Below are 144,179 nucleotides of genomic sequence, written 5' to 3' on the forward strand. Positions count from 1 at the left end.
CTGGTGTTTTGTCCACTGAGTTTAAGAGAATCAAGCAACAGGTCCTCTACTATTTCCCTTGGGAAAGTCTTTCACTGTTGAGTGGAAGTGATTTTTTTAAAAAGAAAGAAAAAGAAAAAAAAATCTCTTCAACTTATATTAGGTTTCCTTTACTAGTTTCTTTCTAACCTCTGCTCAGTTGAACTCCAAAGCATCTCTACGTGATGGAGTGTTTTTGTCTGTTTGTTTTTGGCCAAAAGGTTTATTTTCCTTTTTGATGGTTGTTGAAGGTATTGCCTTTATAATGACCCATTTAATCCCAGTCACTTGGAAATGAGTTGAGTACTCCCTCCTTCACACAATCCAAATTGGTTTAACATTTTTCATTGCAAGTTATTTGTGTAATTCCCTGCACATGCTAATATATATACCTCAATCTGACTACATAGACATCAGGTCCAAACAAATGATTTCAGGGGCCCAGGAGCGAATTACTGTATTGATCTATTAAACAGACCTAAAATGCTTATTTGGATTTGGAAGTCACTTGCAATCAATAGCGTTTTAGTGAAAGGCATTTCCTGTGAATGACTTAGTAGTAGGAGGCAAAGCCATGTTGCTTAATGACCTACAGGGACTGGTATTCCAAGAAGTTTCCACAAAGGCCTTCACTACTAGCAGCCTTTGGTATGAGGCTTGATGTCGGTTTTATTTTTGTTTTTACTTTTTATTTGAGACGGAGTTTCACTCTTGTTGCCCAGGCTGGAGTGCAAATGATGCAATCTCAGCTCACTGCAACCTCTGCCTCCCGGGTTCAAGCGATTCTCCTGCCTCAGCCTCTTGAGTAGCTGGGATTACAGGCACCGGCCACCATGTCTGGCTAATTTTTTGTATTTTTAGTAGAGATGGGGTTTCACCATGTTGGTCAGGCTGGTCTCGAACTCCTGACCTCAGGTGATCCACCCGTCTCGGCCTCCCAAAGTGCTGGGATTACAAGCGTGAGCCACCGCGCCCTGCCTGATGTCACTTTTCTCCATTAAAAATAATCCTCAAAGTTAGATTTGGAGAATAGGAAAAATTTTTTCCATTCTACCTCTTCACAGTTGCATAAGACATTCACTAGGGAGGGTTTTAACACAGAGGAAAGAAAGCTTGCTGGGATTTGAAGCCAGATGGGCTACAATTCAAGTACTGATTCTCGTGCTTCCTAGTTGTGAAACATTAAAAATGTTATTTGGCTTTTCTAAATCTCTGACTTCTCATTTATAAATTGAAAATAGTAATATAATACTCACATGATTATTGTGGGGATTCAATGTTGCAATGTACGTAGTATGTCTTGGCACTGGGTTGACAATAAAATTTAAATATTTTTCTCCCTTTCCCTTTTGCTAACAAAACTATTCTGCTATGTGAATTGATGAAGGTATGTTGGCAAATGTGGATGAACATCTGGGATGAATTTAACATGCATTTTACAGAGATAGGAAACCAAGGTACACTTTGTATTTAATTATTAATAAATTACCACTAATGATATTAAATAGAAAGTTCCATATAAGTTCAACATACCACTGGTACTGCTAATATTATCTGCTTAGTGATCAGCTATCAGTCACATCCACTTGATAGCCCCCTCTTGACCTATAAAGCTCTTTAAACATTTATTTTCCAATGTATCTGTCTATATAGCTGAATATTATTCGGGGCATCTCAATCTTGCCTGGTTTTGTCAATAGTGTGTAAATGTATTACACTAAAAAGTTATTTCAGACATTCTGGAGGCCTTTCTTTCCCTGTGGTTTACAATTAATTGATCAAGAATGTTAAGTTTTCAAAGCAAGCAAAGTGTGTGTGTATGTCGGGGTAAGGGGGATAGTGACAGAAGCATTATGCCATTTGACTGGATCCAGTCTTTCACATTTCTATATCCTCTGGGCTGAATAATGCTTAAGCATTATTCTTTAGTTTGTATTATTATGTATCCTACTTTGTTGCCCAAATAATAAAAGCAGTGGAGTCTTTGGATTTAGGATGTGAGTGTGCTATGTTGGATGGGCAGCAGTGTCCCAGCCTCATGCTTCCTGATGGGTTTCTGCCTAGTTCCAAGTCAAGGCTGCAGGAAGTCAGTTTGACCAAGGTCGTGTAGGAAACCCAGGAGAGGATAAAGTGCTTTGTGGATTGCAGTCTTGTGCAGATGATCTGTAAAAAAAAAAAAAAAAAAAAAAGGTGGTAGTGACAAGGACTTCTAGATTCTGATACAAGCTAAGTTATGATTCAGTGAGAAGAATCCAACCTTTTTTTGTCCTCTAATTTGTTTTTCAAAAAAAGGAAAAAAAAAGGATTTTTGTTGCCTTAGCATTTAAGTTGTACATTATATTTTAAGACATTTCTTCCTTTTTTTCTTTTTATGGAACAGCTCTCTGTGAGACAGATCAGTCTGTGAAAGGGGTTGAAGAAAAACAGTTTCTAAAGGCAGGTGTTTACGTTAACTTGTTTCTCTTTAGAACTAGACTCTTGTCCCATTAAAATCACTGCCAGAAAAGATAAATACCCCATGTTCTCACTCATATGTGCAAGCCAGAAAAGTTGATTTCATAGAAGTAGAGAGTAGAAAGGTGGCTTCTACTCTCATAGAAGTACAGAGTGGGAGGCTGGGAAGCCTCCTACTTTTATAAGAGAGTAGAAAACTGGGAGGGTTAAGGGGTCAGGGAATAGCCAGAGGTTCGTTAATGGATACAAAAGTACAAGTAGATAGGAGAAATAAGGGCTAATGTTCTACAGCACTATAGCGAGACTTATAGTTAACAACAATGGATTTTATATTTTCAAGTAATTAGGAGAGTGGTTTTTGAATGTTCCCAACACAAAGAAATGATAAATGTTCGAGTGATGGATATGCTAATTAATCTGATTTGATCATTAGACATTGTATACATACGTTGAAATATCACTCTGTACCCCATAAATATGTATAATTATGTGCAAATTAAAAATAAGTGCTAGACCAGTGTTAATTGGGCTATTTTTTACATAAATCTGCATTAATATCTGCAACAATTAGTGGTACCTCTGTCAACTATATTTAAGTCCAAGATTCAATGTGTTCAACATGGCTGAAAAGCACAAATATTTAAATCAATCAGTGCTTATTCATGCTTAGAGGAGACACACAAAGGAAGTATTCGGACACACACACAGGAAGATGCCATAGATACCTTCTTCACATTTATAACTAGAAACACGCCCACTCTCTTCCAACTCCTCCCTCTCTCCACCCAACCCCCGTAAAAAAAACAAAAAAAACAAGACACAAAACCAAAATCCTGACACAAATAACATCACACACACAGACGGGCGGGTCAGAAAGCCTTTGTCAAGAACTTAAGCCTCCGTGTATAGTTTTTAAAAAAGTTTTTTGCTGAGGTTTTAGAGATGCTTCACTCTAAAAAACAAGGTATAGAATTAAAAGTAGAGGTTGTGGGTGGGGTGTGGAGAGAGCTGAATTGCTCTTCACGGGCAAATGGTGGTAGGAGTTGGTTTTGAGAAGAGGGAGGAAAGGAGGAACAAAGGAGGTCTGAGTAGGGAAGGCAGACCTGATCCCGAATTGCTCCAGTAGCTGGCTATCTACTTTGATTCATTGGAGCAGATGATATTACATAAAGAGAGACTGTCAAACAAACAGAAAAAAGGACAAGACTTTGCAGAAAACAAACATTTAAGAGAAAGAAGACCTGCCAATGAAGGAGATTAAAAATAAGTTTTCCTTCTTCCAAGTCTGCTGTTTTCTTAATTTTCATAATCCAGACCTTTCCTCAGGGCATACCCATCTCCATCCTGGACTTTCACTAATACCTTTGCTCTGAGCTCTGGACCTTGGAGAAAAGTGGGAAGCAACCTATTTTCACCAACAGAACTGATAAGCAGCTGTATTCCATTCACCTAATGAACACTATACAGCAGGCAAATTGAGTGAGCTACATGTATTAACAAGGACAAGAATCTCAAAAACATAAGATTGAATGGAAAGAATTTGTAAAATGATAACATCTGGTATGATAACATGCTTTTCAAGGTTAAAACTAAAAAAAAATTCGATAATTGTCATAGAAAAATACAAATGAATGGGCATAGTAAATAGCAAATTCAGGATAGATGTTATCTTCAAGGAAAAAGTGAAGGGAACAAAACTGAGTAGATGTTTATAGATGAGGCTACATCTCTATCTGTGATCTTATTTTACTCTATTTTGTACAGGAATAGAAACCTTAACCTGAGTTTAACAGTGCATATGGCTGCCTAGCTAGAGACTAGGTTTTCCAGTCTCTCTTGCAGCTGCTTACGATCATATGACTAAATCCTTGCCAACTTAATGTGATTAGAAGTGATGTGTGTGACTTCCCACTCACTTTCTTAGAGGAAATTGCTTCTCTTTACCTCCTCTCATTCCCCTTCCCCACATGGTAAAATACCTACGAACTGCTGGTAATCCAGTCTCAATCCTCAATCCTGAAGGCACAGACAGTACCCTGGGGCACGGATCATGGTCCTTGGGCCAAAGGTCTCATTTCATATGATCTTTGAGCTAAGATTATGTTTTAAAATAATTTTGAAGAGTTGTGAAAAAAAGAAGAAGAATACATCACAGATACCATAAGTGGCCAGCAAAGCCCAACATATTTACTATTTTAAAATATTACAGATATTTGCCAACTCCTGTTATGGAGGATGTTGAAACAAGAGAGAAAGGACCTGAGTCCCTGAGACCTCCAAAAGCTGAGTTGCATATCTACTCTAGGTTCCCTGACTCCTATTTTTGTACTGGTACGTGTGTGAAATATACATTTCTATCTTATTTGAAGTACTGCAATTTTGGGGGGGATCTCTTTGTTATATCAGCTTAGATGATATATTAATATTAACTAATATAATTGAAGAGTATTATTCCTAGTACACTTTGGTATGTTTAATAGAATTTAAGAGTCCTTCATGGATCCAATCTGTTATAGTACATAATGTATACATTCATTAATTCATCAAATATTTATTGAGCACCTACTATGTGTCATCTACTAGGCTAGATGTTAGAGATATACTAGTGAGCAAAATTTGTATGGTAATGACCTTGAAGGAGCATGTTTTTGCTCCTAAAATCTCTGGATTTGATCTTGCCAATGAGTAGCCTCTATGTTTCTACTCTACACCTCGTTTCAGTTGAAGGAATACTGCAGAGAGGTAGTTATTTCAAATGACCCTCTACTAAAAGAGTCTGAACAAAGATTTCGAAGAGGACTTCTGGGAACTTTCACGGGTTTTGAAGTTTTACTACTCTGATTCTTTAAAAAGGTATTTGATTATTGTAAAATATATCATGCATACAAAAGTGTGTACAGCCCCATCTGTATAGTTTAAAGAATAATAATAAAATGAATACCCATGAGACCATCACATAGGATTGGAAATAAAATGCTAGGAGTGCCTTAGAAGTCCTCTGCAGCTCCATCTTTATCGAATTCTGCTCGTTCCTCACCTTCCCAAGCAATATATCTTTCCTTAGTAATATATCCCATTACATGCATATGTTGATGCGTGTAATCGTTTCATTCATTAACTTCCACTCCTATGTCTTATTTTATTACGTAAATACAACACAGTTTGTTTGTTGACCTGTTGATGGAAATTAGATCATTTCCTGTTTAGGCTATTAAGAACAACTTTGCCCAAGACATCTTCCCTCATAGAGTTTCCCTGTGGTATCCATTCAGAAATGAAATTGCTGAAACATGGGATATGCCTATGTCGAATTTTCCTTAGTCATGCCAAGATAAACTTTTTTTCAAGTGGCTGTAACAATTTATATTATCACCAGAAGTGTGATAGAGACCTTCACCTTGTTTTTGGTTGAGTTTTAGTTTTAAAATTTGTCATCGTTTTAATTTTTTTAATGTTATTTAAGTTCCAGGGTACATGTGCAGGTTGTACAGGTTTGTTTCATAGGTAAATATGTGTCTTGGTGGTTTGCTGTACCTATCAACTCATCACCTAGGTATTAAGCCCAGAATCCATTAGCTATTTTTCCTGATGCTCTCTCTCCCTGCACCACCCACCACCCTGACAGGCCCCACTGTCTGTTGTTCCTCTCTGTGTTTATGTGTTCTCATTGTTCAGCTCCCACTTATAAGTGAGAATATGTGGTGTTTGGTTTTCTGTTTCTGCATTAGTTTGCTGAGAATAATGGCTTCCAGTTCCACCCATGTCCCCGCAAAGGACATGATCTCATTCCTTTTTATGGCTGCATAGTATTCCATGGTGTATATGTACCACATTTGCTTTATCCAGTCTATCATTGATGGGCATTTGGGTTGATTCCATATCTTTGCTATTGTGAATAGTGCTGCAGTGAGCATATGTATGCATGTATCTTTATAGTAAAATAATTTATACTCCTTTGGGTATATACTCAGTAATGGGATTGCTGGGTCAAATGCTATTTCTGGTTCTAGGTCTTTGAGGAATCACCACACTGTCTTCCACAATGGTTGAACTAATTAACATTACCACCAACAGTGTAAAAGCGTTCCTGTTTCTCCACAGCCGTGCCAGAAATCATCATTTTAATGTTTATGAAAGTTAATTGTTTTTCTCTGTAGCTTCAATTTGTGTTTTTCTGATTTGCAATAAGTATAAGTATCCTTCCATAAATACAGGGCCATTTTTTTGCCTTTGCTATAAAATGTTCATTCACACTTTTACTTATTTTTCTATTGGGTTGTCTTACTTTATTGATTCTACATATAAATCCTATGTCAAAAAATATGTATAGCAAAATGTTTTCATACTGTGGCTTGTCTTTTTAACTCCTCATGTCTTGTGAGGAACACAAATTTTTAGTTTTAATGTAGTGATATACCATTTACTTTACTTACCATGTGCAAGTTTTACTATTGTTTAGGAAATTTTTCTGCATTTTGCAGTTGTAAAGATATCCTATATTTTATTTTATAATTTCTAGAGTTTTACCTTTTATATTTGCCTTAAATATACAACTAGTGGCCAGGTGCAATGACTCACGCTTATAATCCCAACACTTTGGAAGATGAGGTGGGAGGATCACTTGAGCCCAGGAGTTCAAGACCAACCTGGGCAACATAATAAGAGTTCCATCTCTGCAAAAAATTAAAAAATTAACCTGGCGCACACCTGTAGCCCCAGCTACTTGAGAGGCTGAGGTAGGAGGATCACTTGAGCCTGGGAAGTCAAGGCTGCAATGAACTATGATCACATCACTGTACTCCAGCCTGGGTGACAGAGCAAGACACTGTCTCAAAAAAAAAAAAAATATATATATATATAATATATATATATACTATATATATTACTATTATATAATATTACTATAGTAATATATATAGTATATATACAAAGAGTAATATATATTTATAAAGCTGGTAGCTGATTTTAGGGTATGATATGGGTTAAGAATCAAATTTATTTATTCCCTTATAGATAGCCATTTGTCCCAGGCCCGCTAATTGAATAAATGGTATTCTCCCCAGTGACTTTTAATTTCTGTTTCAAATTATTTGTGTGGGATTATTTTAGGATTCTTTATTCTTTTCCATTATTCTGCTTATCTACTCTCATGCAAATGCCACACTGTCCTAACTATTATAGATTTAATAAAAATGTTGAGTGTCAGGTAGGACAAATCTCCCACTCCTTGTTCTGCTGATTGATGATTACCTTGGATATTCTTTTTCCTTTGTTACTCTATCTTAACTTCAGAATCAGACGATTGTGCTGTTCTACTGTCTTTGTAGATTTGTAGATTTCATTGCCTTTATAGATGAATTGGAGGGAGAATTTTAGCTCCAGTTCTTTGTTTTTAAATTTACTTAAACATAATTCTTTTATATAATTTGACTTTAAATCTGACTTTAATTCTTTTCTGTTTTTATATGATTTAAGTCTGACTTTAATATTTTTCTGTGTTTACATGATTTGTAATTTTGGTTCAAATGTAAACAAAGAAAAGTAAAGAGGTAGGTAACCTGGAAGGAATTGTTTAAAAAAGAAGAAAAGGAGTTTTTGCTGTTGCTTAAACGATGTCTATATATTGTTGCTTAAAAGACAAATCCATACATTGAGAAAAAAATAACTTTAACTGGAAACAAGGAAAGTGTGAATCATAAAAGAGAGAGTGAGGATCAAAGCATATGCCTGACCTCCTTGAAGAGTGAGGTGAGGAAGAGGAGGCCAGGCTGGCTCCCGGCTGGCTCAGACTGGCTTAGGAACCTCTCAGCTGTATTCTGGAGCAATCCCTGAGGGAGAGAGCTGAGGATCTTGAGATAAATAGTGAGGGTGGGGTAGAATGAATTCATTATGTAAATAATAGTTGCAAGCCAGATGTTCATAGCTTGGGTAGCTTGGGTGTACCTTACTTGCCTGAGGCAGTTGTACAATGCATTTTGAGCTAGTTTTCATATCCTCAGGGGCCTTGCTATCAAATTCCAAAATTACTCCCTCTCCTTAGACAGCTTGCCTCACAACTGCTGAAAAAAGAAACCGTTAGGATGGTCTCATATTGAGGAAATTTTGGTAAAGTGTGTTACATGCAAACAGAAAGAGTGCAGGAATTAAGCAATCCAGATAATTACTGTCATGAATGTTGGATGGTGTGAAAAAGAGAAAAGATACTGCTTTTCAGTGTTTATACCAAAGTACATAAAATGAAAAAGGAATGCCACAGAGCTAATTTTTTTTTTTTAACCCAAGCAGGCTTTTAACTGCTCAGATCCCATAAAAATCAAAAGGACGAATGTGACTTAAACTTGCTTTACTGAAGCACATTTTCACAACCTGGTATTTAAATTGAGCTTTGGGGCACTCAAATAATCCCACAGGCATGTAAAATCTGATACGATATCTGCATCTAAGTATACTGCTCTGGGATTTAGAATCCCAATTGGCAACCTGGGAAAACCATATTACTTACACTTGCTCAAATAGTCTCTAATTAGTTCTTCTGACCTTCTTGTATACTAATAAATGGCCCATTACAGAACATTAAAACTGAATCCTTTCTATTAAAAAAATGATTTCCTTGCAAGTGAACATGCTCTAGGTTTAATGTACAATGTTAGTTAACATTAGGTTGTTCTAATGTACAGTGAATGCTTTCCAGTAGGAAGTGATTGTAGCACTAATTAGGCTTTCTGTTTCAGTCAATTAGCTGAGAGGGGGGTGAGTCTTCCTACTGTGATCTAGATATTGCTTATATTCTTGGTTTGTTTTTGGTCTGTTACTTTGTGATCAAAAGAGCTGAAAACACTAATGTGAAATTGCATAATGAGCCTTGGAAAATTATGAGTCTGAAGAGACATTTGGATCACCTCATCAGATCAATTTTCAAGTTTTATTTGGTTGGTGGCATGAACAGGCTCATTTGATAGAACTTTTGGATTCTGGCTGCACCCTCGTTCCATCCAAAGCTGTGTGGCTCCCTTAGTACATTGTCACACATAGTAGGGGTCCAGGAGTTATGTTTTAGATTAATATTGTTAAATACTCTGGGTGACCAGTGATGAAAATTTCTGAAACATTTTCCTAAGAAGTCAATAAACACACATTTATTGAGCACCCATATGTGGCCAGGATTGTGCATGAGCAGCTCTAAGGAAATGCAAAAGAAGCATTAAATCTGTTGGTAGGAAACAATACAGGGAAAATATTAAATATTTATTTGAAATTCCTATATTTACTCCTACCGACCTCAGGAGGAAGTGTTCTTTGCTTCTTAGCTAGTAATAGTTTTGGAGAGGAATATTGGATAAACTGAGAGTGGCCAAGTTACTTAAGAACAGGGAAAGCTGTTTGTAAGTTTCCAGTGGAAGCGTAGGATGCTGAGAATGAAGTTTTTGGTGTTGCAAAAAAAAAATAATAATTAACACAGGAACAAATGATTTCTCAGCAAGGCAGGCTTTCCTTTCTGCAGAAAGGGTGCTACTCAATAGCTGTCCAGCCACGAGAGCACACCGAACAAAGGAGACAGAGTTATTTATAATCTGACATGTCTGCCCTACTGTTGTGTCCAATTTCCATTGGCGGGAATAGGACCTCCCATTTTACACATTACCTGATTGGCTATTAGTTTAAAACTTTTTAAATTGGGTAACAGTAACAGAAGAAAGAAAGAAAAGTAAGTTGCCCAGGGATAGTTAAGGAAGCACCTCCAAATAAGGAATGGCATGCACTATGGGCTGTGGCTTGTCTAGTTCTGTCCAGGCATGCTGGAGCAAGCTAGGACAGCTGATTTGGAATATATATATACTAATAGTGGATAGCAATCTTATAGTAAGAAATTGTGACTTTTTGTAATCTTTGAAGAAGAACTTTCCCATTTCTCACAAGGGGGCTAGAAGTGGCCAGAGAATGGAGTGAGAAAAGCAAAAATGGTGATGAACTTTGCATGAGAAGGCAGAGCATGGAGCAGAAAAGACAGAGAGAAGTTGCTCTAAGGAGTGGATCTTAGAGTACTCCTACAGAGTCAAAGAGAAATATTTAGTGAATTTTAAATAAATTCCTACCTGGTAATATGTGAGGTAAACAACTTCCTTGTCTTTCCAGGAAGCTCTCAGTAAAAATATCTCTTTATGAAGTTTTTGGAGTCTGATTTGTTGAGAGGTTTGGACATAGGACTTAGACTGGTCTTAAGAACTGGTTACATTCAAATTATAGTAATATTGAAAGAAACATAACAGGATATACTCAAGTACTCATTTATCTAGCATAAACTATAAATACAGGAGTTGTTTTTGCCACCAAAGTTGGACACATGATTTGAAAAATGTGATTTACCTGTACTTATTTAGTTGATTGGTAATTAAAATTTCTGAAATATTTATCTACTCAACCAATAAACATATCCGTTGAGCACTTATATGTGTCCAGAATGAACTGTGCATAACAAGCCCTAAGGAAATTTAAAAAGATGTGCTAAATGTGGCTCCTTGAAACAACATAATACAGATTATTTTAGGTAATTATAAACTGTCTTAGATTGGGGCTATCTCAGAAAACCCAGACCATAGGCTCACTAACTACATGCTATCAGGAGGTTAAGCAGGAGATCAGAGAAGATTTTAATAAAGCAACCACGGCCAGGCGCGGTGGCTCAAGCCTGTAATCCCAGCATTTTGGGAGGCCGAGGCGGGTGGATCACGAGGTCAGGAGATCGAGACCATGGTGAAACCCCGTCTCTACTAAAAATACAAAAAATTAGCTGGGTGCAGTGGTGGGCACCTGTAGTCCCAGCTACTCGGGAGGCTGAGGCAGGAGAATGGTGTGAACCCGGGAGGCGGAGCTTGCAGTGAGCCGAGATTGTGCCACTGCACTCCAGCCTGGGTGACAGAGCGAGACTCCATCTCAAAAAATAAAAAAATAAATAAATTAATTAATTAATAAAGCAACCACTTTTTTTTTTTCTGAGTTTCTATGGTGGGAATTTTACTGAATTAATATTTATTGAGCACCTAGTAGGTGCCAGGTGCCATGCTAGGCCCCAGCACATAGATAAGGCATTAAGCATGCCCTTCAGAAAAGCGTGGTCAAAGGAGGAAAGAGAGAGCAAGACATACAAACAAATATTATGGTAAATGAAATAGAAGTCATGATAGCTGTTACTGCAAGTTTAGCCTGACTGACACCATGACCTTGTTGAGCTTAGGCTTTGGCCATCCAGGTGCAGAGGTAGGAATCCTGATGATTAGGCAGGGATAGCAAGTGAGGTCAAAGGAATTGGTGAAGGATGTTGAATAAATAGAAATGTACAAGGGACAGGAAGTAACTGCAGGAAAGAGATCTTCATTCAATGGCATGAAGTCTAGTAGAGGTTTGGGACTTAGTTGGTACCCAGCATTGCAAGAGTTTCCCAACTGCACTTCTTATTTTCAGTCCAGGCTCATAATTAGCAAGTGAATCTTCTTTAAAATATGGCACATACATGCTGTCCTCTCAAAGGTCTCACAGTTGTTTAAGAGCATAATTGCCGACTTTTTCTGACATTCAAGATCATCTACAATTTAGCCCCAACATACAATTTTGACCTACAAGAACAGCATTTTTATATATTACAACCACATAAATTTATCTCTCTTTACTCCTCCACAAATATGCTCAACTTTAGTCACACTTGACTTCTTTATTGTCTCTGTGTCTTTTTAAAAAATTCCTAATTGCTAAAAACCCTTTTCTAATACTGTTCTTTCATGAAGTTCCTCCAGGTCCCCCTTGACTCCCACCCACAATAAGTGATTTCTTTCTCAGCTGAATATACATTGTAATTGGTTTCTCTCTATGGTGTATTCTGTCTTACATTATTATTATTTACTTATATCTATGTTTTTTAACCTCTGATTATGAGATTCTTATTGTAATCAACTTTTGATCTTTCCTCTCCTCATACTCATAGCAACTAATATAATGTAAGACTATCAATTACAGTTAAAATAAACAAAATTGAGTGTTTGATGGAGTTGATAGTGAGAGACTTGAAGATCCAAAGCAGAAATGCAGGAGAGATACTGAGTTGTGATCCACTGGAGGGCTGATTGAAGAATCTCTCTTTCTCCTCTCCTCTTTTCCCCATGCTCTCTACTCAGAGAGAGAGACAGAGAGAGAGAGAGAGTGTGTGAGTGTGTGTGTGTGTGTGTGTGTGTGGTGGGGTCTTCTTAATATGTAAATGGAGACTAGGAAATCTAAAAGTATTAGTAGCTGTGAGTAGGCAAAACCACTATAACCTTATTTATTGTGTAATGAGATGGACAGCTTCATTTAAACACTGTGAATAATAAAAAATGATTTTTTGGGGGATTTCAATATACAGGTTTTCAACAGTTTTAATTAATGGATATAAAGTATTTTCAATGCCAGCACTTTCTGAGAAATCCTAAAGACTTTTGTCTCCTACTTGCATGAGAATTTTTTTAACAAAAAACTACTATTTTTTAAAAAAGAAAATTATTTTGGGGTAGAGTAGAGCATCTGTGAATATAGGTAGAAAACTTGAATTCAGTACTTGAATAACGAAAGATAAGAAAAAGGAAAAAGTAGAAAGGAAGATGAGCATAAAATAAAACAGCATACTCACTCAAATCAATGGTGAGAATCTGCATTTGCTAATGTATTTCCAGCTATAGCTAGTTTACTACTCAAGGTGCTTTCCTCATGCCTGTAGAAAGTAGTATCTTTTTGTATGTGGAAAATGAGGTTGAGAAAGATCGTGTAATCTACTCTCATTTTCTTTCTTGCTATAGCTTTTGCTCTCTCCCCTGAAGCACTCATTACTCTATATTCTTCCTATAGTCTATACTTCTGCTCTCTTGTTCTATTCTATACTTTTGGCTAATGTTTCTTCCCTAGATCCTGCTCTAAACAGCAAGTTGTCCAAATGAAGATATTCTTATCTAATATTTACACAAATTTCATTTGTTCTGATCCCTTCTCCCTCCGCTATTCTGACACAGGCGTCCAAGGGAGAGAATACAGTCGTGGGTTCTTAGTTTCTGTTTCTGGTTGGGCCGGTAAAGCCCCTTTCTCATCCTTCTTTTCTACTTATCACTAGAGACGGAAACTAAAAACCATGGCTTCAGGCTGCTAAAAGCCTAAAACAAAACAAAACAGAACAATAACAACAACCAAATAAGGTGGGTTGGACAAGCTTCATACAACATTGCTATTGATCTTCATTTAATCTATGGTTTTTAAATCAGTATTATTATTCCTGTTTATCTGATTAGAGGAAAGAGGCACAGAAAATTTGTGAGATTTTCCCCAAGTTACATTCTGCTATGGGTTGAATTGTGTTCCCCCTCCCACTTCCCCACTCCCTACCCCCACCTTTTTAAACTGATATATTAAAGTCCTAACCCACAATACTTCAGAATGGGATCTTATTTGGAAACACATGTTGGATGTAATTAGTTAAGATGAGGTCATATTAGAGGAAAATAGTCTCCTAATGCAATATGACTAGTGTCCTTATAAAAAGGGGAAATTTGGAGACAAACACACCACAGGAAAAACGCCATGTGAAGATGAAGGCAGTGATCAGGGTGATGCTTCTACATACCAAGGGACATCAAAGCTTCAGAAAACCACGAGAAGCCAGGGAAGAGGCATGGGGCAGATCCTTCCTTACAGCCTCGGAAGGAACCAACACTGATGATATCTTTATCTTGGACTTCTAGCCTCGAGAACTTGAGACAATTAATTTGATCTAACCTCCAGAACTGTGAGACAATTAATTTCTGCTGTTTAACCCACCCCATTTATGGCACTTTGTGATGGCACCCTTGGCAAACTAATACAGATTCCAATCCAGAACACTCAAGTCCTGTGCTCTTTCCACTACATCATGGCTGCATCTTCTGAATGAATATTTCTTGGACTTGGGCCTTAAGGCCTAAGTCCTTAATGCAAAGTTAGTGGGAACTACAGACGTGAAAAGGATTTTTTTCTGCCATGGTGTCCTAGAAAGTTTTATTGAGAAGACATCATTTGCTAGAGGCCTTAATCAATAAGTTGGAGTTTACCAGATATAGGCAGATTGGTTAAGGTGAGGGATTCTAAGTAGAAGAAATACCATATCTTGCATCCAAAGATAAGAAAGGAGGGACATAGTCGATTAAATAATGATTTGGGAGCAGTAGATAGATTAAGAAAAAGTCCTGAGTAGGCAGTAAAGAATGTAGAGGTTTTGATATTTTAGAAATATTTGTAGAGGATTGATATTTTTAGAAAAAAACAGTTCTTACCACAAGGATAGACTTGAAGGGAAGCCACAGGAAGCTGTTGTAATTGTTATGATTCTAGACCCAACTTATGCATCAGCCTAGATCAACTTAGTTCCACCAATACCCCAACCCAGACCTCACTTATTTGCCTCTCTTACTGGGCAGAGAGGCCCTAACAACATCCTTCACCAGGCCCATGAATCCTCTGTCACAGCCAGAGTCATCTCATCTCTTATTGTACCAAACTTCTTAGCACATGGTATGGTTTGGCTCTGTGCTGCCACCCAAATATCATCTTGTAGCTCCCATAATTGCCACGTGTTGTGGGAGGGCCCAGGTGGGAGATAACTGAATCATGGGGGTAGGTCTTTCCTGTGCTGTTCTTGTGATAGTGAATGTGTCTCATGAGATCTGATGGTTTTAAAAATGGGAGTTCCTCTGAGCAAGCTCTCTTTGCCTGCTGTCATCCACATAAGAAGTAACTTGCTTCTCCTTGCCTTCCACCATGATTGTGAGGCTTCCCCAGCCGTGTGGAACTGTAAGTCCAGTTAAACCCCTTTCTTTTGTAAATTTCTCAGTCTTGGGTGTGTCCTTATTAGCAGCATGAAAATGGACTAATACAATAAATTGGTACCAGTAGAGTGGGGTGCTGCTGAAAAGATACCTGAAAATGTGGAAGCAACTTTGGAACTGGGTAACAGGAAGAGGTTGAAACAGTTTGGAGGGCTTGGAAGAAGAGAGGAAAATGTGGGAGAGTTTGGAACTTCCTAGAGACTTGTTGAATGGCTTTGACCAAAATGCTGATAGCGATATGGACAATAAAGTCCAGGCTGAGGTGGTCTCAGATGGAAATGATGAACTTTTTGGGAACTGGAACAAAGGTGACTCTGTTATATTTTAGCAAAGAGACTGGTGACATTTTTCACCCACCCTAGAGATTTGTGAAACTTTGAACTTCAGAGAGATGATTTAGGGTATCTGGCAGAAGAAATTTCTAAGCAGCAAAACATTCAAGATGTGACTTGGGTGCTGCTAAAGGCATTCTTTTTAAAAGGGAAACAGAACATAAAAGTTTAGAAACCTTGACAATGCAATAGAAAGGAAAATCCCATTTTCTGAGGAGAAATTCAAGCCAGCTGTAGAAATTTGTGTAACTAATGAGGAGCCAAATGTTAATCACCAAGACAATGGAGAAAATGTCTCCAGGGCATGTCAGAGACCTTTGTGACAGCCTCTCCCATCACAGGCCCAGAAGTTTTGGAGGAAAAAATGGTTTTGTGGCCTGGGTCCAGGGTCCTTCTGCTGTGCGCAGTCTAGGGTCTTGGTGTCCTGCATCCCAGCCACTCCAGCTGTGACTAAAAGAGGCCATGTTATAGCTTCAGCTGTTGCTTCAGAGGGTGGAAGCTCCAAGCTTTGGCAGCTTAAGCCTGTGGGTGCACAGAAGTCAAGAATTGAGGTTTGGGAACCTCCACCTAGATTTCAGAGGATGTATGGAAATGCCTGGATGTCCAGGAATAAGTTCGCTGAAGGGCTGGGGCCCTCACGGAGAACCTTTGCTAGGGCAGTGCAGAAGAGAAATGTGGGGTCAGAACCCCCATACAGAGTCCCTACTGGGGCACTGCCTGGTGGAGCTGAGAGAAGAGGGTCACTAAACTCCAGACCCCAGAATGGTAGATCCACTGACAGCTTGCACCAAGTGCCTGGAAAAGCCACAGACACTCAACACCAGCCAGTGAAGGCAACCAAGAGTGGTGCTATACCCTGCAGAGCCACAGGGATGGAGTTGCCCAGGGCTGCGGGAGCCCACCTCTTGCATCAATGTGACCTGGATGTGAGACATGGAGTCAGAGGAGACCATTTTGGAGTTTTAATATTTGACTGCTCTGCTGGATTTCAGACTTACATGGGGCCTGTAACCCCTTTGTTTTGGCCAATTTTTCCCATTTGGAACAGCTGTGTTTACCCAATACCTGTACTCCATTGTCTCTAGGAAGTAACTAGCCTGCTTTTGATTTTACAGGCTTATAGGTGGAAGGGACTTGCTTTGTCTCAGATGAGACTTTCAACTGTGGACTTTTGAGTTAATGCTGAAATGAGTTGAGACTTTGGGGGACTGTTGGGATGGCATGATTGGTTTTGAAATGTGAGGACATGAGATTTGAGAGGGGCTGGGGTGGAATGATATGGTTTGGCTCTGTGTCCCCCACTTAAATCTCATCTTGTAGCTCCCATAATTCCCACGTGTTGTGGGAGGGCCCAGGTGGGAGATAATTGAATCATGGGGATGGGTCTTTCCTGTGCTGTTCTTGTGATAGTGAATGTGTCTCATGAGATCTGACGGTTTTAAAAACGGGAGTTTCTCTGCACAAGCTCTCTCTTTGCCTGCTGCCATCCACATAAGATGTGACTTGCTCTTCCTTGCCTTCAGCCATGATTGTGAGGCCTCCCCAGCCATGTGGAACTGTAAATACAATAAACCTCTTTCTTTTGTAAATTGTCCAGTCTTGAGTATATCTTTATCAGCAGCAGTAAAATGGACTAATACAGCACGTATCATAGTGAGAACCAAGTGTGCATGGAGACTGGCTTTCCCAGCAGTCTCAGAGGGGCCAGGTAACATAACTAGAAGTAGAGAGGAGTTAACACCAATGGGATTGTAGCCAGTTGAAGACAGGAGACAGAAAGGAGCACAACAGATGAACAGCTTCCTCTATTTGACAAGTTCTGAGCAGAGACTGTTTAGTCCTGACAATCAGCTGTGGGTTTTTGTTTGTTTGTTTTTGTTAGATATTGTAACAAGCTCACCCTATCTTTGCTTTGTTTCATATCCTACTTCACTTTTATTTTCCTTCATTCCTCCTCTCCGAGGACTATCCTTCCTCACCCCCATAAAACAAAATGAAACACTAACATGTATGTTTTGCCTCAGTCTCTGGGATAGGCTAAGACAACTGTATGAGGAGTGATTCTAGCAATCAGACTCTCAAATAGTATTTTGAAGTTGAATTGACCACTGATTTCAAAGCATTAGGATCCCTAGCATGCAATAATATCACAGTTGTTAAGTTTACTTTTGCATGTTTGTGGATATGTCTATGGCCTTGATGGTGGTGATGGTTTCATGGGTGTATGCTTGTCCCCAAACTCATTGAATTAGTACACAATAAATATGCATGTCAATACCTCAATAAAATGGCTTTAAAAGCTTACTCTTATAGTTAATTGGGAAAAGGCTTAGGGCCCCTACTTGCCAAGTTAAAGCATATTGTTAAAGCCACAGGCGGGTTTAAAGGAGATTTTTATCTCATATAGCCATATGGCTGACTGTGCTAGAAATCAGGCCTAGGATCTCATTACAAAGTAGAGCTGCAAAGAAGACTAAATGCAGAGCCATTCCAGGTGTCATATGTCAACACTGAATGCCTGATAGGGAAAAAGTAGGACCCTTGACATTTGAGTAGAAAAGTCTAAGAATAGAAAGCCCTGAAGTTCCTCTGAGTGCTCCTGGGTAGCAGAAGAAGCCCCTTCTCCCTTTGTTAGAGGAGAACAGCCTCCATTTACCTGATGTCTCAGTCTGTTCAGGCTGTGATAACAAAATACTATAGACTGGATGGCTTATAGACACTAGAAATTTATTTTTCACAGTTCTGGGGAGGCTGGGCAATCCAAGGTCAGGGCAAAACCATAGTTGGGGGTCTGGTGAGGGCCCTCTTTCTGGTTCAAAAATGGTGGTATCTAGTTGTGTCCTCACAAGACAGAAGAGAGAAGACAGTCTTTGGGGCCTCTATTATTATGGCACTAATCCCACTTATCAAGGTTCTAACCTCATGACCTAGTAACCTCCCAGAAGCCCTGCTTCCAAAATCACATTGGTGATTAGATTTCAACATACAAATATGGAGGGGAGACAAATATTCAGACCATAGCACCTGAACACCACTCAATAGCCTCAGCTTAGAAGTTGCCATGCGAGATGATGCCTGCTCTTCTCAAGATGTGCCACCAACACCATTCAATGCCTATAGCCCAATATCAGGATAGAGTCTTAACACAGACTCAGTGGGGAGTCAAAATCCCTATTTGAGATAGGCAAAGCCTACAACAGAAAGAAATTATAGAATTTGCTATTATATGCCAACAGGAATTGGGAGAATATATATGAGAGTGATTTTATGTGTTAGGGTCCTTAAAATTGGAAGACAGAATCAGAAGAGAGATGCCAATGTGAAGACTCAGCTCAACCTTGATAGATAAAGAAGGGGATCATGCGTCAAAGAATGTGGGAAGCCTTTAGAAGCCAGAAACCGCAAGGAAACAGATTCTTCCTGTAGAGAAATGCAGAAAGGAATGTATCCTATTGACTTGATCCTAGACCAGTGAAATCCATATTGGACTTCTGATCTATAGAACTGTGAGATAATTAATTTGTGTTGTTTTAAGCCAGTGAATTGTGATAATTTGTCATAGCTTTAATAGAAAACAAATATAGTGAGTTTGTTTTTTCTGCCTGCAGTGCAAATCCCAGCCTTACATTCCAAGCCTTTACAGAAAGCCTTATCCATTGACATGGTATGCCACACAACATTGCTTTAGGCCCAGAGATCCATTTTTTGGCAAAGGAGGTGCACCACTGGGCTCATTCACATGAAACTGATGTGTGTTCCTCATAACTTGTATATAGACAGCTTGATAACATGTGGAATAGGCTCAGTTAAGGCACCAGCTCAGGGGCAACTTTTAAGAGGTTGGTGCAATATATGTGCTGCACCTACAACCTGAACATGGAACCGTGTCCCTGATAGCAAGAATATTTAAGATGAAGAAAAAGGAGAGATATGTAGGATTTGTTCATTCTCGCTGCACTTCCATTCTCCCACATGCCTCTTATCCTAGAAAAGTTAGGCTTTGTTAGGTTGGAACTAAAATCTCTACATACTGCTTAGCTACTTTAGGGTTTCCCTGCCAGTAGATCATCAGGCAAAAAGGAGTTACCCTATAGACTAGGCCAATTGATCCCAACTACTATCAGGAACTAGGGTTTCTACTACACAGTGGAGGTAGGATGTGGGGATTCACTGGCTCTTCTCTTGGTGCTTCAGTGCACTCTGATATTTGTTAACAGGCAATTGTAGCAATAACAGCCTGACAATGACAAGATGACTAAGACCTCAGATCCTTACAGAATGAAGGTCTGGGTCACCTTATGAGACAAGAAATCTAGATCAGCTGGAATTCTGGCTAAGGACAAAGAAAATCTAGAATGGGTAAGGGAAGGGAGAGGTGATGAATGAATGTCAATAGGGCTTTCGGATCAGCTAAAGCAGCTAGAAGTGCTGCTTGGGTTGCTAATCCTCTACATGTTGTTTTAGAAGATGGCAACTGGCTCAGTCTTGGAAGATTACAATTTTTTACCTCCCCTCTGCAGAAGAAGTAAGGGCACCTTGCTCACATATAAGATTCATATGTTATTAGAGAGTGTAAGCAGAATGGAGTGGCACTCAGTGAATTTTATCAGATTCAATTTACGTGTCATTTCATATCAGCCTGACTCCCTTGCCTACCCACTCCAACTTCAGCCATTTGCCTTGCTTTCTATCTGGATTGGTCCCAAAGAGCAACTGCTCACACCATGCTGGGCTGCAGCCTCAGTCATCCCATCTCCTAATACCTCCCATTGTTTGTATCCTCCCCAGGAATTTAGGGCTGAGCTTTAGGGCGATCTTCATCTCATTCACTACAATTCTATGGAAAAGCTATAATAGCTCAGTGCTTAGGTCCTAGTTGCATGCATGTCTGGAGACTCTAATTTCTTTGGTGGCTGTCCCGGGTGAGAGAAAGAAACTATAATAGAAGTGTGGGAAAAATAAATCCCCAAGATGTGGACTTTGACCAATTAGAGATAGAAGACAGGATCAGATTATCTGCTTACTCTTCCTCTACCATAGATTTTTTTCTAGCAGTGCTTTCCTTCCACCTTGTGGAACTGAGGCATTGTCTAGGCTTCCTCAAGAAGCTGTAGCCAGTTCAGTAACAGATCATCTTATTTTTGCTTTTCCTCCTTTCTTGCGTCACTTTTCTTTTTCCTTCACTCTTCCTCTCAATAACATTTTAGCACTGATGCTTTGCCTTAAACTCTGATTTTTAGAAAACCAGGGATAAGATAATTTGCTTGAGTCATGCTGAAGACTTGAACTATAGGAGTCAATGAAGATGGTAAACAGGGGTAGGTACATTTGTAAGACAATTAAGGGAGATGAATTGTCCATATTTTCTATTGCGTGGGATTGGAATTAGAGAACTGAATGAGGGTAAGAGAGGCGATTATGAAAACTTTGAAGTTTATAGCATTGAAAACTGCTGAAATGATATGTTAACTGGGACTTCAAATATTAGATGTTTGGAGAGAAGATAATGAACTGAATTTTGAATATATTCTTCTTGAGGTAGCTGTGGGACATCCAGGTGTTGAAATCTATGTGGAAGTTGAGAATGTGTTCTTGCAGCTAAGGTGGCGGTGTTAGTAAATGAAGGGCTGAGGTCAGCTTGCTACAGGGTAAATTTTTTATACACATAGATTTTTTATGATCACATTTCTGGCAGACACGTAGGTGTGTTCAGCAGTGAATGTAACACCTTTTGGAAAATAAATCATCCAATAGCATTTATTTGAATGTCCCTTGCCCTAAAACATTTTAACGCTCCTGTCATTTATTTCTTCCAAATCATCTATCATTTATCCTTTCCTGGCTAAGGCCACATTTATCCACAGGGCTGGCTATGATGTGCTATCAGAGACACAAATAAGGCTGCTGTATTTCAAGAAGTATCTCTTCTACTGTCTTGCTTAAGCTTGATTTTCACAATTAGTGATTCTACTGTTGAAAGATGTAATTTATCAAAACTGGGTAGATCATTGGAGGTTTGGAGAGACTGAGAGTAAGCTTCTCTTTGAGTGAAGATTTTGATTATAAGGAAACATGGATGTATATGTGCTTGTGTCTGTGTGTGTGTGTATGTGTGTTTGGGGGAAGCAGGGTGCGATCAGTAATGTAAAAGGGAATAATAATGTTCTACTTAGAGGTTAAGAGCTCAGGCTGTTGGGTCAGTGACCTGGGTTCAAACCCAGCTATGTGTTACCTGGCTCTAATGCCTTGGAAAAGTAACTTCACTGAGATTCAATTTCATTGCATCCATAAAATTGGGCATAATTATAATAAATGTCTATAGGGCTGTTTTGTGAATTAAATGAGAAAATGGATGAAGGGTACTTAGTTTACAGCAAACTCTCACAAATTATTAATAATTTTAAAGGTGTGGATGGTAATGCTAAAAATAAACATTACCGTCTTTATAGTATTGTCCATAAAAGACCTTTTTTATAAGGTATAATAATTTGTAAATAAGTTCAGATTCAGGATCCATTTTTTTCTCTTAATTCATTTACTCTATAAAATAAATATACAAATTGATTTCAAGCACCTCCTTCCCCACCCGCTTGGGTGACTCATCTACCTACCTCACTTCCTGGTTCACTGGGAAAATAGCTTCTCAGTGTCACGGTGCTCACTCATTTACTTGAAAGGTGCACTGTCTGCTTTACCTCAAGAATACATCTTAAATTGTCCACCTGTCTCCTCTACATGGCCTTCACAATGGCAGTAGCCTCCTGTTGGGACTCCTGCTTTCACTTTTCTCCTCTGCAGTCTGTTCACCTCTTGGCCCAGAGACCATAATTAGACCCCTTCAATGGATTCCTGTTTTTTTTTTTTTTTTTTTTTTGAGGAATTCTTTTTTGCTTTTATTATTATTTTTAGTTGACACAGAACAATTGTACATACTTATGGGGTACAGTGTAGTATTTTGATACATGTATACAATGTGTAATGATCAAATTAGGGTAATTAGCATATCCATCCAAACATTTATTATTTCTTTGTGTTGAGAACATTCAAAATCCGATTTTCTGGCTATTTGAAAATATATAGTAAATTGTTCATTATAGTCATCCTACAGTGCTATAAAACACTGTAGGGTGACTATAATAGAACTTAATCCTATTTAGCTGCAATTTTGCATCCATTAATAAATTTCTGCTTATCCCATCTCCCCACTATCCTTCCCAGCCTCTAGTAATCTATTCTACTCTTTACTATTCTACTCTTTACTTTTATGAGCTCAGCTGTTATAATCCACATGAATGAGAATGTGTGGTATGTGTCTTTCTTTTTTGCTTTTATTATTATTTTTAGTCAGTTTATTTCACTTAATGTCCTCCAAGCTCATTCTTGTTGCTTCAAGTGACAGGATTTTGTTCTTTATGGCTGAATAGTATTCCATTGTGTCTATATATTTCACATATTCTTCATCTATTCATCCATTGATGGACACTTAGATTGTTTCCATATCTTGGCTATTGCGAATAGTGCTGCAATCAACATAGGAGTAGAGATATGTCTTTGACATACTTATGTCCCTTTTTTTTTTTTTGGAAACATACCCAGTAGCGGGATTGCTGGATCATATGTTAGTTCTGTCTTTAGTTTTTTGAAGAACCTTCATACTATTTTCCATAATAGATGAACTAATTTACATTCCCACCAACAATGTGTAAGAGTTCCCTTTTCGCCACATCCTCACCAGCATTTGTTATTTTTTTGTCTTTTTGATTATAGCCATTCAAATGGGGATGAAGTAACATCTCATTGTGGTTTTGATTTGCATTTTCCTGATGAATCATAATGTAGCACATTTTTTCATAGGCTTCTTGGCCATTTGTATCGCTTTTTATGAGAAATGTCTGTTCAGCTTATTTGCTCACTTTAAAATAAGATTATTATTATTATTATTTACTTTTTGCTGTTTTTTGTTTCTTGTGGTCTGGATTTTAATCTCTGTTGGATGAATAGTTTGAAAATGTTTTCTCCCATTCTGTGTGTTGTCTCTTCACTTTGTTGATTATTTCCTTTGCTGTGCAGAAGCTTTTCAGTTTGATATAACCTCATTTGTCTATTTTCATTTTCTGTGTTTTTGAGGTCTTCTTCATAAAAGCTTTCCCCTGACCAATGGCCTGAAGTGTTTCCCTTATGTTTTCTTCTAGTAGTTTCATAGTTTTGGGTCTTAGATTTAAGTCTTCAATCCCTTTTTATTTGATTTTTTGTATGTGATGAGAGGTAGGATCCCTGTTTCCTTCTTCTGCATATGGATATCCAATTTTAATGAATTCCTGTTTTGGTTAGAGTAAAATCCAAACCCCAAACCATAGTCTCCATTTACTCACACAAGTAGATTTCTTGCCTGGTCTCCCATCTCATTTTATATCATTCACAGGGCTTCATTCTGTTCCTCAAAACATCAAACCCTTTTTGTTTCTTTCTTGGTCATCTTCTTTCTTGGGCTTTTTCACTAATCTCGTCAGGATGAAAAGCTCATGATGTGTCTGGATCATTCAAGAATGATCTTCCTACTGCAATTTATTAACACAATACCCCTTTCATTTTCTTCACAGATCTGGTATCACATTTTTAACTACCTTTTTATTATTGTATTTGTATATGCTTCTCTCTTCTAGCAGAACTTCCCGAGGCCAGACGGTTTATGCCTATCTTGTTTATTTTTATATCTTCTATGTTAAAAGAGCCTAGCACAGAGTAGACAATAAATAATTGTTGAGTGAATGGAAGAATGAACATAAGGAAGAATTATTGCCCATCCACATCTCCATGGTTAGCAGAGTAGGACAATAAGGTGACAAGAAGACCCCTCACATGATGATAATTTACAAGGTGTCTGTGAGCCTATGGGTAATTGAAAATAAGTAAATACAAAGGTTTTTAAAGTTGAGAAAGCAGTGTATAATAATAGCCAATACATTGAGCTTTGTTTACCAGGGATAGTTCTAAGAAATGTAGCTATATTAACTCATCTAATTATCACTGCAATCCTAAAAAGTAGCAACTATTATTAACATTCTTCTTTTATAGATGAGGAAATAGTCACACAGGAGTTGAGTTAGTTTTGCTCAAGATCACATGGCTAGCAAATGTCAAGGCAGGTAAATCCAAGCAGTTTGGTTTCAGAGCCCATGCATGTGACCACCCTACTTTAGAGTTTCTTACAGGTTCATCAATGTCATCTTTGATATTACATGATGAAAGCAAGGGCCATATCTTATAAATGTTTGTATCCACTTAGCCCTTAATCCATTGCCTTACCTGTGATTGTTGTGTATCAGATTGAATGAGATATTGAAGGGTCTGAGAATGTCAGCAGGATAGGTGAGAAAAGAAAGGTCCTAAGCTAAACATTAAAATTAACAACTTATTTGGGAGAATATTCTGCAGATTGGTAGGAAAAAATGATAAAGATTAAATTAAAATGTGGAACATGATGATAAATACAAATAATAGAGTTTTGTGGAATCCAGAAAAACAAAAAGCAGGGTAAGAATGAATGTGTTTCAGGAGTGTGGCATTCAAAAGAAAGAATGTAACTTGACAAGGGCCTATAAATATGTGATTACATTGGCAAACATAACCCCTTAGTGGAGAGGAATGACTCACCAGGCTTCACAGCTTGACAAAAGTATCATCTTTTGAGGCCATGTGATTTCAATTTCTCTGATTCCACATTTACCAAACAACCTTCAAATTTAAATTCGATTTCCCAGTGTTTCCTGACCTGGATAAGAAAGCAATAGGAACAAAAAATAAAACACAAACAACCTGTCTGTTTTAAATCAAAAATTTTCACAGAAAATTACTAAATTTGCTCTCCATTACCAATTTAAGTAATGCTGCTTGAGTATTTAATCTACGCAAGCAATCCTTCTAGGCTGTGGGGGTGGTACAAAAATGAGTGAAACATCATCCCTGTTCTCAGTTTCCTTACAAAGTTGTAAGGTGAGGCTGTGTTTGTTTTAGTATAAATGTGGGCCTTAGTATCATCTGGAGGAGCTGACCATTAAATTCCTTGACCTGTAGCAGTGGAGGGTCAAATCCTGGGCCCATATAGCTTTGAGTAATGTGTCTCCACCAGAAATGCCTGCATTTCCAGAAGTGGAAAATGCTTTTTCTTTCAGAATACCTACCTGGCACCTGTTCAAACTTAATTCATGTTCCTCCTCTATCTTATGAACTGGTACTGACCTGTTCAACCAGCAATGAACATGTTCGCAACTACAGACTAAAATAATGCTTGGGCTTCCGTGATACTGACACCAAACACTGGTGACATAACCCCCTTTTTAGGTGTGGCCTTGGGAAAACTTAAGAGACAAAGATTGTGTGATCTTGGCAATAACTTGGAAGATTTTTATTATTTGCTTACACCAAAAACCCAGAATAAATAATTTAAACCTATTTTAGAGTGTTCCTTTTTCCATCAAGAGTTATGTAGTTTGATAACTCTCTTCCTCTCTCTTATACACACACACATACACACAGATGCATGCACATATGCACACATGTGCATTGCAAGTGCATGAGGATGGGAGAAAGGAACATGGAGGTAACATTATCTGGAAAGACTTGAATGAATTTGGTTGCCACTGCAACCATCACCCTTTGTCCTACTTGTCTGTTCCTAACATCTTATGGTCTTTAGCATGATCCCATAAGCTTTGGTGCATGGGGCCCTCCTCAGGCTAGTGTTAATAGGTTGACATAAAGATACTCAAAAATTACATAAATTTTAAATGTCAAGTAAGGTAAAGATAATAGGCATTGTAAGACAGATGGAGTAAAGTTTCTCGCAGAAAGGCTGTTTAATAGATAACAAATACAGTCTCGATGGCTAAAACACTGCTGTGTACTCTTGCAACTATGGCCTCAGCTACTGTGCTTACTAGACAAGGCTTCCAAACACTCGTCCAGTTTGGATTGAAATCAGTCTAAACTAAATATGAGATTTTTTTCTTTCCACCCGCTTTTCTCTTCCATGCTGTTACTTTTTCATAGTTAATGCCTATGTGGAACTAACTCACTGCACTGTTTTTCCATTTGTGCTCCCCAAAGCCTCCTCCAGAGTCATAAAACCATGAATAAGAGGAATTAGCAAACAGAAAGCCTATGATTTTAGAGTATCTGGGGTAAATGGGAATATAATTAGGCTTGTGCTGGTTTACAATTAGGAAAGGGATTATATCTGCCTTTGCTCACTATCTATGAAGGTAACCTGGAGAAATATGACTAATTTGGAGGAGAATTATCACGTTAGCCCATAGCTCTAGGTCAGCTTCTCTCTCTCCCAGCTGTGGTAACCCTACAGGCCCCTTCTTAAAGAGAAAGCACTGGCTACCACCCCTGCTGCTTTATAAATGCTCTCTCCAACCTGGAGGGTTTGTGCTCACAGCACAGTGCAATTTTCACTTAGAAATGGGCTTCCAATTGTGTAGACACACCTCATTAGATAAGCCCTGCCTCTAGAATCAGGGACGTCATACAGGTGGTAAGTACTGGGGGGGAGGGGAGCCCAACTAACAAGTAAATGAAGAAAAGCTTTGATTTTTACTCAAATAAATCAGGGAGGGCAACATTCTTTATTCCAGGTCCCCTGCACCGTGCAATTCTAAGGTTTGTTATTGCTATTGCTATTGTTTTATTTCATTTCATATTTCTTCACCCCAGGGTAGGAAGTCACATTCTTTGCAGATAATGATGGTGTGATTAGATATGGGTTTTGGCTTTGTAGAATTATAGAAAAATAAAAAAAGCCTAGTATATTGTTTTCCTCCTTAAGGCTCCCACTCCTATGCTGTCCCGTCATTGTCAGGTGTGCCATTCGGAAGTATTCAGTTACATTTATTTAAATGTTTTCTTTTATCAGCCTCTGCTGAGGATATGTTTGGCACTTTGTTTTACTTATTGGTTTATCCGATGAGTTGTTTCTCAGTTGTCTAAGGAAAGATGTGTGCTGATAACTGCAGCAGGTGTTAAATCGTTTGGCAAGGGTTGTCACTTGGAAGAGAACCAGCCCAGCTTGGGCCACGTCCTGTGGTAGTAAATTTCAGCTCATTGTAAGTTTCTCCTGCTCATTGCTGATTTACATGTCAGGAAGAACATCTTAGGAGGTTCTATTGGATTAGATGACTCTGTTGCCCTCAGAAATATTTAATGAATCAGTGCCTATTAGAAAACCAGAGACAATTGCTCATCTATTTTGCTTTTATCTCTGTTTTTTTTTTTGTATTGTTTTCTTTCTCTTAGCCTTTTCATCATGTGAAAGAGAATTGCATCATAAACCTGCTGTGTACAATTAATACGTGATACTGTACTTGCCTTTTTCTGGATACCTTTTTATGTTTCATGATTAACTTTGGCTAACAGTGGAAATGGGAGAGAAGTGTCCAGAGAGGGATGCTACTAAAAAGGCTTTATGTGACAAACCATATTGTCAAACATTAACAGAAAATACACCACTGCAGAATGATGGCAACATGCAGAGAGAAAGCACCAATGGCCGTCACAGATAGCATTATACATGTAACCTCCTTTAAGTTCTTTTTATTTTTTATTATTTTTTTTTTGAGACGGAGTCTCGCTCTGTCACCCATGCTGGAGTGCAGTGGCGCAATCTCAGCTCACTGCAAGCTCCGCCTCCCAGGTTCACGCCATTCTCCTGCCTCAGCCTCTCCGAGTAGCTGGGACTACAGGCGCCCGCCACCACACCCAGCTAATTTTTTTTATATTTTTATTAGAGACGGGGTTTCACCATGGTCTCGATCTCCTGACCTCGTGATCCGCCCGCCTTGGCCTCCCAAAGTGCTGGGATTACAAGCGTGAGCCACCGCGCCCAGCCTAAGTTCTTTTTTCACAGGTTATTGTTCTGCAAAGTACATTCTGTATTGTTATTTGGGTAAATTAATGGTTTTTAGAGTTAGAAAATGTTCCTCAGTAAACTCAGTGCCCCCTTTCTACATTTGATGAAATTACTTTTATTTTAGCTTTAGCTTTCATTCTATGTCCTTTTCATTTGACCTGTTGGTAAAGTGAAATCTTGTTTCATTCTCATCACTGATTGTCACTAATGATGTTTCCAGACCTGTCAAAGATTGACAGTATTTTTGAATTATACCACCCCATCTAAAATAACCAAGTAGCCTACCGCCTGAAACACACATCCCATTTTATTCAAAAAGCATTTCCTCCAAGTTGGGAATTGTGATACAGTCTTTACTTGCTCACTTAAAACATGAAGATATTACAATGTTTCCAGTCATTCTCAAATTATACTCTGAAAGAAAATGCCCCTGTGCAGTGTTTCAAAGGTTGTATAATCATAAAATTCACCTTCTTGAAAACACCAATTCTAGCCTTGAACTAGACTGGTTTGGATCAGAATCTTCAGGTGGAGTGGCCCGGGAAACTGTAATTTTGACAAAACATTTACTCTTTACTATCAGGCAAGTTTGGGGATCTCCTCTTTGCATCTATGAACTGTCTGGTATAGGGGAAAGAGAATAGTCTACAAAGATAGGAAGATACAGGTTTGAGGCTGTGCTTTACCATTTACTAATTTATGACCTTGAGTGAGTATACTTCTCTGAGCTTCAACTTGCTGATATGTAGATTAGGCATAATATGGCTTGTGAGGAGCTGATATTGAAAATAATTGACAGCCAGCATGGCATGGCAGCAACCAATCAGAATCAACACTGGCCAGAGAACCGTGCCAGGAATCAACCTTTTGATTGCTGGATTATGGGGCTTGGGAGCAGGTGATGGTAAGAAAGCCTGGAAAACTTGGAAGTCAGGTGGGAGGTTTCTGGGAGATTGGGGCAGTGGCTATTTACTAACCCGAGAGAAAGCATTGCAGTATTTTCACAGCTGGGAATGCTATATTCATATGCCCATCAGCTGGCTATCAGCCCTGCATAAATGAAAAGGTGGTTGTACATGTTAACGTAAAAACACAGTTCCTAGTCGGCTGGGCGCGGTGGCTCACCCTGTAATCCCAGCACTTTGAGAGGCCAAGGCAGGCGGATCAGGAGGTCAGGAGATCGAGACCATCCTGGCTAACACGGTGAAACCCTGTCTCTACTAAAAATACAAAAAATTAGCTGGGCGTGGGGGTGGGCGCCTGTAGTCCCAGCTGCTCAGGAGGCTGAGGCAGGAGAATGGCGAGAATCCAGGAGGCGGAGCTTGCAGTGAGCCGAGATCGCGCCACTGCACGCTCCAGCCTGGGTGACAGAGTGAGACTCTGTCTCAAAATAAATAAATAAATAGGAAAAAAAAAAACCCAGTTCTTAATACTTAGTGCATATTTAACAGATATAAGTTACTATTATCTTTTATGGTTTTATTACTTATATGGCACTTGTTATACCTGGAGTATAGGGCTGAAGAGACAAAGACCAGGACCATAAATTCACAGACACCCCCAGGGCTTCTAAAATAGGATTATAACCAGAGTATTAATCTAGCCATAGGAGGACAAGGATATGAATATAGAAAGGGAATCTGAAATTGGGAGATGAGTCAAAGGGGAAAGAACAGACATGATATAAACCAAGGTTAGAGTGAAACTCACATGTTATCTTAAGCAGAGGTGAACAGGTAGTTATTGTGGGGCATACAAAGTGGACAACTGGCAGAGATAAAAGACGAAGGTATTCAACTATTCAATAGTAGATGTCAAGAACCCAGATGTAGGGATGGGGATCAAATTAGATGTCTTAGTCAGTTTGAGCTGCTATAACAAATACCATAGACTAGATGACTTAAACAATAAACATGTATTCCTTGCAGTTCTGGAGGCTGGGAAGTCCAAGTTCATGCCAGCTGATTCTGTTTGTGGTTAAAGCCTTCTTCCTGGTTTTCAAATGGATGCCTTCTTGCTATATCCTCCTTTAGTGGATGGAGAAATCATCTTTCTGGTGTTTTCCTTATACGGGCACTAATCCCATCATGAGGGTTCTACCCTCATGACCTAATTACCTCCATTCCACATACGATTACATTAAAGATTAGCCTTCAACAAATGAATTTTGGTGGCATGCAAACATTCAGTCTCTGTCATTATGTGAGGGCCCAGCTAATAAAGGTGGTCAGGCACAGGAACACAGCCTTGGGGAAACTTGGTTGCACTAGTCACAGTGTTATGATAGAAAATAAATTGATGTAGTATGGAGATTAAACTTCTTAAATACAAGTCCTGAAATTATTTGTGTCTAAGGACTGGGCTGATCACAGTGTATAGATGAAGGCTAAGCAGACATTTTTCCAGTTGCTACTCTGATCTGTATGGGAAGAGCCAAACAATGCTAGGGGATACTGGGAAAGGATTGGGTGAGAAAGAAGGCAATGACTTGCAGAGGGGCTGGCCTGGGAAACAGAAGCCAGCAGGCATGGAAATTGCCTGTTGGGGATGTCATTCTTTGTCAACTCACACTCACCAGTAATTCCTGCCTCTAGCCCATTTCTCTCTCATTCATTGACATCTGCTCCCCAAGTCATGTAACTGTGTGGAAACATATATGCATTACCCCAGGAAAGGATTATATACATTTATTAAATGGAAACAGAGCTAATTGTAGAAAACTTAACTTTAAAAAAAATACAAAATACTACTCAAGGTAATAAGTGACAGAAGTGTAGCCTGCAAATCTGTCATTGAACCACTGCTGGAAGGAAGAGGAATCCAGCTGCTGGCACCTCTGTGGTGCCAAATTTGAGAAAACTTCATGTTTTGTAACCCTCAGCAGTATTGATTATTTTCTGCTGCCTTCTGTGGGAACCAGAAATAATTGTAGCAAGAAGGCTGGCTATGGGCAAGAAGAAAAAGGGGTTTCCAAGTAGCTCAGGAAACACAAGGGAGGGGAGCATCTATTGGCTGGAACCTCAGGGTCCCGGGTTACCTTTTGAAACCTGCCTCTTCCTCCACAGAGCTCTGGCCAATGCTGATGTGGAGTAATTGGGAACATTTCTTCATTCCATTATCAGTAAACTCCAAAGGGAAGTCTTACCAAACTGCCTCCTGGTTGCTGTCATTTCTAAATTTTAAGCTGGTGACTAGAGTTACTCATAAAGTGGGTACTTTGTACTCAATGACTTAAATAAATGCATATTTATTTATATCTTTAAATTAGTTTCTTTAGGCACCTCCTATTCTAAGAACTGTCACAGTTAAGCTGAAGAGGGTGAGCTCGAGCTGGAAAGATAGTTGCTGTTTCTTGAGTTTAAATTAAATCCTTGACATTATAAAGCATTACAGATACATTACCATTGTCGATTTTGTCCTGTTCATATATTTTTGCTATTGCATTATTCAGAATCAAGTTAAAAATTCTTTTTTATTGTGTTTGAATGTTTCTAGGATGTGGACAGATCAATATTTCTAGCCTGTGCACACACTCTACCTAAGGGCTGTGAGTCATATTTGCTTTGAAAGAAATAGCACTTAAGGACTGTCAGTCAAGTCAGTTGTAAGAAACATAGAACTCTTTAAGAAATACTCTGCCTCCTCCTCACATCTAAATATAGCTAACCGGTTGGAGTGTCTAAGACAGATAGTGAAGCTGTATTTTTAAAATGGTGCAATTGCAATTAATCAATGCAAATAAAAAGCTCTCAAGGTCTTTTTACCTATACATATCAAATATATAACTTTTATTAAATTAAAAATTGTATAACATGAGTAATGAATATGCATAAGGAAATGACCCAGGTTCTTTAAGTCATTTGTAGGTCAATATTACAGTATTTTACTTTTATGGATCCCTATAATCTGGTTGAGAAAGCACTGGGCAGGATGTGTGAAGATGGGATTTCTAGTATCCACTTGGCCACTGCTTAAGTGCATAAATCTGGAAAAACTACTGCCTTTGTCTCTTTCTTCCAAGGTCTGAGTTTCCTTTCAGACTATGGGTTAACAGCTATGTATTAAGAATTAACACTGTATATTCAGGTTCATTTCCTGTGTCTCTGTGAGAAGTTGGAGTTAATATCAATATAGCTTGATATAGAAACAATCTTCCTTTAACTCTACAGCTGGTTCACCCAATTACAATCTGTTTAATGCTCTTGAAAGTAAATAAAAGCAAAATTGTTCCTCTTGTGTCTAATATCTAATGGCACAACAACAATTTATCCAGTGACTACTTACCTTAGGCTCATCTCTGTGCTGGGTGTGTGTATATTTGATCTGCTCCCTGTATGTACTTCTATTTACCCATCACATAATTTATATTTGGATTATTCTGGCACACTACTGCCAGGAGTGCCAATAAAGGAGCCATCCTGTGCCCTAATATCCTTGATTATATTTGTATCAGTGTCTACAGAGGTTACATCAGCAGACGGAACAATGGACTGTACCATTAAATTAGCACAATTTTGCAGCATCGCCTGGCAGAAGCTCACATTTAATCCAAGAGGTTATTCAACCCTATCCAATATGATTACTCTATAAATATTTGCCCAAGCTCAGCACCAGCCGTTACATCACTAATCACACACAGGTTTGTTATAGCAAAGACCCCCAGTGTCAGCAATTTGAAAAACAAAGCTAATTAGTTTTGATTTAGGGATGAGAAGACTTATTAAATTGAAAGCGAACAGTTTACTTAGTATAGTGGCTATTTAGAGCACATATGAATATAAAGGAGATTTATTGTTGTTTGCATAGGATTTTGAGTAGGAACGGAAAGACTAAGCTAGCAATTCAGAGATATGTGATGGCCAATGGCTGCAAACAGTGATGGCTGGGGGACTTGCGGGGTGGGGGGTTAAGGGGAGACAATAGAAATACCCCCTTAAAAGTACTACTCCAAACAAACATACATCTAAGTAAATGGTATATTTGCAACCAGCTTTAGGATAAGTTCCTGATTCCCCTTCCCAAACAGAGCACTGCCCCTAAACTTCTCCAACAGAGAATTCTGGGACCAATGCTAGTATTGGTCCAAAGGTGGCAAAGAAGCCCCTTACCCCTACATCTCTCAGCCACCAGCCTACCGTGACGCTTGAATTTGTTGGTTTTATTCTTATGTCTGTAGCCTTTAAAATCTGTTTTAAATTGCAAAGATTTTAGTAACATATAACCTTAACACCACGAAATAGTGCAGTACTATTTATTTATTCTAGTTTTTGAAAAGCAATGTCATTCGATGAAGAAGATAGTTACCCTAAGGAAAGAAAGAGAACTAACATTAATTGAACCTTTGATTGTGCCAAGCACTGCATTACCCTCTTTAAATATTCTCTCATTTAATTTAATACTCATAATAATTTTATTCAGTAGGGATTATTATTTCTTCCTTAGAGATGAGGAAACTGGGACCTAGTGGGGTTAAATAACCTACCTGAGGTCATCTCACACTGACTTCGGTTGACAGCCAGCTTCTTCCACTAACAATTGAGATCTTGGATAAGTTGCTTCCCTTCTCTGTGTCACTTGCCTTTTCTGTGATGTAAGAGGAGTGGATGAAATCACTCATCTTCCAACTTTTGCGACTGTACAATTTTATTAGTAAAAAAGAAAAAATTGAGCATGTGCCCTTTAATATATTGACTATTTTAAATAATAAATATGTAGCATTTTGAATGCATTCATTTAAGAATTTCTTTCAAATTTCACACTAACAATATACACAGACCTATAAATTTTAATAGATTTTCCCCTTGTCTTCGATGGATCAAGATTCCTGTGCACCCTCCTTTGGAGACTACTAGAATAGATGGCTTCCATGGTTCCTACAAGTTCTATAAATGTATGATTGTAGGGTTTCTGGTCAGCTTTGTAAATCACAGAAAGAATGCACTGATAAAAATCTTATTGACATAGGTAAATTCTGATAAAGAAGCCAGAGAAGACTGGAAAAACTGCACCAAGAAACTAGTTCCACTGGGAACCCTGAGTAAGGCAATTTGAAGGATCTGGAAACTCAACAAATGAGAAAGAAGAAGTCAGGATCACAGACTATTGATATAATCAAATAATAATAATAATAAATACAAGAGAATACTTTCTATGTACCAATGTGTCTGGAATTGTTCCTTCCAGTGGGTTCTTGGTCTCGCTGACTTCAAGAATGAAGTCACGGACCCTCGTGGTGAGTGTTGCAGTTCTTAAAGATGGTGTGTCCGGAGCTTGTTCCTTCAGATGTTCAGATGTGTCCAGAGTTTCTTCCTTCCTGTGGGTTCGCTTGACTTCAGGAGTGAAGCCGCAGACCTTCGCAGTGAGTGTTACTGCTCATAAAGGTAGTGTGGACCCAAAGAGTGAGCAGCAGCAAGATTTATTGTGAAGAAGGAAAGAACGAAGCTTCCACAGCATGGAAGAGGAGCCCAGTGGATTGCCCCTGCTGGCTCCGTGGCCAGCTTTTATTCCCTTTTTTGGCTGCACCCACATCCTGCTTACGGAGAACTGATTGGTCCATTTTACAGAGTGCTGATTGGTCTGTTTTTACAGAGTGCTGATTGGTGCGTTTACAAACCTTTAGCTAGACACAGAGTGCTGAAGGGTGTATTTACAATCCTTTAGCTAGATGGAAAAGTTCTCCAAGTCCCCACTCAACCCAGGAAGTCCAGTTGGCTTCACCTCTCACCAGGCCCTGTTTTAAGCACTATTTATTATTTATTTAACCGTGACAAAAATCCCCACGAGGTAGGTACAATGATTATCTCTAGTTTACAAAAGGGAAAAATGTGGTATAGAGAGGTCAAATAACTTATTGAAGGTTGTGTGTGTGTGTGTGTGTGTGTGTGTGTGTGTGTGTGTGTGGTATATAAGCCATCTATCTCATTTCATTTAATACTCAGTAATTTTATTCCGTAGGGATTATTATTTCTTCCTTAGAGATGAGGAAACTGGGACCTAGTGGAATTAAATAACCTACCTGAGGTCATCTCACACTGCCTTCTGTTGATAGCCAGCTTCTTCCACTAACTATTGAACTGAATTGGTTCCTTCCGGTGGGTTCTTGGTCTCGCTGACTTCAAGAATGTAGCCGAACTGAATGTGGCAGTTCTGAATATATGGTAGAACTGAGATTCAACCCCAGTCAACCAACTGGTTTTAGAAATAAATAATAAAAGGAAGGAGAGGAACAAAGAGTCATAGAAAATTGCTATTTCTTAGTGGACATTTGTTCATGCCTTTAGAATACAAGCATCTCTACCCCATTCTTAAAACTCTTCCCAAGTTTCCCAATTGATAGGTGACTAAGATTCACTTCCATCCCTGCCTCTCCAGGTAGGCTCATCTAGTGTAAGACATTCAGTGTATTTCACCTAATTTTAGAGATAGATATCAGATCCAATTAAAACAAATGAGGGTCAAGGAGGTTTAATTCTGTGACTTAGTATGCTGTTAGAGTCAGATATATCTTCCAAACATGAGCAGAGAGTTTGCCTGGAATGCAGTCAACACCACGGAAGCAGGGCAGAGAAATGGGGAGAGATCCTAATTTCATTTTATGACACTTGATTCAAACCCTTACAGAAATTAGATAAACCTGTGGGCCACCTAATTATATGAGTCAATAAATCCATTTTAGTTGAATTTGTATTGGGTATTCTCATACCTGCAATATAAAAAGTTTTAACAAATATACAGAGAGAAGTCAGGCAGGGAAAGATCTCAACGTCTTTGAGATCAGCTTCAGGATGCAGGTAGTTACCATGCTCTTTCATATTCGGACCATGGCAGCTGACTATTAGATGGATCCAGGATGGCATTGCAGACATTTTCTTGTTTTTCTATGTGCAGAGAAAAGTCTGGTTGACCTTTGCTGGCAGATGAATTATTGCCTATTTCATGGTTTCGCCTAAGACCCACCTAATGACTAACAAGTAAGCAGAAGGATGTGATCATAATCAACTAAATCAAACCCAGAAATCTTGAAGGATTTATGATAAAAGTTGTAGTAATAGACTCCACAAAATCATTAATTGCAAACTCCAATAAAAAATATTCTTGAAAGAATCCCCTATATAAACGTTTCACTTTTTTTCTCAGTCCACGTCAATCTCCGTATTTCTGATGATTCTTTTGCTCATATTGTCCCTGATATGGCTTCCTTCCCCTGACTTTCTATCCAGTGGTACCGGGAAGAGATGTTCTTCAAAAGCTTTTTTTGTTGTTGTTTATTTTCACCAATGTTGATCTTTCCTTTTCCTAAGCCACTGAAGTTGATATTACCTGTTCCACTTATAAGCATGTAGTTATTTGTTGTCTTAGTACCTTGTACGCTTGTGTGTGTGTGGAGGAGAAAGCAAGAGAGCGGTATAACCCCACCTGATTCTTAGAGGACCAAGATGGAATGAACTCAAGCTCTATTCCCTGTACATCGAGCAAGACAGAGAAAACAGAAAAATGAGGGGAGAGCCTAGGTTTGTTGCTCAGCCTGAGGGTGGTAAATTCAGACACAGGCATGTGGAGGCTGGAGTGCTTTCCACTGCAAAATCAGGCCAAATGTGGAATAGTCAGGAAAGATGTAAGGATCTTCAGGTTCAAATAAATCTTCACTATCTGTCAAAGGAGAAGCAATATAAGTGATGAGAAGATGGCTGAACAATAGGCCAGACATTGAGGACAAGCCCTGAGGAGGTATCCGGAGCATAGCCATTGAGTGACAGGGGTTCTTGGTAGGAAAGCCTTTCTTGGGATCTGGAATGAAGCAGGACCCTAGACTTTGAAAACTAGGGGTAAGCAGAGTGTAGGAGCTCTAGGATTCAAATGGGACATATGTCACAATCTGAAATTAGGTCCAAGAAATGTAATGCTCTAAAATAATCACGAAGAAGAATTAGGAGAGTGATACAATAGGCAGGTCCTTAGACTAAGAACATGTAAGTTCTAGTTACTAGCTGAGTAATGTAGGACAGGTTACAATAGCCTCTCTATGCTTCAATTTCCTCTCCAGTTAAAAGAGGGAGCTGGACTAGATGAACCCCAAGATTTCGTGGAGATGCTTCAGGGATTTCCTAACCAAAGAATTACTCATTTTCTCCAATCATTTAATATTTTAGACCATCCGAAAGACTTGCATATTACTGTAAATTATTTTAAATATTAAGGTTATCTTTAAGATTTTATTTGAACACAGAATCCTGTGGGAAAATATAGTTTGAAAACCCCTTGTTCTAATACTAGCAGAATGTGTTTCAGTGATATGAATATGAGGATTGAGATATCTATTCTAGCAAGTAATCATAGGTGGTAAGAGATTTGTAAGTTTTGTTGTTACCACTTGAGAGGATCTTGGGAGTAAAGGGCCTAAAGTACTGTTGGTAAAGGACATAATACAATATTTGTATTTCTGATCACATATATTTATTATTGCATTGCATATATAAATAATACATATCATAATGAACATTTTCAAAAATAGAGACACGGAAGAATATGGATACATAAATATACACATATTAATGTATGTATGTATATGTGTGTGTCTGTATGTTTAGTTTTTCAGCAAACTTAGGGCCATGGTTTATGTTCAAGAGTGAGTTAGGATGGTCTAGTAGGAGTGTTAAAATTACAAAAGTAATCAAATTGTAAGATAAAGTAAACATGTCATAAAATAGGTAAATATAATTTGCTACAAAAGTTCAGCAGAGAATGACATCACCTTTAACTGAGTGAGAGCTTCAGAATTAAGAAGCAGTAGGAGCTGGGTTAGGCTGTCTGGATTTTAGAGAGACTGATGTAAGAAGGAAGACACTCTCGGCCACGACAGAGGACAGATATGGCAATGGGAGTAGGTGGAACGTGTAAATTAACCACCTCCACACATTTATCCTCTCAACCTATTCTACTTTCTCTGCCTCATCATGAATTTCATATACAGTCAAGATAGCAATAATTTTTCTACTGGCCCCATAATACCTATTTTGTCCTTCCTAAGCCCTTGTTCACAGGGATTGTGAAGGAGCTGGTCTTCATGGTGTTCACAGGAAAGGTCCCATCACTGTTAACATGGCACATCCTATTTACAGATCTCATTTGAAGCAAGATGCAATTCATTTTTTTAAATCAGGATAGGAGCTTTAAACTCTATCCCTATATTTCCAACCCTCTTTGAATAAGAGAACAGAAGAAAAGGATTTTGCTCTTACAAAAAGATGGCAGACAGGGAGGGCATAATTTTTCACAGCCAGTCAGCATTTAAAGATGATATTGAAAAGAAAAACATTTCTATATAAGTCACATATAGACTTCCATAAACAGACTGCCCTATGAGCAAATCTCCAATTAAAGATTGAGACTTCCCAATACTGGTTCTGTAGTAAGATGTAGCATAGGTTTCGTTGGCATAAAAAGAGTAGAACACACAGAAGAAAAATCCACTTGGACTTAAGTTATTGCCAGTTATTGAGTAATTGAATCAAATGATTGCCAGTTTCTTCCCAAGGAGAAACTGGAACTGTGATTGTAACCTGCTATATGTTGATTGTACATTAGTTGTTTAACCAAGGTGTGGCTGTGCTTGAGGGACCCCTCTGTTCTCAACTCATCTGTTGAAGTCCAGCTCCGCACTCTCATGATTCGCTTAGGCCAATAGACTAGTCTTGCCTAGGTCAATAAAAAGGAAATCAATTCCCTAAGACTTTACAGAGAGTGGCATACTTTACTAAAGACAGTATGGGGAAAGGAGAGGAGGCTTATATTAGACATTATGTCTAAAAACTTAATAAAAATCTCCATTAGAAAAGAGAGGCTGGGAGGTGTGAGTGGGGAAGACAAAGAGAAGTGAGTTAAAGGGTACAAACATACATACAAATTCAGTGTTTGATAGCAGAATAGGGTGACCATAGTTAAAAAAATATATTGTGCTTGGGATATGGGCACCTTAAATACCCTGCTTTGATCACTATGCATTATACATATTTAACAAAATTTTACATATACCTCATAAATTTGTGCAAAAAAACCTTCCTTCCTTTAGTCACGTCTATTCTTCTTCTGAGGTCCCATCTGTTCTGCCTCTGAAGATCATCTTACTCCCCAGCTACCTCATCTCTGTCACAACCCTTTCCCCAACTGCTCCTGAACTCTCAATGGCTCTGCCTCACCAGGTTTCTATTCCAGCAACCATCTCCTCTTTTTATCTCCCTTCTCTCTTATCTAGACCTGGCTAAACTCTCTCATTTTCAGTAGCCACTTTCTTTTGAGGGTGCCAGGGATTGCAAATTACTGATTTTCGTAGGTAGAAATTTTGAATTTTCCTTATGTAGCCTAAGGAATAATGTTTATTTTCAAGATGTCTACTTAGTGATTCTCAACAAATATTTCACATTCTCTTCAAAGAGGGAAGCTTGAGTGACATAACCCCTTCAGGTACTGTTAACACTGAGTGCAGGTGACTCTTACCCAGCTCTTACAGTCAAAATCTTGGCATCCCAGACATTGCCAAACTAGGTAGAAGGCCCGTTCCATTTCACAAATACTTCAATTTTATTGCAACATGGCACATTCTAGAAATAAGATTGGAATGGTAGACTAGGCAGAAATCATTAAATTGCTTAAATTCCAGACAATGGGAGCCACTAAGGGTTTCTAGTGGAGGAGTGGCTTATTCAGAGCTGTGCTTCAGAAAGTCCAAACAGACAGTCCAGGGGAGGCTCTGTGGAAATGGAGGGTGATGAAAGAGAGGCTAAAACTACAGAATCGAGTTAGGAAACTATAGTAATATTTCTATGGTCACTCAGAAGGTGTCCTCTGAAAAAAACCTGAGATAATTATCCTAATTCTACCATAGCCTGGAAAAAGCATTACTTTCACTCTGGACAATTTGCTATTTCTTATTTGGGTTTCCACCTAAGAAGGGAGTACCTTATAAAGCAGACTGAGTAGCTGATGAGCAGAAAGACAAAACTTCTCTTTTTTACTGATTAAATTGGAATTCTGATTTATAATTCAGCAATAATAAATATATGAGTATGAATTCATTCTGAAGATTTGCATAGGCCAATAAAAAGGAAATATTTAAAATTTTTTCACACTTAAAGACAGAGACATCTGTGAAGGCTCAGAATTTCAGCCCACTCACCTTCTAGTCAGTCATACTTCCCGCCCTCCCTTTATTTCTTAATTGCCATATAACATTTTAAGGTCATTTCGTCTGTTCTTCAGTTTCCTATCTATGAAAAGAAGATAATACTTATCCTAAAGTGTTATTTTGAGAATTGAATTATCAGTAGAAGAGAGGACACTAGAAAAAAAACTGAAGTGTTATAAGAATGTAAAGGGATAAGAGGTCAACTTCGTAAACAGAAATTTTTTGTCCTTGTGTTTCTGAGTGGGTCATACATGGCTGTGCTGAAAAGATGAAAGGCATTTAACTTATATAAAATGTATGTCCCTGCCTATTAATAATGTGTGAGAGTGTTCCACTCTTGGGCTTTGTAAAACGTTGGGAAACACTGGTATTAGATGTATAATGTTTCTAGGATAAAAATTGTAATTGAGTATAAATTGGTAACTCCATAAAAGTTTTTGCAAGTGGTTGGAAAAATGTCCAATTGAGGTGAGTCAAATCAGAATTTCTCAGTTTGGGGTAGGTTGTCCTCTGTTCATCATAAAAACAATTCTCCTTACCACTTAATAATCTCAGTGTGCCTTTCCAGCACTTATGCCATACTTCAGCCTTGCTTGAAAATTTGTACTGTTGCTACCACTGATGTATCTGTTCTAGAAAGTAACAGGCTTTCGTTTCCAGGACTGTCAAATCAGAAGTTTTCCCAAGAGCACAAAGATTCACACTATTATTGCACATCATAGAACTCGTGCCTGTAGCTTGAAAATAGAAGTCTTTGGTGTAGGCATTTGCTTGTTTGACAGTTCTGTTCTAAATTTTGAAACTAGTGATACTGTAAAGTGCCTGTCTGACAATGGTGTACCAGACCTTAGTCATGCAAAATAATTACTGTTCACGGTTCCTTAGCTGAAGTCAATAGTTCCCTGCAAAACACAACATAATGCAGAGATCTAAAGTTACTAAATCGAAATGGAGAAAAAGAAGAATTTTAAACAGATTTGGAAGAAAAAAATAGATTCTACAAGATTTACCAAGTGATGTCTTGCAGCATATGGAAGGCTCTAATCTTTCTAAAAGAAACTCCATGATAGAAATGATAACTTTTATTAATCCATTCTGGTAATTATTGTCAGGAAGCTTATGTGAGTTCAAAAGAATGAAAGCCGTTGTGAAGATGTTAGCAAATAGTGTATAGTGTTTATTTTCTTAACTTGAAATCATATCTTCAGGTTTGCGTCTGCGATTTTGGTATTTAAAGCCAGCAATACATCACCTATACTAAAGGGATTGATTAAATCAACTTAAAGAGCTACGGTTTTGGAACTAGAGTGGCAGGATGCTCTCCCTGGACCTTTGGTAAGCTCCACGAATCAGTGTAATGGTATATCCTGGAAAAGTCAATATTAATCCAACAAATAAATAATTTAGTTTCCATGTTGCTTGAAACATTTGCCAGGGAATTCTGGGAAGATTGCTTCTTGACTGCTTGAGTGAAAAGGATAACCTCCTTCTTAATCCTTGGTACACAATTGCATTTAAGACTATCCCCCTTCTGGGAAAAACAAGGAAACAATAAAATCGATTGTTTCCCTGGAAGAGGCAAAAACACAGAAATAAATTAGAATTTCACAGACTCCTTTATGACATATTTACCTACATTTACCTTCAACATTTTCAATCTAATATTAAGGTGGAACTACTTGTGATAGTTACGAAATTATCTTCTTATTCTTTTATTGTCAACTTCAATGAAGTTTATAAAATTTTTTGATTTTTAAAAAATGTTACTTTTTTTTTGGCCGGGCCCGGCTGCTCATGCCTGTAGTCCCAGCACTTTGGGAGGCCGAGGCGGGTGGATCACGAGGTCAGAAGATCGAGACCATCCTGGCTAACACGGTGAAACCCCGTCTTTACTAAAAATACAAAAAACTAGCTGGACGCGGTGGCAGGCACCTGTAGTTCCAGCTACTCGGGAGGCTGAGGCAGGAGAATGGTGTGAACCTGGGAGGCAGAGCTTGCAGTGAGCCGAGATCGTGCCACTGCACTCCAGCCTGGGCGACAGAGCGAGACTCTGTCAAAAAAAAAAAAAAAAAGTTACTTTTTAATGATATACAATAAATGTCCATATTTTTGGGGTATATGTGATAATTTAATACATTCATTAATTTGTAAAGATGAAATCAGTTTGGATGCCCTTTCTTTCTTTCTCTTGCCTAATTGCTCTGGTCAGGACTTCTAGTATTATGTGGAATAAAAGTGGTGATAGTGGGCATCCTTGTCCTGTTCCAGATCTTAGAAGAAAGGATTTTAATTTTTCCCTGCTCGGTATGATACTAGCTGTGGGTTTATCTTATATGGGCTTTATTATTTTGAGGTATGTTCCTTCTATACCCAGTTTGTTGAGGGGTTTGCTTTGTTTTGCTTTTTAGAGATAGGGGTCTCACTATATTGTCCAGGCTGGTGCCTTGAACCCCTGTGCTCAAGGGATCCTCATACCCCAGCCTCCTGAGTAGTTGAGACTATAGGCATGTGCCACCACACACTTGGCTAAGGGTTTTATATATATATATATATATGTCTGTACATATATATATGTGTGTGTGTGTATATATATATAAAATAAAGTAATGTTGCATTTTATTGAATGCTTTTCCAGTATCTATTGAAATGATCACGTTTTTTTATTCTTGGTTCTATTAATATGATATGTCATGTTTATTGATTTGTGTGTGTTGAACCATTCTTGCATCCCTGAGATGAATCCCACTTGATTGTGACAAATTATCTTTTTTAGTGTGTTGTTGAATTTAGTTTGCTAGTATTTTGTTGAAGATTTTTGCCTCTATGTTCATCAGTGATATTGGCCTGTAGTTTTCTTTTCTTATCTCCTTGTCTGCTTTTGGTATCAGGGAAATCCTGGCCTCATGGAATTAGTTTGAAAGTGTTCCCTCTTATTTATTTATGTATTTATGTATTTATTTTTGAAGAATTTGAGTAGAATTGTTTTTCTCTAAATGTTCAGGTAGAGTTCAGCAGTGAAGCCATTAGGCCTTGGGTTTCCCTTTGATGGGAGACATTTTATTATAGCCTCAATCTTGTTACTCCTTATGGGTTTGTTGAAGTTTTCTATTTCTTCCTGGCTCAATGGTGATAGGCTATATGTGCCTAGGAATTTATCTCATTTCTTCTAGATTTTCCAATTTGTTGGCACGTAGTTGTTCATAATAGTCTCTAGTGATTCATTATATTTCCATAGTCTCAGTTATTGTGTCTCCTTTTTGCTTCTTTCTTTTCTTTTCTTTTCTTTTTCAGACACAGGGTGTCACCTTGTCACCCAGGCTGGAGTGCAGTGGCACAATCATAGCTCACTGTAGCCAAAAACTCCCAGGCTCCTGTGATCTTCCACATAGCACCCTCCATGTAGCATCACCACACCTGGCTAATATTATTATTATTATTATTTTTGTAGAGATGAGGTCTCCCTATGTTGCCCAGACTGATCTTGAACTCTTGAGACCACTTCAGTCTTCCCAGTGGTGGGATTACAGGCATGCGCTACTTGTTTCTCATTTCATTTATTTGAGTCTTCTCTCTTTTTTTCTTAGTCTAGCTAAAGGTTTGTTGATTGTTTATCTTTCAAAAAACCAACTTTTTATTTTATCAATTTTATGTGGTTTTTTTTTTAGTCTCAATTTCATGTGAATTTCTGCTCTGTTCTTTATGATTTCTTTCCTTCTACTTATATTGAGGTTTGGTTTGTTCTTTCTTTTCTAGTTCCTTGAGGTGCATCATTAAGTTATTTAAAGTCTTTCTACTTTTTTGATATACATGTTTATTGCTATAAACCTTTTTTCTTCATTCTGCTTTTGCTGTATCCTATAGATTTTGTTATGTTGTATTTCCATTTTCTTTGTTTTAAGAAATTGTTATTTCCTTCTTAATTACTTCATTGACCCACTGGTCATCCAGGAACATGTTGTTTAAGTTCCATGTGTTTGTGTTTTTTCTGAAGTTCCCCTTGTTATTGATTTCTAGTTTTATTCCATTGTGATCAGAAAAGATACTAGGAATGATTTCTACTTATTTGAATTTGTTGAGACTTGTTTTGTGGTCTAAGAAATGGTCTATTCTAGAGAACTCATGTGCTGATGAAAAGACTGTTCTGCAGTAGTTGGGTGAAATGTTCTGTAAATGTCAGTTAGACCTATTTAGTCTAGAGTATAGTTTAACTTTGATGTTTCTTTGTCGATTTTCTGTCTGGATGATCTGTCCATTAATGACAGTCAGGTGTTGAAATCCCTACTATTATTGTGTTGCAGTCTATCTCTCCATCTATATCTATTAATATTTGTTTTATATACTTAGGAGTGCCAGTGTTGGGTGCATAGATATTTATAATTGTTTTCTCTTGCTGAATTTACCCCTTTATCATTATACAATGACTTCTTTGTCTCTGTTTGTTTTTAATTCATAGTCTATTTTATCTGATGTAAGTATAGTTACTCTTGTTCTTTTTTGGTTTCCAGTTTCGTGCATTTAAAAAAATGAATTTGTTATTGAGATATAATTTATATATAGTGAAATGCACAAATCGTAAATGTATAGGTCAATGAGTTTTGACCAATGTATACTCCCATGTAACCAATACCCTGAACATTTCCATCACTCCAGAAAGTTCTTTTATGCTTAGCTATTGTCTGAATGTTTGTGTCTCTCCAAAATTGATGTTGAAACTTAATCTCCATTGTGATGGTGTTAGGAAATGGGGCCTTTTGGGGAGTGATTAAGTCGTGAAGGTGGAGCTGTCATGAATGGGATTAATTCCTTTATAAAAGAGGTTGAAGGGAGCTGCCCTGCCCCCTCCATCATGTGAGGAAGCAGCAGGAAGGAGCAATCTTACAAGCAAAGAGCAGCCCTGGCACACACCAAATCTGTTGGCGCCTTGATCTTGGACTTCCCAGCCTGCTGAACTGGGAGAAATAAATTTTCTGTTGTTTATAAATTACCCAGTCTAAGGTATTTTGTTTTAGCAGCCTGAGCAAACTAAGCCATGCTCCCTTCCAGCTAATCACTGCCCCCACTCCATTAGAAACAACCCCTATTATCATTTTGATTATGTTATATTCGTTTTGTTTATTTTTTAATTTAATGTAAATGAAATCTTACCCTTTTGTGTCTGGTTTCTTTTGCTTGGTGCAATGTTGAAATTTAGTTAGATATTTTTGTGTGTATCAGTAGTTTCTTACTTTTTTATGTGACGTATTAGCATTTCCTTGTATGAATATACGGCAACTTGTCTTTGCTTCTTCTGCTGATGAACATTATGGTTTTTCCAGTTTTTGGTTAAGTATGAATAAAGCTATTAAAATCATTCTTGAACGATCTTTTTGGTGGCCATATGCTTTCATTTCTCTTGGGTGAATACTGTATTTAGAAGCAGAATTGTTGGATTATAAAACAGTTCTATGTTTATTTCATAAGAAACTATGAGACAGTTTTTTTACTATTTGATTCCATTTTATACCCTCACTGGCAATGTATGAGAGTTTCGTTTGCTCCACAGCTTTGCCAGTGTTTGATTTTGTTTGTCTTTAATTCTTGCCTTTGCAATTTTTGGGAAGAAGCAAATTGTTGTGGTTTGGATTTGCCTATCTGTGAAGACTAATGACATTGAATACCTTTTCATGTGCTTCTTAGTCATTCATATATTTTCTTTTGTGAGTGTTCAAATATTTTGAATGTTTTCTATTTTTAATTTTCTACTTTTGTCTCAATTATTGTCCTAGGTGTTATTTTGCATACAAGTTCTTTGTCAGATACATGTTATTGGGAATATTTTCTCTCAATCTCTGGCTTTCCTATTTATTTTCTTAATAATGTCTTTTGATAAAGTTCAATTTATCAGTTTTTTTGTTTTACAGGTAATTTTTTGTTTCCTGTCTAAAACATCTTTACCGACCCCAAGGTCATGAAGATAATCTAGGTTTTCTTCCAGAGGCTTTATAGTATTAGCCTTGAGGTCTATGATTCAGCTTGAATTAATTTTTGTGTATGATGTCAATTAAGGGTCAAAGTTCAATTTTTTTACCATGTAGCTATTCAGTGGTTCCAGCCCCTTTTGTTGAAAGCTTTCCTTTCTTCATTGAATTGTCTTGGCACCCTGTTGAAAATAAATTGACCAATTAAATATAGTTCTATTTCTGGATTCTATTCTATTCTTTTGACCTACTTGTCTGTCCTTATACCCTTACTATACTGTCTTGATTAGCTTCAAGAATTTTTATCATTTTTTAGTTCTGTTCCTTTCATCATGGCTACTTTCGCCTCTTGCCAATATTAGCTTAAGAGTTTATTTCAGAAGTTAGCACAGCTTTCAAGCTGCTTTGTATCTCAGAGTGTCTAACTAAAAAATAGGAAAAATAAGAACTCCCTTATAGGGTTATTGGGAGAAATAAAGAATCTAGTATACATGTTTAAAGTGTACTATAATTCTAAAATAATCCTTAAGCGTTCAGAATGTTGCTTATTTTTATTTCACTTTTTGCTCTCTTGACCTTAAAACATATTCTTATGTATGTGTACTGAAATCCCCCAGTAAGTTTCAGATTGTGGCAGGGCACCTGTTCTGTGGATTTAGGGAAAAACAAAGGCCCAATATAATTGAGGGGAGTGATAGGCACCTGTTTTCTTCCTATTTACAGTAAGCCTTAACAGAGGGTGATGGCAATTCTTTCTGACATTTTTCCTTTGTCTGTTTTTAAAACAGACAAAGGTATTACTGGACTTCCAATGCTTTGCTCTTCCAGATATTTCTAATTTGATCCCCTGAACAGTCTGCTTTTTTTTTTTTCTCTATTGTGGTAACTCCTTTTTCAGATGAATGACCTTTGCTCTCCTCACCCCAAATCAATGACCTTTGAAACTGTTTTAATATTTACTAGGGAATTACTTGTTCTGAGGCTTGGATTGAGTTTCTCTAAAAGATGGTATTCTAGAATTTAAATAGTGGTGAGAGGAAGGGTTGAAAAGCTGAATCCATTCTTTTACCCAGACAAAACTAAGCTGAATAACAACTCTTTCTCTTTCTCAATCATTTAAGAGCCTATAACAAAGATGAATAAAAAGTGTCAATTATTTTACAACTTTTACCTTTTACCGTCCTAGTTCATACCCCAACTGTCATTCTTATTTCTAAATGGAAACTTTCCTTCCACAAGCTTAATGGCAACTTTTTACCTTTTTGGCCTTTGTGTTTACTGGATTGTAAAATCCTGGAGGACAACGCTATGACGTTGTTTATCTTAGTTTTGATTTAGCATCAAACCAAGTACATTGCATTCATTTAATAAATGTTTATTCAATTAAACCAAGTGCTGATATTCTACCCAATACAGTGTCATATATATATATATATGTATATATATAATATTGCCTGATACACACAAACACACACACACACACACACACACACACACATATATATGTAAGTAACAGGCAATAATTGTTCATGATTTGGTGATAGTAGGAACTCAGTATTTTTTCATTGATCAATTAATAGTTTGAACACATTCTAAATTTAGAGCATTAGATGAGTCAAGTGCTACTTTCTTTTTTAAAAAAATGTTAGAACCGGCAGGGCGCAGTGGCTCATGCCTGTAATCCCAACACTTTGGGAGGCTGAGGCGGGTGGATCACGAGGTCAGGAGATCAAGACCATCCTGGCTAACACAGTGAAACCCCGTCTCTACTAAAAATACAAAAAATTAGCCGGGCGTGATGGCGGGCGCCTGTAATCCCAGCTACTCGGGATGCTGAGGCAGGAGAATGGTGTGAACCCGGGAGGGGGAGCTTGCAGTGAGCTGAGATCACGCCACTGCACTCCAGTCTGGGCTACACAGGCAGACTCCGTCTCAAAAAAAAAAAAAAAAGTTGGAACCATTCAACTAGCATTCTGTAGACCAAATTATCTGAACAATAGCTCTCCTCTTCCTTTTTCTGCAATGTTATCCATAAGATTTGGCCTGTATCACCTTATAATAAATGAAGAGAGTCTTAAATTCTTATAATACCAAACTCCTTTAGAGAGAATTCAGAATAGATTTATGTCCTCTCAAATTCTATCCTATTCCAGTTAGTGTTACAGACAGATTCTAGTACACTTCACAAAGATACGTGAATAAGTAGAGTTTTGAAAAGATACAGACATAAAAATGAAGAACAGATGCCTTCTGATGCTAGATTTTCCAAAACTCCTACTGTTATGCTTATATAGAAATCATTCTCAGACCTTCCTTGGATTAATTTCTGTTCCTAGAGCAAACTGGTAGTTATTTCTTTCTTTAATAGAACATGAACTTGTCCATCAAATCCTAGAAAGTTAGTCCTAGGGATATCCTTTAAAGCCTAAAGGAGTAAATTAAGAGCAAAAAAAGGAAGTAGACCTTGCAACAGGTGGGGAGTGTCTGAGATATAGCACTAGGAGAGAAATAATATAGATTGAAAACAGAAATCCTTAAACATTTCTCGTATAAACCCATGAAAGATAGATCCATAAATATTGTGGGGACTATGGGGACTAGGAAGCTTGGAAGTATCCCTAATCTAGATATTGATGGTAGGCTAAATATCTACGGCTTCCCTAAACATTCCTCTAAACCTCCCTGTAAAAAAACACACTAACCTGATTGTGTAATGAACTGATCCAGTACAATTGCCTCCAATTTCATTCTGGACCCTGAACAGGAGGGGACATGGTGACAAAGCACATTGTCTGGTATCATGAATTTGGAACACTGTAAGTAATCTTTACTGAGGGTTACATTCTGTCATTGTCAGCCTTTTAAGGAGGACTTGCCACCAGCGCAGGGGAGGTGAAGTCTAAGGGAAGGTAATTTTGTCAATGCCTGCTAATTAGTTTTACCCTGGAGATTTTAACTTTCTACGAAGTTTTTAAAAACAACTTCCAAAGCTTTGCGTGATCTTTTTCATCGTTTTCAGGTAACTAAAAGTTAACCGCCTTCGCCTTCCTTCCCCTCTCCCAATCCTGAAATGTTCGAGGATTCAGAGTTCCTAGACAATGGCTAATGTCCCCCTTCCCACTGATTAGGGGAGTTGGCATTTCAGAAACCAGAGCTTCTAAGGGCGCCAAATAGAAGGCTCAAAGGGAATCAGCAGGCGATGGTTACTCTGGGCGGGTAAATCAGGTGATTTAGAGGAGGGGTTTGGCGAGGTTGGGGTCGGGCTTTAAACGTGGGAGGGCTAATTAGTAGGAGATTAACTGGAGAGGGGCGGCGCCTGCGTCCGGCCCGCGCGGCCACAGTCCCAGCAGTGCGCGCGACCCGGCGGCGGGACAGGCTTGCTTCTTCCTCCTCCTCGGCCTCACCGTGCGTACTGGGAGGGGAGAAGGGGACGGCATGCAGAGGGTGGCGGGCAGGGAGGGCCAGGGTGGGTGGCAGATGGAAGACTTGGGGGGAGTCTCTGCCAGCCGGAAGTCCTTGGCTCCACTTAAAAGCTAAACGTTGGCTTTTCAATCGATTGCTTTTCAAAGAGAATTGTATTTCTGTCCCCGCGTGGGTAAGTTTTCCCATTTCTCAAACTCCAAGAATGAAACGAGAGAGTAAGTCTTTTCATGCTTGAGTGATGATTTCCAAACTTTTCCTTTTCAAGCCAAAGTAGCCTCCTCTTTGAAAGGGTCCCTTGAACTCTGGGGAAGGAGGAAAAGGCACGTGCAAGTTGTAGTAATGGAGGAAGTGCCTGTAGTTTGAATGACTGCTGTTCTCCCCAAGAGTGCAAAAGCCTGCGGTGTCTCAGGTCTCATGGGCATAGTGGCCTTTATGCCTACTGTAAGGCAGGATTTGCTCTTCTGAGTTCACTTTGGTAGGAGAAACATCAGCAAGTTTTAAAATAATAGTAAATAATACTACGACTAATAATGCTAGCTATCGAAACAAGAGGATGTGGGTTAGATGATAATATTTTTGTGTGATATCATAGCCAGTGACAAGAGAGCTACGGGTGAACCCCTTGGGAGGGTTCTCACTTGTGCCCCACTTCCCCAGTCTGGAGGAGGAAGCCATGTGGAAGGAGAAAAGGAGAAGGGAACTCTTTTTTCAGGAATTAAGATCTCATATATTGCTCTAGCTGGCCTGGGACAGAGGAGAGAGGAGTGCGTGTAAATCTTCTAGTCTCTCTGCTTCTCTTGAAATGTGGCAGTCTGGGCTCCACATTTATTCTCCCTATTTATATTCCCCTATTTCTTCTCCCTAATTTATTTCCCAGTGAGTGCTGAGTGGGTGCCCAGCAAGCATTGCTGTATGGCACCCAGGCCTCCAGTGAGCAATCCTTAAAGCCCAGTTTTCCTGGTGTCCCAGCCTGCTGTGAATCCCAGCCTACACCTACCTTTTGCATATGCTCTTCTTGGCCTTAGGATTGTACTGGACTTTGTTGTCCAGTACTGTTTCCAAAATAAGAGGGCTATGTGTGCGATTATCTTTGGTAATTAAAAAAAAAAAAAGGCAAATCAGTCCAAATTTGGATATTACCCTCTGTGGCAGACAAGTAAAATTTTTCTACGGGTTTGTTTTAGAGTGGTGTGTATGAATCCCTGAGACTGGATGAGGAGGTCAGCACAGAGAAAGGCCTTACCCCACCACTCTCCCGAGAGGCACCAGCATTTCACCTGCAGCCTCTGGGCTCTGAACCCCACTTTGCATGAGAGCACATAGTGGGCTGAGTGTGCAGCCACCATAATGCCTTCAGGAAATGCTAGAATTCACCTAGAGTTCCAGATTAATGTATCCGCAACATGGCCACCGAATTATCTTTTTTCTTTATCTCATGCGTAGTGTTTGTTAGTTTTAGAAGGTACAAAATTGCAGAGTCATGGCCCTGGGATGTGTGCCTAGATTATTCATGTGTTTCACAATATTGATGTAGAAAGGCCGGCCACCTTATCCTGAGAAGAGAACTTTGCTCATTTTGGCCAAAAGCCCATAAAGGGAAAGGGAGTCCCTCAACTGAGAAGTGAAGATTCTTCTCTGATAGATAGTACGGGGGTTTGGGGGAAGGGTAGAAAACAGGAATGAGATTTGACAAGGAAAGGCCTCCAGAAGACCAGAGGTGTTGAGAATTCTTAGGCTTGATGGTGGGTAGCCCAGAGGTAAACAGTTGAGGAAACTAAGTTGCAGTCTTGGTCTCTCCACTGTGAATTTGGGTCATATTACTCACTATCTTTCTGGGCCTCAATTTCCTTATATACTAAAGGTAGAAAAAAATATTATTTGTTCTACCTCAGGGTTTTTCAGGTCAAGCGAGATAAAATATGCAAAAGCTTTTTGAAAATTCTAAAATCCTCAGTGCCTAGAACAGTGCCAAAGTCGGAGCTTTTTTATTTGCCAAACACACAGCATTTAACAGGTCCCAGAGCTTTTTTTTTTTTTTTTTTTTTTGAGACGGAGTCTCGCTCTGTCCCCCAGGCTGGAGTGCAGTGGTGCGATCTCGGCTCACTGCAAGCTCCACCTCCCGGGTTCACGCCATTCTCCTGCCTCAGCCTCCCGAGTATCTGGGACTACAGGCGCCCGCCACCATGCCCGGCTAATTTTTTGTAATTTTAGTAGAGACGGAGTCTCTCCGTGTTAGCCAGGATGGTCTCGATCTCCTGACCTCGTGATCCGCCCGCCTCGGCCTCCCGAAGTGCTGGGATTGCCGGCATGAGCCACCGCGCCCGGCCCCGCTTTTCTAACTTTACTCAGTCAAGGCTCACAAGAATCCGGTGAAATAGGAGTTCTTATTCAACTCCTTTTACAGGTAAGGTGAAGAGGTCCCAGAGAAGTTAAGTCACAGTTACTAAGTGGCAGGGTCGAGATCCACCCGAATGCCAATCTAGTTCCAGAGTTTTGAATACTTGATACTCTACCCCATGTCCTCTTATGAAGAAGTCACCTCCACATTAGGGGACAGAGCTGTGGTCTCTGGCAAAAGAGGTCGAGATATTTATTACCGTGCTGGCCAATGAGTGGAGAATATAATGAGCAAACAAACCACTGTGCGAACATGATTCGTCATTGTAAATATTTTCTATAATTCATAACCAAATTAGTGTTTTTCCCTGCTTACTTTTCTTAGATTATTTCTCCTTCATTCCTTGAATCCTCAAACCACTTAACATTTCATCCTGTTATTTATTATTATACAGGACCACTTTTCTCCCTCCTGACAACCTTTCCTGGTAAAAGGCTTTCAGTAATTTTGTTTTGACTGCAGAGCCAACCATGATAACGGCTCCAGTTTTGTGCAACAAACTCATGGCAATTTATTGATAAATCAGCTTTGGGGGAAAAAAAGGTTTACACCAGCACTGCCTTAATCCATGCTATAAACAACTACTATTTGTTAAATGTTCTTACCTTAACTGCTCGTTACCTGGCTCTTGGGTACCTGTGAAGTGGAAGATGTTACCCTGGAGAGATGGTTCATTGACTCATCAGGTGTGTGTCAGAGGCTTGGTGCTGGCTTGTCTCCCAAACCCACAGACTTGAGGAGTTAAGCCACATTCTTCATGATTGAGAAACTCTGTGTGAAGTGCGCTGTGTGTTGTTCATTTTTAAAGAAAAGGCCTCCCATTGCCCTTTTTCCCAGCCACTGACTATTTGTGTACTTTCCTACCAACAGTCCTGGGAGGCTGCCATATTTTTCTCTACTCTTCCAATGCTGATTTTCACTGAGGGGGAAAAAAAAAGTTCTCTGGATTTTTGTTCCATCAATAAATAAATTTCATTCTGGGAACATTAGTAGAGGCCTATAGAGAATGTTTTAGTTTTAAAATTATTGTTAAGTAACAACTTTCTATTTGATAAACTTACCTTAATTTTAAAAAACTTCACATGCTTGCTGTATTTCTTCAGATCTCTGTACAGAGGCCTGGGACTTAGGGATCCTTTATTAAGCTAATTACTTTACTAACACTCTGAAGGATAGTGCAGTTTATTCATGACTTTCACCCCTTCAATACTAGAACAAAAGCAGACACATTAAATGTTACTGAAAATATTATCTTGCACTGAGAGCTAATCTAACATACTGTGCTTTCAAGACTAGAGACTTGTGGAGGCTGATTAATTTGCTGTCTAGGGGATTTTTTAAAAACCTTGCGCATGTAGTTTCTGTTTGCCTAAATCCAAGCTGTATATTTTTAGTCTAAGAAAACAAAAATACGGGGGCCAGGCATGGTGGCTCACGCCTGTAATCCTAGCAGTTTGGGAGGCTGAGGTGGGTGGATCACCTGAGGTCACGAGTTCAAGTCCAGCCTGACAAATATGGTGAAACCCCGTCTCTACTAAAAATACAAAAATTAGCCAGGTGTGGTGGCGGGCACCTGTAATCCCAGCTACTTGGGAGGCTGAGGCAGGAGAATGGCTTGAACCCAGGAGGCAGAAGTTGCAGTGAGCCAAGATTGCACCACTGCACTCCAGCCTGGGCGACAGAGCGAGACTCCATCTCAAAAAAAGAAAAGAAAACAAAACAAAAATAGGAGTTACTTAGGTAGCTTTGATTTCTTTATCTGCAAAATGGGAATGATAATCCCTCACCACATAACTGGAAAAAGAAAGAAGATGACAGATATAAGGGGTGTCTACTTGTGCCAGCCACAGAGTAGGCATTCACTTAATGTCGATTGAATTAGAATTAGGCAGAATTAAAGAGTTGAGAGCAGAATTAATCAAGTCTGTTCAAAGAGAGAGTACAGTGTAGTAACTGTATGGGGTGTTCGTGTCCCAGCTTGGCAGCTTAACAACTGTAATTCCCTTTTTCTTCTTTTGTGAAATGGGTACAGTTATGACAATTGTAATAGATTAACAAAGGTGATGAAAGTGGTGTACATAATGTACATAGTATGGTTGAACACATAGCAAACTCTAATAAAGCTAAATAAATATGTATGTGGTTTTTAATCACATTCACCAGCAACACAAAGATGGCTATATGACCAATAATGATACATATAAATGTATAGATTACTGGTAAGATGGATAGAAAGATTGCATCTGATAGATGTCAGGCTAATAAGGACACATGCAGGGGTTGAGCTTTAAAGGCAGGAATGGACATCATCTAGAAGAGATAGTACTGCATGCCAAGCAGGATAAATAGCGTCTAAGCTTGGGTCTGAGAAAAGATGTGTGTTTCTGTGGAAGAGAGAGAAGTAGATAGCAGGGCTGATGAAAGAACAAGAGGAGGTTACAAAGAATAATGGCAGAGGACTGGAAATTTACATTTTAAGCTTTACCCTAAATTCCTACCTGTTTTGACTTCAGTATCACCAGTGTCTTGGCTTTCCTCTTCAGCACATTCCCAATTATACTTCCAATTCCAGACACAGATAGCTACATTCCTCTACTCAACAGCTTTTAGTTGAATGTAAGTTTGGAATGTGAAATGACTCGAGGATCATGTAAAGCTAATTCTCCTTCCCTATTACACCCATGAAAGTACCATATATGGTAATTCCTTACCTTGCATTTGCAAGCCTGTTTTTTTGATGTTTCCATTATCCTGCTTCTCCTTCTTTACCTGTCTTTGAATTGATGATGACGGTGATCATGATGACGATCGTGATAAGGATATTATAAACTTTATTGAGGGTTTTTCTTGGGCCAGTCCATATTTTATCTCCATTACATTAGACAACAACCCATTAAGTTAGAAGCTATTACTATTTCAATTTTTTTTGGGGGGGGGAGACAGAGTCTCGCTCTGTCACCCAGGCTAGAGTGCAGTGGTGCGATCTCGGCTCACTGCAAGCTCCGCCTCCTGAGTTCATGCTATTCTCCTGCTTCAGCCATCCGAGCAGCTGGGGCTACAGGCGACCGCCACCACGCCCGGCTAATTTTTTGTATTTTTAGTAGAGATGGGATTTCACTGTGTTAGCCAGGATGGACTCGATCTCCTGACCTCATGATCCACCCGCCTTGGCCTCCCAAAATGCTGGGATTGCAGGCATGAGCCACCACGCCAGGCCTACTGTTTCGATTTTAAGAATGAAGAAATTTAGTCTCAGAGACTGAATCCCTCAAGCAAGGTTAACAGCTAAATCGTGCGACTGGAATTCAAGTCCTAAAGCCTACAGTTTTGAATACTATTGAAATGACAACGAGTTGTAAGTTGGGTCTCCAAAGCAGGATACGTAAGAGCTGAGGCCTTCCTGAGTTCAGTGCTGCTACTAGGTGCATAGCTTGATGTTTCCAAAGAGATCAATCTGTGACCTCTGGTCTTTTGCTTTCAACCTACTTATAGTTAATCTCAGTGCAAGTATGTGATGTTAGTCTATGTTTAGGGCATTTTTGCTATTTATTTTTGCTTATACTGCACCCTTTTTTTCAAGTAGTACTTGTTTGATGTCTTCAAACTTAATAATATAGAACTAGATAAAATATAATATTGTATACTTTTTTTTTTTTTTTGAGACAGAGTCTCTCTCTGTCGCCCAGGCTAGAGTGCAGTGGCGCAATCTTGGCTCATTGCAACCTCCGCCTCCCGGATTTAAGCAATTCTCCTGCCTCATTCTCACAAGTAGCTGGGATTGCAGGCACACGCCACTGCGTCCGGCTAATTTTTGTATTTTTAGTAGAGATGGGGTTTCACCATGTTGGGCAGGCTGGTCTCAAACTCCCGACCTCAAGTGATCCACCCGCCTCGGCCTCCCAAAGTGCTGGGATTACAGGTATAAGCCACTGCGCTCAGCCCCTATTTACTTTGACATTTTAAAAACTAAACTATCATTTCTTCTGCAAATAGTCCAAAATATTTTTAAGAACAGTATAGTTAATGCTGCAACATAAGAACATCAAATGATCTTCCAGTTACTTTGGGTATTTATGTCTGCTTTTTCTCATTCTATTTAAATCTTTTTAAGATTCCAGACCAAAATTGAAAAAATGGTTGACCTCACCCAGGTAATGGATGATGAAGTATTCATGGCTTTTGCATCCTATGCAACAATTATTCTTTCAAAAATGATGCTTATGAGTACTGCAACTGCATTCTATAGATTGACAAGAAAGGTAAGAAATTTGGAGGTAATATTTTCTTACTTTTAAGAGTTGGAATTCTGGAGAGCAGTTTTCTTAATTTTCTTTTTTTATTTTTGGTAAAGCCCAATAGCACACTGTTTTATGCTGTAAGTGAAGTATGCAATCGTTTGGCACAGATGGATCTGATGTATTTATGGAAGAGTTGCTTTCTCCTAGAAACTAGTAAATGGTTTTTTCATTATGGCTTTTACCTTTTTATCATTCTGCTAAGCAGATGAGATATTCTGGATTATCAGTTTTCACGGAAACTTTCTTTCATTTTGGAATTAATTTTGTCAATGAGGGTTTAGAAAACAATCATTTTCCAGACAGTTAACTGGTATTTTCAGCTCTAGTACAGGTCAAGGGTATGATTTTGGTAAAAAAAAAAAAAAAAAGAAAAGAAAAAAAAAGAAGAAAGGAAAAGAAGAAAAAGGCTGAGAATTAAAGTTCTTACTTTCAAAGTGAGCCTCATATGATATGAGCCTTTTGAATTTTGTGTACTTCTGACTTTTTAAGTGGATACTATTTCTACCCAGCATTATAAGAATGACTTTTTTTTTTTTAAGTGCAGATGTGGGGAAGGTGGTAGACAGATTCTGAAGCATATATTCTGTATTCAAGCAGGGCTTATGTGTGCTTGAAGCGCGTAGAGCAAGGCTCCCTTTACAAAGTTAAAATACTTTCACCGGTGTAGTCCCTGTGCCCATTCAGCAACTTTTTCCTGGAGACCATCTGTTTCTCTCTTAGGATCTGTCCTGAGTTTTGTCCTCTAGAGCCTTGATTTTATCTACAGGTCACAGTCTTCCCTAAGGTGTTTCCTTGTTACTATCTTTTTTTTTTTTTTAAGACGGAGTCTCACTCTGTTGCCCAGGCTGGAGTGCAGTGGCAGGATCTCGGCTCACTGCAACCTCTGCCTCCCGGGTTCAAGTGCTTCTCATGCCTCAGCCTCCTGAGTAGCTGAGATTATAGGCACACACCACCAAGCCCAGTTAATTTTTGTGTTTTTAGTAGAGATGGGGTTTTGCCATGTTGGCCAGGCTGGTCTCAAACTCCTGACCTCAGGTGATCCACCCACCTTGGCCTCCCAAAGTGCTGTGATTACAGGCGTGGGCCTGGCCTACTATTTTGAGGTATAATGGAAGGATGTTTGCATTTTAATGGAGGGCACATCTCTCATACGCTGATGTGTTGCAGCATCAGGGCAACAAAGTGGCTGTCTGCTTCCAGGGCCACACTGACTTCTAGACACAGAATGTCACCAAGGAAATGTACCGTCTTATAAGAAAAGATGAAGGGAATTCAAATTTGGAGAGTGCTGGGAGCCACATGCTTTTTATGTGTGCTTGGTCATGGAGTCATTTTACACAGTTGTTAGCATTGTCAGGTGAAATGAGGATTCATCTTTCCATTTTATATAGAAGGGGAACTTAGAGGTTAAGTAGCTGTCTGAGTCCATTTGGGCTGCTTTTACAAAATGCCATAGACTGGGTGGCCTAAGCAACAGACATTTGTCTCACGGTTCTGGAGTCTGGTAAGTCGAAAATCAAGATGCCAGCAGATCTGGTGTTCAGTGAGGGCCCAGTTCCTGACTTGCAGACGGCCATCTTCTCATTGTATCCTCACATTGGCAGAGCACACACAGAGAGAGAGAAGGAAGCAAACTCTCTCCTTCCTCTACTTATAAAGACTTTAATCTAATTCATGAGGACTCCACTCCCTTCACCTAATTACCTCCCAAAGGCCTCATATCCCAGATACTATGACATCGAAGATTAGGCTTTAATATACAAATTTTGGGGGGCCACAAGCATTCAGTCTTTAGCAATAGCTTACCCAAGGTTACATACAAATAAAGAGTGAAACTGAGATTCAAACTGAAATTGCATTAAACCCAATTTAATGCTCTTTCCATTGTAATACATTTATTTCTTTATTCAACATATATTTATTGTACATCTAGTGTGTGCTAGGCACTTATTTAGGGGAGCACGACGATGAACAAGACAGACAGGCCTGACCTTAGGAACTTTATCTGGAATACTTATTCCAGATAAAGATGTTGAGGAAAACTGATGGGCAGTATCTCAGCCCTGTGCATCAGTTCTCTTCAACATCTTTATCTCTAATATAATGTTAATATCATATTAAGAAAAAATAGAAAACAAATGAGATTAATTTTGCAGTTTGTGTTTTTCTCTGCCATAAATTATTAAATAGTGGCACATGCTTAAATATTTTTTAAATGCAGATTTCAAGTTTCAAGGGATGGGGAAGCTATTTCAAAGAACATAATAATTGCAGGAAGCAATACGTGAATGTGTACTTCTTATTCCTAGGAATGCAGTTCAGCATCTCAAATTTCATAATACAGTATTCTTCAACCCGAAGTTTTATCTGGTTTAGAAAAAGAAAAGAGGTACACACGTTCTGACAAAGTACAAGACACCTTTCCCATCCCTTACTCTTTTATGCTTCTTGCCTGTTCTCTAAAACCTTTGGCAGGTAAACATATTACTTTCACATGAGCCAATCACTTGGAAATGTTAATACACTTGAGGGAAGGTATGTCAACATCACTGTGAAAAAGATACCAGTGAACCATAGTAATAGTCATTGCCTTAGAATTATGCCTTTCCCCATATTTGCTTCCTTTTCACTATTTTTATTCACTGGTTTTTGTTCAAGTTCTTATTTATGCTTCTCTTTTTACAACTTTGCATTGTTAATAAAAATTCAGTTTTAACTATAGATGCCTTCTCCTCTTGTGTTTGATTTATTGCTCCAAATGGGCCAACCTGGATGTCTATATTTCTTCCACTAAAATGCAAATAACTTACTAGGTAGAATATCCCCACATTATTTGTTGGTTTGTTTGTTTTCTTTTTTTTGAGACAGTGTCTTTCTCTGTCACCAAGACTAGATTGTAGTGGTGCAATCACAGCTCACTGCAGCCTCAACCTCTTGGGCTCCGGTGATCCTCCCACCTCAACCGCCTGAGTAGCTAGGACCACAGTCATGTGGCCCACCACCATGCCCAGCTGTTTAAAACACATTTTTGTAGATACAGGGGCTCCCTATGTTGCCCAGGCTGGTCTTGAATTCTTGGGCCCAAGCAATCCTGCCTCAGCCTCACGAAGTGCTGGAATTACAGGTGCGAGCTATTGCTCCCAGCCAGTATTTGAAATAAGCTTTTTTTCTTGGTATTTGGAATAGGTTTTTGCCAATCCAGAAGACTGTGTAACATTTGGCAAAGGAGAAAATGCCAAGAAGTATCTTCGAACAGATGACAGAGTAGAACGTGTACGCAGGTAAACCATGTCTCTTGAAATTACTTACTTTATGAAACAATTTTGGTCAAGGAGTTCAGCGAAGACGTCTCAGAGTCTCGGAGACTGAGGAAAAAAGGTGAGACCTCTTACCTACTCCACGTGACAATTAACAGAAAACTGGACATCTGAAAGTCTCCAAGTGTCACTGCAATTGTATGTATTGTCAATTTTGCAATACTGTACTTTTATCTGTACTTCCTTGTGGTTAATGACATTGCTTTATATAGGGATGTATCAAAAGTAACGGCAAGGAGGAGGTGAAATGGGAACAGTAGATTCTTGCAGTTTTATCATCTTTCTCCATAGGTGAGACTGTCAACTCATGTAAAAGGTTGAAGAATTAGGTATTTTTGCATAAGATTCAAAATAAGAATGTTGACACTCAGGAGGAGTAGGAACCTCTTTCTCTCTGTCCCTCTCCCCACTGCCATCTCTTTTTAGATATTGTGTTTTAATGTACTGGGAATTCAATGAGCAATGAAAAGCAATAAGCCAAGATACGACTGGGGTACGATTGTTCCTATCACCCAGGTAGTGGGCATAGTACCCGTTAGTTTTTCAACCTTTGTCTCCCCTTCTCTACCCCCTCTAATAGTCCCCAGTATCTATTGTTGCTATCTTTGTGTTTATTACCCAGTGTTTAGCTCCCACTTGTAGGTGAGAACTTGTGGTATTTGTTTTTCTTTTCCTGTGTTAATTCATTTAGGGTAATTAATTGCCTACAGCTGCATCCATATTGCTGCAAAGGACATGATTTCATTCTTTTTTTTTTATGCGATGGAGTCTCACTCTGTCACCTAGGCTGGAGCGCAATGGCATGATCTCGGCTCACTGCAACCTTCTTCTGGGTTCAAACCATTCTCCTGCCTTAGCCTCCTGAGTAGCTGGGACTACAGGCATGTGCCACCACGCCCAGCTATTTTTTTTGTATTTTTAGTGGAGGCTGGGTTTCACCATGTTGGCCAGGCTGGTCTTGAACTCCTGACTTCAGGTGATCCACCCACCTTGGCCTCCCAAAGTGCTGGGATTATAGGTGTAAGCCACTGCGCCTGGCCCAATTTCATTCTTTTTTTTAACTGCTGTGTAGTATTCCATGGTGTATATGTACCACATTGTCTTTATCCAATTCATATTGATGGACACCTAGGTTGCATTATCCCTTTTTTGATTCTCTGTGAAAGTCTGAAGCCCCTCCCAAGATTTCTGCAGATTCCCCTATGGCATATCATCTCCAGATTAACTCTGGATCTGGGTTCCCGCTTCCATACATGTTTCCATATTCTGCAGTTGGTTATGCTGGATGTTAATCTAGCCGTTTCATCAGTTCCCTTCAAAAATTAACTAAAAAAAAAATGTGGCTAAAAATAGACTTGAGTAAGTGGAAGTGCAGAGGCGTTTACACTGTGGCAACACAAACATTTTAAGTTGTATGTTATTTCTCTGTCAGACAATGGCCTTCAGCATCGTCTCTTTGGGGAATATGCCCCGTAGCTGGACCTCCTTCACGCAAGCAATGCCCAGTGTTACACCATTTTTGAGGCTCTCCTCTAGCCCCACAGAATCTTCAAACTTTTCAGCGCTAAAATTAAAAGTACCTTCTTGCTCATGCAAAACAATTCTACCCCCAAGCTATTGATCAAGCAAGAGTGTTTCTCTTCTAAGAAAAAGTCTGTGCAGATACTTAGCACAACATTTCACCTTCTATCTCACCTAGTTATATACTTGTTAATTCAGCAGCCCTGCTGAGTAAATCAGTGAGTCTTGAAAATGGGTTGTGTCAAGAATATGGATATAAAATAGTTTCAGGACAAAGAATCACTGTGGAAATTTCAAACAATAGCAGAACAATATCGAAGGAAAAATTATGTGTTAGATGAAAAAAATTTTAAAAAGTGAGTGAAGCTTGAAGTTTTCAAAACCACTGAAGAGACATGAAAATGTTTAAAGCCTTGTCTGGTCCTTTATGCACTTCCCCTTTTAGAGCAGGCAGCCGCCTGCATGATGCTAGTCATGACCCTGTATTTATAAAATTGCCCAGAACTGGAAAGTGATGAGAAGCAATTAGACCCTCAGTAGTATTAGTAAGATTGAAATGAAAATCTAAGTCTCCTGTGTGAAAGCGTAACAAAAGATATTTTATTTGGGGATTTTAGATTCCTCCCTACTATTCTTTCCGACCTTCCACCCTTACTCCCTGCCCATGGGATTGTACTTTTAGAGGAAAACGACACTATCTAAATTGATCCGCTAGTCAGGTTGCAAATCAATGTTAGAAAGAACAATTGACCCCAGTTCTGAAAAGGTTCGGAGTCCTGGAGGAGGTGCAGCGACTGTGTGCACAAGCGCCCCCTGGTGATGAGACACTGCTTTTCAGCATAGTAAGAGAAGAGCGTCTCCAACAGAGTGGAGTTTCCAGTTGTATAATGCTTTTTGAGATAGTAACTGTTTAATCGAAAAAGTGCCTAATAACACACTTTTGGAGATCCTTTTCAGAGAGAGCGTTTCCAGAATCTTCCCTTTCCATTTTTAAGCTACACTTTTTTTTTCCCCCTCTCTTGTTACTTCAGTAATTGTAAAGATGTTACGATTAGCATGTTTGAATGGCAGGGCCAGAATGGGGCTACAAATGAAGTGAAAAGTATGCTTTACCGCCTGCAACAATCGTGAAAATTAATACATACACATATGGAACAATTAATTAAAAACTTAAAGTATATGTGTTGAAATACCAAGATATGTGACTTAAAGTCAGTTATTTGAGTTCTGGACAGACAGAAACCAGTGATGGTTAGAAAGCACTTGACATATTTATTTATTTATTTAATACCATCTTAGCTTGTCTAGGAAGCATTCAAGACCATATACATTCAACACAAAAAGATAAAAAGAAAGTTGAAAGGCAAACAGGCCAGCTGGTGAAATACAGGGAGTCATTCGAAAGACAAAATAAAGGCTTGAGGTTGGTATTTAGGGACAGGAGAGACATTTAGAATATATTCCCTTTAAAGGTAGAGAATAACCCTTCACTGAGAGTGTTCCGTGGAGTGTCTAAGTGACACTTGCTGGGACTCTGTCAGGAGACTGGAACATAGGCTAGGGGTTGAACTGGATGATGTCCCTCGTGGCCCCAGCGTATGAACACACATACATGGAGAGATTATTGTGTATGTATCACTGCCATTTATTCTATTGGGATGCTATCAAAGAGCTTTAAAACTGGGTTCCTGACCTTCAGGGGTTTATAATGTTCCTCCCCCTCCCCGCCCCCAAAAGACCCACATGCATATAGTAATGGGAGAATGATATGAAGCCATGTTCCATTAGTTCCATGGAATATTTCATAAAGGAAGACCTTGAAGAGTATTAGGATTTGAAAGGAGGAAGAGGAGAGAAGAAGTCTCGTCAATTTGGGAAAATTCCTTTGCGAGAATGTGAACACACGGCTGGCTGTGTGCTGAGGGTGAAGAGCTTTGGCTGAGATGAGGGCGTCAGGAAGAGCCTGCTGTGCAGCTCCTTTTATAGTTGTTCACAGCCTGACAATCCCCAGATGCATGTAGCAATGGCAGTCCAGGTCAGGTGGATGCTGGGATCCAAGTAATTCTGATCTGAGGGAAGGAGGCGTGGCTGTGGCCTCAAGAGCACAGAGATGGTGGGAAGGTCCGTCACAGAGCAAATGTGTGCCAGGGAATGTCTTTCCAAAAGAGAAAGAAAAATGGGAAAATGTAATCATGGGGAAGAAGGGTAATAGACCCAGGTAGAAAGTGGTCTCTTAGGAAGATTGATGTCCACCTGGTGATAGATTTTGGCAGCTGTTCTTAAATGGCACTAACGTGAAGGAAGCTGCTGCTCCAGGAAGGAGTCTGTCGTTGGAGCAGAGGGGAGGGTTAGGACGGAAAGGTGACAGTGCACTGCAGCAGGTGCTCACAGGGAAAGCTGGGGAACTGTTTGCCTGGAACAGAGTCTCAAAAGACGTACAAAATACAGCATAAATTGGCATAAATATGAGGGTCTGTGGAAAATAGGCCTTATTAGCATAATGAGGAGTGTTAATTTTGAGAACATTTTGAGGGCTGACGAAAGAGAAAGAGAACTCAAAATGGAGAATAAGATAAAGAGAAAATGAGGCTAGAAAAACATGCAGGAGCTAGAAAGGTAAAGGAACCCCTGCCTCTTGACCTTCCTTCCCTCCACCCGCATCGTCCTCTTACTGTCCTTGACGTTCTTCTCTGCTTTAACATTCCATTCCACTTGTCAACTGCTTTACACAAGCATAGAAGTGGACAGTGTTTTCCAGAGACTCTCCTTTTTCTAGTTTCTTCCTCAACCGTAAAATTTCTGTTCTTTTGGCATGTTGTGAAGGAGAACACTAACGTGCCTAAGATTGGAGGTGACGATATCTCTGTGATGCTGCAGGAGAAATCACAGGGCCCAAACAAATACTCGGTGTCATTGACAAAGTGGGCCCTTCTTTAATAGAAAATGGTATTCCTGTCTTTTCTTTCCCATCTCATTCTCAGTAGTACTTGTATTGTTCCATGAAAGAGAGGGCACAGGAACACTCACACCTTCCTCTCTTTGCTTTTATTCTGTATTGAAGCCTTTTCAAATCATTACTTATCTGGGCTGCTGCTGTCTTCTTCATGTTTCTATGTAGTCATCATCTTTGTGAGGCAAGCTTAGAGATAATCTAGGGAAAAGACAGGAGAAAGGAAAGGAGAGGAGGAAAGTGACCATCATTGAGCAGGCGATATGTAATAATTATATGTTTAATGCTATGGAAGAGAGTAACGTAAAGCAGAAATAGTTTTCATTTTGAAATACGTATCAATAGCTGACAAACTCTATCAAACTCTCCATCTCTAGCCTAGATTCTAAAGCAATTTCTAATTCTGTAGACTTAAGGGACATGACATTTTAAAATTAAGTATTTTTTAAAATGTTGCTGGGCATGATGGCTTGCACCTGTAAACCCAGTGTTTTGGGAGGCTGAGGCTGGAGGACTGCTTGAGACCAGGTGTTCAAGACCAGCCTGGGCAACATAGCAAGTCCCCATCTCTAAAAAGAAAATTTTAAAAATTAGCCAGGCATGGTGGTGAGGCCTGTAGTCCCAGCTACTCATGAGGCTGAGATTCAGGAGTTTGAGGCTGCAGTGAGCTATGATTGTGCCACTGCACTTCAGCCTGAGCAACAGAGCAAGACCTCATCTCTAAAAACAACAATAGCAACGACAACAATAATAGTAAAAATGTCAAGTCCATAGTAGATGTGTTTTGTATTCGGTCTTAGCCAGAGAAACTCAAGATGCCATGGTTTGGAGCAAAACTGTGGCTAAAACATGCTTTTTGTTTTCTTCTAGCTCTGTTAGAAAGAAAATATTTAGGAAATTCTCTCTTTCTCTCTTTCACCTATCCTACTTTTTGTGTGTCCTTTGTAGTTTTGCACCATCATTCCTAACGAATTTATTTGGCATTTGGAAGATAGGTTAGCCAAAATTTTACTATATTTGAAAGGCTAGTTATGTATTCTGTTATTTAGATAAAAGGGCATGAGATTCTTCATATTAAATTGGTAAATTAATTATTGGCAACCTAGCAGTTTGGGTTGGCAAGGATTCTCTCAATAATCATTTGGTAGAGTAGCAGAAGCAAAGGAGGAGTCTTAAGAGAAATCAACACCAAAAGGCTTTTCTTCCTTCGGGGAAAAGAATTTTTATAAAAAGAATCTTGAATTGCTAATTGTTATGAACCTCATAAGAAAAAAGTATTTTGTATTTACAAAAATGAAATGAGTTCTATTAGATAGATGTTGTTTTGATATTCTAGGAACTACAAAATGCCTTCTGTGTTATTTAAAGATACACTAAAAATTAAAAGAAACAGAAATAATGAGAGATTCTAAATAAAAGTCAAGTGCGTAAGGAAGCAAGACAATTTGAGAGAAAAAAAATAAATCTTACTTTGAAATTTAAGGATCCATTAGTGCTCAGATTTAGTTTTTAGAAGAGAGAGAAAAAAGGATACATATCTACTGTTTTGAAATTAGTGTCTTTAACAGTTATCTTTTTCCACAGAGCCCACCTGAATGACCTTGAAAATATTGTTCCATTTCTTGGAATTGGCCTCCTGTATTCCTTGAGTGGTCCTGACCCCTCTACAGCCATCCTGCACTTCAGACTATTTGTCGGAGCACGGATCTACCACACCATTGCGTATTTGACACCCCTTCCCCAGCCAAATAGAGCTTTGGGTTTTTTTGTTGGATATGGAGTTACTCTTTCCATGGCTTACAGGTTGCTGAAAAGTAAATTGTACCTGTAAAGAAAATCATACAACTCAGCATCCAGTTGGTTTTTTAAGAATTCTGTGCTTCCAATTTATAATGAATACTTTCTTAAGATTTTAGGTGGGAGAGGAGCAGAGGAATTACGAACTGGGGTAAACCCATTTTGAATATTAGCATTGCCAATATCCTGTATTCTTGTTTTACATTTGGATTAGAAATTTAACATAATAATTCTTAAGTCTTTTTGTCTGATGTTTAAAGTACTTTCTTATAAATTTGGATCATGTTATGATTTGTAACATTCACACGACACTTCACTTTTGAATCTATAAAAGAATTGCATGTATGAGAAACCTATATTTCAACACTGTTGAAACGGACATATGAAATAATTTAAAGAATGATTTTGTTTGGTTTTATTTTTCCCAACATTTTGTTTTCAAAAGTTTCAAATCTAGGGTTAAGTTGAAAAATAGTACAAAGAACTACTCTATACCCTGCTTAGACTCACCAGTTGTTAATATTTTGCATATTTGCTTTCCTTCTCTCTCTGTTTTCCTTTTCTCTGAAACAGCTGAGAGTAAGTGGCAGATATAATGACATGTCACTCTTTAATACTTCAGCATGTTTTTCCTATTAACAAGACATTCTCCAAATAACTACAATACCATTATTACACCCAAGACATTTAGTATTAATATAATAATATTTCATATATAGAGTCCTTATTCCAATTTTTTCATATTTCCCCAGTAATAGTCTTCATAACTGCTTTATTTTTGATCCAGGAATCAAAGACCAAACATTGCCTTCTGTTATCATTTCTATTTAGGTTTCACTTAAATGAGAGAGTTCTTTCACTTTCTTTCTCTTTTGTATAACCTTGACATTTTTTGAAGAGTATAGACAAGTTATTTTACAGAATGACCCTTAATCTGGATTTGTTTTATCTATGATTTTCTCATTCTTAGATTCAGATTCAACATTTTTGGTGGTGTGTCCTTCACACTATAAAACATCAACAGGCATATGATATCAGTTTGCCCTGTTATTGGTGATATTAAATTTGATCAATTTAGTAAGGTAGTGTCAACAAAATCTGTCCATTTTAAAGGGATCCTTTTATTTTTATAATCATATGTGGGGTGATAATTTGAAACCGTATGGATATCCTGTCTCTCCACAAACTTTCGCTTAATAGATTTAGCACCCAGATATGTTTTATGGTTTCTACATATAAATATGTAGCACGTAAATCACACAAATTTAGATTTTTTTGGTCTTAAATGGAATGTGTACTTAAGTCTCTATAATAAAGGGTAAGCTTTTAAAATATCAGTTTTTTTCATATATATGCCATCCATCTAATTTATATTAGTTTTTGATTTTCATATCTTTTGATGCATTTTAATTTTAAATATGTATTTCTCAAACAGTACTTTTAATGACATTTGTGAATTGTTCATTTAGATGTGCCACTCAAGAGAAAAGTCACTGTGTTGTATTTTAGGTTTCATAGTTTGAGCAACTCTGAAGTCCATAAACAAAACCTATTAGGCAATTGACTACATAGAATTCCATACAAGTTTCTTTTTACTTCTTTTGCTAATGTTAAAAAGCAGCTTTGCATGCTGTGGATCTTGGCCTTAGGAACTCTTTGTGGTGTAATTAATGGAAAAGATCATGAGCTCAGGAGGGAAAAGTCTGAAACCCATGAGTTGGCTCTGCCTACATGAACACACACACACACACACACACACACACACACACACACACACACACACACACACACACACACACACACACACACACACACACACACACACACACCCTGCTCTGGATTTGAGCAACTGACTTATGCTGTCTGATCTGCAGTTTCCTCAAACTTTACCAGATTTTTTGAAGGTCATATGCTTTTCTGTATGTGGAGCCTTTGAGAAAAGTATATTCTAAGCCATTAAGTGTTTCCTCTGTGTGAATTATTTCAGTAATCTCTCAATCATAAAGATTCAGATAACTGAATTCCTCCTGGTTTTGGGTCAGATCTTTGTTGAACCACTATCACGTCTTCACTGTTTTCTCAAATTTTCTTCTCACTTGGTAATGCTTCTCTAAGTAGAAGCAGAATGGATTGTGGTTATTGTAGCAGTTATCCATTTAGCTACCTAATATTTGATATTCATTAGTAGACAATTATTAGGGGAAAAGGACATTTAAATTTTATATTCTCAGAGGTATGGGAACTATGTATATGAACAGAACACACTTAAGGAAAAATGAAAAAATCTAGGGATTACCCAATTCAGTTTCTAAATGTAAGTATAAGTTGTAAAAACAATTTAGAATAGTTTCTAACTATACTTTTACTCACAAGAGAAGCTTTAGATTCAGGGGGATTTATTAGAGAAACTGCTTTTATGAAGGAGAGTGGATGAAGGGGAAAGCTATTTACTGGTCTAGACTCTCGTGCGTCGAGGATTTCCCACCTGACTACAAGACAGAATTGGCTCTAGAGTGAAGTCTGTGTGCTAAGTGACTTTAACTTGTGATGGGACTCAGGTGGAATGGTACAGCTTGCCTTAACACTACTTATGAGGAATAGGATGGGTTTGTTTTCATGTTTCTGCTACTTAATTTGAAAACAAAGATTGTGGTTATCTTTGTATCTGCATGCATATCTGTGTACACACACACACACACACACACACACACACACACACACTACCATCATCAATACTAACCATTATGGATGCTTAGTAATTAGATACCATTGTTACTTTTTCAAACACCACCATCTCCCTTCATTCAGGCCTCATTCTGTCCTCACCTTTCCTACAGCAACTCCATCACAAGCAGTTCAAGGTCCACTGAAACTGGAAGATATTTATCTGTATCTATTATAGAGTCATCATCTAGGGCAATGATGGGAGTTTTGGGGGCAGGGTTCAGCCACTCTCAAATGAAATTGGAGAGGGGTAGATTTTACCAGAATTACTGTAGCAAGGGCAAACATATATTTATATAGATATTGAATCTGTATTATACTGGACAAAACTTTATATTTTTGTATAAAACTACATGACATAGAATCTTCTTAATAGGTGGGACATCTGTAAGATGCACTGATATTGTCTTGGGCATGTTGATGGGTGGGGGTAGGTCATGAGATATTTATGTACATCGAAAGCCTCTGTGGTTTAAACAAGGCTGAGAAATCCTTGTTGAATTAATGTCAAATAGACGAGTCCTTCTATTTTGAAGACTGAGGAAATGACTCTTTCAGGTCACAGGAGATCTTAGGCCCAGAGAGGCAGATTCAGAAGAACCTACATATAAATGAGACTGGAGTGGAAATGAGAATGGCAGGAAATGCATGGAAACAGACTTGTAATTGTCCCATGGCCTGGTTGTCTGAATCCCAGAGGTTAGTCCATTCTCCTGCTTTGGTCAAGCTGCCCTGGAAGCCTCTCATAGGCTGCTGTTGGTTCTCTCTACGGGATCACTGCTAAAGATCCCAGAGTCACTCCACGTCCCAGTGTTCTGCACATTGCTGTTTGTTAGCTTGTGTGGCCAAACAGCATGTTTGGTGAGTGTGGGTTTAAACCAAACAGAGTTAGAGGAATCAAATATTAAATGGCGTAAGACTAAGATAATCTGACACATCCATTATTCACTTCAAGATGGAGATAATCTCTCTTCAGTGAAACTAAAAACCTTACAGTTTATTGGCCACAGCACCCCACATTCAATTCACCTTTACACTTGGAATGACTCTGCAATTGGGACTGGCAAGGCCAAGTCTGATGACATAGGACCCTCACCACCGTGGGTGCTTGGATAGGTATAGTCAATGCTTATCTTTGTATTTTTTTTTCCTGTTTCTTGGGCTATCCAATCATTCTTCTGACTGATACATTCTCCCTTTCACTATATTAAAACACAAAGAGGCTACTTCTTGGATCTTACGAATCAGGAAGTGACTTGGCATGTCTATGCTGAGTTTAGCTAGGAGGTTAACGATCAAAAGGTAATTGTACAATCTCTGATCCCTAGTTATTAGGGAGACCTCTCAAAACACCTAAGCACTGCTAACTGCTACCTTCCTGATCTAACATTCAATGATTCTAAGGCTAGAAGTTTTGCTAGGCAGTGAGGAGAAGGGCATGGAGTTTTGGACAACCGAAGTGTTAAATTTTAACGCAGTAAGGCCCAGTCCTGGGGAATCCTGATGGGTTCTATAAACCATTCACCTGAGAGCTCTACTTTATAAATAGAGAAACCAAAAAGAAAGTTTTCTGAGTTGCATAGTTGCATCACACTGATTCTTCACAGAGGCAGATGGTGAGAAGTGAGGCAATTTGCCTTGGGAGTCTTTACAATCCATTTAGAAACAGCAGCACAAAAATCCTATGATCATCTCCCCCCTGCCAGCCTGAAATGTCAGCCCTGTGGGAAGCTGATAGGTGTTCCTGCCATCAGCCAAAGCGGCATCTCTACATTCATACCTTTCAAGGTACTTTATTCAGTATATATTCTGTGTAAACTGTTGGATTTGACAAGGAGGAGTTGTTGAAGGCAGACTACTGGGAAGGGGTCCTGTTGGGTTGAATTTGGCACCAATCTCTCATACTTGACAGCTCATGTACAAGATTGTGGATGAGCTATAGGACCTATGAGCCTCCTCAGTCAGCAAGCGCAGGCCGTAAGTCACATTTAATTCAGAAAGCCCTGACAGCCCTGCATAAAATGTGAGCGGTAAAATGGAGAGATAGGAGCTGTGTGCAAGAGTAGACCATTTAAGTTATTTCCTTTTACTGAAGTTTTGGAAAACATGAACCAGGACAATATAGACTCTGATATACCACAAAGAGATCTGTATTAGTAACTTCAAGAAAATAATCCAAGCAATCCACACTTTAAGCCAGACATAATTTTTAATGACCCAAAACTAAGAGGGACATCAGTGGAGAGTTAGAGGCTGCCTAAAGTTCTTAGTCTTTTAGCCTAAGTCATTCATATCTATACCTATGTCTTTATAGAAGCAAAACCACCCAAAATAAAGAGAATAGTGAAGGACTGAACCAGTGTGGTATAGTGAATAGATACTGGATTTGAAAAAACACCTATGTCTGAGTCTTGAGTCTTGAGGCTTTCTGGCTGCCTGAGATAATGACTGAGGCTTTATGCCCCATCCTTAATTCTAAAGTGGCAAAATTAATACTTTACCTACTGTATTAATAGCCACAATAATTCTGCATGATAAGTCATCCTATGACTCAGTGGCTTTGACAATGATTCTGTAGGGTTGAGCTGATCTTGACTGGGTTTGCTCATGTGTCTGCCGTCTTACAGGTTAGCCAGGCGGTCCTGCTGAATATGTGTTTCTGGGTTCTCTAAGGAATCTGGAAATTGGCTGAAACTTGGCTGATTCAGAAAGATCTCAACTAGGGTTACTTGGGCAACACAACTCTATCCCATGTGTCTTATCCTCTAGTACAGTGCTCAGCAAACTATGGACCGTGGGCCAAATCCAGCCCATGGGCTGTTTTTATAAATAATGTTTTATTGGAACACAGCAGTACTTACTTATTTTTATATTTCCAAAAGCAACTGCTTTTGTGTCACAATGGCAGAGTGGCATAGTTGAATTGTTGCAGTGGAGACCACATGGCTCACAAAACCAAAAATATTTACTCTCTGGTGTTTTACAGAAAGTTTTCTGATTCTTGCTCCAGTAGATTAGCCTGACTGTACTATCATGGCATAGGAGCAAGAGAGGAAATGGAACTGTGTAAGTCTCCTTTCAAGAGTCTGCAATCATTACATCCACCAACATGCCCTTGGCCAGAGAAAGTCACAGGGCTGGCCTCAGAATTAAAGTGCTAGGAAATGGACTCAACCACCTCAGGGAGATGAACTGCAAAGTCACATGGCACAGGGGCACGGATGCACAGAGGAGTGAAGATTTAGGCCACTTATACAATCAATCCATTGCACTTGTCTGCTTTGTTATGCTAGTATGAGTTTCAGTTCAGACACATGTAAAAGCATTTTATAAACTTTATGACATTATGCAATTAAAACAGCATTTATTCTAATGTGTCATAATTTTATCAGATTAGTGGTAATCTGTGATATGCTCAGTATGAGAGCAATAGTTACAAACTAAGTAAAAAACACAATTCAGGGTTTGTGAACTTGGCCTTCTCCCTCTCATTTGCAATGTGCTGCCTTAGAAGGACAGATGGGACAAGGAACAAATATTTGGACAGCCTTATCGCCTCTATAACCAAGTTGGTTCCCAAACTGTGCCCAGTCTGTTCTCCTGAAATTATAATATGCACCCTGCTCCCAACCAAGTGTTTCATCAAATTTAATCAGTTTCTGATTATTCACATATTAAATGTAGACCAGAGAATATCGCTGGCCCAAATGTAAAATTTTTGCGTTAGTGTTTGCTGAAATAATTGTATATTATCTTCTATGGGTTGTATTAATCATGAAAATAAAGCTGTGCTAAGTTCTTGTTTGAGCTACCCAATTTATAACCTGATAGTGAAAGGAATATAATTTACTTTTTCTTTGTAACTCATCTTTCATGACAATATAGTTAGAGGTAGGATCCTAGAATTGATTCTAATAATAGTTTTGCCACTGACACACATGAGAAACCCAGGCAAGTCACCTACTTATGCTCTTCATTTCTTCACATTTAAAATGAATACATTGAATTAAAACAATTTTTGAAACATTCGGTGACTCTAAAAATTCTATTTACTCTGGAGGCAGGTGTTGGTCTACTCTTTCTCCAGTGATAAAATATGAATATCAAGATGTGGAAATAATTATAGCAGAAAGCTTATAGCCTCTATTAATGAGGTCAAGCTCAATTTGAGTTAAATAGCATTTTGTGGGTTTAATGTCTCAGAATAATAATCTTTAATTTTCTCTGAATCACCAATGTGATGTCACCAAAACGAAATGATTGTTACTTTTCAGAAAAATTCAATGAATGCATTGAATTACCTCCATTTAATAATTTTCTTCTATTAATTCTTCAGACATTGAACATACTATCACTTGAATAGACCAGTAACTTGTACTAGTAGTTGATGGTGGGACAAATAGAATGCTTGGAAGTAAATGAAACAGGTTCCTTGGTCTAATCATTATTCTGGGTTCCCAGAATCTTGACTTTATAAATTAGTTAGGTTCCACCTAGTCCAAATGTGTACACATAAAATAAAAGAAAAATGTTTATTCATTTCTTCATAAAGAAATATTTATTGAAGTCCTCATATGTGCCCAGCACTATTCCAGATGCTTGGTATACAACAAGGACCAGAGAAAAAGTTTGCATTCCAAAGGAAATTCTTTAACTTAGGGTTTGTAAAGAAAGAAAGATGGTGAAACGAGTGAACTCATATTATACCAGAAGTCAGTCAACTATGGTCTGTGGGCCAAATCTGACCTGCCACCTCTTTTTGTATGGCCCACAAGCTAACCATGATCAATGGTTTTTACTAATGAACATTTGCAATCAATTTGATGACTAGAAACACTAACCTTGAACTCCAATTAAGCAAAATGTTAATCCCCTGAATAAAAATTCTATTCTTCTCATTAGTAGATCTTTTTTACAAAAAAAGGTACTTCATCATTATTGTTATCTTTTGAATATCATCAGTTAAAAAATATGGAAATTTGTTTTCATTCCTGTTTTATAAGAAGTACTTACGTAACATACTTGATTTTTCCTCTTAGCTCACAAAGTCTAAAATATTTACTCTGGCATAAAAACAGACACATAGATCAATGCGACAGAATAGAGAACCCAGAAATAAATCCATGAATTTAGTCAACTCATTTTTAACAAAGGTACCAAGAACATGCATTAGGGAAAGAACAGTCTCTTCGATAAATGCTATTGGGAAAATTGGATCTCCACGTGCAGAAAAGGGAAACTAGACCTCTATCTCTTGCCATATACAAAAATCAAATCAAAATGGATTAACAACTTAAATCCAAGACCTGAGACTATGAAATTATAAGACGAAAACATTAAGGAACACTCCAGGATTTTGGTCTGGCAAAGATTTCTTGACTAAAGCCTCAAAAATACAGGCAACCAAAGCAGAAATGGACAAATGGTATCACATCAAGTTAAAAAGCTTCTGCACAGCCAAGGAAAAAATCAGCAAAGAGACTACCTACAAAATGGGAGAGAAAATATTTGCAAATATCCATATGATAAGAGATTAATAAAAAGAACATATAAGAAGCTAAAATAACTCAGTAGCCAAAAGCGAAGTAATCCACTTAAAAATGGGTAAAAGATCTGAATAGACATTCTCAAAAGAATACATACAAATGGCCAACTAGTATATGAAAAAACACGCAACAGCGCTAATCATCAGGAAAATACAAATCAAAACCACAATGAGGTATCGTCTCACTCCAGTTAAAATGGCTTTTACCCAAGACAGAGAATAACAGATGCTAGTGAGAATGTGGCAAGAGGGGAGCCCTCTTACACCGTTGGTGGGAATGTAAATTAGTGCAGCCACTTGTGGAAAACAGTATGAAGATTTCTCAAAGAACTAAAAATAGAATTACCATATGATTCAGCAATCTCACTGCTGGGTGTATATTCAAAAGAACGGAAATCAGTATATCAAAGATATCTGTACTCTCACGTGTATTACAGCACTATTACCAATGGCAAAGATCAGCCTAAGTGCCCATCAAGAGGTGGATGGATAAAGAAAATGGGATGTGTGTGTGTATAATATTCCATTATATATTGTATGTTACATATATTATGTATTATATTTTGCATAATATATATTACATATTATATAATATATTACATATTATATATTATATAATATATTACATATATAATATATTACACATTATATAATATATTACATATTATATAATATGTAATACATTACGTATTATATTATACCTACTGTGTGTTACATAATGGAATATTATATTATACAAAACAAAATATTATTTGGCCATAAAAAAATCCTATCATTTGAAACAACATGGATAGAACTGGAGGATATTTTGTTAGTGAAATAATCCAAGCACAGAAAGACAAATGTCTCATGTTCTCATTCACATGTAGGAGCTTAAAAAAATAACCTTATGGAGATAGGGAGTAAAATGGTGGTTACTAGAGAGGTTGGGAAGGATAGTAGGGGTGTGGGGGATAAAGAGGGGTTCAGTAATGAGTTTGAAAATATAATTAGATGGAAGGGATTGATCTAGTGTTTGGTAGCACAATAACGTGGCTATAGTTAATAATAATTTATTGTATATTTCAAAATAACTAGAAGAATGCAATTGGAGTCTTCCTAACACAAAGAAATGATAAATACTTGAGGTGATGAATGCCCCAATTAACTTGATTTGATTATAATATGATTGTATCAAAATATTATATGTATCCCATGTGATAACTGTTATGTATCCATATTCATAAGAATAAAAATAAATAAAAATTTTTTAAAAGAAAAATAAAATAAAGTATTTACTCTGGCCCTTTACAAAATTTGTCAACTCCTGATCTATACAATTTAATAAAAAGCATATAAATGGATACTGAAATTTCTCTCATTATTTTTCACTGACTAACTGGTGCCAGAATTTAATCAAAATGACTAAGAACACCACTTTATTTCAACATTGGTCCTCTTATATTTGGCCCAAATTATCCATTTTTGTTTCGAATCATTACCTTCTATATGGCATGGCATATGTGGGATATTCAGTAATTTTTCAAGAATTTTCTCAGTTGTTAAAGGATTGAAATATTGTTAATTGTCTTCTATGAAAACATAGCTTCTTATAAGCATGTTTTGAGCTTGCATGTGCTTTCCCTAGTAGCTGAATTTTTTTCCATGAGATCAGTTCTCTTGACATTACTGTGATGGAAATTGAGGTTTTAAAGTCCCTTTGGTTGGAAAAGTGTATTTTTATTTGGAGCAGATATACAGAAATCATGATACATCCAGTGTAACACCATTAAATCACTCACTTCTCAGAAACAGTAGCTAAAACCATTAATGTTTAATCACTTTATAGCCAATGCCAAGTAGTTTACATTAACAGGGAGCAGAATATGCTATGGCCAAATGAAACTAAATGGAAAACTCAGAAACAGCTGATGATGTCTAATTTAACATCTTTGTTTTTTCCTGGGACATTTATGCTCACGGTGGTGATTTTATATTGCACACATATGATATAGTCATGGTTATTGCTTTTAAAATTGCTCCTAGTTTCTTTGATGGATTTAAATTTATTACTGTTTTATGGAGAGATAGCATATTGTTCCACCAGGAGCATCACAGTGTCTCATTGCTCTGCCACACAAACAAAATTTAAACCCACCCAAATCCAAAAATCACCCCAAATCCCTTTATCCAAAACAAAAGCAATAGCCATTATGTTTAGGATCCTGAATTAGCATTTTAAACTATATTTTAAAATATGAAGAAGAAAAATTTCATAGATTACTATTTTTAGGAACCTACCCCAAAGATACATTAGATAAATGTATGAAAGTACTTGCAAACCAGGTTATTTATTGAAGCACTATTTTTAATAGTAAGTGATTGCAAATAATTCAAATATTCACTAACAGAGAATGGTTACGTAAACTATGAAGATTAACACAATAGATTATTATGCAGCTGTAAAAAGAATTAGAAAAATCTCTATGTTACTATGGTTACTGTGGAATAAACTTTAGGATATATATATACTCTTGCATGTGTGTGAGTGTGTATTTGTGTTTATGTTTTATTTAATTTATTATTGGTTTGTTTTAGAGACAAGTCTCACTCTGTTGCCCATGCTGAAGTGCAGTGGGACAATCATAGCTCACTGTAACCTCAAACTCCTGGGCTCAAGCGATCCTCCCTCTGCAGCCTTTTGAGTAGCTAGGACTACAGGAATGCACCACCATGCCTGGATAATTTTTAAATTTTTTGTAGAGATAGGGTCTTGCTATGTTACCCAGGCTGGTCTCGAAATCTTGGCTTCAAATGATCCTCCTGCCTTGGCCTCTCAAAGTGCCAGGACTGAAGGAGTGAGCCATTGCACCCTGACCTTATATTTTAAAATCAATGAAAAGACAAACCATAAAGTTTAGAAAAAATAGTTAACTATAGAGGGAAGGAGGCAATAGAATAAAAGGAAAAGAGATAGAAACTATTTTTTAAAAGTATCTTGTTTTAAAGATGTGACTTTGAAAACATAAATATTTTACATAATGATTAAATTAATTAAACACAAAGAGCAGTTCCTAAACATTGAAAGTAAAAAGAAACAAAGAAACCTCAATGCGTATTCTATTGACGGCATAACCTTCCACAAAGGAACTATCCCAAATGGTCTTAAAACATAACAATTTGATTGTACATAAATGGTAGGACAACAGAATATAAAAACAATTTTTTCAGTAATGGTATTATTATTGGTAGTAGTGTCGATATTGTTCTGAGACTGTAATCTGCGTAGTGTGGCATGAAACAAATGAGTAATTATATCAGCATCACTGAAAACCAGGATTTGGGGCATGGCAGAAAGAAGATACACATACAAAATCAAGTAAGTAGAAACTCTGTACTCCTGAATTTGAATTAGAAGTATTAGTTTTAACTGATGATGTGTTTTATCTAAAACAAAACAAAGATAATTATTTTTATCTACATCTACTGAAAGGAATTAGCAAGCAGATGCAGGCAATGTGAGATGAACCTGGAATATAACTTACCATATTAGAAAATAATGATGCTATTCCATACAACTATCATTGTGTCAAAAGGACTCAAGATTAAATGAATACCAATACCATGCCAATAAATTTCAAGATGTGAAAGATGTTTAAATCTATGAGCTCATAAGATATATACACACACAACACCCACACACCTATATGTACACACACCGATTTTATACATGTCTATAAATGTATTTTATGTGTGCATGTGTGTGTATAGTCTTTGAAGGATATTAAGAATCTTATTTTTTAAATTGTTTAGAATCAAACAAACCCTGAGCATTTATCTTGCCTCTTCTATATAAACTTTAACTCAGCATAACCAATAGCTGATGAAGAAGAAATGTTTCCTTGTAGAAGCAAACCAGTGAATAATTGAAGAAATAATTTATCTTTTCAACATCTAATGAGTTAATGGATTCAAGCAAAGATTATCCACGGCTGCTAACAACACAAAAAGAAGGCAATTGGAAATTAGTTATTACTGAGGGAAGTACCCAATACCATCTATGAAACTGTGTGGACAAAAACGCGGACAAAAACGCTGACAAAAATCTCCATGAATCTCTAATTTTGAATACAAATTTAAAGAAAATGCAAAGGATTAAAATAGACCATGATGAAGTCAGAAAAATGATTCAGACAGAGAAAAACACTCCAGGACCAGAAACCCATTCCTTCCACAAAAGCTTGCAGATAGAGATTGACTGACCAAGAGAGCAGAGACATAGAGAGAACCTAGAGATTGAAAGAAACTTGAGCGATTCGTCAGCATTCAGTTGCAATGTATGGATGTGATTTGAATTCTAATTCAAAAACCAAAGTAGAAAATGGTAAACAATTGGGGAAATGCGAACAATGATAGAATATTTAATATTAATGAAATATGTTAAATATTTTCAGATATGATAATGGCATTGAGTATGTAAAAAAGAGTCTGTTTTTAAAGAAATACCTCTGAAATACAGATGATATAATATCATCTGTATATTAGATGATATTATATCATCTGTACCATCAGAATAAAGTAAGGTTAGCATGAATTGTTAATTGTTGACACCTCGCAATAGGTACGTGGATAATTACTATATACTGTTCTCATTCCTTTTATTTATGTTTGAAATGTTCTAAAATTAAAAGTTAAAGCATAGAGTGTAAAGTTGAGCAAATTCCTCCAAGACCTAAATATAGCTTGTCAAAACTTACATGAATTAGATGCTGCCTGTTGAGCTAATCCTTTTAAAATATTTTGCACTCCACAGAGGAAGGTTTTATATATAAGTCTGAGTTTTGTTTTTCTGAGTTGTTTTCAGTTGGCCCATGTGATTACATTTTTATACATGGTAAAAATTTATATATATTTTTCCAAGTCTGAGTTTTTTCTTTCTTTTCTTTTCTTTCTTTCTTTTTTTTTTTTCTTTTTCTTTTTGAGACAGAGTTTTGCTCTTCTTGTCCAGGATGGAGTGCAATGGCGCGATCTCAGCTCACCGCAACCTCTGCCTCCCGGATTCAAGTGATTCTCCTGCCTCAGCCTCTTGAGTAGCTGGGATTACAGGTATGCACCACTACGCCTGGCTAATATTGTATTTTTAGTAGAGATGGGGTTTCCCAATGCTGGTCAGGCTGGTCTCAAACTCTTGACCTCAGGTGATCCATCCGCCTTGGCCTCCGAAAGCGCTGGGATTAGAGGCGTGAGCCACCGCACCCGGACCTGAGTTTCTTTCTTAAAGCTTGTGTTAAGATGTTGCCATGTGGGGCCAATATCATAATATAACATACTATTCTGTGTGTGTCTGCACATGTATAATAGAGATATTATTTTAAAATATGATTACAAATGATATAATCTCTTTCTTAAAACTTACAGGTTTTTGTTGTATTTTTTTTTTTTCATTAACACTATGCCCTGAGACTTTATTACCAAAGGGAAGAGGAGAGGAGGCATTTTCTGTTCAAGAAGCCCACAAATAGGAATTAGCACAGGTGCAACAGGGGGAATTCTTCATTGAAAAGGTACAAAAAGTAGAAATTCCTCTGGTACAAAAAGAGGGAGTTCAGAGAGAATGGATCTTGGGTTGGGATACTGCCGGGGTCCCCTGAAGGAACTTACGCCTTTGTGAGAAGATAGGGACCCTGTTGAAGGATATGCCCCATGTAATTGATTTAAATGTGCCCTCCTGCCCCACAAAAGGTATCCAACTTCTAACCCTTGAAACCTATAAATGTGACCTTCTGTGGAAAAAAGGGTTTGGGCAGTTATAATTAAGTTATCTCAATGAGATTATTCTGGATTAGACTGGGCTCTAAATCCAATGGCAAATATTTATAAGAGAAGAGAAGGGGAAACAGACACAGAGACACAGAGAGAAGTCTACGTGAGGACAGACGCAGAGAGTGGGGTTACACAGCCCCAAGCCAAGGAATGCCAAGGGTTGCAAGCAACCGGAAGATAGGAGAGAGGCAAGGAACAGATGCCCTGGAGAATCCAGACAGAACCAACCCTGCCAACAACTTGATTTCAGGTTTCTGACCTCCTGAACTGGGAGATAATAAATTTATGTTTTAAGCCGCTAAGTTTATGGTAATTTGGTATGATTGCTCTAGAAAACCAGTATATCTCACTTATTATACCAAACTCTGGGAAGAATCCCAGTCATGGGGCACCTAAGTGCAATAGGAGATGCCCAAAAGCATAGTAACATTGGTCAGGTAGTTTGCAGGGGTGAGTTCCAGAGAGAAAACCCCTAAGTATCTCTTGACATACTTTTGTACACAGCTTCCTGGAGTTCTGACATGCTCCTTGTGGGATGCAGAAGGCAGCTGATGGCTGTGAAGCCGTAGGCCTATCACAGGGATCCCTGTAGTGAGGGATAACTCTAGCTGGGGTTACAGCAGAGACTATAGGTGGAGTTGTAGAGTAACAGTAGAGGCCAAAGAAGGAACAGGAGTTAGGTGGGAAAGGGGAAATAGTATCAGGTGCTAGATATGCTGAGAAAACAGCCCGTGGATTTCACCCACCGTGGACTTGCTAGAATGGATTTAGATAGGACAAACCAGAAGAAACTATTTGCAATTCAGAGAAGCAGAAGCCAGGGAAGAAATATAATTTGGAACTAAAGATCGCCTCCCCAGTATAAAGTTCTTATTGTGCCCAAATTTTATTTTGGAGAGGAGGAGAATCTTGAAAAGAGAAATTTTAGTAAGAAATTGTTTGAACTGCAATACGAGTTCTGCTGCAATGGACCATTGTAATCAGTCAGTGTCAATGGGGCAAGTCTAAAATTTCTTTTGTCATTAGGTGGAGGGAGGTTGGAAGTGAAGGAAGAACTCTGAGGTTACATCAGTCACATGATTTCTTTAAAACTACATTTGTGTGCATGAATTGTAATATATAATATTTAATCTTATTACACATAGAAATGGCAAAAATCAGTGGTTATATGCTTTCAATATTTTTCTCAAGTAAAATCCACTATAATTTTTACAGGCTAAATTTAGATTTATTTTATTAACAATTTATTTGCACATCTGCCTTGGAAAGAGTCTGTTTCAAACAATGAAAATCTGATGCAACTGTATCTCTTTTAGTTTCAGTCCTACCATCAAAGTCCAGGAGAAGCCCGTCTCTCTTCAAAGGGCTTTTCTTTTATTTTCTCCTCAATCTGGGTGGCTAACTTTGATTTGTCTTTGGCATGATACTGTGGAGCTCACAAGTAACTCTCACTAAGAGTTCTGCAAATGCTAATTGATAGATCAGCAAGTTTGGAGGGCTGCTTTTAATACATAGTTTCTTTTGGAGCTTTGCATCTTTTCTACCTCTCAAGAGTCTAGTCTATTTGACAGCCAACTAGAAAGAGAGTATTGAAGTAATTGCCCATAAAATAAGAGTCTCCTATCTACCCTCTTCTCAGCACACTTGCCTAAAGAACCTGCCTGCTGCCTTCACTCTTTGCTTCATTTGGTCATACAGCGGCTTGTTAGGTGTGGCCTCTTTTCAGCCAGGGCTACCCAGCTCTATTTCAGTTCCCTGTATGCCTGTTTGCCTTCAGAGGCAGTGACCAATTTGCTAGGTTGCGAGGTAAAGTTCAATAAACCAGTCCAAAGTATCCAAGCAGTTTGTGGTTTGGAAATTCTTGAGCTCTTTTTGAGAAGATCGGTGATTTCCCATTGCCACTAGATGTCCCTGTGTGGCTTTTCTTTTGGACATCACTGCTGTACACGCGGCAAGTTATTTCTATTCTGCCGGATGGAAGGAAAGTGCTCCGCAGGCTCTGAAGCGGCATGTCATCTTAGCTGGGACTCAGCACAGCTTAGCCCTAGCACGTGGATTTAGAGTACAAGGGTATGGCAATGCCGAAAATTACTCTGAGACTGTGCAGAAATCAGGATTATCTCCATAGAGGTCCTGGGGTCTTTCCAACTTGCATCATTAAACCTTTCCTGCCTCCCAGCCTACTCTCAATACTGAGACCAAAGCTTCTAAAACAATCTGTCATGAAGAATTACGAACTAGCTTTTAAAAAATATGTTTTTACTTCTGATCTCTTACAGGCCAATGCCTGATGTTACTGTATATGACCAGTATGCTGCTCACTGTGTGAGTTTGTGAACACCCAAACTGCGTACAGTAGGCCCCCTTTGTCTCAGTTTTGCTTTCTGCAATTTCAATTACCTATGGTCACTTGCAGTTCAAAAATATTAAATGGAAATTTCCAGAAATAAGCAACTCGTAAGTTTTAAATTGTGTGCCACTCTAAGTAGTGTGATGAAATCTCACCTCCAACTCCATCCAGCCTGGGATGTGAATTATCTTTTTATCAAGCATCTCTGCACAATATACACTGTCCACCCCGTCAGTCACTTAGCAGCCAGCTTGGTGATCGGATCGATTATAGTGGCATTGCAGTGTTTGTGTTCATGTATTTAATAATGGCCCCAAAGTCCAAGAGTAGTAATGCTGGCATATTATAATTGTTCTATTTTATTATTAGTTACTAGTTATTGCTGTTAAATCTTTTACTGTGCCTAATTTATAAATTAAACTTTAGAAAGTTTATAAACTTTATTTTATTGTGCCTAATTTATAAATTAAACTTTATCATAGTGCATGACATACATGTATAAATGGGAAAAAAAACAGTAGAGTCATGCATTGCATAATGACATTTTGGTCAATGATGGAGCATATATATGGCTGTGGACCCATAAGATAATAATAGAGCTGGAAAATTTCTATCACCTAGTGACATCATAGCTGTCCTAATACTATAGTGCAAAGCATTACTCCCCTCTTTATGGTGATGCTGGTATAAACCAACCTACTGAGTTGCAAGTCATAGAAAAGCGAACAAGTAACGTCCTAGGCCTTCCCATTCACTGCCCACTCACTCACTGACTCACCCACAGTGACTTCCAATCCTGCAAGCTCTATTCATGATAAATGCCCTATACAGGTATACCATTTTTTTTTTTTTTTTTTTTTTTGAGACAGAGTCTCGCTCTGTTGCCCAGGCTGGAGTGCAGTGGCGCGATCTCAGCTCACTGCAACCTCCACTTCCTGGGTTCATGCCATTCTCGTGCCTCAGCCTCCCGAGTAGCTGGGACTACAGGTGCCCGCCACCACGCCCGGCTAATTTTTTGTATTTTTAGTAGAGACAGGGTTTCACCATGTTAACCAGGATGGTCTTGATCTCCTGACCTCGTGATCCACCCACCTTGGTCTCCCAAAGTGCTGGGATTACAGGCATGAGCCACTGCGCCCGGCCGTTTTCTACTGTATTTCATGGTACCTTTTCTATGTTTAGATACACAAATACTTACTATTGTATTATAATTTGTCTACATTATTCAGTACAGTAACATGCTACATAGATTTGTAGCCTAAGAGCAATAGTCTACACCATATAGCCTAGGTATGTGGTAGGCCATACCATCTAGGTTTGTGCAAGTACACACCATGATGTTTTCACCAAGATAAAATCACCTACCAATCCATCCCTCAGAATGTATCTCTGTTGTTAAGCAATACATGACTGTATATAGACATATTAAGTTGGTGCAAAAGTAATTGCGGTTTTTGCCATAAAAGTATGACAAAAACCGCAATTACTTTTGCACCAACCATGTTACTGTACTGAATACTGTAGGCAATTGTAACACAATGGTATTTGTGTACCTAAACATAGAAAAGGTACAGTGAAATACAGTAGAAAACATTAAAAATTGTATACCTGTATAGGGCACTTATCATGAATGGAGCTTGCAGGATCGGAAGTTGCAGTGGGTGTCAGTGAGTGAGTGGGGAGTGAATGTGGAGGCCTAGGATATTACTGGCTTGCTTTTCTATGACTTGCGACCCAGTGGGTTGGTTTACACCAGCATAATCACGGAGCTGAAAGTGGCTCACACCACCTAGCAGGGGCCAGTTGTTACCAGTAGGATTTGATACTATTGACAGTTTCAGGCATCAACTGGGCTCTTGAAATACACACTTGCAGATAACTGGTGTCTACTGTATTCCCTGTTTAATAAAACCAGTTAATTATCTGTATGCTTAGTTGTCACAGCAATGTCAGCTGGCTATAAGTGTCCTTTTAATGCTTACTCTCAATTTCTGTATTTATTTTGTTACACACTGGAAACACTTAGTGGACTAGCACTCGTTTGAGGATTAATTACCCTTCGAGTGACACTGGCCTAGGCATTATCACAGGCTGAGTTCTACATCCTTAAATTAAAACTAATGGACCTCGAGGAACTCGAGAGGCCTAAGGCAGTTTTAGGAGACTTGAATGGAGACTTTTGTAATGTGGCGGGAGCTGTACTCTGTCCTTCCAGAACTCCTGCTGTAGGCCAGGCCTGGACCTTCCACTGAACAACTACGCTGAATCTCAGATGAAGGCTACCTTAAAACAGAAAACAGTGGATGCTCCCAGGAAGCAACAGCAGTGGAGAAGGAATGCTTCTTGAAGTTCAGCTTCTGAACCTTCTTGGGGAAATTAAGTTAATCTTGTAAAGTGCCACTTTGCATATCTGAAGACAAATAAAGGTGGCATAGGGATGGTAAATACCTTGCACTTGGATTCATTTTAATAATTAGCCATAGTGACACCTAGGTGATAGATAATGTGATGGCTTACCCAGCAACCAGCTCCAATTACAGAAATAACAGAAGGAAATTTTAGCTTCACAAACTGAAAAGAAATAGTTTGTTTACTCGATGCATCAACAGTTTGTGTCTCAACAGTCATCTGTTGAGCCAGTTATTTGTAATGCAAGAGCACAACTTGCCTAAAAATAATGTTGAGAATAGTGGTTCAGTGTCCTGTTTTGCTTACAGAAGACCATTTAAACCAGACTATAGTTGAACTAAAATAAGTAAGCTCTCTTTTTCTCTTTTTTACGGTTCCGTGGGTCAGGTCAAATTGACAGCACGGAACATTGCTTACTCTTGAAATTCCAAACTCTTGAAATTGCAATTTCAAATATTGGGTTTTCCCTGCCCTTCTTAGGATAGCCAGTAGAAAAAAAGGGGTTTCTCTGGATTTCCTTGGTCTGGTAGGTGCAGCAATATGACATGAGTACCTCATAGGAGGGACTGCAGAGAAGCAAGGATTCCAGACGGAGGAAGAGTTTGGAATGTGAAAGAAGGGTGTTATTAGCTGATGCTGATTCATTGGGGTTTGAAGTATGAACACGTGTTTAGTGAGCAATATTGGAGTTTCCATAGTAAGAGCTTGCAGAGGTGGCTGGGAGTGAGGCATGAGATCTCCCCAGTAGAGGCAACAGAGAGTGATGAGAGCCAGAAGCACTGGATCAGGTGCTCCCAAGGGGAAGTTGTAATGAAGAGTGAGGCAGGATTGCATAAGCAGAAAAAGAGAGCAATGCTTTTGTGAAAAGGGAGTTGAAGTGCAATACAGACTGCAGCTCCATCAGTCAGAGGGTTGAAATTTCACACATGAAGGCTCATTTTGATATGTTCACATTTATGTGGCAAGGGCTCCAAAAGGGAGGCCCTAAATACATCTTTTCAGAATAACTCCAGCAAAGACTGACATTTACTTGATATTTCTCTGGTTGGGAAATGTAGTAGAGGCAGGGGCATATACAGGTTTTATGGGGCCTAAACCTTACGTAATTTGAGGGTACCTCAGGGAAAAAAAAGAGAACAATTTAAAATATTAAATTGGATAGAGAATTTTTTTTTTAATTTCCACTTTAAAAAGCTAACGCATGCTACAAATTATAGAAAAAACCAGTATTTTTTTTAAACTTTAAACACATGCAGGTTTGCTATATAGGCAAACTCGTGTCTTGGGGGTTTGTTGTCCAGATTATTTTGTCACCCAGGCACTAAGCCTAGTACCCAATAGTTATTCTTTTCTGCTCCTCTCCCTCCTGCCACCCTCCACTCTCAAGTAGGCCCCAGTGTCTGTCGTTCCCTTCTTTGTGTCCATGTGTTCTCATCATTTAGCTTCCACTTACAAGTGAGGATATGCAGTATTTGGTTTTCTGTTCCTGTGCTAGTTTGCTAAGAATAATAGCCTCCAGCTCCATCTATGTTCCAATAAAAGTCATAATCTTGTTCTTATTCCTTTTTATGGCTATATAATGTACATCATTCCATGGTGTATATGTACACATTTTCTTTATCCATTCTGTCATTGATGAGCATTTAGGTTGATTCCTTGTCATTGCTATTGTAAAGAGTGCTGCAATGAACATTAACATGTATGTTTTTATAGTAGAATTATTTATATTGTTCTGGGTATAGAAGCAGTAATAGGATTGCTGGGTCAAATGGTATTTCTGTTTTTTAGCTCTTTGAGGAAGCGCCACACTTCTTTCCACAATGGTTGAACATATTTACACTCCCACCAAGAAGTGCATAAGTGTTCGCTTTTCTCCACAACCTCTCCACCATCTTTTATTTTTTGACTTTTTAGTAATAGCCATTATGACTGGTGTGAGGTGATAGCTCATTGTGGTTTTGATTTGCATTTCTCTAATGATCAGTGATATTGAACTTTTTCATATGCTTGTTGGCCAGATGTATGTCTTCTTTTGGAAAATGTCTGTTCATGTCCTTTGCCCACTTCTTTTTTTTTTTTTTTTATTTTACTTTAAGTTCTGGGATACATGTGCAGAATGTGCAGGTTTGTTACGTAGGTATACATGTGCCACAGTGGTTTGCTGCACCTATCAACCCATCATCTAGGTTTTAAGCCCCACATACATTATGTATTTGTCCTAATGCTCTCCCTCCTCTTTTCCTTTCCCCCCACCCCCTGACAGGCCCTGGTGTGTGATGTTCCCCTCCCTGTGTCCATGTGTTCTCATTGTTCAACTCCCACTTATGAGTGAGAACACGCAGTGTTTGGTTTTCTGTTCCTGTGTTAGTTTGCTGAGAATGATGGTTTCCAGCTTCACCCATGTTCCTGCAAAGGACTTGAACTCATTCTTTTTTATGGCTGCATAGTATTCCACAGTGTATATGCGCTACATTTTCTTTATCCAGTGTATTATTGATGCCTTTGCCCACTTCTTAATGGGGTTGTCTGTTTTTCTCTTATAAATTTAAGTTTCTTATAGATGCTGGATATTAGACCTTTGTCAGATGCATAGTTTGCAAATATTTTCTCCCATTCTGCACATTGTCTGTTTACTCTGTTGATAGTTTTTTTGCTGTGCAGAAGCTCTTAAGTTTAATTAGATCCAATTTGTCAATTTTTGCTTTTTTGCAATTGCTTTTGGCATCTTCATCATGAAATTTTTGCTCATTCCTATGTCCAGAATGGTATTGCCTAGGTTGTCTTCCAAAGTTCTCATAGTTTTGGGTTTTACATTTAAGTCTTCAATCCATCTTGAGTTGATTTTTGTATATGGCATAAGGAAGGGGTCCAGTTTCAATCTTTTTTATATGGATAGCCAGTTATCTTAGCCCCATTTATCGAATAGGGAGTTATTTCCCGTTGCTAGCTTTTGTCAGCTTTGTCAAAGACCAAATGGTTGTAGCTGTGTGGCCTTTTTTCTGGGCTCTCTATTCTGTTCCATTGGTCTATGTGTCTCTTTCTGTACCATTACCATGCTGTTTTGAATACTGTAGCCCTGTAATATCATTTGAAGTCAGGTGATGTGAAGCTTCCAGCTTTGAAGAACAATATTTTTACTTGTCAATCTTATCTCTATAATTCCTTTTTGCATATTTGCATTGCATCTTCTTTGATTGTCTCTTCACATGACATTGGTTGTGTAATTTGACTTCCTATAGTAAGAACAAGATAATTCTTTCCACTCACCTCTAGCATGGTTAATTTCATTGATACTTTCAGAAAGTTTTGTTTTATTACTTTCTCAGTAATATCATGCAAACTTTTAGGATTGTTGACAAATTTAGAAAGATTTCTATCAAATTTCTTTATCTATAAACTTTCTGGAAGAGTGTTCCCCAGACTAACTGGTAGTTCCATACATTTCAGCTTCATTTTTCTCCCAGTATGTACATAGTTTGAATGCCTGACACAATAATGTAAGTTCAAGTCATAATCTCAACTCCAGTCCTTCACTTTTGTTCTAGAAATAAGAAAAACAGATAATGTTTATAGTGTTATAGTCATTTTGGGATATGGCTTTATAGTCTTACAGTCATTTTGGAATATGGCCAAGTTATTTTCCTGTCTCTATATCTCTATATGTCTTTATATCTATCTAGATATATACAAAGATATATCTATCTACCTAGATGTATACAAAGATATATCTATCTAGATAGATATATACAAAGATATACCTATCTAGATAGATATATACAAAGATATACCTATCTAGGTAGATATATACAAAGATATACCTATCTAGGTAGATATATACAAAGATATACCTATCTAGGTAGATATATACAAAGATATATCTATTTAGGTAGATATATACAAAGATATATCTATCTAGATATATACAAAGATATATCTATCTAGATAGATATATACAAAGATATGTCTATCTACCTAGATATATACAAAGATATATCTATCTAGATAGATATATACAAAGATATATCTATCTAGATAGATATATACAAAGATATATCTATCTAGATAGATAGATACATAGATATATCTATCTAGATAGATATATACAAAGATATATCTATCTAGATAGATATATACATGTATCTATCTAGATAGATATATACAAAGATATATCCAGATAGATATATACAAAGATATATCTAGATAGATATATACAAAGATATATCCAGATAGATATATGCAAAAATATATCCAGATAGATAGATACATGCAAAGATATATCCAGATAGATAGATACATGCAAAGATAGATCTATCTAGATAGATACATGCAAAGATAGATCTATCTAGATAGATACATGCAAAGATAGATCTATCTAGATAGATATATGCAAAGATATGTCTATCTAGATAGATATATACAAAGATATATCTGTATACATATGGATAGACAGATATATAGATAGATTGAAATATACATTTTTGTGTATATATAATATAACTGCCTATATCTATTATATAATTACTTATATCTGTATCTATCTAGAGTGACCTAGAGAGATAGTAGGTAGATAGGTATAGATATTTATCTATATCCCACTAAAACCACTTAGAAATGTACTCCCTGCTCAAGTTCCCCTTAACCACATATGGAAAACGCTCTTGGCCATTCTAATATCACCCATCATGAGTTGAAGTTTTATAAGGGGGAAGTTGAAATGAAAACATACAGTGGTCTTAACTTGTTCCTGTTTTTAATTTTGTAACTTGTATAGAGGCATATGACTACATAAACACATTGCCAGAGCCCCTGCCAGGCCTTTGGAAGATGCCTGTGCAAATAAGGGAGCCCTGATATTTTTGCTTCCTTAGCTTCACAGTAAATCTGTGAATGGTGACAGTGGTAGGAGAGTTTTCCCCAAAAATGTCAAGAGTAGAGAAACCTACCCTGTCATATGAAAGAGAAGCAGCTTTAGCTTCCTGCAGTTTCCTTCCTCATTTCCAAAAGAGTAAAGTAAAAGAGGAGGTTATGGGAGGAATAGCCACACTTTCAGAGCCTTTCAGGGCAAGCAAAACCTGCAACGAGAGGCTGCTCACACAAGAGCAGTGAGTCTGGGATCACGGCCACTGTGGTGACAGTAGTAGCAGCAAAGGTGCAAGGGAAAAACCACAGATTTGGAACACTGTTTCATCAAACTGAAGGCCTAGAGAAACAGCAGATAACAGAGTCGATGGATGTAATTAAAACGGTTATAAACCTTTGATGCCCTCTGATCTTGAGGGACATGGGTTTAAGGAAAGATATTACACTGTGATTCCAGATATTATTCTAACAGTGCACTAAGCCTGTTGCGCTCATTATGTTACCCACACTGTTTTGATTTTCCTTCCTTAGACCAGTGGCCCAGAGGTATCTGCTACACTTAAACACCAGGAATGCATTTAAACTACCAGGATACTGTATCAGTTAAACTCCATTCAAACCCAATCTGAATCTACTATATGGCTAGACTACAATTTCTTTATCCACTTTATGAACATTTAGGCTGCTTCTAGTTTTTGCTATTATAAATAATGCTGGCATGAACATTCAGGTACATGTGTCCTTATGCTAACATAAAATCTATTCTCTGGACTATATGGCTTACTAATTACCGGACTGTAGAACATGCACATTTCCAATTACACTAGGTAATTACAAACTATTTTCCAAAGTGATAGCATTAAAGAACACTTCCACAGAAGTGTGAGAGTTCCTGTTGCTCTGTATCTTTATCAACACTTGATGCTGTTAGAACTTTTCATATTTCTCAAATCAGTGAATGATTGATAGTATCCCATCGTAGTTTTAATTTATTTATTTTTCTATTGTGGCAAGTAATCTTTTCTTTTTTTTCTGCCATTGGAGTTTTGCCTTTTGGAAATGTTCATTTAGTTTGTTTGCCAATTTTTTCTATTGAGTTATTAATCATTTTATTTCTTCCTTCCTTTCTTTCTTTCTTTCTTTCTTTCTTTCTTTTTCTTTCTTTCTCACTTTCTCCCTCCCTCCCTCTCTCTCTCTTTCTTTCTCACTGTCTTTCTCCCTCCCTCCCTCCCTCTCTTTCTTTCTCACTCTCTTTCTCCCTCCCTCCCTCTCTCTTTCTTTCTTTCTCACTCTTTCTCCCTCCCTCCCTTTCTTTCTTTCTTTCTTTCTTTCTTTCTTTCTTTCTTTCTTTCTTTCTTTCTTCTCTCTTTTTTCTTTTCATTTCTTTTGAAACAGAGTCTCACTCTGTCACCCAGGCTGGAGTGCAGTGGCATGATCTTGGCTAACTGCACTGCAATCTCCACCTCCTGGGTTCAAGCAATTCTTGTGCCTCAGGCTCCAAGTAGCTGGGACTATAGGTGCCTGCCACCAGGCCTGGCTAATTTTTGTATTTTTAGTAGAGACAGAGTTTCACCGTGTTAGCCAGGCTGGTCTCCAAGTCTTAGCCTCATGTGATCCACCTGCCTCGGCCTCCCACAGTGCTGGGATTACAGGTGTGAACCACTGCACTTGGCCTTATTCATCATTTTCTTATGGATTCATAGATCTTTTTTTATATATACTGAAAACTAGCCCCTATCAATTTTATGTATAGCAAATATATTCTTTCAATGGACAGCTTGTTTTTTCACATGCTTTACAATTTTTTTGATAAGGTTTTCATTTTAATGTAATTAATTTTAATATATTTTATAGTTGGGTTGGTGCTTTCTGGATAAATTTTATAACAATACTCCTCATTTATAACAATATTTATATTAATTTCTAAAGTATTTATAATTTTATTTTTCACATATAGGTCATAATAATGGGGAAGGATTTTATATATATATATATATGTATTAGAAGGTAGGGATCCAATTTTCTCATCACCATTTATTTAAAAGTCCATTATTTTTCACTTAGTTGCAATAAACCTCTGCCATATGTGAAGTATCCATATATGTCCGTGTACTTTTCTGACCTCTCTATATTTAGTTACATTGATCTATGTGTTAACCCAGCATAGCAATGCAGTATCTTAATTAAAATAGCTATATGATAAGTCTTATTTTAAAAAAAATTATTTCCATAGGTTTTTGGGGAACAGGTGGTGTTTGGTTACATGAGTAAATTCTTTAGTGGTGATTTGTGAGATTTTGGTGTACCCATCACCTGAGCAGTATACACTGTACCCAATTTGTAGTCTTTTATCACTCAACCCCCTCCCCCACTTTCCCCCAAGTCCCCAAAGTCCATTGTATCATTCTTATGCCTTTGAATCCTCAGAGCTTAGCTTCCGTTTATGAGTGAGTGAGAACATAAAATTTATTTGGTTGTCCATTCCCGAGTTACTTCACTTAGAATACCAGTCTCCAGTTCCATCCAGGTTTCTGTGAATGCCATTAATTTGTTCCTTTAATGGCTAAGTAGTATTCCATCATATATATATATATATGTATATATATATATATATCACAATTTCTTTATCCACTCAGGAATTGATGAGCATCTGGGCTGGTTACATATTTTTGCAATTGAGAATTGTGCTGCTATTAGCATGTACGTGCAAGTATCTTTTTTCATAGAATTACTTCTTTTCCTCTGGGTAGATACCCAGTAGTGGAATTGCTACATCAAATGGTAGTTCTACTTTTAGTTCTTTAAGGAATCTCCACACTGTTTTCCATGCTGTTTGTACTAGTTTATATTCCCACCAACAGTGAAGAAGTGTTCCCTTTTCACTGCATCCACGCCAACATCTATTTTTTTTTATTAGCGCCATTCTTGCCGAGTAAGGTGGTATTGCATTGTGGTTTTGATTTGCATTTCCCTGATCATCTCAATAGACGCAGAAAAAGCATTTGACAAAATCCAGCATCCCTATATGATTAAAACCCTCAGCAACATTGGCATACAAGGGACATACCTCAATGTAGTGTACCCACAGCTAACATAATGCTGAATGGGGAAAAGTTGAAAGCATTCCCTCTGAGAACTGGAACAAGACAAAGATGCCCACTCTCACCACTTCTATTCAACGTAGTACTGGAAGTCTTAGTCAGAACAACCAGACAAGAGAAAGAAATAAAGGGTATCCAAATCAGTAAAGAGGAAGTCAAACTGTAGCTGTTTGCTGATGATATGATTGCATACCTAGAAAATCCTAAAGACTCCTCCAAACAGCTCCTAGAAGTAATACACAAATTCAGCAAAGTTTCAGGACACAAAATTAATATATATAAATCAGTAGCTCGTCTACACACCAACAGCAACCAAGCTGAGATCAAATAAAGAACTCAACTCCTCTTAAAATAGCTGCAAAAAAATAAAAAATACTTACGAATATACCTAACCAAGGAAGTGAAAGACCTCTACAAGGAAAACTACAAAACAATGCTGAAAGAATTCATAGCTAACACAAACAAATGGAAACACATCCCACGTTCTTGGATGGGTAGAATCAATATTGTGAAAATGACCATACTGCCAAAAGCAGTCTACAAATTCAATGCAATTCCCATCAAAATACCACCATTATTCTTCACAGAACTAGAAAAAAAATCCTAAAATTCATATGGAACCAAAAAAGAGCCTGCATAACCAAAGCAAGACTAAGCAAAAAGAACAAATCTGGAGGCATCACATTACCTGACTTCAAACTATACTATAAGGCCATAGTCACCAAAACAGCATGGTATTGGTATAAAAATAGACACATACACCAATGGAACATAACAGAAAACCCACCGGTAAACCCAAATACTTAAAGTCAACTTCTCTTTGACAAAAGAAACAAAATCATAAAGGGGGGAAAGGACATCCTATTCAGCAAATGGTGCTGGGATAATTGGCAAGCCACATGTAGGAGAATGAAAATGGATCCTCATCTCTCACCTTACAGAAAAATCAACTCAAGATGGATCAGGGACCTAAATCTAAGACCTGAAAGTATAAAAATTCTAGAAGATAACACTGAGAAAACCCTTTTAGACATTGGCTTAGGCAAAGACTTTATGACCAAGAACCCAAAAGCAAATGCAACAAGCAAAGATAAATAGGTGGGACTTAATTAAACTAAAGAGCTTCTGCACAGCTAAAGGAACAGTCAGCAAACAGACAACCCAGAGGGTGGGAGAAAACCTTCACAATCTATCCATCCGATAAAGAACTAATATCCAGAGTCTACAAGGAACTCAAATAAATTAGCAAAAAAAAACAAAAAACAAAAAAACAATCAACAAAGAGTCCCATCAAAAAGTGGGCTAAGGACATGAATAGACAATTCTCAATAAAAGATATATGAATGGCCAACAAACATCTGAAAAAATGCTCAACATCACTAATGATCACTAATGATCAGGGAAATGTCTTTATATATATTTGGGCATTTTCCTTTACCCTGAACTTCTTAATCAAGTGTATCTTTTTTTTTTTGGTATCGCTGTATATATTTTAGTGTCAACTAAAATATTTAATATATATTTAATAATAAATATTTAATATATATTTTAGTGTCAACTAAACTAAATATGTATATATTTAGTTACAAACGTACACACTCATTAAGATTTTGATTAGGATCACAATAAATATAAATAGGTCAATATCTTTACATCCTGAGTCTTCTAATTCATGATCACAATTATTTCTCCATTTACTTACATGTGCACTGACATCTTTCACATGTATTTTACTTTTCTTATAGAGTTTTTTTTTCCATTCTTGGTTAGATTTTTTTTTTAACAAAAACCCCACAGTTTATTCATCTTTAGTTCTTCCAAAATTGAAAATATCAAGTCCTACTGCTAAGGAGAAAAAACAAACAAACATACAATCTGGGACCCCTCCTCACTTCTTCTCTTAAAGTCACAGAGCATGGAAGGAACTGCAGTGGGACAGGTGGGTGCAGAGAACCAGAAGGGGAGGATGGCAAGATAAACTCCCCAAATACTTGAAAAGCTGTTCAACAGAAACTGTGATAAATACAGGACAATGCAAGACAAAGTTAAAATAAGGAGCAGCAGTGCTGACCGGCTGTGTTGTAGATATGGCCTCCCTTCCTTTTCTCTTTTCTCGTCAGGGTATTCTAGGCCCAAGGCAAGACTAGTCCCTTCCAGATCTAAATGTTGACTCCTTTGAGCCTTCTTCTAGATTTCACTAGAAGCAGTACATGAGGCACAAGCATTCTTCCTTAGATATATCAGAAAAAAAGAAGACAGTGGCAATTTTGCCTTCTATCACTGTACCATGTGTGCATTTGTATGGAGAAAATAACCGAGCCAGGGAGTATCACTGCTTCTTATGTCTTCCAAGGCAACAGATATACCTCAGAATCTGCATGAGGCAAGAAAGCAGGAAAACTCAGATGAAGGCACCAGCCCAATTTGCCTCACTGGCTCAAGTTGTATGGTTTATCACAACCATCAGCAAATTTCCAAGAACCTTGAGTATTGCAAAGATAAAACTTAAAGAGATGTGAGGAAGGTCATGGCAGTAGGGTAGGTTGGAGGATTGAATGTGCTGGTCAAGAACCATGATACGGGTAATTAAGGGTCACCTTGTACCACTGTCTTGGAAATACAGCTTTGAGACACCAAATAATAAGATGTCAGAAGCCATCGATGTCGTGGCACAAGGTGACAGGAAGAGAGAAGAATGAAACAATATTTATTAACAGTGGGAGCCTCCTCCTGTCTTCAAGAACACCTCCTCCCTTGACATCTGAATGGGGCCATTGGCACATGTCCTGGTGGGCCTGGAATTCTCCGAGTAGATTGGTCCACACAAATGGCCCCCGAAACCCATAAAAACAAATGGCAAAACTTCAGATGAAAACAAAAGGAAAAATACAGTTTCTATGTCATGTAAAATTTTCAGGGTTTGGCTAGAGGAAGAATGGAGCTCAGGGCCAAAGTTCAGAAGTTACTTCCTCTTTTTCTTGGGGGGTGCAGAGCTGTGTTTGGAACCATGGTTAGATCCACAGCCTGAACTGTGCACAGATGCCTTCCTCTTCCAGCTCATACTTCGACTATGTTCTTCTTCCTCGTAACAACTTTCTTGGTCCACTTTTCAGGCTTCTTCCTCCAGTTCATCCCAATCCTTTCCACTCTCTTCTTCACTACCCAACGACTCCTTAGAATAGTCTGACTCTTCTGCTTCTGATGAATAATCTTCATCACTATCCTCCTCTTCCTCTTCATAGTCATCTTCTGAAGGATTAAAAGTCTCATCTTCAATTTCAGACTCTGAATCCCCTTCTTCAACATCACTCCCCTCATCCTCAGGCTCAGGAAAGACCAGCCACCTTGTTCAAAGAAGCCCTCAGGGTCATCAACAATGGTTTTCATTACTTTAGTCCAGTTGAGGGACTGTACTCCTTCTGTGTACTTCAGGTTGCAGGAATTCAACCATTCCTTGATGGGGTCAAGAGAGGCTATAGGAATGGCATTGATCATGGTCACTTTGTTGCTGTAGTCCTTGTAGACAATTACCATATCAAAGTTCTTCAGGTGAAACTGGACCCGCTCAAAGTGAATCAGCTCTACTTCATCCAATGTCACCATAAAAGGTGGACATTCTGTAGCATTTACCAGCGCACTACTAGTGGGCTGAAGGAGGCAGGTACTCCTGTAGGGAGCTCCATTAAATCCCAAGTCCCTAAAAGGCACTTCAAATTCCAGTTCCTCCTTAGTTAGAGCCTCTACTTTCTCCAAGAAATTTTAAAAGGCTGTTTTCAGTATGTGCCTCATTTCTCGTTCCATCTGCTCAGCATAGATGTCATTTCAGTCATGCATGTGTTGATGTTTCCCTAAGTCCGTGGTTATCTCTCCCACTTCTGTGTAGAACTGCACATCCGTGTGCCGCTTCTTCCCAAACATGATGGCATTCTTGAGGTGAAAGTGCAAGACAATAATCATTACTCCACCACAAAGCTGGAACAAAGCATGCTTAATATTATTGTACAAAATATCCACTTTGTCTCCTCGAACAGAAGTGAAGTGGAAGCCATTGACATGGGCCTCCAGTGAGCCTTGCAGCCTCTTTTGGGCAATATCTGGGCTAATGTATAGATCTTTCAGTTTGGAATTACTCCGGTTCAGATTGATTACCAGTGAGTCTTGTTTTACAATGTCCTCCTTCTCTTTCTCTTCGGCTTCTCAAGTTTTATAGCGTTTCTGTGCTTCTTTAATAATTCGGAAAGCATTCTGAAGGTTCAAGACTGGTACTGTCTGTTCCTCGGTCATCGTATGACACTCGATATGTAATTACCTTGACAAAAGTCGCTTCAGGGTTAGAAAAGATGTTGCCTTCATTCCTGCCCAGAGCACTGCCTGGGCAATAAAAGTTGATTTGCGAGTAAGTATAATCTCCTTCCACGGACATACTTATATTCTTGATTGTGGCAATGTGAAAACGTGTTGCAATGCCAAACACAGTCATTATTACAGTCTTATATTTCCTATCGATGTAGATCTTCATTTCCCAAATATGTGGTTCCTTAGGCATCAGAGATGGGTTTTTATAGGACACACTAGATTTGTGAGCTTTCTGAATCTGCTGTTCTCCCCTTTGTTCAGTCAATCTCCTCTTTGCTTCTTCATTGAGTTGAGCCACTAGTTCTTTTTGATGTGCTCTTCGTTTCTCTTCTGCAGTCATTTCATTTCTTGTTCTTTCTGTAAGTAATGCTGCCCGAGAACCTCTTCCCAAAAGGTTCTCTGCCTCCTCTTTCTCTCTTCCTCTTCTTCCTCATCTTGGTTCTTTAGGAATATCCCCACATTCTTCACCTTCTTCTTCACAGAAGTGAGAACAGTAGCTGGGCCATCCTCATCCATAAGCACTCTGTCACTAAGGAACGGGGCATAGGTTTTCTTTTCTGGCTTTTTCCCTTCCTTGTTAGTCAGGTCCGAGAATCCCAAACTGATGCTGAAAACCATTCCTGTCTTCAGTTTGTATTGACTTTTACTATTGATTACTAGGGAGCCTTCGCGGAATTCAATTCCCATCCCAAATCCTAGGTTTTTGGTAATTCTGTTCAGGAGTTCTGGCTTCTGCTTTTTAACCACGTCCATGACAGCGTTATATACATCACATATCTTCACATCATGTCTTAATTCCTTCAGCAGCTCCTCTTGAAGCTGGAGTAAAATGTTGTAATTTTCTTGAACTTCCTGAGAAGGATCAACCATCAAAGTGTGAACAGGTTGGAGCAGTAAGACTTGAAGTGAATACCCATGGCACAAGTGATAGCCCCAAAATGCGTATGATTCTTGTCACTCACCACACTGAACTTGAGGTTATAGTTGCCACCACTCTGAATGATAGGAGGGTAACACATTTCCACAGTAGAAGGGTCTGCCCCAGCAAGGTATTTTTTCTCTTCAATGGCCTTTTCCACAGACTCAGCCAGTTTTCTGTGTCGAACTTTCTCATCTGCATCAACTATTTCCATGACTCTTTCCTTGAAGAATTTGTTGAAGGCTTCAGAAGTGATGCTGGCTGCTTTCTTCATTAATTTGAGCTCCCCATCCTCCTTTACAGCCATGGCATATGCCACAACTGCACTGATATCTATTTTGTCAAAGCCTTCTTTGTTGAGGCAGTCATTCCAGCTCTTCATGAACTCTCCAGGGAATTTGTCTTTGCTGAACACTCCAATCTTCTTGCCATTCTTGCTTTCTTTAATGGCTTCAATCATTTTGTCAAAGCTACTCTTACTACTTTCATTCTTTCCTCGTATCAGCAGTGTGATGCAGGGGCTCCACTAGCATTCTCATTGCCCTTAGTGTTGGCAATCTGTTTCAAAAACTCCACTTTTTTCTTGCTGGCCATAAAGATGATTTTGTCATCACAAAAGAACATGATAGTATCAGTTAGTTCGTAACCAAAGGGCCATGTCTGTAACACAGTTGATTTGGCATAAACAATTTCTTCATCAACACCCACTGATACAACAATGGCATCAACGTTGGCGTACTCATCTTCTCCTTTCTGCCAATTGCTATACAATCTCTTCACTCAACGATAATAAGCGTCTTTGTCCAGAGTCACAGCCATAGCCCTGGATGCCGCTTCTCCTCGGGTTCCGAGAATCACGGAGGTCCCGGCTCTGCCACCCGCTCTCGGCCCAGGAATCCCGCCCTCTTATTCTTGGTTAGATTTATAATCAGCTACTAACACTTCGTATGCTACCATAAATTGTATAGTATCATTTTCTATTTTTTCTGTTTGTTGCTGTGTTATATGAGTGCAGTTGAATTTTATATATCATTTTGTATTTAGAAAAGTTGCTTATGTCTCTTATTAATACAATAGATTCTTTTGTTTTTTTCCATTTACTTTCACCTTCTCAGCTTTCTCTTGATTAGTCTAACCAGATATTTTTATTTTTCTTGTTCAGTCTTTTAAAAACCCAACTTTCACTTGTATTCATCTCCTTCATTATATAGGTGTTCTTCATATTATTAATTTCCACTGTTTGCTGCACTATGTCCTTTCTTCTTTCTTTATAGAAAGAAGTGTTGTGGGATTTGTTTTCTACTTTTTAATAGATATTTAAAAATAAAAGTAAAAATAAAATATATTTAATATATTCTCTACTCTATATATTTATTAGTATTCAATAAATTATCTAGTAATTAGACTTAATCATTTTTATCCTTTCAACGTAATCATTTTTATCCTTTCAACTTTGACTTGATATAATCATTTTTATCCTTGACAATCATTTTTATCCTTTCAACTTTGTAATATGAATATCTAAGACTATAAGTTTCCAAGAAGTACAGCTTTAGCTGCACCTTACATGTGTTAATATGTAGGATTTTTATTATCCTGCATATTAAAATTTTAGTTAAATGGTTTAAATTTTTATTCAACTTTTTTTGACCCATAGATGATATAGACATGTGTTATTAAACACTAAATGTGTGAAGTTATTCCCCTTTTTAGCCTGCTTTATATTTTTTTAAGTTTCTGGCTTAAGAGCACTGAGGTTAGAAGACATGCCATGTATGATTTAAATCCTTTGATGTGTATTTAAATTTTCTTTACTGACCATTGTATAGTCAATTTTACAAATGTTCTGCAAATGTTCCAAGTGTATTTGAAAAGAAGGTGTGTTTTGCAGTTATTGGATATAATGTTCTATATGTATTAGATGGGTGCAAAAGTAATTGCCGTTTTCCCTATTGTTTTTAAATGTCAAAACTGCAATTACTTTTGCACCAGTCTAATATCAAAGTTTTCATTATGCTTGTATTAGTCTGTTTTCATACTGCTATAAAGAACTGCTTGAGATTGGGTAATTTATAAAGGAAAGAGGTTTAATTGACTCACAGTTCGGCATGGCTAAGGAGGCCTCAGGAAACTTATAATCATGGCAGAAAGTGAAGGGGAAGCAAGGCACCTTCTTCACAGGCAGCAGGAAGGAGACATGTTGAGCGAAGGAGGAAGAGCCCCTTATAAAATCATCAGATCTTGTGAGAACTCACTCACTATCATGAGAACACCATGGGGAAAACCACCCCCATGATTCAATTACCTCTACTGATCTCTCCCTTGACACATGGGGATTATGGGGATTATAATTCAAGATGAGATTTGGGTGGAACTAAGCCTAATTATATCAATGCCGTAAATATTTTGTCTCATTTTTTAATATCAATTATGAGAAAATTGTGTTGAAGTCTAGTGCTCTGATTGTAGAATTGTTCTTTTCTCCTTATAATTCAATTAATTTTAGGCCATGCATTTTAAAGTCATGTTTTAGGTAGATACAAAATAATATATACAAGTATATCTATTTGAATTGTACCTTTTGTCCTAACAACTTGATCCTCTTTCTCCCAAGCAATTATTTCAGCTTTATAGTCTATCTTGTGTAATATTAATAAAGTGACATTAGCTTCCTTTTAGTCAGTTTACTTGAATATTTCTTCCATTCTTTTACTTTCACCTTGTCTAAATCATTATGTGTTAGATCTATTTCTAATAAATTGCATATAATTAGATTCTTTTTAAAAATTCAATATGGCAATCTTTGTCTTTTACAGTGCATTTAGTTCATTTTTATTTAATGTAACTGCTGATATATTTGAATTTATACCTATGATTCAAGTTTTCTTTTTGTATTATTAATTATTTATTTTTTTCTTTATTAGTGTAGAAATTATACACTCTGTTTATATAATATTTTAAAATAGTTATTCTGTAAATTTCTACAGGCACACTTAACTAATCAAAGTCCAAATTTAGCCAATATTTTTAAACTTCTCTGGGACATTTCAAGGACCATAGGAGCTTTTGCTTCATTTATTCCTCTCCCTATTTTTGTGTTACTGTCTTTGTCTATTTTAATACTTTGTTAAACTCTAGAGATATTATTTTATTCAATCAGTGGGCTTCTAGCTTTACGTCCTCATTACCACTTTATCTTGCTCTTTATTTCTTCATTTTTCTCAGACCTTCCAGATGGAATTGCTTTCCTCTGGCTCTGAGATACATTTTTACAGTTGACTTGAGTGTGGATCTACTGGTGGCAAACTCTCTCGGTTTTTGTCTTCTAAGAACTGTCTGGTAAATAATGAAATTAAGGCAGAAATCAAGAAGTTTTTTGAAACTAATGAGAACAAAGATACAACATATCATAATCTCTGGGACACAGCTAAGGCAGTGTTAAGAGGGAAATTTATATTAATAGAACATCCACATCAAAAAGTTAGAAAGATCTCAATTTAACAACCTAACATCATAACTGAAAGAATTAGAGAACCAGTGGCAAACCCACCTCAAAGCTAGCAGAAGACAAGAAATCAAAATCGAGCTGAACCAAAAGAGATTGTGACAAACACACAAAAAAGAAAATTCAAAAGATTAGCAAATCTAGGAGCTGGTTTCGTGGAGAAATTAATAAGATAAACCTCTATGCACCCCTACACAAGCAAACTAGATAATCTAGAAGAAATAGATAAATTCCTGGACACATCCACCCTCCCATGACTGAACCAGGAAGAAATTAAATCTCTTGACAGATCAATAATGAGGTCCAAAATTCAATCAGTAATGAACAGCCCACCCACCAAAAAAAGCCCAGGACTAGAAGGATTCATAGCTAAATTCTACCAGATCTACAGAGAAGAGCTGGTGTCATTCTACTGAAACTATTCCAAAAAATTGAGGAGGAGGGACTCCTCTCCAACTCATTCTATGAGTCCAGCATCATCTTGATACCAAAACCTGGCAGAAACAGAAGAAAAAGAAAACCTCACGCCAATATCCTTGATGAATATTGAGCAAAAATCCTCAACAAAATACTAGCAAACCAAATCCAACAGCACATCCAAAAGCTAATCCACCACCATTAAATAGGCTTTATCTCTGAGATGCAAGGTTGGTCCAGCATACACAAATCAATAATTGTGATTCATCACATAAGCAGAACTAAAGACAAAAACTGTAAGATCATCTAAATAGATGTAGAAAAGGCTTTTGATAAAATTCAACATCCCTGCACGTTAAAAACTCTTAATAAACTAGGTATTGAAGAAACATACTTCAAAATAATAAGAGTCATCTATGACAAACTCACAGCCACCATCATACCGAATGGGCAAAAGCTGGAAGCATTCCTCTTGAAAACTGGAACAAGACAAGGATGCCCTCTCTCACCACTCCCTATGTTACATAGTATTGGAAGTCCTGGTCAGAGCATTCAGGCAACAGAAAGAAATAAAGGGCATCCTAATAGAAAGCCATCCAAATAACTGGCCATCCCTGTTTGCAGCTGACGTTAATTCTATATCTAGAAAACCCCACAGTCTCAGCCCAAAAGTTCATTAAGCTAATAATAAACCTCAGCAAAATTTCAGGTTACAGAATCAATGTACAAAAATCACTAGCATTCCTATAAACCAATAACAGCCAAGCTGAGAGCCAAATCAGGAACAAAATCTCATTCACAATTGCCACGAAAGAATACAGTATCTAGGAATACAGCTAACCATGGAGGTGAAAAATGTCTACAATGAGAATTATAAAACGCTGCTCAAGGAAATCAGAGATGACACAAGCAAATGGAAAAACATTCCATTCTCATGGATAGGAAGAATCAATATCATTAAAATGACCATAATGCCAAAAGCAATTTATAGATTCAATGCTATTCCTATCAAACTATCAATAATATTTTTTCACAGAACTAGAAAAAACTGTTTTAAAGTTCATATGGAACCAAAAAAGAGCATGAACTGCCGATGCAATCTTAAACAAAAAGCTGGAGGCATCATACTACTGGACTTCAAACTATACTACAGGGCTACAGAAACCAAAACAGCATGAAGTGGTACAAAAACAGATGCATAGATCAATGGAATAAAATAGAGAGCCCAGAAATAAAGCTGCACACCTATGACATCTGATCTTTGACAAAGCTGACAAAGCAAATATTGGGAAAAGGACTCCCTATTCAGTAAATGGTGCTGGGATAACTGGCTAGCTATATGCAGAAGATTGAAACTGGACCCCTTTCTTACATCATATACAAAAATCGACTCAAGATGGATTAAAGATTTAAAAGTAAAACTCAAAACTAAGTTCTAAATACCCTGGAAAACAATCTAGGCAATAGCATCTGGAGATGGGAACTGGCAAAGATTTGATGAAGAAAATGCCAAAAGCAATTGCAACAACAGCAAAAATTGACAAGTTGTATCTAATTAAACTTATGAGCTTCTGCACAGCGAAAGAAACTATCAACAGAGTGAAGAGAGGAGACAACCTACAGAATAGGAGAAAATATTTGCGAACTATGCATCTGAAAAAGGTCTAATATCCAGCATCTCTAAGGAACTCAAACAAATTTACAAGAAAAAACCAACCTCATTACAAAGTGGGCAAATGACATAAACAGACACTTTTCAAAAGAAGGCATACATGGGGCCAACAAGCATATGAAGAAAAGCTCAATATCACTGATCACTAGAGAAATGCAAATCAAAACCACAGTGAGATACCATCTCACACCAGTCAGGATGGCTATTATTAAAAAGCCAAAAAATAACAGATGCCGGCAAGGTTGTGGAGAAAAAGGAACACTTAATACACTGTTGGTGGGAGTGTAAATAAGTTCAACCATTGTGGAAAGCAGTGAGGCACTTCCTCAAAGAACTAAAAGCAGAACTACCATTTGACCCAGCAATCCCATTATTGGGTATATACTCAGAGGAATACGAATTGTTGCATCATAAAGGCACATGCATGCATATGTTCACTGCAGTGCTATTCACAAGAGCAAAGACGTGGAATCTGCCTAAGTGCCCATCATTTGTGGACTAGATAAAAAAAATGTGGTACACATACACCATGGAATACTATGCAGCCATATAAAAAGAACAAGATTGGCCAATTGAAGTGGCTCACACCTGTAATCCCAGCACTTTGGGAGGCTGAGGCGGGCAGATCACAAGGTCAAGAGATCGAGACCATCCTGGCCAACGTGGTGAAACCCTGTCTCTACTAAAAATACAAAAATCAGCTGGGTGTGGTGGTGTTTGCCTGTAGTCCCAGCTATTCGGGAGGCTGAGACAGGAGAATTGCTTGAACTCGGGAGGTGGAGGTTGCAGTGAGTCGAGATCACACCACTGTGTTCCAGCCTGGCAACAGAGCAAGACTCTGTCTCAAAAAAAAAAAGAGACAGGAACATGGATGGAGCCGGAGGCCATTATCCTTAGCAAAGTAATACAGGAACAGAAACCCAAATATATGTTCTCAGTTATAGGTGGGAGCTAAATGATGAGGATGCATGGACATATGGACATAAAGAAGAGAACAGCAAATACTGGGGCCTACTTGAAGTTGGAGGGTGGGAGGAGGGAGAGAAGCAAAAAAACAATAATAACATTTGGGTATTAGACTTAGTACCTGGGTGACCAAATAATCTGTACAACAAATTCCCATGACAGGAGTTTACTTATGTAACAAATCTGCATGTGTACCCCTGATCCTAAAATAAATTTTTTGAAGCTGTCTTTATTGCATTCTCCCTGAAAGGTATTTTAATGAATATAGAAGTATAATGTGATAGTGGTTTTCTCTCAGCACATTCCAACTACTATTCTATTATCTTCTCACTTCCATTAATGCTGTTGGGATGAAAGCTATCAGACCAACTGTACCTCCTTTAAAATTAATCTTTGCTTCTGGCTGTTATTTTTACCAGCTTCTCTTTTAATTTTATATTTTGCAGTTTCACTGGAAATTTTTATCCTATTTTACATTTGTTGAGATTTTTGTATTTGTGTTTTCATCACTTCTGGAAAACTTTTAGCTATTATTAAATATTGGGATTTAAAAATTCTCTCTTTTTACCACTTCTAGATCTCTGATTTAATATTTGTTAAATCACCTCCCTCTCTTTTCTATATTTTCTCATCTCTATTCCAAATTTTCTAACTTTTCAAAAATCTGTGCTGCATTCTGGACTATTTCTTTTGAACTATCTCCAATTCACAAATTCTCTTTTTATTTGAGTCCAACCTACTGTAAAATCCATATATTTAGCTCTCAATTTTGCTTATTGTGCTTCTCATTTTTAGAAGACACTTTTTCTTTCTGCAGATCTATTTTGTCATTACTCCATGTTTCTATTTTCTGAACAAAATTTTAATTTTGTCTCTTATTTTTTAAACCATTATATGTTAAATCTGTTGGGAATCAGTATTGTATAGCCTGTGTTTGTAATTTAAACATCTGAGGTCTTTGTGGATACAATTTTTCTTTCTGATTTTTGTTTATGATACTTAGTTTCCTTGAACAGTTCACAAAGAAATATGTGAACTACTTATTTTCCTGGAAGTTTATTTGTGGGAGTTATTTGAGGTCTAGAGTTAAGGTGATGTGTGACATGTGTATGTGTGTGTGTTTGTGTGTGTGTATATGTATGTGTATGCATACACACACCTATATATAATCTGAAAGAAATCTCTGGATCAGAAAACAGAGGCTTTATTACCCACAAAGTATCTTTGTACCTGCAACCTAATTCTCAATAGGGTGATGTAATAAGGGCTAGACGTTCACCTGTGCATGCAGTAGGGTTGTACCATAGGAGAGGATGGCTGAAATTATGAGACTTGGAGCTTATATAGGGTGGGAGAGAGAAAGTTTTACTCTGAAGTAAAAACGAATCTTCTCTGGGGAAGAGAGGGAAGAAGAAGATCTTAGCTTTTTTCTCCCTAGAATATAGAAATGTAAGCAAATGGCTTCTAGGGAGACAAATTTCTAAGCCTTTGCAGAACAATATCTTGTTGCTTCCATGGCAGCTCTGGTGTTAAAACAGCCTTTAACTATTTTGCCAGTGCTTTTTGCCCAGAAAGGCTGTACCACACAGAAATATAAAAATATTCACAGAAAATTGTTTTCCAACAGGTGGTCCTCCCCAGAGTTTAGCACCCTTTGCTTGCACCAGGTGCCTCAGGTTATAGGCAATCTGGCACCCATTTAACCTCATCTAAGTTAAATTAATAGCTTGAGGTATATTGAGCCACTCAGATAACATATATTAACAAATTTGAAAGAGAAAAAATACTTGTTTTATGTTATCTCAGAGATAAATCCCACCTCCCTCGTGAGTTCTCAGCGCCAAAGTAAATTTTCTTGTATCCTGGGAAGTGAGTGGGGTAGTGTAGCGCAGATTTAACTCTGAGCTTTCTCTTCACTGTTCATAATCTGCAAGGGTCTGAGTAATGAAGTTTAAGTTTGTCAGGTTCAGCAAATGTCACCACGGTCAAAGTGGTTATAGTGCTATGCTTACCGTCATTTCTCTTTAACTTGGAGATTAGCCTATCTTGTCTGCTCTTTGACATTTTAAGATGATTTACCATATTTAAAATCTATCATTTTAATTATTTTAATGGAAGGGTTGAACCTACCGTTTTACTAGCATTCCTGCTTATACACCTCCTAAGCATCTCTGAAATACACTTAACTCTTCCTGTTTCTTCTTCCATCTCTCCAGTTCAAGTTCCCACCAGTTCTCACCCGAATTGCTGCAATAGCCCCTGTCTGTGTTTTCTAAATCTGCAAATATGATACACCCAGTTCTACAGACTCTAGTCAGATTTGTAAAAGCATATATGTTTACATATATTACATAGGTGTGTATATATGTGATTATATATGTTTATATACTATTATATGTACATAATATATATTTTATACATACATACTAATGTTTATATATTACATATAAATATTAATATATGTATATGTAATACATATATAAACATATATAATCAAATATATAATGTAATATAAATATAAAATAGATAATATAATATATAAAATATAATCAGATATTCAAATATACTCAAACATATATGTTTGATTATATATATATCTGATTATGTCATCTCCCCATACCCCAAACCCTTCACCAGCTTCTCATTATTCACAAGAATAACAACTATATATAACTATTTGCTTTGACTCCGTTTTTTCCCAAGATGTTCCAGAATCACTATTTCTCTTGCTTTTGTACCCTGCCAGGCTAGCCTATGTTCAATGTTTTTTTTGTTTTGTTTTTTTTTTGAGACGGAGTCTCGCTCTGTCGCCCAGGCTGGAGTGCAGTGGCGCAATCTCGGCTCACTGCAAGCTCTGCCTCCCGGGTTCATGCCATTCTCCTGCCTCAGCCTCTCCGAGTAGCTGGGACTACAGGCACCCACCACCACACGCGGCTAATTTTTTTGTATTTTTAGTAGAGACGGGGTTTCACCGTGGTCTCGATCTCCTGACCTCGTGATCCGCCTGCCTCGGCCTCCCAAAGTGCTGGGATTACAAGCGTGAGCCACTGCGCCTGGCCTGTTCAATGTTTTGTGTACCTCATATTCCATGCTTTTTTCTGACATGGAACCTTTGAATGTACCTTTCCCTCTGCCTGCAATGCTATGCTTCCTGCTCCACTCCCACTTAGCTCTTCCTCTGTTCAACGGTTACTTCCTTAGGGACTTTCTCACACCTCTTTTTCTCATCAAGTTCTTTTGTCATAGACCGTCAAGTTATTACTTGCTTTCTTTTCTGGGCACTTTTCACAGCTGTAATTGTATATGTGTCTGTTTTCTTTGCCTGTCTTCATGTAGGCTCTAAGCTGCATGAGGGCAGAACCACATCTGTTGGGCTCACCATTACAGCTAGTCCTTAACATCTACTGCAACTCTGGTACTTGGGTCATTGAAGGTAGTAAATATAAACATATTTACTAAGTAAGTAAAAGAATGCAATGTTGATTATATCTTGTATGTTATATGGTGAAATCCTCTATAGAGAGTTACCATATGATACACTTGTGAGATAGCCACAGGAAGAGTAAAAGTATATAGAAAATATTGCCTATGATATTTTTGTGTTAAATATAACAGATTATTGGCCTATTAGGTCAAAGATCTCACATTCTTCAAACATGTTAGTTTTCTTTAATAATATACAATGATTTTGGATGACAGCATAGATAATTCATTCTAAGAAGAGGTAATGTGACATGATAAAGGGCTGTACAAATGGTGGGGCTTCAGTTCCTGTAAATCCTGGTATGAACAGTGTCATAATGAAGTTGTTTTCTAATGCTCTTGACAGTGGCTAAAACTAGGAAAGAAAAATGGCTTCTCTCATGATGTATTCTCTATGATAACGTATTTTCTATGATGATGTATATTAGAATTACATTCTTTTTAGATGTAAAAGTAGTGTAGAATAATCACTAAGAACATAGACTTGAGAATCATGTCTGCCTTCATATTCAGGCTCAAACACTTATCAGTTCTATAGTCGTTACAGAGTTAGATAAGTTCTCTACACCCGAGGTGACTTGGGTGTCAAATGAAATTAATAATAATACCAACCTCATAAGGTTGTTGTACGGATAACAAGAGTTAGCCCATATAAAGTGTATAAACTAGTGCCAGATAAATAGTAAACTATTAAAAAATATTAGTCATTATTATTACTACCTGTGATAGATATGAATTTTTGAATTAAGAAGCCTTACACTTGCAGTGTGGAAATTGAGGCTATATTATTTCTGGCTAGTTTCCTTTTATAGATCAAACTTAAGGTCACGCTCGAAGTCAGAAGACTTAGATTTGAATCCAAACCACTAAATGCGACCATGAGTACAACCCGAATCATACTTATATCTGTAATGGAGGGGATGATAATACCTACCTGAGAGGGTTGTTTTAAACTTTCCAAGCATGGTAGATAGTGTAAGGGCTCCAATCAGATCTCCTAGTTTCCCTTTGTAGTGAGATATTATTTTGAAATATTAATTTTTTTCCTAATATCTACCCAGTTGGAAATTGGTTAGAGGCATTCATTGCTTGAGGAGAATTGGGATTGTGCATAACAAGCATTTAGAGAAAGAATCAACTAATATTTCAACTTTGACATCCAAAATAGGCCTTTGGAGCCTGACATGGTTTGGCTATGTCACCCCCAAATCTCACCTTGAATTGTAGCTCCCATAGTACCCACATGTCATAGGAGGGACCCAGTGGGAGGTAATTGAATCACGGGGATGAGTTTTTTCCATGCTGTTTTCATGATAGTGAATAAATCTCATGAGATCCGATGGTTTTATAAAGGGCAGTTCTCCTGCACGTGCGCTCTTGCCTGCCACCATGTGAGATGTGCCTTTGCTCTTCCTTCACCTTCTGCCATGATTGTGAGGCCTCCCCAGCCATGTGGAATTGTGAGTCCATTAAACTTCTTTTTCTTTATAGATTACCCAGTCTCAAGTATGTCTTTATTAGGAGGGTGAGAACAGACTAATACAGAGCCCTCCTCAAAAACAGTAATTTTGAAAATAATATTTTTATTTGGAAAAGTCAACCTTTAATGGAGAGAAGAAAAGGCTCTTGATTCAAGAAGGACTCAGAATGAAGCAGAACATAGATAATACGTCATAATAATAAGCCAGAAAGAGAGTAGGGAACATCTCAGTCCACCTGCCCTGCATGGTGATAGTGAAGGTGGTTAATTTAGGGGTGAGTTGTGTGGCTACTCAATGAACATCGCTTTAAAAGAAAGGAACGAGAAGAGAGACCAGCAAATTAGCATCAAGAGAACCACTATCACTGACTTTCTCGAGCCCTATTTGGCTGTGCAGGAGCTAAACTGATATCTATGGACGCTGTGTTGCCATTTGGGCAACCACCACATATCACTTGTGTTGAGAAGCCATGCTAGCCACTGCTCAGGTGGCTGTCAAGGGAGAGTCTTGCAGACACAACTGCATGCATGTCCATGAATTCTGCAGCAAAAAAGACATCTGTTCATAGTGCAAGATTTTGCTAACTCTCATCCAAGCAGCCCCATTGTGAACAGAACACTCAATTTTTAATGGTACAGGCATTTTATGACCCCTGAGAACAGCAGGTAAGTGGTGGTATGGAGTTGAAAGAGAATTCTCCCAGCATCCATATCTGGATTGGAAAGGATGATGGTGAAATACCCATCATACCTGATTCCCTTTTATCCCCTCCCCAGGTCCAGTGAGTAAACTCTTACTTATCCTTATAGATAGATCTCAATTTTCTCATTTAGCCTTATTTTTTTCCATACATTCTCAAGGAAGTGTCGGTTATCCCTTCTTTTTGGGATAAACCACTATAGTTTGTATTCTAGCATTTGTCATAGTATGCTGCCAATATTTGTTTACATTTGTTTCCACTTCTAGACTATGCAATTAATAGTGTTATTTAATCTTGGCATCTCCAGCATATAATTTCTGACACATTGAAGACTCTTAGCCATTGCCAAATCAATGAATGAAAGTATACATATATTAATATGAATATGTGAATGTATTTTATTTTCTTCTTACAAACATAATATTAAGGCTTACTTCCTGCAAAATTAAAAAAATTCAGAATAAATGTAAGTTTAGTAGAAACTGTAGGATCAACAACTAAGTATTATGATATTTGCCTGCTAAGAGTTGGGACCATCTGGTTTCATACAAAATAATAATAATAATAATAAGATATTTCCTCTGTTACCAAGAGAGGTAATATGGGTGCTCAAAAAGGTACTTAGGCCCCTAAGCTTTCATGCTCTCCTTATTCCTGTGGAATATCAATTTTTCTAGCTACTAGCTTTTTTAGTTTTATATATACCGATTTATGATTTTCTAGCCTAAAAATGTGGACTCCACAGGTTGAGGACTCACAATTAATTGGTAAACCATTTATTAAGTTCAAACTACTGACCAGACTTGAAAGATTTATGTTTTCCTCTGTATTACCTGATTTCTTTTTTTTTTTTTTTAGGCCTCAAGGTGTTTTTTTTTTTGTTGTTGTTGTTGTTGTTTGTTTGTGTGTTTTTGAGACGGAATCTTGCTCTGTCGCCCAGGCTGGAGTGCAGTGGCGTGATTTCAGCTCACTGCCTCCCGGGTTCACGCCATTCTCCTGCCTCAGCCTCCCGAGCAGCTGGGACTACAGGCGCCCTCCACCACGCCCGGCTAAGATTTTGAATTTTTAGTAGAGATGGGGTTTCATCGTGTTAGCCAGGATGGTGTCGATCTCCTGACCTTGTGATCTGCCCACCTCGGCCTCCTAAAGTGCTGGGATTACAGGCGTGAGCCACTGTGCCCAGCCAAGGTGGTTATTTTAAAAATATTTTCAGCAGGGTGCAGTGGCTCATGCCTGTAATCCAAGCACTTTGGGAGGGTGAAGCGGGCAGATCACTTGAGGTCAGGAGTTTGAGACCAGCCTGGCTAACATGGTGAAATGCCATTTCTACTAAAAATATAAAAAATTAGCCAGGTGTGATGGCACGTGCCTGTAACTGCAGCTACTCAGGAGGCTGAGGCAGGAGAATCACTTGAACCCAGGAGGCGGAGGTTGCAGTGAGCCAAGATCACACCATTGCACTCCAGCTTGGCCAACAAGAGCAAAACTCCACCTCAAAAAATTTTTTTTTCTGATAATTACTATATGCTTTAGCATGTACGGTAGGTCAAAACACTTATGTAAGGGACTGGAACATTAAAAGCCACATTTGCATTTCATAGTAGATATGTACATTTTCTGGAATTATATAATGGTCAGATTAGATATCTTATACTACTCTTCCTAGATTTCTTGACATTTTTCTAGTTTGAATACAAATACAAGAACTTTGCTCAGTAACATTTGCAGTTTACATTGTTTATTTCACAATGCCTTAATTTCCATAGGGAGGAGGGGTACATTGTGAATTACACAGATCTGAGAACCTCCTCTAATTTACTCATCTGATTTCCTTGGTCACGAATAAAATACAGTTGACTCTTGAACAACAGGAGTTTGAAACGTGTGGGTCCACTTATGCATGAATTTTATTTTGCCTCTGCCACCCCTGAGAGAGTCAGACCAACTCCTCTACTTCCTCCTCTTCCAGCCTACTCAACGTGGAAACAACCAGGATCAAGACCTTTGCAGTGATCCACTTCCACTTAATAGATAGGAAATATATTTTCTCTTCTTTATGAATTTCTTAATAACATTTTCTTTTCTCCAGCTTAATTCATCGTAAGAATACAGTACATAATGTGTATAACGCAAAAAATATGTGTTAATTGACTGTTTATGTTATTGGTAATGGTTCTGATCAACAGTAGGCTATTAGTAGTTAAGTTTTTGCGGACTCAAAAGTTACATGTGAATTTCCAACTATGTGTATGTGGAGGGGTGCTTCCTACTGCCCATGTTGTTCAAAGATCTACTGTATACCTAGCTACACAAATGAGGGGAAACCCTCATTCTCAATGGCAGAAATGGCTTGCTTATTTATCTTCAAACATCAGTAGTAGAAAAATTACAGATAAAATTCTATAAATTTTATTTTATAAATATTTGCAGCCATAATCAAGAAATAACCTTTCATTTCATTTCATATGCAGAGATTTTGCAAAAAGAGTAATATACATTTAGTAGTCCTTTTCATGTGCATTTGTATATAATCGAATAGTTGCCTTTACTGGATAACATAGGGTCACCTGGGCCTAACATTTTCATTTGATTCTTTAAATATTCAATGTGAAAATAAGATATAAAATGAGACCATGAGGAAAAGAAAGAACTTTGTAGATGCAGATTTAATTGGTTATGAAGTCAATTTATACCTCTACTTTAAGAACTTGTATGTTTCTGCTTAAAACTATTTATAAATGTTCTGTTATAAGCTTGTTGTTTTAATGATGTGAATGAAGATAGTTTGCAAAGTTGGAAATGAGTAAGGGTCAGATTCAGCCTTCAAAAAATACAAAAATGTATAACTAAATATTGTAGTGCTAACGTTGAGGATTGTAGTGCAAGTCATTTTAAGCTGTTATATCTAGATACCATAACCTGGAGTGGCTTAAACAATAGAAACTTGTTTCTCGGAGCTCTGGAGCGGAAGACTCCAGCATGGTCATTCTGGTGAGGGCTGTTTTTCTGGATTTCTCACATGGCAGGGTGAGGGGGCAGGGGGAGGAAGTAAGCTCTCTCCTGCCTCTTCTTAAAGGAGCACCAACCCCATCATGAGGGCTCCATCTTTATCTAATTGCTTCCCAAAGGCCCCATCTCCAAATACCATCACATTGGAGATTGGGGTTTTAATATACACATTTTGGGGGAACACAAACATGTAATCCATAACACAGGGAAAATAAGCAAAATGGCTGAGGGTGTAGATGTAAAAAAAGTTGTTGAAGACTGGAAAGAATTCTCAAAGATTGGAGCAATTTGGTTTGAATTTCTTGAAAGTTCGTTGTTGAAAACTCAACTAGGAATCTGCAGATTTTGCATTCCTCATGCCAACTGCAGTATATCCAGATCAAAAGTGTGGATCAAAAGCATGCATTGGAAGTATCACAAAGTAGTCAGTTAAAAATGGGCCAAGTTATTTAGCCTACAATTCCTATATGGATTAATTATCTAGATGATGGATAAATTATTTATTCAACAAATCTTTTTGTAGTCTTTACTTTGTTCTAGGTACTCTACTGTTGTGTTAGTTCGTTCTCATGCTGCTATGAAAAAAATACCTGAGAGTGGGTAACTCATAAGGGAAAGAGGTTTAATTGACTCACAGTTCCACATGGCTTGGAGGGCCTCAGGAAACTTACAATCATAGCAGAAGGGGAGGCAAACACATCCTTCTTCACTTGGTGGCAGGAGAGGGAAGTGCAAGCAGGGAAAATGCCAGATATAAAACCTTCAGATCTTGTGAGAACTCACTCACTATCATGAGAGCAGCATGGGGGAACTGCCTCCACGATCTAATCACCTCCCATGAAGTCCCTCCCCAACACATGGAGTACAATTTGGACTTGGATTGTAATTTGGATTACAATTCAAAATGAGATTTGGGTGGGGACAGAGAGCCAGACCATATCAACTTATCAACTGTATAGTATAGAAATGAATGAAAACTGGTACCCTCCTCCAGGAGCTGAGAGAGCTATTTGACCAGTGCCCTGCCCATGGAGAGTAGCAGATCAATGAAAGAATCCAAGTGTTATGACTCCTGATTTAGTACTCTTTCTATAAGCAATATTGCTTCTGAAGTTTGATAGTCTAACCAATAAGTCAACAGTAAAGTAAGCAAATCAATACCTCTAACTTATGGTAGGTTAATAAGGGCCTAGATATTTGGAGCTGTGAAAAACAAACTTGCAGAATCTGAGGTAATGGGCCCTAAAGTTTCTACAATATGGGTGAAATTCTAAACCCAAGAAACATCCCCAAACACAACTACTAAAACATCAAAGGTATTGGCTTTAAAATACAAAAGCAGTAAAGCAAGTATTTAAAGTATCAAGGCAAGTATTTAAATGTAATTGAGGTCCTTTCTTAATTACTTAATTAAATCACTTCTACATATGGGGAATAGGAAATCTTCAATTTCCAGCTTGAACAGCTCTTCTATGCTCCTTGCTGTAGGGAAGGACTTTTAAGACTTGGTGGCTGACTGCACATACATCTCTTCATGAGGAAAATAAAGGAGTCAAAGAAGGGCAAAGGAAACTCACAATTACTGAGTATCATCCATGGGCCCCGAGTTTTATGTGTGTCATGTCATTTAATCATCAAAGCAACCTTATAGAGTGGCAATTATTGTCTTCATTTTACTGAAAACAAAATTCGAATTTTAAAATGCTATGCCCAAGGACACACATTGTAAATGACAGAGCCAGAAATGGAGACAGGCTGATCTAATTCCAAGGTTCATGTTCTTTGCAGCATATCCTGCCACCTCCAGGGATTAGAGAAAAATTTGAATGAGTGAAAAAACATCTGAAGGTAAAGCAGGGAAGATGGAAGTTGGGAAAGGCTAACATTTTGATTTTTGTTTAATTATCACATATATCAGCAGAAGATTTGGGTTTATAATGCTCATTATTCTCTGAAAAAAAATTCACTTTTCAACAAGTGGTGTCAGGAACCAAATTCAGTTCCCTCACTCACTTCTGTTGTACCCAGAAGCAAACTCTAATACTCTTAGTTTTCTGAGAGACTCTACATTCATTGAGAAGTAAGAAGGTAAAATCCTGGGCTCTGGAAGCAGATAGCCTATGTTTAAATCCCACCTTTGCCACCAACTAGATATATGTAGACAAATTATTTAACCTTTGTGTGCCTTGGTTGTCTCAAGAGGGATACTAATAATAATGCCTAACTCTTACACTTGGGAATAAATAAAATAATACATATAAAGAACTTAACACAGTCCAGTCCATAGTGAGTGCTCAAGAAACACTAGTGACATCTTTATGTTGTTAAACTTAATTTGATCCATTTCAAGGATCAGTAAAAAATTCACTGATCAATTTGGAGAACTTATACCCACCCCTCAGAGCTTATATGTTTAGTGTTTGCGAGTCCTAAATTGGAAGAAGATCATTATTGATGTCCAGGCTCATGTGGCCTATTCAGAGATGGTAGCTCTACTCCAGAAATTAGGCTTCACCATGGCTCTTCAGCACTACCTAAATTGGAGCCATTTCTATTCAAGATTCTACCACTCATTTGATCGTGGTCAGGTCATCACCAGTCTTAGAAACCCAAATATGACAATCTTCTTTCCCAGTGTTAGGGACCTAACCATGAATTTTAAGTTTGAGCCATTCCCTCTTCCAAATGCTCTGTTCTTGCCTTTTCTCAGATACCTCAGCTTACCTCTTCTTAAAATACAAGCTCCTGTGCGCATTATCTTCAAGGTTCACACTTTGTCTGGCATATTCTCTTGTCTGGCTCTAAGGAAAGTGTTGTTTCTTCACCAAGGGTGGGAGTGGTGAAAAGGCAAATACTGGAACTTTAGAAACCCTGGCCTGTCCTTCCTGGGGGAAGAGAGATGTGTGCCTTTATTATTTCCTAGAGAGATTCCTTCAGAATGAAGGAAAAAACCTCAACAATGAACTTTCTCAATAAATTACCCCATAAGTACGAGTAACACCATGCTATCTGTAAGATACTGTAGGAAATATGGAGAATAATATGATATATTTCTTCAAAGAGGTTATTCTCTAGTTAGTCAAAGGAGACCAAGTCAAGGCAAAACAATTGAGATACTTGGGATTCCTGGAATTTCTATCAAACATCTGAATATCTTTCCAGTGATTTTAAAACATGACAATATTAACTAAGAATAGCTTGGAGGGTTATGTATCTCAGCCTGAAGATATACTTTGATGGCCATAATCTTTGCCTTTCTGCTTCAGTGATATGGAGATGGATTGGATGCCAGGGTGTCAGAGAATCTGCCCAGCTGATTAGGCTGCCATAGACATAACAAAGGCCATACTTTAAATTAGCTCCAAGAGTCTAATCAGAGTGAACAGACTACTTGAATCTGTGATGGAGACATATTGACAGCTGATGAAGGCTGTCTAGAGGGATTTTGGTGAAAAACCAAAGTATGTAAATGCTAAAAGCAGTTCGATTCTAGTGTGAGGATTTAGGGTGATTTAGAAGAAAATGTTTATGTTAACATTTCATTTCTATCTTAATTTCATTTTCTTTAAAGTTTAGCTTTACATATATGAATTTTAAGAATCATACAAAACAATTTTTTGTCATCTAATGAGTGACTTAAAAATATATATTTCAAAATAATTACACTCAGGAGCATTTTGATAGCGCAGATTACACCATCAAGATGCCCACTTCCATCTGAAGCAAAATGCACCAACTGAAGATTCAGATCTTTTGATTGAAGAAGCCAATTACATATTGATTCTGCAACCTGGTACACATTCATAATCTAAGAAAAATGCACATTACTTGTCATGAAAGCCATTAAACTTATTCTCAGAATGAACTTTTCTAGATATGTCCATTTTTTCACGTGTTTTTAAACATAGATTAAAAAACTATCCTAAGTTGGGTTTCCTGGGAAACAAAATCTGAGTTGAGGTTTCCATGCAGGAGGTTTATTGGCAAGTGCTCTCAGGATCAACACCTTTGATGGAGTGAAGGTAGGAGAAAGGGTAGAAGGCAGAGCTGAGTTGAGATGTAATCACAACAAAGGCTCATCAGATTCTAAGGAGAGCTCTGGAACTGGGATGATCCTTCAGAGCTAGACCTTTCTTCCTATTCATCTAACAGTGATTGGATATGGGGAGCTATCTATAGGAAGCAGGAGTGATCTTGGGTGAGAATGCTCTCTTCTGCTGAGAACAACTGCCAGAGGACTCAACTGAGCACCTTTAACCATTAGCTGAGGCTTCTTAGCAGGTGAGGGAATGAGTGCCTCAGCATCCATTATAGTCCACCCATTCAGTTTCTTAAGTTCATTTATTTTCATGATAAATTCTGGGAACAGCTCCTCCAGCATTCGGATTGATCTCTTTTACTGAGGAAGAGTTGCCTCAGAATGGTTAGTGGGATGCAACACAGCACCATCTCTGCAATTGGTCTCAAGACTGGAACTGGTACTCATTGTCTCTCTTCTCTCCTATCCTCTGCTACACATTTTCCCCATCCTTGGCTGCCATCTATTTTGATTTAGATTACTTAACCGGATGAAACGATCCAGACTTAAGCCCTGAGGAATCTGAATCCCTGATTACTATACCCATGGCTGCTGCACATATCCATTTATCAATAAATTTGGGGAAGGGAGGTACCAAACATATGCCCCCATTGCTGAAGAGTAGCCGTATCTCCCCCTATTGATCAAAGTCCATTACCTCTAAAAGTATGGTGACTCCTTTCCTTCCCTGGTCATCTCTTGGCATTAGGAGCCTGATGTGACCCAGTAACAGGCTTAGCTTGAAGTTTAATAAAATTATTGTTTTGTTCTCCGGTTAAAACACCTCCCTCTTGAAACTAGACCACTAAACCAATAAAGCCCAGAGTGGCAATAATGGAAATCACTAATTCCCCAAATGGGATCACTTCTATTTCTAGCTTATTTACTGAGGACATAATAAAATATGACTGTAGATTTAGGATCTACAGTGCATTTTGAAGGATATTGCTCTATGCACGTATAGAATAATCTCCTAATTCTTACCTCACTTTTGCCTTTACAAGGCTGTTCCATCACTCTATCCACCCTGTAGTTTCTGGATGGTGTGGTATGGGATAGGTCCATGGACATATACTCACTTTTATAATTTCCTTTCTGTAAAGTGGGTCTCTTGATCTGGAGCAATTTTAGATAAAATGTCATGATGGTGGGTCAAAGACTGTAACCCCTGGCGATAGTAAGACAAATCCATACTTGGAATATATGTCCATTTTGGTCCAGATGAATAACTGCCCCTTCCAGACTATGAGGGTCCAATGTAATTAGCCTGACACAAAGTGGCTGTTCTGGTTTCATTGAGGGATGTTGCCATATCTGGATTCCACATTGATCTCTCACCATTACTCTAGATCTTTGTGGCTGGCTAGTTGGACATTTTTGGCAGCAGTGTCGCTGGTTAGATCAGCCTCAGGCAGTAAGCATTCATGCTGGGCCCATGCATAGTCTTCATTCCTCCATCATAGATACTCCATTCTTGCACCCATTTGTCAGAACTGGGGTGGTCATTGGATGAGACTGGCTGACATCAACTGACTGGGTAACTCTATATCAGTGGTGATTAAGTTCTTCTTCTGTGGGGCAAGTGCTCTCTTTCAGCCTTCTGATCAACCAGCTCATCTATTCTCTATAGTGTGTATATGAATCTTTCCATCTATCTATATATATTTATCTTGGACCAACTATCTTTTTATATAGTGTGGATGATCAGATATACTGCACAAATCCCTGGCCAGTGGGAGAAGTTCCCCTTACTACTTTCAGGGGCACTTGTCAGTGGAAGTCCATTTTCAGCTGGTATCACACATAACAAAATGGACTATTTTCAGCATGGGCCACACAGACCAAGACTGTCCTTTTCTGTCTCCATTATCAGGTCAAAAGGAAACACACATGATGCCATAGGAGTGAGTTGAGGTGCAATTTTGGTAGCTGACAATGGGGCCTGGGTCCCATGCTTGCAATGTGCTTGTGCTTCTGCCTCTGGATTGCTTGTACCTGATCCCAATGTACTATATCCTTTAGATTTCTGCACACATAGTCAATTGATATTCTAACTAAGTTACTTAGAAACTGCTTTAATCTTTTAGGTCTTGCTTTTAAGATTTCCTAGTGGATACAAGATCAGAGTTTATTCTGAGGCCAGTTACTAAGGCAATACTTTTCCCTTGCAAATTATGAGAAGGCCCCTTTCCTACATATGAGCTCCAGGTACTGCTTCCTCTAATTATTTTGGGTAGTTCTTCCTTGATACTAAGGTTGTCTTGTCACATGGACATGCCGATTGGTACTCAGCTCAATATTCCAGGGAAGATTCTGCAGGTCTCTGGAGCTTCCTCTCTGTGTCACTCTCTGATCTCCAGTACTCTACCCTGTGAACTCTAGCTGCCTTCTTTTCCCCTGACTGTCTCCTCCACTAAGGAAGACTGCTGAGCTCTTTAAGCCACAGCCTGGAAACTCTCTAAACAGTAACCTGGAACAATCAGAGGGTTCATCTTACTTTTTTCATTATCTTAGGGATCACTGTCTTTAACTGCCTAATGTCAAATACATTGAAAACCACTGTTTCATCTATTTAGTTGTTTCATCTATTTAGTTGTTTCATGTGGGAGCATAAATCTGATCCTCATGTTGGCCCATGTCCTCAACTATTAATGTCAACTCAGACCTGGCATGCAACAATCCTGTAATTATCTAGGTGTTTCTATTTTCTCAGTGTATGAGATTAGGCATGAAGATAGGTCACAGCAAATATTTGATTTTAAAGTGAAACAAAAAACAATTCTCTGATATTTTGTTGTCCCTAACCTATGTACAAAAAAAATCCTTGTTGTCCATGCTTATTATTTATCCTCTAGAATTATTTTACCCAGCATCTGCTCTTTTATAGCACTTTGTTTGTATACTCATTATGATGCTAATTTCCTGTGGATTTGTTATTTTGTTCCTCAATATACGTGCTCCTTCCTCATGCTTTCATGAATTCTGTTATTGGTATTATGGCTTCTCCATTTTGCTCCTCTAACCAAGAGCACCAGATCTAAGGTAAGTCAACCCTATGCTCCCTCAATTCACAGAAAATTGTCATTCCCCACTTGGCAGGTACATTCTCACCAGGCCCTTTCTGCTGTGATTCCCACGTGGTAGTCTCCTGTCTTGCCTTGGTGAGTGTCAGTGCTCCAGCCTGGTTCTCCAGCCTCCCATTAGTTCCGAGAGTCTCCCAATATATCTAACATATTTCCTTTATTTACAGCACATTCAGAGTACATTTATAGTCAATAAAACAACCTATCTAGCTTTGTTTTATGGCTATGTGTCTTTCTCTCTGCAACTAGACTGTAAGCCAGTGGAGAGCTAGAATCATGGTTTATTCACCCTTGTGTCTTCTGCAGGACCAAGAACAATTGTAGATGTTAAATAAATGCTGCATTAAATTTAATCAATCATCAAGTGTTTTTAGCACCTTCTTCATGAAGGATATAGTGTGTGTTTGCACAAGCACATCACAATCTTTAAGTCCAACAGAGGTGTCATAGAATCAACTTCACCTTGACCATAGACTTCCTGAAAGAACTTTGGGAAAAACAGACAATATTTTCAATTCCACTTTACAAAAAATTCAACTTTCTCTGCAAAATTGAGTGGTCTAAAATCTCCTAAATCTGTAAGTTGCTGACTAAGTCTCCTCTCTCCTGGATACGTTTTCATGTTTGAACATTTGAGTTGAAATTTTTCTTTTCCTCTAATTATTCTTCTTCTAAGGCCCAGGATTGAAATCTGTGCTGTTACTTCTCCCTACTCACTTTCTGGCAGAATGGCTCCCATCATAAGCGTGAAGATGGTTTCCAAATTTTTATTCCAAAGCTTAATTTCTCAGTGACACTCCAGTTTCACATCTGCTTCTGATTGAGTGACGTGGGCCTATCCATACACTGCCACCCAAGAAAGCTAAATCTGGCACAAATTGAACTCCTCACCTTTTACACTGTCACCTTGTCATTTCCCCATTATCATTAAAATGAGAGTCATCCCTCAGACTTGGGAAATGGGATATATTTTTGTCTCCTCTATTTTATAACCCAGTTCATACAGATGAAGTCTGTATGAATGTGAGTCACATGTTCCCAAAAGTCAGGCTTTTTCTTCAGCTTCTTCACCTATGTACACTCCAAACAAAGAAACAGAACAGACATGTTTGGAGCTATGTAATAGAATCAATCTACAGAAAGGGAAAAAAATGTGTTTTACACAACCATCTTTCAGTGGTATTTCTGGGAACTTAACACCTCTTGCCCTAACTCTGAATCAGTTTAATTCAGGCAGATGGAACTCAGGGTTAGAATGAATAATCATCTACTTACAGCAATTATAATCTTTGAGTTAAGTTTAGTTTTGATGTATTTTGTACTTTATCTACTTAAGGAGAGTAAGGTAGATAGATCCAGCCAAAAGTAATGAAATAGCCATAATATCCTATAAAAGTATAAATATTTTTGGAAACTAGTGGGTTTTTTATTATGCATTTATTTACTTAGAGACAGAATCTCTGTGTTGCCCAGGCTGGAGTGCAATGGCATGATCTCGGCTCACTGCAGCCTCCACCTCCTGGGCTCAAGTTATTCTCATGCCTCAGCCTCCTCAAGTAGCTGAGATTACAGATGTGAGCCACCAATGCCTGACTAATTTTTGTATTTTTAGTAGAGATAGGGTTTCTCCATGTTGGCCAAGCTGGTCTCAAACTCCAGAATTCAAAGTGAACTGCCTTCTGGGCCTCCCAAATTGCTGGGATTATAAGTGTGGGCCACTGTGCCCTGGCAGAAACTCATTATTAATTCTTAAACTATGGGGCACCACACCAATAGACACACTTCTACCTCCATGGTGACAACAACTAGATCTAAAGCACAGTCTAGAGAAAAGGCAGCTGCTCAAAAAGATGCAGCAGAATGTCAGAGCTCCCCTGTTCTTCACGTCCTTATTCCTACTGCCCCACTGGGCATTTCCTTTTACAGAAACTCAAAGAGTCAAAAAGTCCTTATTTTCCCCAAGCCCATTCTCAATACCCCATTTTCTATTCACACAAGTGTGAAGGTGTAAGCACCTTTTCAAACCTCTTCTCTCAACCCAGGGAGTTAATTCATGCTCGTTTTATTATTGAAATACCACTTTCATTTGTTTTTTTCCATTCCATGTTTTCTGTCACTGATAAGTTTGGTCTCATATCTCTTGCCTTGATTATTATAATACAGTAGACTCCTTGTGGACTCCTTGATTCCATTCTATTGTCTTGACCAGTAACCCTCCACACTCCTAATAGATTTGGCTTTCTAAAGGGATATCAGATCACTTTATACCCACTTTAGACACAAAATGTCTCATTGCTACCATAATAAATTTTGAGACTGACACTATGTGTTTGCTTTACAATCTTCATCTCTTACTCCTCACTATAGGGTTCCATTCATCTTACCTTGGCTATATTAGATCTTTCCTAAGAATACACTATACTTCCTTGCATGTATGGTTTTGTAACAACTGTTCATTTTGATTGGAATGCTCGTTCACTCCACTTTTCTGAGTCAGAAATTCTATGTATTCATCCTGGCAAAACTCAAAGGACAACTCGTTTTGATTCTTCCAGTTGAAATTAGACTCTTCTTCCCTCTGCGTTCTTTTTGTTCTAGTTGTTTTTCCTCTTTAAACCAAATAAGTTTGATTGTTATTTAAATTTTTATTGCATTCATTCATTCACTTCCTCAATCATCCAATAAATATTTACTGAATGTTAAGTTCATGTGTGACTTCTTGATAGTATTCAATTCCATTCCATTTCACTACATGCATTTGTAGAATGCTATACCTATCAAATGTATTAGGCTTCAACCTGTTGTAGTTAAAAGCTGAACAAGGCCGGGCGCGGTGGCTCACGCCTGTAATCCCAGTGCTTTGGGAGGCCAAGGCAGGCAGATCACAAGGTCAGGAGATCGAGACCATCCTGGCTAACACAGTGAAACCCCGTCTCTACTAAAAATACAAAAAAAAAAATTAGCCGGGCATGATGGTGGGCTCCTGTAGTCCCAGCTACTTGGGAGGCTGAGGCAGGAGAATGGCGTGAACCCAAGAGGCTGAGCTTGCAGTGAGCCGAGATCGCGCCACTGCCCTCCAGCCTCGGCAACAGAGCAAGACTCCGTCTCAAAAAAAAAAAAAAAAAAAAAAAGCTGAACAAAACAGAATTATATTCATTCATTAATTGAATAAATATTTATGAAATTTCTATTGTGTGCTAAACATTGTGCCAATTACAAGGAATGCTGAAATGAAGTAGACAATTTACAGTCTGGCAATAAAGACTTTAAACAATTGTTTACATTATTCTATTAAGGAGAAGTTAAAGTTACAAAAAACTATTTTAAGAAGCCTAACATATTTTGGGGGCTCAAGGAAATTGTCCAAGTGAGAAGAGGTGCTTAGACTGAGATACAGGTGATGAGTAAGAATGATCTATGTAAACAGGGGATGAAGGGCAGAGGGAAAGAGATGAAAAAACCTGTCTCTGACCTGACAATGTTTAAATCAATATTATAGAAAGCAATAGGCATTTAAATAATAATCAAGCTGATTTTTTGTCTGAGACAGAGTCTGGCTTTGTCGCCCAGGCTGAAGTACAGTGGCACGATCTTGGCTCACTACAACCTCTGTCTCCTGGGTTCAAGCGATTCACATGCCTCAGCCACTTGAGTAGCTGGGATTACAGGGTGTGCTACCATGCCCAGCTAATTTTTGTACTTTTAGTAGAGACAGGGTTTCACCATGTTGGCCAGGATTGTCTCGAATTTCTGGCCTCAAGTGATCCGCCCATCCTGGCCTCCCAAAGTGCTGGGATTACAGGCATAAGTCACCGGGCCTGGCCTACATTTTTTTTTTTCCATTAAAGGATAATACCTAAAGGAATATGACTTGATACTGGCTATTCAGCTTTAATTATTTCCATCTAAGCATTATGCTTTTTTCTTTTAATTTTACATTTTAAAAAACTTATTGTTTTTAATGTTTTTTCTTCTTCAGGGTGTCATACTTACATTGGATCTTTGAAGCTATTTTCTATGACTCACTTTTTCTTGAATATTTTTATTTATTTCTTCTTTTTGGTTTTTAAACTTTTTGATTTATTCTTATATTTCTCTTGAGGCATTATACATTGCTTTTATTCTCTTTTGTGTTCTTTCTGTTTAGTCTTTACTTCTTAAATTACTTTTACATTTATTTCTAACTTTTCCTAGAGTTTTGTAACCTTTTTTTAAAAAATTATTTCCCAATCTCTTCAAACCAGAGTTTTTCTAATTGTCTTTAAGATGTCTCCAAATTCTGATTTATTTTCATAAATGTCCCTTCATAGCTTTTTTCAAACATTTTTAAATATTTTTTAGCTGACTTAAAAATTTTTTTTTTTTTGCCTTTTTTGAGGGATCCTATATTTTGGCTTATTTTCACTGATGTTAATCTACTTCTAATCTTTTTTCTTATAACTTTATTTGCAAATTGATCACAGTATTTTCTACTAGTTATTTTAAAGTAAAGTGCATTTTCCTAGTTTTTTTCTGAAAATGAGTAGGACAGAATAACATTTCTAGATACATATTTCTAAAGCTTCCCCTGCAGTTATATTCGTGACTTCTTATCAAGCTGTATTGAACATTTCTATTGTTTTTTCTCTTGGGGATGTTCTCATGAGTTTTTAATTATTATTCTAGTGTTTATGGTGGATTTGGGAAGATTTCAACAATTTCACTGATATTGCATCTGTATGAAATTCAATTTTCCTAGAGTTTTAAATATATATTTTACTTTGCTAAATATATTTCAAACTTTCTATGTCCCACCAAGTACATTATGTCATTTAGTATTATTGGTTTTGTTGTATAAATGTATTTTATTTAAAATGTTTTTCAGATTTTATGTATGTCAGATGGTTAAAAAGCCATACATTTTGTTCATTATTTTTATGAGACTTGCTTTTACTTAAGATTTCTATTTATGCTTATTTGCTCCTAATAATTTCTTAACTTTTGGCCTATAACACATATTTATTTTCTAGTGATATCTAATTTTTTCGATTTCTAATTTTTTCAATTTCTATACCATCATTTAAACATGATAAAATGTAGCCATCTTTTTTTGTACCTTTGTTTTTTGTTCCTTCTCAATTGGGCTAATATTGTCTACAATTGTAGTACCACATCGTTATGTACATTTTTGTTTTTTTGAAGTCTTCCCTGCCCTTTTTTCTCTTACCTTTGCTTTTTAAGATAACAGTAAACGTTGTTAAATTTTTTGAACATCGTTAAATTCCAGCACCTTCTGAATTTATTTATCTTATTTATGTTTTTCTTCAAAGATAATTTCAAAAGGGTTTTCTTTGTGCTTTGCACTTCTGAATCTTTTAGTTCTGTATGTATCTTTATTGCACATTTACATAAATCATAATTTGGTTATTTCAAAGCAGTTTTCCTTCAATATTTCAAAACAATCACTGATGTTGAGCAGTTTGAACCACTTATTATTTGTTGGTGATTCTTCCTTGTGGTTATAATTTTCTCATTCTTTTGATAGTCTTAACTGGCATTCTCCTTTTCTTTTTCATTTATCTTCAGTTATGTTTTATATTTTCTCTCCCTTCATCCTTTTCTGTTGACTTCTGAGCTATTTCTTCAATCATATCTTTTGATTCCTGCTAGTCATCCCTTTTTTTTCTAATTACAAGCATACCTCAAAGATAGGTACGCTAACTAAAGAAAGGTTTAGTTCCTGACCAATAAGATGGAGCAAGTATCTCAATTAAGTGAGTCAGCCAACCTTTTGGTTTCCTGTTGCATATAAAAATTATGTTTATACTATACTGCAGTCCATTAAGTATGCGATATTCTTATGTCTAAAAACTGTACATATCTTAATTTAAAAACGTTTCTTGCTGAAAAATGCTAGTGATTATTTGCAACTTTAGCAAGTCATAATCATTTTGCTGGTGGATGGTTTTACTTCGATGTTGATGGCTTCTGACTTATCAGGGTGGTGTTTGTTGAAAGTTGGGGTGGCTGTGGCAATTTTTAAAATAAGGTAGCAATGATGTTTGCTGCATCAATGGACTCTTCCTTTTATGAAAGATTTCTCTGTGGCATGTGTTGTTATTCGATAGCATTTCACCTGCAGTAGAACTTTAAAATTGGAGTCAATTCTTTCAAACCCTTTTGCTGTTTTAGCAACAAAGTTCATGTAATATTCTAAATCCTTTGTTGTCATTTCAACAATATTTACAACATCTTCACCAGGAGTAGATTCTGCCTCAAGAAATCACTTTCTTTGCTCATCTATAAGAAGCAACTTCTCATCCATTAAAGTGTTATCACGAGGTTACAGCAATTTAGTCACATCTTCAAGTTCTACTGCTAATTCTAATTCTATCAAATCTGTAGTTGCCTCCTCTATTGAAGTTTTGAATTCCTCAAAGTCATCCATGAGGTTTGGAAGCAACTTATTCCAAATTTTTGTTAATGTTGATATTTTGACCTCCTCCCATGAATCACCAGTGTTCTTAAGGGCATTTAGAAATGTGAATCCTTTCTAGAAGGTTTTGAATTTACTTGTGCTAGATCCATCAGAGGAATCACTAACTATTGCAGCCATAACCTCACAAAATGTACTTCTTTAATAATAAGACTGAAAATCAGAATTAATCTTTTATTCATGGGCTGCAGAATGGATATTGTGTTAGCAGGCATGAAAACACTAATCTACTTATACATCTCCATCAGAGCTCTTGGGTGATCAGGTGCATTTTCAATGAGTGGTAATATTTTGAAAGAAATTTTTTTTTCCTGAGCAGTAGGTCTTAACAGTGGACTTAAAATATTCAGTAAACAGTGCTGTAAAAAGTTGTGCTACCATTCAGCCTTCATTGTTTCATTTATAGATCACAGACAGAGTAGATTTAGCATAATTCTTAAGGCCCCTGGGATTTTCAGAGTAGTAAATGAGCATTAGCTTCAACTGAGTTACCAACTGCATTAGCCGCTAACAAGACAGTGAGCCCGTCCTTTGAAGCTTTGAAGCCAGGCACTGGCTTCTCCTCTCTAGCTGTGAAAGTCCTAGATGGCATCATCTTCCAATAGAAGGCTGTTTGATCTACATTGAAAATTTGTTATCTAGAGTAGCCAACTTTATTAATGATCTTAGCCAGATCTTCTACATAACTTGCTGAAGCTTCTACATCAGCACTGGCTGCCCTACCTTGCACTTTATGTTATTAACATGGCCTCTCTCCTTAAACCTCATGAAGTAACTTCTGCTAGCTTCCAGCTTTTCTTCTGCAGCTTTTTAAAATAAAATCTCTCTCAGCCATCATAAAATAGAAGAGAGTTAAGGCCTTGCCCTGGATTAAGCTTTGGCTTCAGGGGACATTGTAGCTGGTTTGATCTTCTATTCAGACCACTAAAACTTTCTCCATATCAGCAATTAGGCTGTTTGGCTTTCTTATCATTCATGTGTTGACTAGAGCAGCACTTTTAATTTCCTTCAAGAAGTTTTCATTTGCATTCACAACTGTTTGGCATAAGAGGCCTAGGTTTGGCCTATCTTGGCTTTCCATATGCCTTCTTCACTGAACTTAATCATTTCCAGCTTTTGATTTAACGTGTGAGATGTGCAATTCTTTTTTTTTTTACTTGAACTCTCAGAGGCCATTGTAAGTTCATTAATTCAATATTTAAATATTGTGTTTCAAGGCCCAAGAAGAGGGAGGGATATGGGGAAACGGCTTGCAGGTGGAGCAATCAGAACCCACAGTACACCATCTTATATGGGCACAGTTAACTGTGGTGCAAAAGAATTACAATAGTAACATCAAAGATTACTAATCACAGATCACAGAGGATATAATAATAATAAAACAGTTGGAAATATTGTGAGAATTATAAAAGTGTAACAAAGAGACAGGAAGTGAATGCATGCTATTGGGAAAATTATGTTGATAGACTTTTTTGATGCAGAGTTTCTGCAAACCTTCAAGTTGTAAAACAGCGACAACAACAAACAACAACCAAAAAAATGCAGTATCTGTGAAGCTCAATAAAGTGACGTGCAATAAAACAGGTATACCTGTATTTATTTCAAGCATCATATTTTTCCCTAAAATTTATTCTGTATTATTCCTATAACATTTATAAAATCTCTTCTTTAATCCATTTGAGAAATTCATTTTGATGATTTTAAATATTTGACTGGTCCTTTTCAATACTACTACTTGATGTAGTTTATGCATTCCATTTGTTATCTGCTTTTAATAGTGATCTTTCACATTGAATGGCTAATTACTTTGCCTATGAGTTCACATTATCTTAGATGTATCAGATCCCTGACTGATATTGTGTACTGGGGTTACACATTCTTCCAGTAAGTTTAAGGAGAGGTGAGGAAACGTACCTCATGGCAATGGATCCCAGGCAGTCCAGAGTACCTACATCATAATTCAATGTCGTTCTGCCAGACAACTTCTCACATAGTGGATTCCACCACAATCTCTTTGAAAGGAGTACCACTGAGAGTACAGTAGCTCCTAGGTTTAAAAATCCACAATAAGCTTGCTTTTATTGTCACATCTAAAACTATGTCCTCACTCACAAATCTCTCCTGTCTCTCTCTGACACACACACACACACACACACACACACACACAGAATATTGTCAGGGTTCTCCAGAGGAAAAGAATCAATAGGGTGTGTAGATAAATAGACAAAAAGATTTATTACAAGAAGTTGACTCACACAATTATAGAGGCTGACAAGACCAAAAAGCTGAAGGGTGAGTTGGCAAGTGGGAAATCCAGGACAGTCAATGGTGTATTTCCAGACCTAGTCAATGCTCTGAGAACCTGGAAACCAATAGTGTGTGTATTAGTCAGGGTTCTCTAGAGGGACAGAATTAATAGGATAGATGTGTATATAAAGGGGAGTTTATTAGGGAGTATTAACTCACACGATCACAAGGCGAGGTTCCACAATAGGCCGTCTGCAAGCTGAGGAGCAAGGAAGCCAGTCCAAGTCCCAAAACTGAAGAACTTGGGGTCTGATATTCCAGGACAGGAAGCATCCAGCATGGGAGAAAGATATAGGCTGGGAGGCTTAGCCAGTTTAATCTTTCTAACGTTTTTCCACCTGCTTTCTATTCTGGTTGTGCTGGCAGCTGATTAGATTGTGCCCACCCAGACTGAGGGTGGGTCTCCCTTTCTGAGTCCACGGAATCAAATATTAGTCTCCTTTGGCATCACCCTCACAGACACACCCAGGAATAATACTTTTCATCCTTCAATCCAATCAAGTTGACACTCGATATTAACCATCACAGTGTGGTTTCAGTTCAGAGACCTGCAAGCTCAAGATGCAGGAAGAGCTCATGTTTCAGTTTGGGGCTGAAGGTAGGAAAAAGCCTATGTCCTAATTCAAACGCAATCAGGCAGTAGAAATTTTCTCTTACTCAGAGGAGTATAAGCCTTTTTGTTCCATTCAGGCCTTCAACTGGTTAGATGAGGCCCACCCACATTAGGGAGGCCAATCTGCTTTACTCAGTCAATACACTTAAATATTAATTTCATCCAAATACACCCTCCTGGAAACATTCAGAATAATGTTTTACCAAATATCTGGACATCCTATGGCTCATCAAGTTGACACATAAAATTAACCATCACACACATCACACGTACACATCCCAATCCAAGGCAATCTCAGTGTCCCCAAGGCATTCAGTTAGTTTTAATGCCAGTTTATTATATGTATGTTTCTACCTCTCTTTTCTAATGTCTGCAGGGTTGATTTTGGGATAGGAAGCCAGTAGCCCATGTCAGTTTTCCATCTTACCAGAATATTCCTATTCATAATTGTTATTTATATTGCCACCAATACCCTTCTTGTGTATTGGAGAAAATTGCTTCTCTTCTACAAAACTAACTTCTACTGTGTCCATCTCTTCCCAGTCCCCATTACATTTCCCATTGCTTTGACTCATTAAGGACCTGCACTTTATGCATATCTATGTTAACATGTGTTTATTTCTATTTCATCTGGATCAGAAAGAATATTTCTTGTATAGAAACAAGATAAATGTTGGATGAGCAGATAAATGAATGAATAATGAATGGATGAAATGATCACTGGGAACGAATCCTTAATGCAGAAATTGTGAAAAACTATGCAAATGAGAAAGAAATGCATTTCATGAATGGTGCTAGAAAGTCATATAGTTAAGCTGTGAAGCATTATAAAATACTTTCTAGTTTTAAAACACCACATTAAACAACGTAAATTTCTAGTTTTTGTGATCACTTATTATGTCTCATTATAGTTCCAAGTAATTCTCATTTATTTTAATTGTGTGTGTGTGTGTGTGTGTGTGTGTGTGCATGTTTCTGTTCAATTTTTAACATGCTTCAACTAGATTTGGCTAGTGTTTATATGCTGGATACTGAGAGAGACTCTTAGGAAATTATGCTATGACTTGGTAAGTCCCTAGATGATTCAAAGATTCATTGTCACCTTAATTGAACAGACTTTCTTTTTCTTTCTTCTCCCCCTCCTTTGCTCTCATTCTACCTGCACCTTTTATCTTTCTTTTCTTTTCTTTTTATTTTTCAGCAGGGAGAAGTGGGAGTGCTAAATTGTTTTTTGAGCATTCAGTTCCCTTTGGGGAATTAACCAGCATGCTTGACTTCCAAGAACTCTTAGAGTAAAACGATTTGACAGAATGCAAATTTAACCCTACTTTGATAGCTTCCGTTGTGTGGTTTTCTCATAAGCCAAAATCACATTTGATATTAGTTTAGTTTAAAAACAATTTTCTTATGAAATTGAAAGAACATAAGCAATGAAAGTTGAAGGAGAAGAGACATTTTTAGTTCACTTAACCTGGAAGGTTTGTGTAACTCTTTCATTGCTAATTTTACATTTATCTGAGATTCTTTTTAAAATTTATCTCATAAGAATATTCATCTTTTAAACAAGAAGATTATTTTTTAAAAATATTCATTTCATATTTATTGAACAACTGCTATATGCCAATGTACCAGGCATTCTTTTAGGACCTGGGATACAGCCAACATAAAAACATTTCACAGCACATTCTTGTTGTTTATTCTTAATTTTATTTTGATTTTATTTATTTATCTCAATTAAATGTACAAACAAAGCATAATAAGAGAAAAGAAAAAATACAAATGAATGTATATTGATATAGCCCAGGTACATTAATGAATTATTATTCACAATTTTCCAGATTTCTACTTATAGCTTACAGGCAACACTTTTGCAGTATTACTACTAAGCATTCTCTTTTTCATGATTCCAGGAAAATATGCCTAAAACAAATTTGCACTTCTAATTTTATCATCTAAACTTGATTTTCTTCAATTCATGGCTGAAACATATATCATTTCAATCAAATTATTGCTATGAATTTTTATTTATTTACATTGAAAACACTTTTATCAAATAATTTTTTCTTTGTCATCATTCTGAGTGTTCACAGAAGAAAATTTTCATCCATTCAACATTCAACAAATATTTATTGATCTTTTCTTACATGCTGAGTGCTAGAGATAGGGTAATAAAAATGCAAGATGTGTAATCAAATCAGACCTAGAATTCTAAAAGTTGTGAAAAGACTTGTAACCCTAGACTTCTAAGAAGATTAATAAGTAACAAACAACACAGGCTCAAGTGTAGAAAATTAAAAGTTGTACATGATCATGTTGTTTATTATCTTATAATAAAATATAGAATCTAATGTTGTCTTGTACTTAGAGACATTATCACTTCAGGTACTACTCTAGGAATATTTCAGGGTAGCCTTGAATTTTCAATAGCCCCTGAGTCATAAGATCTATGTAGGAAAATTGAAAATATAGAGGCTGTATGATATCTTTTAAAGAAGTCATTTCCACCCTGCTGCAAATACACACACACATACATAACAGCTTCTCAAAATGGACCTGATGGTTTCTTGGCTCCACTAAAATTATTTGAGCTTCTAATCTGTGTAACTACAAACTCCGAGTTCCCAAAGTCTGGGAACTCAGCCTTTTCCAACAGGAAAAAGGCATTTCTAATAGAACAAGCTATTTGCTTTTCTTGATATTTGCACTGAAGAAATGATGACCAATAAGGAGAAATCTATCAAATATTTACTCAGTGTTTGCAATATAAAAAGCACCCTTGTAGGTACTGTGCGTGATAAAACAGACAAGGCAGGCCCTGTCCTCAAGCATTTTATTATCTAGTTAGGCAAGCTGTGACATATGATGTGCCTCATTCAGAAGAGGTTTTCCAGAAAAACTTGATCGAAGAGATGAAACAAGCTGTTCCTACAGGAAGGTACTCTTCATACTCTTAAGTTCATTGAGGGAAGGAAATACATTGCATACGTCTTTCTCTTTCCCTGTTGCAGAGAACAGTGCTTGGCACTCAATAGAAACTCAACAGATATTTTCTAACTAAACCTAATAAAACAGCAAAGGAAAAAGCAGTAAAAGAAAGTATTTCAGGAAAATATTTGAATAAATAAAAGATAATGATAACAATTATTGTTAAAGCTAACATTTATGAGTTGCTGTTTTAGGTTTTTAAAGTTATCGGCTCATTTAATTTTCACAAGAGCCCTATTAAAATAATTGCTATCATGATGCCAATAGTGTACAGAAGGAGAAACAAAGGCATAAAAAAGTTAACTACCTTGTCCACAGTCATGCAGCTAGCTAGCAGCTGAGGCAGGACTTAATCCCAGGAAATCTGGCGTCAGCATCTATGCTCTTAACCAGTCCACAATAATATTTCTCAAAGCACTGTGAATAATATAAAAAAAGATATGACATGATCATTGCCTTCAAAGAGCTTAAACTGTAACTGGAGAAAATTGTGTAATTCTGGCCATTTATATAGCCAAATAGTAATAAAGACATTAAAATTAAAGCTGTTGCCACTGATCTTGGAATGAAGAGCAAGGGCAGAAATGATCCAATTAGAGAAAGACGAGATTACTGAAGCCTGGAGTACCCTGGGAAGACTTCCTGGAGGAAGAGGAACTCATATTAGTCCTGGGAATATTGGTAAGATTAGAACAGTTAGAAAGGAAGCATATCCCAAAGAGAAGAAATGCTATGAACTAAAGGAGGGTGACTCTAAAACAAAAGGGTATGCTCTGGAGAACATTTATAGACCAGATTGTCGGGAATGATGATTCTCTATTTGAGAATATTGGTTAATTGTCAAAAAGGAGAGACTGAAGCATATGGTAAAGGTGCCTGACTGACAAGCTGAAGCTCTGGCCCTTCTCGATTTTTCAGGTCTAGTGGCACTTTAATCTTTAGCACAACAGGGAGACCCTGTGCCCGGGGTTCAGTGGCTTCCAGGAATTCTTCCCAGAATAAACCTCAACATTCTGCAGTCTTATCTTCATGGGTACTGGCGCAAGTTGCTTTTCAAGTTCTTCATACTCTACTGACCTCAGACTTCTTCTCAGTCCGAGGAAAGCAGCTTCCTCTTCCTTCTGGCCATTCACCAAGACACACCATTCTCTTCTCTCCTTGTCCAGGGCGCTTAGCATGGTCGCTTCCAAAAGTTTATGCATTTTCAAAAGAAAACGAAGACATCTTTCCATGCTGTTGCAAACATGCCCTGAGGCAAGAAATCACAAAGGCTCTTTGGAAAACAGGAATAAGTGACTGCAGGTATGACAGCAAGTGAAACAGAATAAATGAAAATTAACGCCCCACAGGTGTATTTATCCACAAATTTTATCATAAGGTGACTTGTTGGCAGTCACATAAAAAGTAGAAAAAAAAAACCCTCTGAATCAACTATTTTAAAGTATTCCTGGGTGTCTTTCCCCTAAGTCTCAGATTATCCACACAGGGTCCACATAGTTTTAAGAATAGTTTTAAGGCACATCTGGGCTTACCTCTGTGGGACAGTAAATTTTTTTTAAAAAAAGCTTTTGCCTGATCTTGGAAGACAATATTAAGTTAAATATAGTGCAGTGCTCCACAGCTTGTAAAATCAACTATATGGCACAAATCTGAAGACATCTTCAAAAGATATATGGCAAGAAAGATACATGGCCGGCTTTAGTCGTCCTTGTCATTTCTCTTATGGAATTTCACTATAGTGGCTGGACATGTGCAACCCACATCCTGTCTGGCCTTAATGTGATTTTCCTATAAAAGGAGAGGAGGACAAAAGTAAAAGCAAAATATGTTTTACAATGAAAAATGCAACCCTCAGCCACTGGGATAAAATTACATTGACAGTGGGGGAGTTATTTTCTTCCTTCAAAGAACAATGTTTGATGTTCCAACTAGACTCTATGGTGATGAAGCTCATAATTTGGGAGCTGAATCAGATTCAGATTTAGAAAAGGGGTTTCAGACATTGCTTAGCAGGGTGATTTTAGGGGTTAACATATGAATAGAGATTACATTATATCTCATCTGCCCTGTGTTTGTTGGACAGAGCTTATATGACCTATTCCTGATGATTGCTCATAGAAGGATATTTAAATTCTGTTGTAATTCTTCCTTATAAAATCTGTGACATTCTAATAGCTAGAAAATGTTTAAATCTTGTCTAGTTTTGGCTTCATTTCCTTCTTTATGTTGATTTCTTCATTTCTTCCTATTTATCTCTTTTGTGCATCACACATATTTCACTATAAACTCGATTTTCGTGGGTGAAAAGCCACAACTAACTGTTTGCATGTCTTATCTTTGCCCTAGAGAGTGGTAATTCACAAATGAGCTGGCTGCACCTACTGTACATAAAACAGCAACATCACTTTGATCTCTCCCTTAATGTGCTAGGTTTAGATTACTTTGTGAGCAAAGGGGGTGAAAGGTGGCAGGATACTATTTTAGCTAACTACTGGGGGCAGTATTTATTCATGGTGCAGACTTTTAATGGGAAAGATGGAACATGAAAGCCTGTCAAATGTACAGCTCAAAGAGTCTGACAACACAGAATATTTTATAGATGAAAGGTGAAGAATCTCCAACTTCTTAGTGTAATATAAATTGTATGGGAAAAGTAAGACATGTAAAAAAAAAAAGCCAGATAGAAAACTATCTATATTCTGTTATGATTGCATAGATCCCTGTCACAAAACCAGAGGACTATTTTAAAGTTGCATTTATTGGATACAAAGTATGACATGGGGAACATTAAAAATGTACACTTTTAGAAAGATTCTCATTGCACTTATAATTAATGCAATATTGTTTTATTAAGAATAGGTATTTCAGGAAGTATCTATTCCAATGTCATAAGAAGATGGAAACCCAGAAAAAAAATGTACCAGGAAAATATCTTCTATGTTTGGAGTAGTGGCTTTATCTTGAACTTCCAATCAGACTGTAATTATGTTTAATTCAAAGATTGCTTGCAAATTCTGCCTTTACCTTTGATGAGGTCTTCAGCTGTTCTTTCTTGATTCACCATAGCCTTGCCCTAGAGCACTGATTGTTAATCTTCCTTTCTGTCCCCAAACACTGGTGGTGCCTGATATACTGTCACTTATAGTGGCTCCTTATGGTAATATTTCTCAAGGTGGAGGCGTAGAAGGTGCATGAAAACTTCTGGAGTAACTTGTGTGTTTTAAAGAACTCTCCAAGTTGATTTAGATATACCCACAATTTTCCAACATGGACCTAGGAATCATTACTGTTAAATTATTTAGCCCTTTGTAATCTGGTCACAACCTGCTTCATTAATTAAATCAGCAATTAGAAACTTTACTCATGTATTCTGAATCTCACCTTTTTATATATTATTTCATCTATCTGGAATATCAAGTCCCACTCCACCTCCACTTAACTCCCTCTCCAACACTCTCCTGTTTCATTTTAACATCAAAGCTCAAAATTGGTTCTTCAGCAAAGCCTTTTCTATCAGCTCCCAGAAAATGTAGTTGTTCTCATTCTGGATATTTCCACAGCAACATTAAAATGACTCTGGAGCTGCATTTATGGTGTGATGTTCTAACTTTTCTGGTTAAATAGCTGTCTTCTCAACTCAACCAACAGTCTGGGGGTTAGGATATTTATTCATCTTTGTAATTCCTAATTTAAATAGAGTAGAAGTTCAGATAAAATGATGAACACATTGTAAGTGATGAATAAATGATTGCTTGTATGCATGTATATTTTTCATGTTATATTAAGAAATGTGTGTGTACACACACACGCACACACGGTAAAGCGTATAAACCCTGGGTATAGAGTTTAATAATTTTTATGTTTGGATACTCCATGTGACAGCCACTTAATAATTCCAACTTCTTAGAGGTTTCCTCATGCTCCTTTCTAGCCAATACCTTCTCCCTGCCACTACAGGTAGCTTCTATTCTCATTTTCATGGAATGAATTAGTTTTGCTGGTCCTGAACTCCATATGGACTCTATAAATGGAGTCAGATAGCATTTACTCTTTTTTGTCTAACTCAACATAATGTTTTTGAGATTTATATATGCAGTTGCATGTATCAGTAGTTCATTCTTTTGCATTCTGGTGTAGAATTCCATTGCACAAATATGCCATAATTTATTTATCCATTCTCTTCTTCATGAGCACAAAAGCTATTCAGTTTTCAATTATTAGGGATAAATTACTATCAATATTTTTGTACCTATTATTGCTTGTGGACTTTTGTATTATTTTTTCTTGAGTGTATACCTAAGCATTGGATTGTTGAGTTGTAGAATTGGTTTTTATTTACTAAAAGTGGCTGTGCCAATTTATATACTCAAAAGCTAAATATGAGAGTTCTAGTTTCTCCACATTATTGCCAAAAATTACTATTGTTTGCCATTATTTTTAGCCGTTCTGGTGGTTATATAATAGTATCTCACTATAGATTGAATTTGCTTTTCTTTAATAAATAATAATGTTAGCAAATTAGTCATTATTAGCTATTTGGATATTATCTTTTGTAAACCACCTCTTTAATTCTTTTACATACGTTTTATTTTTTTTCCTACTGATTTGTTGGAAATCTATATATTTGGATACAATTCCTTTGACACCTGTATAAACTACACATATATATTTTCTCAGGTGCAGATTGCCTTTCTTTCTCATTTATAATTTACTTTATTTTTTAGAGCAGTTTTAGATTCATGGCAAAATTGAGTGGAAGATAAAGAGATTTCCCACATACACCCTACTCCCACGCAGGCATATCCTCCTCTGCTATCAACATCCTACACCAGAACGATACATTTGTTACAATCTATAGATCTACAATGACAGTTCCTTATCACCCAAAGTCCATAGTTTACTTTGGGATTCACTCTTGGTGGTGTATAGTCTACAGGTTTTGATAAATGTGTTATGATATCTACCCACTATTATGGTATTGTAAAGAATAGTTTTGCCATTTAAAAAATCCTCTGTGCTCTGCCTATTCATATCTACCTCTCCCGTTGCTAGCAATCATTGACTTTTTACTGTCTCTATCGTTTTGTTGTTTCCAGGATGTCATATAGTTGAAATCACACAGTATGTAGCCTTTTCAAATCAGCTTCTTTCACTTAGTGGTATGCATTTTAGTGTCCTCCATGTCTTTTCATGACTTGATAGCTCATTTCTTTTTAGTGCTGAATAATACTCCATTGTCTTGGTGTATCATCACAGTTCATTTATCTGTTCACCTACTGAAGGACATTTTGGTTGATTCCAAGTTCTGCCAGTTGTGAATAACCCTGCTTTAAACATCCATATGCAAGTTTTTGTGTAGACATGTTTTCAACTCCTTTGGGAGAGGGATTGCAGGATCATATTGTAAGGGTGTTTTTAGCTTTGTTAGAAGCTGCCAAACTGTCTTGCAAAGTGGCTGTACCATTTTGCCTCTCCACCAGCAATGCTCCATATCCCCAGCAGCATTTGGTGCTGTCAATATTCTGGATTTTGGGCATTCTAATACGTGTGTGGTGGAATTTCATTGTTTTTGAAGTTTGCATTTCTCAGATAACACATAATATGGAGTGTCTTTTCGTATACTTATTTTCCATCTCTCTTTTTTCCTTGGTAAGGTGTCTGTTCAGATCTTTTGCCCATTTTTTAATAGGGTTGTTCATTTTCTTATTGTTGAGCTTTAAGTTTTCTTTGTATCTTTTGTAAAAGAGTATGTTACTAGATGTATCTTTTGCAAATATTTTCTCACAGAGTGTGGCTTGTCTTTTCATTCTCTTGACTCTGTCTTTCATAGAGCAGAAGTTTTAAATTTTAATGAAGTATAGCTTATCAATTTTTTCTTTCATGAATCGTGCCTTTGGTGATGTATCTAAAATGTCATCACCATACCCAAGGTCATCTAGATTTTCTCCTATTTTATCTTCTAGGAGGTTTACAGTTTTGTGGTTTACATTTACATCTGTGACTCATTTTCAGTTACTTTTTTGTGAAGGGTTTAAGATCTTTGTCTTTATTTATTTTTTGCATGCAGATGTCCATTTGTTCAAGAACTTTGTGTCAAGAAGACTTTATTTTCTCTATGCATTGCCTTTGCTCTTTTGTTAAAGATCAGCTGGGATCTGGGCTCTTTATTCTGTTCCATTGATCTACTTGTCTATTCTTTTACCAATACCACAATGTCTTGATTATTATAGCTTTATAATAAGTCTTGAAGTAGGGTAGCATCAGTCCTCTGACTTTGTTCTTCTCTTTCAACGCTGTGTTGGCTATTCTGGGTGTGCCTTATTGATTTTTTTTTTTTTTTGGGTCTGCTTGTTTTTATCAGTTATTGGGACAATTGGGTTAAAATATTATAGTGTTTTATATACATCAATTAAATCAATTTGATGTGTAGTATTGTTCTAATCTTTTATATCCTTACTGATTTTTTACCTGCTTATACACTCAGTTACTGAGAAAAGTGTTAAAATGTCCAATTTTAACTGCATATATGCCTGCCTTTATTAGTTTTGTTAACTCTTGCTTTATATATTCTGAAACTATATTATTAGAGCCATACAAGTTTAGGGTTATATGTCTTCTTGTTTATGACCGTTTTATCTCTATGACATGTCTCTTTCTTGTGCTACTTCTTAACTTCAATGCAATTATGTCCAATATTAATTTAGCAATAGTATCTTTCTTAGGCTAAGTATTTACTTGGAATGCCTTTTTTCAATTATTTTCAGCTTACCTTATATTTATGTTTAAAGTAAGTTTTTTGAAAATAACATATAATTTGACCTTTTAAAATATATCTAAATCTTCCTTTAGTAGGAATGTTTAGTCAGTTTGCATGTAATGTAATTATGACATAGTTAGGTTTAAGTCTAAAATCTCGCTTTTTGTTTTTTATCATCCCATCTGCTCATTATTCCTTAATCTTTTTTTCCTGCTCTGTTGTATTAGTAAAATATTTTTGTTCCTTATTTTATCTCCTCTATTAGCTCTTTTTTTGGTTATAACTTTTAGTATCATTGTTTTGTGGTTACTCTTGAAATTCTTAACTTATTACAGTATACATTAAATTAGTATTTTTACAACATCGTAAACAATGCTAACTGTTTCTACTAGTTGTACTCCATTGAATATCTCTCATCATTTTGTTTGTTGTTCATTTTACTAGTATTTCATGCATTTAATTGTAATGGAAGAAAATAACTCCCAAAATGTTACAATTGTGACTCTAATTGGCCAACAGTCTCATATGTATCCATATATATGTCCATTCCAGAGTACTTTATTTCTCTTCTCTTGGTCTCGATTCTTCCATCTTGGATTATTTTAATCATTATACCTGTGAATTAGACACTCTATAAACCCACAGATAATGGTACTGACTGAAGCTCTGCAGGCAGAATTCAAATCCATAACAAGAAAACTGTCACTGCCCTTTTAAGATAGGAGGATCCAAAAGTTGTCAACTTGCCACTGAATGGTTGTATTCTCCCTGAGAAACAGAGCTATAGTTTTTATCTGTGTTGTCGTTGGCTGATTGATCAGTCAGAAAGGAATAGCTAGATTAGCCTTAGTGAGTAGTATTCCATGATGTTGAGCTCATAGTCTCAATATCTGCCACTCTGATCAATCCTTGTTTGCTTGGACCAACACTGAAGTGGATGATGACAAAGGCTGACATGTCAATTGGCTGATATTTCTTTTTTGTCTACTTGGCTTTTTAGTGCATCTTTCATGGCTGGAGGCTTCTGTGTGTATTAAGTTATAAAGGTCTTTATACTTATACCAAATCTTGTATATCCACGCACATGCCTTTACTCCAGGCCACTTTGTCTCTGATCTTCCAGTCCACTTTCATCATCCCTTGATCAGCTGCCCAAGCCATTTGCCACTGCCCATGAATTCATTATGTATCCTCAACTCAGAATACTTTTTCCTTTGCCAAAATGTGCATAGACATAAGCACCGCAAAAAGCTTCACTTATTGGGAAGATTGTTTTGTCTCAACAATATCTTTCAAAGTAACTCCTACATGTGACTTCAATACAGACACCATCATTTTCAACTTATCCTCACATACAAAGTCAATCCATCCATAAACCAAGCTTGGGCTTTTTCTCCCTCCTTCAGCTGGTTATATAGAATGTTTCACATGGCCATAGGCATAAGCTGAAGGGGGAGTGCTGGTACAACAGTGGTGAGTGACACATGGTTCTGGACAACCTGCTCATGTAATTTACTTATACCTTTTGTTCCTGCTTAGGGCACATAATTCCAATTTATCATGGATTGCTGCAGGGTCCACCTGACTTTATGACTTGATGGGCCTAACAGAAGTGAGCTCATGGACAGTTTCAGACAGACTCATGGTTAAGCCATGGGTCCAAGTAGCATATTAGAAGCTGTTTTTCTAAGGGCATGTAGTGTTTTGTTTTGTTTTGTGTAGATGGCATGGCTTTCCCAAGTGACTTGAATTGTGATTTTCCCACTGAGACTTGTCATAAAATCCATACTGTATTTTTTCTTAACACAGCTGAAACCTCCACAGTCATAAAGTCTGCTTGATTTTGAGTAGAAAACTGCAGGGATTTTTTGTACAGCATCCTGGGCTTGCTGTCTAGCCCTTTTCTGCTCTAGGCCCCATCCAAGATCAGCTCACTAAGTCACATACTATGTTGGGCCAGAGCAATGTTCTTAGGTGTGGAATGTGTTTTGTCTCTAGAATCCAAAAGGCTAGTAGGGATTGTAATTCCTTCTTTGTGGCAGGGGATGTAAGATGTAGCAATTAGCCTTTTGCTTTGGTGAGATTGTACTGGCATATCCCTTATATTAGGCACTAGACACTGCTGAGTTGATAGGCCTTTGAAGATATAATGTATCTTCTACCCTCCAGGTCTCATGTGCTTTACCAAATCCTCCAGCATGCTAGCCCTCTCTTGTTCACTTTGCATTCTAAGAAGGATATGATGTCATTAATGCAATTGATCAATGTGATGGTCTATATAAAATCCAGATCTCTTTACATTTATAAGAAAAAGTAGGAGAGTTAAACATAGCCCTTGGGCAAAAGTGTAAATATATATTATCCATTCCATGTAAATGCAAACTATTTTGGTCCTCTTTCTTGATTAAGATAGTGAAGAATTCATTTGCTATATCAATGCCCCCATGCCAGGTACCTGAGGTCGTTTTGTTCTGTTCTCACAAAGATGTTACAGTCACATGGCAGCTATAATTACGGCTAATACTTGTTTGAATTTGTGGTAACCTGAAGTTATTCCCCCAGTATCTATCTAGTTTGGGCAAGGACTACTTACAGCAGGATACACCAAACCTGAAATCTTTAAGGATGACACTAATATCCTTCATATCCTCAGAAGTATAATATTAGCTTCAACTTAGTAACTTGGCATGGGTATTAGTTTCAGATCTTCCTACTTGATCTTTCCTAAAATTGTAACTTTTACCTCCACAGGCCAAGGTAATAATGTGAAAGTTACTCTAATTGCCATGTATGTCAAAACCAATTACACATTTGAGATTTGGGGGAATCACCAAAGTATGGTTTTGTGGACCTAGTGGGACCACTTAATCCAATCTGACCAGAGCACCATTTGCTTTATACCCCCTCTGTGTGACTCCACTCTAACTTTGACATTTTGGGTCTCCAAATATCAATATCGAATTAGTGCCCATGTCCAAATGACCAATAGCAATATCTGGATATTCTTCTTTGCCCAGTGTATAATTATCCAAACAGATAGCTAGAGGTCCAGTTGCAGAGTGACTAAGGAAATTATTTCAATATGTGTTTGTCCAAATGTTGCAGTCTTTTCTTCTTGGGATATAGTCATCTTTTCACTTGACAGATTGTAGGTCTGAAACCTCACTCAGGTCCAGGAAATGGAGAAATGACCATGACTTTTTTAAATCAAGGTAGCCATCTTCAGCCTCTTGAGGAGTCATTCCTGCATTCTTTTGATTATATAATTTAAGACATATGTTTTGGCTCTTCATTTATTTGTATTTAGAAATGCTGTATTCTGTTAAGCATCTCCACAACTTCCAGAAAGTCATGCCTCCTTCCTTACCACTCCAACCTTACCAGTCCTGTGTTAATTGAGACTCCCAGGCCCCTGATGGTTAAATGCTGCTACTTAGCCTTTATTGATTCCAGTTGTTCTGTGGCAGACAAAATCTCTGTGACAGCCCCTCCTATCAGCCATTGTGGCTTGGGGAACAGAGCCACCACTGAACTTCTTGTTGATTCTGGTGTCCCTGTCCCTTGTACACTCCTGATGGCCTTCTTAAGTGGTACTTTCTCTAGGCCTTCCCATGGAACAATATAATCCTCTGTGGGTCTTCTAGCCTCACATCATATAGTCTTTCCAGCATGCCTATTTCCCTAAGCCTCTCTATTCCTTTCTCCACAGTCTGCCATAGCAACTCAAGTAATGCAACTTTACTCAGCATGGACCATCACTTTCCCCAGACTTCTAAGAGATGCCATAGCAGAAAATTTATGCCTTTCCCTGCAGTCCTTGTCAAGTGTTAAATCCCATGTCCTGATATCCTGAGAGAATGGCTCTAAATCAATAAACTCTCCTTTATCTAGTTTCCTGTCCTGCCTCCTTGATCAAAACTCTTAAAACCAGTTGTTTATCCAAATATGCTGGCTCTTTCCCAAATATGCTGGCTAATCATTGAAGCTCTTTTGGGGGTATAGTCTCTTTCCTCACCACTCAGGTCTGGTATAACCTTGAGTTGCTTTTGATATAATTTAACCCAAATTTTGGGCCTAACATTTAGGAGATGAGATGAGGGAAAATCCTGAAGGTGACCCTGTTGTCCTGTGGGAGAGAGGACTCTGCAGTGTTT

The 144,179-nt window shown here is 37.7% G+C and overlaps 1 protein-coding gene and 1 pseudogene across 6 annotated transcripts; one reads left to right on the forward strand and one right to left on the reverse strand.

Annotated features, from left to right (window-relative positions):
• Positions 1-4,784: 4,784 nt before the first annotated feature.
• On the forward strand, positions 4,785-73,458 carry MGST1 (microsomal glutathione S-transferase 1). 6 transcript variants are annotated; one of them, XM_058443034.1, is made up of 5 exons: positions 50,055-50,129; positions 56,657-56,804; positions 60,030-60,124; positions 69,711-69,851; positions 72,163-73,458. In XM_058443034.1, exons 2-5 carry the CDS (start codon positions 56,679-56,681, stop codon positions 72,173-72,175), a joined length of 375 nt encoding a protein of 124 aa, XP_058299017.1. In that variant the 5' UTR covers positions 50,055-50,129; positions 56,657-56,678; the 3' UTR covers positions 72,176-73,458. The 6 variants fall into 6 exon arrangements, with proteins under 6 accessions (XP_032015618.1, XP_058299017.1, XP_058299016.1 ...); XM_032159727.2 differs by lacking the exons at positions 50,055-50,129; positions 69,711-69,851; positions 72,163-73,458 and adding exons at positions 4,785-4,803; positions 66,216-68,200; XM_058443033.1 differs by having other exon boundaries at positions 69,711-73,458.
• Positions 73,459-96,076: 22,618 nt separating this feature from the next.
• LOC116472736 (FACT complex subunit SPT16-like) lies at positions 96,077-99,313 on the reverse strand (annotated as a pseudogene).
• Positions 99,314-144,179: the final 44,866 nt, after the last annotated feature.

This window comes from Hylobates moloch, unplaced genomic scaffold, assembly GCF_009828535.3.
Source record: "Hylobates moloch isolate HMO894 unplaced genomic scaffold, HMol_V3 SCAFFOLD_8, whole genome shotgun sequence".
Taxonomy (NCBI): domain Eukaryota; kingdom Metazoa; phylum Chordata; class Mammalia; order Primates; family Hylobatidae; genus Hylobates; species Hylobates moloch.

Bases quoted from the DNA above. Each gene is read 5' to 3' on its own strand.
- MGST1 (XM_032159727.2), top strand. From the start codon at position 56,679: ATGGTTGACCTCACCCAGGTAATGGATGATGAAGTATTCATGGCTTTT. The intron at 56,805-60,029 runs GTAAGAAATTTG...TATTTGGAATAG, and splicing joins TCTATAGATTGACAAGAAAG to GTTTTTGCCAATCCAGAAGA. The intron at 60,125-66,215 runs GTAAACCATGTC...CTTTTTCCACAG, and splicing joins AGAGTAGAACGTGTACGCAG to AGCCCACCTGAATGACCTTG.